The 144,179-nt window shown below is 39.1% G+C and overlaps 4 protein-coding genes across 8 annotated transcripts; 2 read left to right on the top strand and 2 right to left on the bottom strand.

Moving 5' to 3' along the window:
- Nucleotides 1-56,239: 56,239 nt before the first annotated feature.
- Nucleotides 56,240-61,200, top strand: erlec1 (endoplasmic reticulum lectin 1). Of its 2 annotated transcripts, none has more exons than XM_068567214.1 (14): nucleotides 56,240-56,508; nucleotides 56,617-56,721; nucleotides 57,199-57,279; nucleotides 57,452-57,529; nucleotides 57,632-57,692; nucleotides 57,799-57,845; nucleotides 57,956-58,179; nucleotides 58,327-58,468; nucleotides 58,551-58,712; nucleotides 58,797-58,856; nucleotides 59,491-59,615; nucleotides 59,708-59,785; nucleotides 59,921-59,996; nucleotides 60,396-61,200. In XM_068567214.1, exons 1-14 carry the CDS (start codon nucleotides 56,371-56,373, stop codon nucleotides 60,465-60,467), a joined length of 1,449 nt encoding a protein of 482 aa, XP_068423315.1. In that variant the 5' UTR covers nucleotides 56,240-56,370; the 3' UTR covers nucleotides 60,468-61,200. The 2 variants fall into 2 exon arrangements, with proteins under 2 accessions (XP_068423315.1, XP_068423314.1); XM_068567213.1 differs by having other exon boundaries at nucleotides 57,629-57,692.
- Nucleotides 61,201-62,181: 981 nt separating this feature from the next.
- gpr75 (G protein-coupled receptor 75) lies at nucleotides 62,182-65,475 on the bottom strand. 2 transcript variants are annotated; one of them, XM_068567212.1, is made up of 3 exons: nucleotides 64,987-65,475; nucleotides 62,736-64,524; nucleotides 62,182-62,470 (listed from the first exon to the last, which is right to left on the bottom strand). In XM_068567212.1, exon 2 carries the CDS (start codon nucleotides 64,393-64,395, stop codon nucleotides 62,752-62,754), a length of 1,644 nt encoding a protein of 547 aa, XP_068423313.1. In that variant the 5' UTR covers nucleotides 64,396-64,524; nucleotides 64,987-65,475; the 3' UTR covers nucleotides 62,182-62,470; nucleotides 62,736-62,751. The 2 variants fall into 2 exon arrangements, with proteins under 2 accessions (XP_068423313.1, XP_068423312.1); XM_068567211.1 differs by having other exon boundaries at nucleotides 62,182-64,524.
- Nucleotides 65,476-65,954: 479 nt separating this feature from the next.
- On the bottom strand, nucleotides 65,955-90,346 carry psme4a (proteasome activator subunit 4a). 2 transcript variants are annotated; one of them, XM_068567208.1, is made up of 48 exons: nucleotides 89,666-90,346; nucleotides 88,558-88,698; nucleotides 88,203-88,319; nucleotides 86,539-86,595; nucleotides 85,117-85,161; nucleotides 83,708-83,857; nucleotides 82,972-83,035; nucleotides 82,809-82,883; nucleotides 82,286-82,408; nucleotides 82,101-82,193; nucleotides 80,983-81,248; nucleotides 80,635-80,821; nucleotides 80,432-80,521; nucleotides 80,274-80,338; nucleotides 79,660-79,810; nucleotides 79,478-79,576; nucleotides 79,311-79,380; nucleotides 79,126-79,193; nucleotides 78,803-79,018; nucleotides 77,230-77,387; nucleotides 77,057-77,152; nucleotides 76,870-76,925; nucleotides 76,699-76,755; nucleotides 76,092-76,147; nucleotides 75,561-75,659; nucleotides 75,330-75,392; nucleotides 75,146-75,241; nucleotides 74,834-74,965; nucleotides 74,514-74,723; nucleotides 73,100-73,236; nucleotides 72,839-72,892; nucleotides 72,633-72,762; nucleotides 72,432-72,513; nucleotides 72,176-72,329; nucleotides 71,961-72,030; nucleotides 71,727-71,852; nucleotides 71,492-71,644; nucleotides 71,189-71,293; nucleotides 71,000-71,091; nucleotides 70,784-70,915; nucleotides 70,449-70,657; nucleotides 70,202-70,287; nucleotides 69,959-70,087; nucleotides 69,242-69,397; nucleotides 67,660-67,822; nucleotides 67,441-67,574; nucleotides 67,169-67,309; nucleotides 65,955-66,978 (listed from the first exon to the last, which is right to left on the bottom strand). In XM_068567208.1, the coding sequence occupies exons 1-47, from the start codon at nucleotides 89,860-89,862 to the stop codon at nucleotides 67,175-67,177; spliced, it is 5,544 nt and encodes a 1,847-aa protein (XP_068423309.1). In that variant the 5' UTR covers nucleotides 89,863-90,346; the 3' UTR covers nucleotides 65,955-66,978; nucleotides 67,169-67,174. The 2 variants fall into 2 exon arrangements, with proteins under 2 accessions (XP_068423309.1, XP_068423311.1); XM_068567210.1 differs by lacking the exon at nucleotides 86,539-86,595.
- A 3,772-nt stretch (nucleotides 90,347-94,118) lies between these two features.
- wdr27 (WD repeat domain 27) lies at nucleotides 94,119-129,528 on the top strand. 2 transcript variants are annotated; one of them, XM_068567982.1, is made up of 24 exons: nucleotides 94,119-94,418; nucleotides 94,674-94,815; nucleotides 95,186-95,310; nucleotides 95,850-95,963; nucleotides 96,087-96,138; nucleotides 96,350-96,420; nucleotides 96,505-96,619; nucleotides 96,746-96,848; nucleotides 98,353-98,444; nucleotides 98,653-98,717; nucleotides 99,205-99,317; nucleotides 100,388-100,461; nucleotides 104,232-104,301; nucleotides 104,521-104,589; nucleotides 104,680-104,783; nucleotides 105,300-105,389; nucleotides 106,149-106,270; nucleotides 107,508-107,641; nucleotides 108,661-108,758; nucleotides 109,705-109,826; nucleotides 112,174-112,271; nucleotides 116,261-116,363; nucleotides 119,210-119,308; nucleotides 128,392-129,528. In XM_068567982.1, the coding sequence occupies exons 1-24, from the start codon at nucleotides 94,281-94,283 to the stop codon at nucleotides 128,503-128,505; spliced, it is 2,427 nt and encodes an 808-aa protein (XP_068424083.1). In that variant the 5' UTR covers nucleotides 94,119-94,280; the 3' UTR covers nucleotides 128,506-129,528. The 2 variants fall into 2 exon arrangements, with proteins under 2 accessions (XP_068424083.1, XP_068424084.1); XM_068567983.1 differs by lacking the exons at nucleotides 116,261-116,363; nucleotides 119,210-119,308; nucleotides 128,392-129,528 and adding an exon at nucleotides 113,097-113,226.
- Nucleotides 129,529-144,179: the final 14,651 nt, after the last annotated feature.

Below are 144,179 nucleotides of genomic sequence, written 5' to 3'. Positions count from 1 at the left end.
AGAAGTCTTGCAAAAGATATTATTCATTCTCAGTTTGGAACTCTTGGACTTCTTCATGGATAAATCATAGGCTTGGTATAATGTTGCCTCACATTTAAATGCTGATACAATCACGGCAGGGTTCAGAACATAGAGGAAAAATAACTAAGATCTTAGATGTATGAAGCTCTGCTTCGTCTTTGCAGCTAATTGGGATCAATCTTCAAAAAGGACCCATTGGGAGCTCCAGACATGAAGAAGCACACAGGCTGCGTTTGACTGGGGCTTGGTGGGGTGGCAGATCCCCTGATCAAACCCTCTTCTAACCTAAAAAAAGAGGCTGGGAAGGGTGACCACAGGGGTGTCCATGCTGAGCTCTTGACCGCTGGTTTCAGAAGGTGGTTGTTATGGGATACAGGGCATTGGACTGTAATCTGCTCCAAAGACACATCTTACACAAACTCTGCCTTGGTGATGACCTGATTTAAAGGCTGCCCTCTGTTTTTCAACCTGGTGGAGTGTATGTTTTCCTTAACCCATTTTAGCTTCACAGTGTAGGACACAGGGGCTAATGACAAGCCTGAGCTGGAGGCAAAATGGACCATATTGATGCAGTCTTTACATTTAAAGAGACAAAGAGCCATCATTTGGATTTTAAATGATTGTGTCTCACACTGACAGACGAGATACAACCGATACAACCATATAAGAATGTGGTCAATTCAAAACTACCTTCCACATAAAAATAAGTCGAGACCACTGAGAGGCAGTCAGTGTGTTTCTTTTCACAGAGAAGCGGCTATAGATCGAAGATCAGCTGAGCTATCACTATGCAGCCTCTGTTAGCCAGGGCCTGGTTAAGGGTAGTGAGTGGGGTGTGAGCAGGCAGTCAATAGCTGTATAAAAAAGGTTTATGAAAAAGTGTGAGTGAGCGCAACCACAATAGGTCATTGAACATGCATGGAGCCATAACCAGCCACCCAGATTATTGTGCACCAAAATGTGAGATTAGGCTTGGACAAATACAGAGGTGCACACTCACTCAGTCACAGATGAACGGACTCTCAGCCTCACAAATGCACACAGTCAAACACACAACCTAACACATAACCTCTCCTCAGGCTCACGCCTGAGCGAGATAAAAATGCATCTCCATACTAAATAAAAATGGAAATGAGAACATTTACATTCAGTTGTAGGAAGCAAAATAAAAATGATTGTGAGACAATACATCTTAAACCTACACAGAAGCTCATCATGCAGTACGTGGGTGCTGAGGGTATCATAGAAAACCAATATTTGGATGCTGTTTTTTTGCCCTCAGGCAGGTTCCCAAGATCTAAAGCCAGCACAGGTATTTTTTTTATAGTTGGGTAAAATCATAACACAAATTCTGATATTGTGTTTACAGGGAACAACTACATGTTGCAATCCCAAGAAAAGTGAGTATTGTCTTATTGAGTGATGAGATGAATACATTACATTATTATATTGCTCGGATTTTTTTGTATAAACGGTAGGCCTGATATTATCTAGAAATATGAAAGCCAGTGAAACCAGTGGCCCATGGTGTCTTGATACTGACGCACAAAGCACCTTTTATAATGCAGGCTGGGCTTTTAATTAACTCCTCCTAAGTTGTTTAACATGAACTTAATCGTGACTGTTTCACAACGGTAATCATGCGAGAACCTTCAGTGACAAGATAGTATGCAAGAGACGCTAGAAACTTCTGACCAAACGCTGTGAGTTTGATGAGCTGAACAATACCATATATGAAAAGGAGATTGTTAGCTTAGCATTTTTTTGGCAGCTTAAACAAATAATATACAACACCTTTACTAGTGTGCATGATGGGATTTAAAAAAAATCTTTCGACAGAGCCAGGTTTGTCATTTTCCACCCTAATGCTGAGTGGAATCTTCCTTTGGCTTATACTTCATATTCATCACATGCCAGTGGTGTTGATCTTTTATCCATCCATTAGGCATTGTCCCTTTTCTTTGATACAGATAGAGAACAGGAATACAATGATCATACAAAACCTGTAAGAATCTGCTTCTAACCTCATGCAAAAAACCCCGAAAAATGTATCTGAACATAACAAGTAACTAAGAATGCCTTTAAAACATGTTTCTATTGGTTAGGGTCATTCACATGATGGATCGAAGTTAGATCAGTAGACGAAAAACATAAATAGTGCCCTCCGTGTCCTTCCTTAGCACACAGTGGGCCTCGGGAGAAGGTGATCGTCTAGTTGCTCTCTCTCAGCTGTCATGAGGAAAGCGTCGCCGCTGCTGCTGCTGCCTCCAGACTCCGGGCACGGCAGGCTGCCACCAAGTTGATAAAGTGAACCATTTTGCACACAGGCAAGATTACTCTCAAGGACAGAGATTAAAGTGGCTTCTGTTTGAGTTGCAACCTCCCCAACACACGCATACGCATAGACGGAGAGAGAGAAAAGCACAAGCGCGTGCATTGATACTGATACCCTTTTGAAGTCATTGTTCACACAGTGATCACAGCATCAGAGCATAAGAACTTACAGCCGCAATATGGGATCCAAACAGTTTTCATGCAGGTGGAAAAAATCTTGCATTAAAGTAATTATTCGTAAAAAGCTTCTCCTCTTTTTTTTGTGTGCGGAAAACCCTGAGTTCAAGGGAATTTAGCACAACATGGGCCAACAGTTAGTGAGAGCATGATTTACCTCTATTGCAACTTTAGTTTCAATTTCACATCTTTAGCCACATCCATTAAATAATAATGTGTTAAGAAACACAAAGAGTAAGATGATGAGACAGCAAATAAACAAGCACACAGTTTAGCTAGATGTTGTAATCCAATGTAGTTAGACTCCCAAGGCACTGCTTAAAGTTAAACCAATACATAAGTCTGTTGAGGTGTGTCTTTGAGTAACAGCAATAAGCTACAAACAAGATTCCTACACATTTCTCAAATCGTTACAATCGCAATGAAATTACATTACACCGAAATTCCCAATTCAGTATACTCTGATCAGCTATGGCATTCATATTTTTGCCTGTAGTTCAAGCTTCGTTGAGAGGGCGGACTTGATGAGTGAAATTTCCTTCAACACAGAGTTAACAATTATACACTCTTGACAGACTCACCATCTCTTCTTGGCTGGTACTTATCAGAGCAGAAAGCTTTAATTAATTCATGGCTGGCTGAGGTTCTGCACATACTGGTTCAGTTTAAATTATTATGCATTGTTGAATATGTAAACAGCTGGCAACCAGGCGTGTTTGGATACACTGGGAATTAAATGGAAGACCCTCTGGACTTTTAAAAATAAATTAATTGTGGCGCTGGAATTTATTTTATATTTAATATTATTTCGATTTTTATGAAAAAGTGTCAATAGAAGAGAGGAAGGAGACAAAAAACAAAACCACATAACTTTTAAACCCAAAAGTTGTCCATTGAAGAGGCATCTCCTAAATTAAATACCTCTCTTAAAAGTTATCAAATGAGATGCAAGCCCAAAAGGCCCGTTGAGATGTCGTAGTGAAAGTGATATTGGAAACCTCAAAAAAGGTTGACGTAAATCTGGACTTGTTGGCCACTACTTTATATTTTATATTGCCTTGAGATTCAGCAATATGTTGCTCTCCATAGTTGGATGTAGCGCACTAATTGTAGAGCTTTTGCTGGACCATCCTCTAGCACTTGAAGCGTCTTTAAGCGTTTACCCGGTGGACTGCTGACGCCATTCAATGCATTCTATTCAAATGTTGAATTGACTGATTCTAGTACAAATTCCCTTGACATTACTTCAGCATATCAAAGGACACCAGCCCACTCTTCATCTGCAAACCTGAAAAGGAGATATTTAAATTACTCTGTCACATCGATTTTTCAAAAATAGCGATGACACTTTGCTTTAAAAAACAGTCGCTACATAAAAGTTTAAATGATGTGACCTTTGTCAAAACTATAACATCAATGAGAGGGAAATCGAGTTTGGGGCTTTCACATTAACCGAAGTCTTCCTGATGCTCATCAAATGTCATCGCTGCTAAGGAGGTCACCTTGTTCCAAAATAACGCTCTGTGCTCATTCCCTCTAAAAGAAGGAAGATTTTGCCATGAATAATTGAGGTTTGAACCATATGCTTCAGTCTGAGTTCAAGACAGGGTCACTCTGAAATCTCTATGTAAACTATGATCACTTTAATGGAGATAAAATGCTCAAGAATGCAATGTACACCTTCAAAAAATTAAAAACGCACACTATGTAATAATCCCTTTTTGTGCAGGCTGTCTGCATATGTTGTACACTTGATGATGATTGTCAGACCTTTTTTTTATAGCTGTCAAATGCAATTTGATTGCCAATGAGCCTAATAGAATCCACCTTTGTAGCAGTGCTTGCAAGTGTGATTAGATTACTTAAAAGCCAAAAGCCTTTCAGATTAGGAATGTATGGCAATGTTATTTTGTCTACCCTCTGTATTTCATCACTGCAGGAGAAGGACACAATCATAATGTATGGTGACAGAATGAGAAGATATTTTAGGGCTACCATGGCAGCCTTGGTATTTTACAAGTTTTATCACAACTTGTGGCAAGCCATTTAGTTCGGGTATGATCATCAAATACTCTGCAATAACCTTCACATTCAGTGACTAGTAAATCATCAATATCAAAAGAGAAATCTGTGCACAACTTGAATTTATTTGGAGCACCACATGTTCATGGGAAACCCGCTATCGTATTCCGTATTCTTCACTTGTCTGTAAACATCCATGTTTGATACTTTATCATAAACATTGACAGGACACATTCCATCCCTGGTGTGGACATGACCTGCTGAGAAAAAAAAAAATGTATCATCCATTATGAGACCCAAACGGTGTGTTGGAGGTGCACAGTGTCAACTTAAAATTACACTGTATTATCCTTTTTATTACCCTCTCTGCCTATGTGCAGAGCCTATGTGAGCCAAACTCTGTTTGTTAAAAAAATATATTTTGGAGTCAACTATTTACAGCCGTATCTTTAAGGCTTTTTTGCTATTTGATACCAAACTAACCAAAACAAGGTCTTTCAAAGCATTGCGGCTGAGGAGAATATCCCAGTATTCCTCCCTTCAGGACAAGTGTCTCTTGTGGAAACCTGTTATGTTCTGGGTAAGTGATAGAAAAACATTTTGAGGCCTTTTAGAATTTGAGTGGATATCTCATAATGTGTTAGTTGCTCAAGGGGGATATTGCTTATTAGAGGCATGAATATTTATTTGGAATATACATGTGTCTATCAACAACATTCAGGTTGTTTTAGGCTTCTGAAAAAAATAATTGGATTCAGTAATGAACCTCAGAAACTCCCTCTGTTCTAGACATACACTGGAGTATGCCCTTTAAATTGAGGCACGTAACCAATGGGTGCGACAGATTTTTGTTTATGAGTGAATATTCTGTATTTTTCTTAATCTCAACAAATCCCATGAAAACACTGAGTTCTAACAATGCGCTCTTCTGTAATTTCCGAAGTCTCTGCTGATTTGTTGTAGCCCATTAGCTCCTAATGGAGATGTATATCTTTAAAAACCAAGCACAAATATATAATGTCATTCTTCTTCAGGCTAATTATTTTACGATACCAGCTCAGCACCGTAGCTTTTGGGAAACTTTAAACAAACTTGACTAAAAAGTGCATTTGCCCAGCACTATTTTCAGCTGTGGTTTGTTGCGCTTTATCACATTAGCATGGTGCATGATTAAGTATTCATGGTACCAGGGCCATGCTTATAGAATTGACTCAAACGAAACTAGTTTGTCACAGTGAAGGAACATGTCACCCAGTCCAACAGGGTGGATCATTAATATGTTTTTAATATATTATTAAATGTATATATGTTGAACAAATATGGCAAAGAGACAGAGGCATAATATTGAAGTTTGTGCTTAGGTCTGTTACTTACACCTGATGTATGGTCAGAAAGATAACACAAATAATCTGGGCTGCACAAAATATGGGAAAAGTGTAGTGCTAAGGTTACATTTAAGGAGCAATTGGAGGAAGATTTGCACAGTTAGTATGCACTGACAAACGGTAAAGTAATGCCACACTAGTGAAACAGGAGCTCGGAGAGACTTAGCATAGCATTCTGGATAAAGTGCACAAGAACCTTCAAACTCAAGGGACTTTAAACTATTACAAGTTTATGGAAGTTATGTGCAGTGTATACAGTGTGTGTGTAGATCAGGCCTGTTTTGTCCTAAACTGTCACATTTATGATTATAATGATGGCGAGGATGATGATGATAATGATGATGACGACTGCAACCAAAACATCCAGTGAGCTCAAGTATCATAGACTCTTTTGCCAATGTGCAAAATGCTGATCTGTAGATGACTCTGAGAAAATGTTTGAATTGTTCTACAAATGGCTTTTTAATGCTCTCAGTCAGTGTGTTATTATATCAGCAGTCATACAGATGCAAAAATAACGAGTTGTTATTTTTTTCATCTCTCTTTTAAAATCACTGCTGATTAAATGAACCCACATTCAGGTCCACGACATGCAGGCACATCAACACAAAACGTTAAATAGCAAGGTCGTCTTGAGATGATTCTGGAGGAAAGTACCTCCGCAATGCAGTGTCACAAAGATGGATGTGGTTCATTTAATATTCGGTCAGGTCCATTTAAAATATCATGGAGAATATTTTTCCATTAGTAGTACAGAAATAAAAATTAGAGCATTCAGGTGACCTGTACTGCTCAGTGAACTGTAGAAAATGTTAAAGTAACCGTCCATTTTCTGTTATATAATTAATTTGCTGAGTATTTATAAACATAAGCATCACATATGCTTCAGAACATCTGACGGTTGATTAGGAAGTGTGCAGTGTGCTGCAGATTTTGAAGATGGCAACTGCTTTAAATGTAGACTAATTATGTAACGTGTTGTATGCAAAAGTGATACAAATATGTATAATCACAAATGCAAAAAAGTGCTCAAGGGAGACAAAAAATATTTGAGTTGTTTAATTTCACAAGAACATTTTACATATATTTTGTGTTTGGTTGGTAAGAATAGAATAATTATGTACTGACTTCATCTGTGAAGAAATGCATTAGCATTTCTTTGTTTACCACAGTAAATATCTGTGTTCTTTACACATCGTAAGGAGATGGAAAACAATAAAGAAGATGAGAACTTATCCAGAATGATTATCAGCTGCCCACTAGCAATATCATTTCCTTTGGCCTTTTACTTTAATTCAAATGTATTTCAATGGGAAATATTGTACAGTTGTTATTCGTTACGTTTATCTGACATCTATAGTTGCTAGTTCAATTTCCAGTAAAATTAATATTATACAATAAAACATCTGCTTATTCATTACAATGGATTATTAAGGATTATACCAACCTTTTTGACTTTGTGACTCCTCGTAGATTATATATATATATATGTATATATATATATATATATATATATATATATATATATATATATATATATATATATATATATATATATATACAACTTTACATAGCAGTACATTACTCTTTTTTTCTTTTTCCATGCTCCATTATTAATCTCACGTTCACTCACATGTATCGAGTTACTCATTGCAGAGGGCCAAGCCTCGAGGTATGAGGCACTGGACCAACCTACCCAACTACCAACACACAGCAGGTAAATCAATCCCAAACAGACCAGTATAGCACCTGCATCAGTAAACTCCATCAGTAAATATATAATATGAAATTGTTATGCATCAATATGTGAGTGATTTTATATATATATATATAATACAACATCTATTAACAGAGAGGGCATTTTTACTGTACATTTTCCTGGTTTTACTTTTATATTATTTAGGTTTGAATGTAGGGCTTTCACTTTGTTCACATTGTTGCATTGGTACTTTTTCCCCCCAAAAAATACTTTAATATTTCTTCCACCTCTGGCATAAGGTGACGAAACACTAATACAAAAAATCAAGTCACAATTGACACACCAAAAAAAAGACAGCCAGCAGTATTATATTATTGTTTGATATGAGGAGCTTTAATATTGTCCCTGTGACACGCAGCAGCAGCATTGTAGCTATTGCCTGACCAACACATCCACTGTGAAAATCAAAAAGTGAAATTAGGTTACCAACATTTGGCTGCTATGGACTGGATGCTCACCCACACTCAAACAGCACATCAACACTGTCAAACCTTCAAACTAGGACATACATCACAATGTGTATTTGAACTGCCCTCTTTGCCATGAGACACTCAAACATGCATGCATTACAGCACTGTATGCATGTCATGACTGAAATGGTTGAGATTTCTATCCAGCACTGATCCTGTCTTCAAAGCTGTCACCTCTGGTTTCAATCTCCTGAATAGGCAAAAAGGGGTTACATCAACACCTTCCTGTAAAAAAAAAAAGGACCTTGAAACTGTCCACATTGCCTTCCACATAATCCCATGCAGCCTCTCAATCAAAAGAAACGATATTTGCATTCAGGTATCACTGTAGGAATAATCTCAGATCCCAAAGGACGTGCAGGGTCAGTACAAACCCAGGCACAGGCTGAGAGAAAAAAGTTATGGAAATGTGGCCAAGTTCTGAGGGAGAGCCGTAATATCCAGATGGAATTCAGTACAGGTTAGCCTTGACTGAAATCCATGCGGACAAAAGGACCCTCTGTCTTTCTTTCTCCATGTGTTCAGAAGGGAATATGTCCAATCACATGCGAGCTTCATCCACAACTGATCCCTCTACAGCATGGTTTTAATTAGTAGTTGTCTGCTTCAGTAGAGAATCAGCATCTTTCTGTTACAGCAGTAAGATGAACTCCAGAGAGTCAGTCATCAAAGCCACTTGCAGGCATCTGACATGAAATCTTTAGGCTGCAGATAAAGCATTAAATACACTGTTTCATTCTTGGATCTACAGCATGCTCAAACTGGGGTCATTGCACTGTTCCTTTGCCAATGTTATCGCTTAATTACATACAACAACGACTTAAAAAAAAATTCTTTGCTGCCTCATTTCATTTTTTGGTTCCAGCTGGTTTGTGCGTGTCATTTAAAGGAGGATCTCGCTAAATGCAAAAGGAAGGGAGAGACATGGGAACGGAAAAAAAAGGTAGGAGGTATCGCTCTAGGAAAGAGAGCAAGATCCACAGTGATTTACCTTCAGCAGCATTTACGTAACAATTCTGATGATTCAAGGCCAGATATTTTGGTGCTGGATGAGAAATATTGCCTGGTGTTAATATTGTGACATCTAGTGGCAGCTTATGATGGACTTCAATGCAGACTTTGGTCATTTCTGATTCTGCAGCCTGTGAATACAAACACAATCCTAAAATGATGTAAAGACACGCATATCAAGTGGTAAAAAGGTTTTATACGTTTTACCTGATCAAGCAGATGTGTGTGTGTGTGTGTGTGTGTGTGTGTGTGTGTGTGTGTGTGTGTATGTGTGTGTGTGTGTGTGTGTGTGAGAGTGTGTGTGTGTGAGTGTGTGTGTGTGTGTGTGTGTGTGTGTGTGTGTGTGTGTGTGTGTGTGTGTGTGTGTGTTGGTAACAGAAGGGAGGAGGCGGGGTTATTTATTTGAGATTAGCTGTCTGAAGGGTAGAGATTATTACTGTATTTGAATTGCCATCAAATTTCTATACCTGAAATGAATTGAGGAATTTGTTGTCCATACTCCACCTGATGGAGCCCAAACAATGCACACAAACTTTATTATCAGGCAATTAGAGCTCCCAGAGGGTACAACATATTTTACTAGCACATATAGTTCAGTAGCTGGTTATTCTACACGGTCAGTGATTGTTTTTTTCCCCTCCTCCTGGGCACAAATGGACTTTACTTAAACACAACATGCTCATCTGCAGAATGAGAAGAAGAAAAATAGTCAGAATTCCCCAGGGATCATTTTTATAACAGCACCATCATTATTCACTATTCTTTAAAGGGCTTAAAGGATGCCAGTTCCCAACGGATACTCTCGTGGAGATGTTTTGTTTTAATCACAAAAGCCTTGCAGTTAAAATTTATGAAGGAGGGGGAAAAAATGAATAATTAACACTTAAATGGGTTTGTGTTATGGGCTCATAATCTGCTCTTCTCCTGGCATTTCCTTAGATTTATGGAGGCATTTCTGTTCTTTGCTTCTGCCAGACAGCGAAGTCACACCACACCAGTTTCAAGTCAGATTTAAACTGTTTGCATAGTTCACCCTCTCTGCTCTACTCTGCCTGCTTTTATTCAGACAGCGATGACAAGAAGACCCACGGTTGTGACACACAATTTAAAGAAACAGTATCACATTGTGAACAATGTGTTTATTGTCTTTCTTTCCAAGATTTAGACGAGAGGGTCGATAACACTCATGTCTCACTCATGAATGCTAAATACAGAGCTACAACCGACAGCTAATGAGTTTAGAAAAAAACTGCAAACATGCAAACAACTGTGTAGCTCAGTTTGATGTCAACAATATGGCGGATTCTGATCCCAGCACTGCTACAACCTCAGTTATACGCCAAAGCGGACGTGTACGCAGACAGCTGTGGATACCATAGAAGTAGATCTATTGATACTTATCACTTAGAGGCCGCTTGTCACAAGTTGCACTTTTCATATGACCAACTCTATGCTACCACTAGCATTGTGACCAAGCTGACTTGAATTGACGGTATGCGGTTGTCCCCAAAAAGCCAATGAATATACCCTCTAATGACAACATTTAGGTCTCACGTGTCCGGTCCCTTGCACAAGCCTACTCCAGGACCCAGAAAGTACAACTTTGACTCACTATAAAAATATTTATATCTCGTCCCCAACTATCTATAGCTTTCTTAACAATGACAGTATTTTGACTCCTGGACTAGCTGCTTGACTGCAGAGAGCAACACTTGAGAAAAGAAACATCTACTTTCATGGTCAAGCCCACCAGCATGCACAGTGCTAAAACTCCGATACAGTGCCAGGTCCTGTCTTTCAAAGCCTCCTCCAATGGAACAGACAGCAGAAGCACCTCGTAACTCCTCCATATTTCTCAGGCTTTAACTCACGCCGGTCTGTAAACAACTCAGAGCCACAGAAATCATGCTCAGCATTGTTGAGCGTGCCGGTCACACTTGTGCTTGTAGTTGTAAAGACAATGTTACACCCATTAAATAACTGTGTGTTTGCCAGGAGGTACAACATTAAACCAGCTCAGTGATGATTCTAGATCAAGGTTGCGATTGGTCCTGAATGTTGTCCATGTGACACTATCTTTATATCTGCAGTACCAAACAAGTCACGGGTTGCCTCAGAAACACAGTGTGCTTCAGGGACTGTAATGACTAATATTCCCTCATGTCCGTCATGTTTCTTATATTAAGAGACAGACGACTGGCAGTGGAGGAGAGAAAAGGAGAAGTCTGGTTGTGTGCTTAGATTTCTGTTATTTGAAGCCATTGCTCCAATGGTAACCTTTACACAAATTAAGTCAGACTTTCTAATGAATATCCTAAAATATAAAGCAGAAAGAGATGAGACAATTAAAGCAATAGTATCCTTACCTCAATTGCTGACAGTGGAGAGATAACTCCTCCCCCTCCATGGACTCGTAGCATGACGAGGTTCACAGAGAGAGCAAGACAGCACTATGGGCCTTCATATCTTGTCTTTGCCATAGCTTTTGACGTAATACAATGTGTGCATGGTTGCAACTTAAAAGAGTAGCGCAGTTTATATTCCTTTATTTTACATTACAGCCATGACAATGTCATTATTTTGTTTAAATTACCTAGTAATTATAAGGCGCAAACAGGGGTTTAAAAGGCTCAACTCTGTATCCTTTCACAGCAACCAAACAATGAGGCACTTTCATTAGGAAAAAATAAATAAATTATAAATTGTATTATACCCTGTAACTACAATGTAATTATGGTAAAACTGAGTAAAGGGGACCACTTAATTTGAAAGCCCACATACCCTGGAGTTACACAAACAATAAAAAAGACTTCCTCACACATTTCCATTATTTTCACCAAAAGGTATTCTGCAGTACCTTTGAATTCCTGCACCCCTGTCTGCTAGAAAGGACATTCCCATTCTGCAACATTACATTATGAATGACATCTGAGGAAAACATATTTTGTTTGTGAATTGTGTTTAATTGTGTTTGCTTTTGACGTATAACAAATGTGTTTCCAATGAGTCTGCAGCGCGTCTACGTATAGTGAGGGGGTCAGGGAGGTGGATGGGCCACAAAATACAAGGCTTTCACCCAGAATAAGGTTTATATGCCAAGGCACCCGTTTTCCCAGACATAGCCTGATGACTGTTAATAACATATTTTTGTTCAGCAACATCAGAAATATGTCAAATATGTTATTAAGAACCTCATATTAGTTTGTTTTTTTAGTAAATATATTAACATTTAAAAATGTACGATACATAATGATATTTTTATTTAATCATAATAGAAATAGTTCCTGTCTTTTTTGTTTATTTAAAAACATGTGTAACCTGTTTCCATTTCTCTCTCAAACACAAAGTTATTACCCACCCTAATCTCTTCTTCTCTTGGTAGCGAAGTGATTTATTGACGTGCAGTTGATAGTACATCTTTATACTGTAAATTTTGGGCATGTAATCTAAAGATTTAACAATATTTTTTCCCAAATACCAAAAGATTTAATCATTTGACATCTTGATTTCTATTATAGTGTAAGGATTTAGAATGTAACATGCAGAGATGGGACAAAGTGACAAGAAGAGGATCTGATCCAGAATCCCACTGCGTCAGGCGGATGGAAGAGATGAAAAAGGAGTGTCCTCTGACACGGAGGATGTACTGTTCAGTATGAAAATGTGAAGTGGCTTGGAAGTTCCAGAGTAAGATCTTTATTTTGCCCCGACAACTAGACCTGACACCTGCTTTCTGCAGGGAAACGCTGCACAGCAGACCCACCAACGACGGGAAGGAGAGTATTAGGGAGTGATGCACAAAAAGGTGAACACACAACCCTTTGTTAAATGATCTTTGCAAATGCACTATACAGGTTTCAAACTCTTATGAGACATTTCATTATCCAAACCGTATCAGAGTCAAACGTATCCTAGTCAGGGTTGTAGGAGCCCTGTAGCTTATCCCAGCTGACATTGAGCGAAGGCAGGGTTCACCCTGGACAGTTTATCTATCACAGGAAACATATAGAGACAGACAACAGTTCAGTAACTCCAAATAGATATTGATACGCTTATTGTTAAATGGACGTAAACACCACAGGTCAGAACATTGGGTGCTTCAATTTCAATTCATACAGTAATAAAAGTAGCGTTAAACAAAACAAAACCATAAAATAAACTACAACGATTTGTAAAACCTGTTTTTGTCCTTGGTTGATCGCTTCCCATAACAAATTGTACAATCAACTAGAATCTCCAATGATTATTGTTATATATTCACTACTACTATCTTTGTGAGTGGTGGCAAGTATAGTGGAAGTTTTGAATTGGTCACAGAGTCGTGAAAACAAATTAGTTTACAAAGCACTTTTTCCTGGATCAACAGAATTTTCACAACGTCCAGATGCTATCATTGTTTCATGCTTTTTATTACTTTAAGAGCAGAATCTGGCTTCTGCAAAGAAATCAGGACCGGGTGGGGAAAGTCACTTCTCTCCTTCTACCCCTTACTTATCAGAGGATAATGACCAAGTGAAAAATGCCTCAGCGGACTAAAAACTTAGATAATACGAGTAAAATCCATCATTTCCACTTTCCCTCCTAAATTCTCTAAGGTGGGTTGACCGAATAAAAGCTCATTGCTCCCTTCAAAGAGGAGGGACAGAGCTACAGCTCTTCATTCAAAAAGTGTATTATTTGCTATTAGGCCATAAAAGTGCATGCAACATTTTTTTGTTATGATATTGGCAAATGCTCTCAGGTATTATCCACTTTCTCTTTCATATTTGTTTTGTGTCTTTTCCTCGGCCATGTACTAAACCTCCTGTTGCTCCAGATCAGGCCCCTACCACCTGCCCTGCATTAGCCCTTGTGTTTCCACCATTCCCCATCTCTTGACCTCCCCCGCCCACCCGCCCACCTGTTCCAACTTGCCTATCAACCCAGTAGCATACTGGATCACTTCTGTCCTGCCAGATTGTCTGTTGTGCTTCTGCCTTCACATCGCATTTTTGTTTTACCTGCTTGAGTTTTTGCCTGTTAGGCAGGCACCTTTTGACTTCTAGTCAAACTGATGTTGCTTTACATATAAAAGAATAATCCCTGCCTCTTCCACACAGCTTTTTAATTAAACACTGATATGGATTGGTACTCAATATCAGCCAATACCCAAAGCCCAGATTGAGCTCAGTATCAGAACTGAAAGGATCGGGACCCTAATCATACTCTAATGCAGTGGTTCCCAACCGTTTTTCAGTGAAAAAAGTACCCACTGTAAAATGTTTTCAGCCGAGTACCCCCTGACTAGTGCAAAACATTTCTGGTTGAAAAAAAAATCGTAATACACAATGCTGTGCCATTAGTGTCTGATTTAATAGGGAATATATACGATTCAGTTCATGAACTTACCCCTATATTGTATTTACTATTTATTAAATAAAATTTTTTTTAAAAGGTTTTCTTTAATGGATGCTGGAGGGCCTTCGTGTACCCTCAGGGGTACACATATCCCCATTTGAGAAACACTTCTCTTAAGTGTAAGTAATGAAAATATGTTCTACAGTTGACCAATTATGAGTTAAAAGTAGATACAAAAGTATTTATTATTTTTAATCTGGTTCTTTGAAAAAGCGGACAAAACAGCACTGCAGAAATCAATCATAGGATTTCAATATCTTCCAGTGAAAGAAGTGGCTGCACTGCATATTGGTGAGATCTCAAAAGCAGATTGTATGATATTTCTGGTGTTGGCGTCAAATATTAAGATTTAAAAAACAGATCCCATGGTTGTGGTTAAAGTTCGGGATGTAAAGTAAGCAGGTGCTGCATTCATTCTTTTGTATTCAATAATAATGTCAAATTTGATTTGTAAGGTTGATGGGCTAACATCTTCCATTCTACCTTGGTTTAAACCCCCTTCGATTGTTGTACTGATTGTCAGGAAAGGCCTTTTGGTTGGATTTTTGAGTGAGTTAATACAGCGAGCATGAAAAGAATTCTGATTACCCTTTAGCATTTGAGAAATAGAATAAAATAGCACCACACTTTTTTTTAACAATGTAATTAAAAATACCTAATGAGCCGACGTTAACAGGCAGTTTTGTTTCACTAATTACAATATGCTTCCATGCAGGTTTCCACTTTTCTCTTTTATAGAAATGACTACATTTAGAGCTAACTTGGTTGGATTTCTCTAAAGAGTGTGTACTGCAGGTCCGGCATACCGCCCTGGGCCGTTGGTGCAGCCAAACTACTTTCACATAAATCTATAGAGAAAGATTACTGCCGGATAGGAAATGACATATCTTATACCTCTCACAGTTATTTTTTTTCTCTTCCACCTCACTCTATTATCTTTTCTCCCAAAAGAACCAGGCCTCTGTAAATATTAAAGCCTTTGCAAGAGAGATTCATTGCCTTATATCCACAGAACCGGGTAGTGGTGCAAATAATATGTGGATGTTCTCAAAACTATTACTCACCTTCTTGTCTCTTTGTTTGGCTTTAGTGACCAAGTCAACCACTCTTTTTACTTTCATTATCTATTAGTTTCCTCCAATATATAATTTGAAGCACACTTCTGGGAATCCATCCAATCTGCAGAGTATCATCGCTGACCTACTAAGAGCGTCCTGTTAGTGTAATGATAAGGTCAAAGCAAACTGGGCCATCAATAGTGATAGCAGCAACTAACTAAAACAACTTTTTTTTACAATAACAGTGCAGGTTTTTTTTTTTTTTTACAAAATCAAGTCACCAGGATTTTAATAAATTAAAAGAGTGATCATATCACCTCTGTTTTTGCCTTGGTCATCACTGGCTCAGAGTTTATTTTAGGATGTTACCCATCAAATTTAAAGCACTTAATCTGCTGATTCTGAGTATATTGCAAATTTGATGGTCCCCTGAGAGCTTCAAACATTAAAAAGGGGGCTTCCACAACCAAAGATGACTGCTTTTGCAGTCAGGCTTCCTCTGCTCTGGAACTTCCTGCCTGGGAATCAAAGGTTTGCAGAATATTTCTTTCTATCACACCACTGTTATGAATTTCTATGAATATGATTGCTGGACACAGGTGAGTCATGTGACTAATGACACAGATGGCTAACTTCTTTTCCCATTAGCGTTATATTTCATGTGTTTATTGTATTGTATGTGTGCACTTCTTAATGCACAATTTTACATTATCTCATTGGTAGCATCATAACATCTTTAACACATGTAGTAATGGCACAACTTACAAATACAACAGGAAATCATAGTATGGTAGAATGGGATTTAGACCGAAAAGAGTCATGTGCTTAACCAGGGGATGTTTGCGTAAACAAACAACATCTATATAAGGTACTGTACATTGCAAACATCTCTAGAGAATGTCAAGGACATGTGAGATGTTTATGGAAGAATACAAACACTGATAATACATTCCTATACCAAAATGCATTAATGCTTGAAAAAAAATAGAAAGATGCTGAATATATATATATATATATATATATATATATATATATATATATATATATATATATATATATATATATATAACAAAGTGTTATAAAATAAGGACTTTATTGCAAAATGGTGCTGTTTGTTTGGTTTGTTTGTTTGTTCCACACAAGCCACTGTTGTATACTATCTTGGCTTAAACACATCACTGTATGGAATGAAATGGTGATGCAGACTCAAAACTATTTATTTGAAACAGTTAGATTATGAAAATGTCATGCCCCCCTGAGTAAAGTGGATTTGCTTCGTTTGATTTAGTGTGGAATGGTAGATTGACTTAATGAGTGACCTCATGTCCGGGCCATAAGAAATCAAAGCCTTTTCAACCTGCTACCACCATGATTGATGTTGATGACAATGGGTCACACATCAATGCTAATTTGTTCAGTTAAATTTCTTAATGAACCCTTTGAAAGAATTAACCCAGCAAATTAGCATTGATGAATTATCCATCAGCAATTTGGAGTGGAACAACTGGAGGTTGAAAATATGTAAAGAACTATCATCAGAGCTTGTTCACCTGCTGATTTTAAGAGAAAACAAGAAGTCACCAAAAAAATACACAGCAAAATACCAGGTACTGTTAAAAGCCTCCCACAGTCACATTTGTGTCCTTTAGTGGCAAAACAAACAGTTATTTAAATAGCAGTCATTAATCACAGTTACGTTCCCAGCGAGAGAGCGAGCATACTGGCCCTGCTCTCCAGTGGTTAAACTGAGCACCTTGAGGGAACTATTCTTTGCTGTTTCCAGATGCTTAGTTCTGCTCCATTTCACATCTCTCCAAGTTTTTGATCAAGCCTCGACTTCATTACACTCTGGTGTATGATTTTTGAGGAGCCATGAAAAGTGAGGCACCCAGTACTGTATTAATGCGTTCTATCAACTCCCATTTTTTCCCCCTAGTTTCCTTAGTGATTTTTTACGTAAAAATAATTTAAAAATATTTCACTGTATTAATGCCATTATGGCTGTTATAGCTTTCTGGGGGAGCCATGAACAATAAAGGACATCGCATCCTTTGTGCTTAGAGTGTTCATGTCTTTGTGCCTTTCTTGAAACAGAAACTGTGTGTTAGCCCAAGTCTAGCTTTTCTTATTGTGTCTCTGATCACTTTTGAGATGTGGCAAGTGACATAAATATGGATTGCCTCGTTGCATGAGCAATTTCTCTGTAGCCCATAATTGCACTATATTGATGCAAGACACGGGGAGTTTTCATTTCAGATCTTACAATTCCACAGTTGGCTGAGGAAAATGGGGCACTCAGCTCTTTGTGAGCCATGACATTCTCTTTCTGCAGAACAGCCTGCCCTGCTTTGTGTATGGCAAAGGCTGAATTTAGTATTGTGTCGTGAAGATGCATGTTCCATTTTACTTCCAGTTCTGATAGAAACAGAGCTTGCCGTATGTCCCAGAAAGCCGTCTCCAGATAAAATATCAAGGAATACATCAATCAAAATGGTATTATAGTACAGGAACAAACTGTTAACAATTACGCCCCAAAAAAGTGATCAGATGAGATTTTTGGGTTAATGACAGGAACACTAAGCTCACTTGCAGTTCTGGGATTTCCTTAGTGTTTTATTTGTACACACGTTATAAGCAGCATTTTTTTATTTAGGGGAAATCATGAACAGGTTTAGTTGTACTACACATTATTCAGAGCCTGTGGTGTAAGTTTGACACTTGCTGTTTTTTTTTGGACACCTTTTAACTGTCTTTTAAATAATGCATCTGCTTTTATTCATATAGTGTTTGTTAAACAGGGGCAACTCTCCAGCTGTGGTAATGGATGTTGCCTCTAATGAAACCTGATGACATGGTAATCACTATTGTCATGTTACATTTAGTATTTCATGTCAATAACGGTCATCTCATAGTGATATGATGAGGGGATGAAACCTTCATGCAGACTGTAAACTGTCATAGGATATCATCATTGCAATGTTAGAGGACTTCGCCTCATGGCAATCCATACCAGTGTTGAAGCATGTCGCTGTTTGAAGTGCCCGTGACATACAGCGAGAAATAAGGATTGGATTCCATCCAACATTTAAGTATGCTGCACCAAAGAGAGGAAAAGCAGTTGAGGAGTAAAGTTTGATGATGCTGAGACTTTTGAATGTGAGTGTTTTGCATATTTTCTAAACACTTAATTGTACAGCGACCATAAAGTGGTGCTATAGTTACGATTGCCCTGAGCTGTGAGCGCCACATGCGATCAGCAGTCACAGAGAGCAGCTGCTGTAAGCCATATGGCCTTTTGAGCTGTGGAGGGAGAATCCCGGAGTCCTCATTAAACAGCTCATGGACCATTGGCCCAAAGACCTGACTGCTTCTCTGATAGTCTGCATTATCCCTGATATATTCCTACAAAGTGGCTGCTAAAGTGCCGCCTCATTTTGAGGAAATGGCTAACTATTTAATTTTTCTTGCATTTTTTTCTGCTTAAGTAAAGCTGTAAAATCAGCAGCAGAGTAAAATATTCAGTTTGCACCAACCATTTGATTGCTGGAGATTGTTGGTGCTGCGCACAAACCACTGCTAGCTCCACTGCATGAGTTTTCTGTGAGACTTCTGAAAGCCACAAAAGACCCATTGTTATTACAATGTGTTATTTGCAATATGCAGCTATGTAAATAGTTGCTACTTTGCCATCATCACCCTGGGGAGATGCCTTTTGATCAACATAAATCAACAGTAAATACGCGTATATACATTCACACCAGCTTTGTTTACTCCTTCATTCAGAGGGGATATACAAGTTAATTATTAATGTCACACGTTTATCTTAACCTACTTCGATGTACGTTATGTTGAAGACTAATATTATTTTGGAAAGTTGTCAGAACAGAACAAAAAACAACTATTACTTAATCTCAAGTACATACAACTTGAAGTGTTTAACAGACACCTTGTCATCTTCAGTAACCCAGTAATTGTGGTGAAAAATCTCTTCACTCCGGTAACTGTACAGATATTGAACTAGCTTTGGTAAAATATAATGCAACAATTATGAAGACGATGCACAATGCACAAGGAAGAAGACATAAAACTGGACCAAATTGAACTCAATTTGTCAAGAATTAATTGTTACAAAACAAATTCCAGCCCTAGTTCCCAGTGTTATTTCCATTTAGCACACGTCAGCGCCTAATTTAGATTTCTGTGTCCTTGGAGCAACGTTGGGCAATTGCCTTTCACTCCCTCAGTGTTCAGCACAAACATGATTTATCAGGAGCTCATTGATATTCACCGGCATGTTGACCAGTGAAGTGACAACGCATAACAATGAGTGCAATTAAGTTTCCATGTTTTCGGTAATCAAACCGAATGCATACTGAAAGTGTTGCATTCTCCTTGGATGTTGACCAGACACTTTGGAGTGTCAACGTTAAGTAACTTGAGGCCAAATTAATAGAAACGATCACTCAGACCTACTTAAAACCAATTTTACTATCAAAATCAATAAACGCAGATCTTAATATTCATGTGCATGTTAATGAGATGCAGTATATGATACTTCATGTGTTCCATTGGTTTGCTTTTTGTACTGCATTTCTTATGAATGTCACTGTACACATGGTTGATAGTGGAGAATGAACTGTGCATTTTGAGAGAGCGAGGCCATATCTGCAAGACTTTCAACAACTTTCAAATGCCTATTTAAGCCGCTCATTCAACCAAACCAATATAAGATTATAACTAATGCAAACTATTAATGATCATTACTGCTATTGATTAGCCATTACTCATAGGAGTACAGCACAAGTCTTGATAAATTGGATGAATTATGTAATGGCCATGAAGGGTAAACTTTCGCCCATACAAGAAATGAAAATTAAATGAGTGCATTAAGTAGGAGATGAAAATAAAATAGGAAACATTTCAGATTTCATTAAATTGCATTACTCATTGCAGAACGTCAGTATGACGGTAAGTGATTTGATAGGTTTATTTTATTTTACGACATTTAAAGTCATCGATAACTCTCGGGTTTTTAAACTCAGAATTCACGAAAAATAAAAAGACATCATGGTATACAATTAATAAATGGACCGTCATTACTACATTTTGTTTGTTATGTCTCCTTATTTACACTGTAATGGCATAATTAGGGTGTCATTATCTAATTACAGCTAATCATCTCTTTAAGTAAGCAAACAACTGCCCGAGACCTAAAGCTTTAATAGACACGGACACATTTGCCCCATCAAAACACTGTCAATGACTGCTTGTAATATAATCCTTGATGTCAAACTTCACACAGCATACCTTCATGTCAGCCCTGTCCATTAACAGCATGTCTATGGAAATATTACTGCAAAGGTCATTGCCTCAAGGAGGCAGGAGACAGAGGGGAGAGAAATGTGCATGAAATAGCTGTGGCAGAGCTCTCTGCTTTGCTTGCCATTTAAAAGCCAGTTAGCGTGGCTGATAATCCCTGTCAAAGGAGATGGTCTGATCCCTGAGCTTCAGCCTCTATTGATTCCCTGTTTTATTGTTCTTTGATTTCCATTTTAGGTATTTAACAAGCAGATGATGGATTGGCGACCTTCAGCTCTGCCCCGTCTGCCTTCTCGTTTGTCTGTCCTGACCAAGAGTATTGCTCACTATCCTATTTTACTTCTCAGCAGGCATGTTTCTGTTTGTCCTCTCTTTATTCAAAGCACTTATTTCCAAAGTAAATATTGCTACCTTCCTCATACAACTATTGAATATGTCCTGCTGAAAAATCTCTGGAATTGCACAGGCATCCATTTTAAAGAGCCAAAACGAGTTAGCTCGGCATGAATAGTAGAAATGAAATGAAGGTGATAAGAGATGTTTCATGCACCAGTAGTCTCCACCATGATAGTGAGCTCAAGGGTGCAGGGGCCTAATCCGGTGGATTTTAGGGTGTGATGGAGAAGATTAGAGAGAGAACTGCTTCTTTTTTTCTTCTTAAGTCTTCCCCATGCTTGTTATTCCCCTCTTATTTTCTCTGAGCTTATTGTGGTGTCAGAAAGATTGATTTGTTTTAATATACAAAAGATGAAGGAGAAATGAGCTCAGCGAAGCGTCACAGAAGCTACATGAACAGAAAGAAATATGTGTTCAGTATTCTACACCAGCTGGAGAAAATTCCCATTTTTAAAATAATATGTGAACATACAACGAGCAGTGCTGCACGGTCAGGATGAAGCAGACAGTAATTAATGGTAATCGGATTGATTTTGTTTGATTCTGATTCATGTTTACAGAAAAGCTGGACGTAGCAGATAGAATTATGCATAAGACTTCATTTGAGAGATAACTAAATCATATTAAAGGCATCTGAGCACAAGTTTCCTGACACATGTATGGCATATTCATTAAGAGCTTCATGATTTATTCAAGCTGTCATTTCAAAATAAGACCCAACCCTCCGGAGAAGGCTTTGATTCACCTGAAGGAAAGGTATTATTTTGGGTTCAGGAGGAAGCCACAGGTGAAGTCAGAGGGAAAGTTTCATAGGCTTTCAAAATAATGGCATGGGTGTGTGAACTTAAATGCATTGCACTTGTTGCCTTCAAAACAGCCTGCAGCACAGCAGAAAGAGGATATGACATATCTGACATCAAATCATACATTTAATCTTGCAATGCCTGAATACAGACATTCTGTTGCCATATGTGACACCTGACGGTGGAACTGTAACCGTCTGACTCCCAGATTTTGCCTGCGGACACAAGCATCATTTGGTTGCTGTAGCGCTGCATCTGGTTGCCAGATTTTTGGAACCAAAATGAAAACATCTCATAATTCTTCGGGTGTCCCCATCCTCTGTCAACATCCTGCTGCTGTACACCTCATTGCCTCCCTGTGGGAGCAGCAGCAGGGCAGTCTCTGTCACATTTGATTACGGCCTTTAAGGCAAAGACCAGCAACATAATAGCCTTATCAGTGGCAGATGATTGAGATCTTCAAAGGGCCTGTTCTGCCTCGCTGCCTGTTCATCTGACTGGCCAGGGACGCAGACTGATCAAAGGCCTCCAGAATGCGGTGGGGCAGCAGCCCTCACATCCCATTGGCTTATAACCAGTCAGCTACTGACACTGTTCATGCATTGCCACTGACAGGTGTCACATCTCTAGCTTCCTGGGTGGTGCATTCTTCCTCGTGATCAAGGAGAGCCATTGTTATTTGATCTAAAATGCCCTTTGTGTCAGATAGAAGTGAAGAAGTTCTGAGATAAAAGGTATCAGTGTATCTGTACATCTCCCTGTGGTGGAAATCAAACATTTTAATTTACATGTATTAATTAAAGGAAGAATTACGCTCTATTACCAAAACAATATCATTATTTCTCGACATATGAAGAAACTTTTGGTCACGGTCAAATGGGTTACATTATGTTTACACAATCAACAGTGGTTTGCTGCAATGGATTGGCAACCTGTCAACTGGGGCTTTCCGTCCTTCTGTCCAATGCACACAGAGATTGACTCGCTCCTACATGCCCATTAATATCAAGTAAAGTAATTATCAGGTAAAGACAGTGTGAATACATGAATAAATGAATGAGTAATGAACTGAAACCAAGTAATTAAAATGATTCGCACCACTGCAATTTCAAATAGTGTTTAAAGACATTCATTTTTTTCTGTGGTATAATTAGAAAGACAACCATTTACTGGAAGTTGAAAGATGAAAACGTTGACTCCCGATTGAGTCACAAGCCAGAAACGTCAAGGTGGGGCACTGCAGTGATGAGAGCAGAGCTGACTTACATGATAAAAAAAATGTTTAAATTGAAAATTATAACTCATTCCAGAGAATAATCCTCTTTTAGCTCTGAGATGTTCTTGCTTTTCTAAATAATAGTTCATAATGGCATTAAGTCATCACTTTGGGAAAAATTTGATTCTGATGATTCATCAGCTTAAGTTGTACCATTATCCTTTTTGACACTGTATTATAATAATATTACTTTGGGCTTCAACTTGAAATGTTCAAGTGTTTTCCGAGCATTCCACTCATCAGCATTAGAGGAGTTTTTACACAAATCCCTTTCATCTGTTAAGAGACACACAGTATATTTGGCATTGCATACGGCATATTAACAAAACATTAAGTACTCATTAAGGCTCTCTGGAATTATATCTTCTTTTCTTTCTTTCAAAGAAAATGTGTCTCATTGCTGACAGTTATAGGTCACATGTCTCTATCTGATATGCAGGTGAAAGAGAATAGTTGGAGTTGAAGTGCAATCATATGTTATACAAATAAAAACTCTTTATTGACCGTGTCTTTTGAATTTTTTTGAAAAGGATTATTGGCATTGTTCAGATGATTGCAGATTATTTTGACGCGGCTGCTAGATGTGTCATTTGATTGCCTGCCTAGTGCACCCTGTAATCCCTGAAATCTGCAGGAAAGGAAATCCTTTTAATATTTAATTAGTAAATGAGCATCAGTGGCAGAATCTGGTGATCAAATTTAACATTAATTTTTTCCGACATGTCTTTATTACGCGTCACCGCACATGTAGCCATGTATTTGCTCTCTGCAGCCCACAATCCAGCAACTCTCTTCTTGCAAAAGCTGGTCTTTGCCAGTGGCTCCATCTCTCTGTCACTACACTTTAAAGACAAAAAGGTTAGCGGTGCGCAAGTTTTCATCCAAAAAGACAAATTCAGAGATCTGCAGCTGCTCTTCCTAACTGTTTGTACTAGTCCTTGTATCTCTTTGTACAAACATAAGTCAGTCGATTGATACAGCTGCACTTTGTGTGATGGTGGTAGCAAATAATTGTTTGAATTTCAGATCATACATGGAAATTCATATTCTAGGATATCAGTAGTAATGGTACGTTAGTCCTACTCATCAATTGCAGCATGAAACTGAAACAGAGCAATACCAGACAGGTATACAAGTTTCGACACAAGGAGAACTCCTCGATGTTCTCTAAACAAGGTACCAATAACATACAAGAACACTGGGATACACGAGTAATCCAACGTACGAGAATCAATTATCAATTATTCTAATCAATGAAAAAGGTTGCATTACAATTATTAAAAATGTTTGGAAAAACTGGAAACCAATTTTTATTTTTAAAAAATCCAAAAGCTTACATAACAAAGCTTTGATATGATGTAAAGAATGTTGCCTCTTTGACTCTTTTTGAGCACAACACCATTTCCCTAAACATTGGTCTTTAAAGTCTCAGGTGTGATTTATTGCTGTCGGATTCTCAGACGGACCTTTAAGCAGCCCTCGCCCCCTCCCAGCATCGAGCCCTCTCTTCCAGTCATCTCACACGTCAGAGCTGCACTGATCTGAAGCTGTGAAAAGCAGTTATTGCTCTCGCATTGCCTATGCGTCACTGGGGGATTTCCAAATCTCAAATAACAAAATTCAAGAAGAGATTCGGGTCCTCTGAGAGCCCATCAAACCAAGAGCATTAAGGTTATGCTAATTGCGTTGAACCAAGCTTTCTCTTCAAATTTAATTAATCCTGATCTGTTGTTGTTGTTGTCTCTCTGTTGTTTACAGTTGCGTTTTGCTTATGACATTACTACATTGTTACTTGATCAGTTTAATTTGCACATTGAGAGAACAATAATGAATAGGTGTGTGTATCTGTTTCTCCATGCAACACATTTAAACACGTTTACTTAATACAACATATTTCTGTTTACAAGGAGTCCACACAGTAGGTATGGAGTTCAATATCAACTATACCTTTATGTATTGGTGAATCTGTTCATCATCTGTGGTTTCACATTTCAGCCTACCACTTTATTTCCGTAAGAGATGACCATCCTACTATGTTGTCCATTCTCATAAATGCAGACGTGAAATAAACCTGCTGTTACCACAAGCCCATGAGACTCATTTATCCAGGAGACATATTACAGAGGTGACACGAGGCACGTCAGATTGTGTTCTTAGATCACATTGGGATGTATTGCCAGTTTGTGGGAGATGTGCACATGAAGCTAAAAACACAAGCATTTAATAATGCAGCGGTGCAACGTGGGAGACTGTAAGGACTGTCCCTTACATATTCCAGTAGCAGCGCTTGCTCATCGAGAAGACTAATAACTTCGCCGACACCGAGAAGCAATTTCCTCTCCTGAAAGAGCAGGTCAGAAAACTGAGTAATCTTCACCTTTTTTTGTAATGTGAGCTAAATTAGCACTTTCTGATACAGCAGAGCCGTGCAAACTGCAGCATTGCCATTACTCTCTACAAGAGAGCGAACGAGAGCATGCAAAACCTCAGAGACACAACAAACACACAACGCGGCCCGATAAGGCGCAACACATCCATCATGTGTCACAGCGGGTTCAATGGCTCTACCCTCGCAGTGAAAGGCACAGTGGGAATTGTGGGATTGCTGGACACAAATGGGAGCTTTATTTTAAAACAGAATTGATTTTTGCTCTATGGATATAGGTAGCGTCAAAGCTTATTACAGCATCCACAATAACCACAATAACGTCTGTTGTACATTTCTTGGAGTCCAGCTTGTGAAAGGACTGAAATGCTAAAACATGTTTATCCTCATTGTCAAGATTAAAAGAAAACCAGATTGGTGAAATAAAAGCTCAACACAGTCTCCTGTGTTTGCAGTAATGAAGCGAAAGTAACATCATTATTTTGACAGCAATTATGAACTACTTGATCAAATCTACTTAAGAGTTTACAATACTGTGCGTTAACATTTGTGTTAAGAGGCGTTCAATCATATATCCTGGATTAAAATAGACCACCAGATTAAAAAAAAACAGATAAAAAAAAACAGTTAGTAGACAATCATTTTGTGAGTATGGTCACTTGCTTACAGACAGCAGCATCAGCAGCAGCAGCAGCAGCAGCAGCAGCAGCAGCAGCAGCAGCAGCAGCAGCACAGAGTCTTCAACATCCTGATAAAGAATCTTCAGACCCTTTTTTGACCGCCGGTTTCTGACACCGGTGACTAAGACTCATCAGAGCCGACGTGGGCGTCAGCCGAGTCAAAAGGACTAGAGACTGCGCCCTCGTCCAATTTGATCACAGGCGCCACAGTTGAAGCTTCGTCAGCTGCGACTGACTCGGTCAGGGTTATAAACGGGTGGCGCAGAACAAACCTCATCTTATGCACAATGTTCTCTTCTGGGTTCAGCTGCATTTGGACACAAGGTCAAACATAGTTCAAGTGAATGCACGCAGAGTGTCGCTGTTACATATGTGCAGGAAAAGAAAGGGCCACCACCACCAGATCATTCACTCAGTTGAAGCTGGTTGAGCTGCCTCTGTGTTTTTGTGCCAGGAAGCGAGTAGAACTTGTCAAAATGTATTTGAGACGTGCAAATAAATTATAAACTTTTTCTTTTGTATTCAAATCGAACTCCAACTTCTGTAGCATTGCAGCGAGTTTTGACAAAAGTTTTTTTTTCTGTTTTTGTGTTGATTTTCAACAGACAATAAACTTCATGTGACCTGTGATCTTGCAATCGAGCTCTTATATGAATAAAACAAAGTGGACTTGGTGACTGGATGCATGTTGATTATCTGCAAGATGTTGCAGACCCCCATCCTACTGTAAGTCTGTAAAAGAAGACCCAATCCATCTGGGTGTTGCATGTTGCATAAGGTGCGTGATGCAGCATTGTTTCTCATTAGTATCCAGCGTGTTAAGATGCCAACTGACAGCAGTCCTGGGGGATAGCTTTGTGCTGCTCCCTTATTTATGTGCCCAGTACAACTCAGGAACATCTCATCCTACATGCTCTCCACATCCCCCATCTTTATACATTAAGCTCAACCTCAGGAGCACCTCTGGCAACACAGAGGTTGGGTATATTTGTCTACCCACTCAGAGAGGCGGCGGTGAGGTCGGGGAAGGTTTTTAGACATTTTAGTTTTATGTAAATGTAATTCATGACATGTAGAAACATTCATTTGAAGATGTCTAAAAATAACAGCAGATTCTATTGGAACAACACGTAAATCTGCTTACGCAGACGTGAACAAATTAATAGTACATTCATCTGAAGGCTTAAGTCTCCTTGTAAGAGATGTTCCCAAACAGCTGGGTTGGTTCTGTTGCTGATTGCTGTGCCACTGGATGCTTGTATGTGAGTGATGCTGATCAGGTATGGAGGTTGGTTGGCTTCATGGAGAGGTTAACAAATAAGGTTGATTTATTCCTGATTGCCATCTGGTTTTCATCTTCATTTCTTGCATTACTTTTGACTTTATCAAAAAGTTGGCCTTGGCAAACACTGTTCCTGTATTTTCTTTTTCAATGCTACACTACTGACTTTTCTAATATACCAGTGTTCCTTGTGGCTGTTGTACCAGACAGGTGATTATACATGCTCTATGTCAGCCTCAGGCCCATGGTATGGTAATTCAAGATGTCATGCATATATACAGTAGTTAACTCATTCTGCCCTGCAAGCAACATAATATACCAGAGATTTTAAATGTGATGGTTTGGGTATTTTAAAATTATATATTCGCCAAGACCCATCTGAATCCTTTTGAACATAATATATGGAGGCTATAATCTCAAACCATCATCAGGCTGCATGGGTTAAAAGCCCCTTACTCAAGTTGAGTAAGCAACTTTTTCACAATATTAACAATGTCAACATGTCGGAAAATCCTGCTGTTTATCAATCAAAACATAGACATTGTATACCAGATGTGTTGTAACCCATTACTGCAAAACCTAATGTTGAATGATTTCATTGTTCACAGTAAAAAATCATAACCAGATTGGTGGATGCTAATAGCTAATTTTGCTCACACAAAAGAGGATGTTCGCTTCCTGGGATATTAGTGATTTTCAAGCCATTACTTTTGGAATATTTGTGCAGTTTAAGGAATATGTATCTTTCTGTAAGCTCTCATTCATCCTGGTTTGTTTGTTTTTTCAACCTGTGTGCGTGCACATCTCACAATCACACATCAAAATGTTGCTTCAAAACCCGGTGCTCTTTCTGAGGCCTTGGACAGCACCGATGCAGAGGACTCTGAAACACTGAGTGATCAGAGCAGACTGGGCTTTTTTTTGGAGGGCAGCTTAAAGAGACAGCTGCTAAACCATAGCTTTACAGACAGAGTGTAAATATGTGTCTGTTCAGGCAAACAGTTGAGCAAAGTAATGTTTTCTAACATCAAAGCTTGTCAACGTGTTGTAGCAGAAATCTCAAATACAGTTATGAACCTGAACATTAGCATACAATGTCTTCTTTCAATTAAAGTAGTTTTACAGTCCAATTGTGCAGCTCTACCAGAACAGTAAAGGAGCCCATTTAAACAACTTTGACAAATATTTTTCCCCAGTGTCTCAGACAGATACATATTTGATTCCAGTTCTTGATTGATCACCCTCTGTAAAACAGGTTAGGTTTCAGGTTTGTCGAGACTGCTCGTTGATCATTCTGATGTGGTGCGACTGGCTATCCAGATGCTCCTTGTTGAGACTGGGCCCAGTCCATTGACACTGCTGATGATGCAGTGACGAGCTTTGAGATTACTGGCGATGCTGCTTGCTGGCCGTCTACGCAGAGCAGATGATTGTGCTCATTCTGTAATTCACTCAATTTAGCGTCTGTCGGAAGCCCTCCACTCACCATTTGCTCTTCTAGGACGTTTAGAGACCCACTGTAGCAAGCTAAATGAGACTACACTCATTTTAAATAATACTGACCATATACTGTTATTATACAAGGTACAAATACAATGTACAAAAACAGCATTCTCAGATTTTTCGTAATTTAGCCTCCTGATAAAAAATTAAATTAAATAAATGTTTCTTAAATTGACTGTTACTTCACTGTCTCTTAGCTTTTAGTTTGTTTTAACTTGTCTTGTCTTGTGTTACTTTGTGTTTTTATGCTGCTACCTGTCTTGGCCAGGTCTCCCTCAAAAAGAGATTTTCAGTCTCAATGGGACTCTTCTGGTTATGTAAAGGTTTAAATAAAAATATAGAGTAAAAATGTTGGTAAAGGTTTTGTGACATAGTGTCCTAATTGTGACACCCAAATAAGCATTTGATGTTGAGTCTATTCTTTGTAGACTCCTCCTGTGCATTGCTGTAGGCCCTGTGTTTGGATCTGACAGGGAGGTCCTAAGTTTATGTGGCGTGGCACCGGGGCGGACACACATCATTACTCTGAAGCCCCAGGTTCACGCATGAACATCACACACAGGCCTCATCCTGCCTCCCCCACTGATGGCCTCCTGGCTTGCTTAAGAGAGAGGCTGTCCTGCTTTCCTAGCCTCATTGGTTCTGGAGGGTCTCCATCAATTAAATCTGATAGACTTTCAACTCCACTGAACCCAGCAAAAGCAGAAGAGTCACCCCAACCTGAGAAATTAGCCCACCGAAGACTCCTTTGCATGGATGTGGAGAGACACACCATTGGCTATAAGAACATACTGCCACAGGCATTTGATCTCGCATAAATCACAAGCTGCAAATGCAAAGGAGATATCCCCATGATTGCAAACAATATAAATTGTTATTTAAATTGCTGACAGATATTTTTTAAATGAACTGTGCTGCCTGGAGGCAAGACAAGTAAAGATTTAGTTCACTGACTCTTCCTCATTTGCGAGTAACAGGAATGTGCATATCATGTGCTCCTTTTTACTACCTACATCCTGCCATGTCGTGTCTCTCTGCATGTGTGCGTTTGCGAGAATCGACTGCAAATAAAACTGTCGTGGTGTTAAAGGCTGATGTTTCACCTACAGTACTTAACAGTTATGGCTCTAATGTAGATCTCAAATACCTATATTCTATAATAATAGCCTAATTATTGCTAATTAACATATGCAGTTAATCAGTGATATGTATACCATTATTAATTTACGCCCCACTGACACATCATTCAAAGAGTATACTGTGTATGATCACTAATAACAAGTGATAAATACATTGTTTGTATCATTTGATGCTTAAGATAATTGAGCTTACCCCATGATTTAATGGGAAAATTTGATTATTTGAGTATTCATTTATGACGTTAATATCTCGTCACTTTGTCTTTTGATGTGTCAGAATCTTTGTTCAAATACAAATAATGATTTGTGGTTTCCTTAACTTGCTACTCTCCTATCAATGTATTCAATGTTATATATATATATATATATATATATATATATATATATATATATATATATATATATATATATATATATATATATATATATATATATACATATATATATATATATATATACATATATATATATATATATATATATATATATTTATATATATTTATATATATATATATAGTTTTTCATGTTTTTCTTATTATCAACAAATATCATCAAAACAAGCAATTTATTGATCTTGTGTTGAATAAATGCTTTATACATAGTGTTGTCGACATATAAATGCATAATGCAGCTTATTCCTCCTTCGCCTCCATAGTTGTCCAAAAGCACATAAAGCCACACTGTTGCTCTAAATGTCATGTTCCTTCATAGTCTATTAATAGTAATAGTAATCTGTAATAGTTATTTTGAGTCTCACACAAATACTATTCTGCTGCTGTAAATATTTACTGGTGTATCAATTCACAGCTACAAATGCCCTCTTTACTCCTGTTTACAGTGACAATAAACAGTGTTTCCAAGTAGTATCATTACCTCAGAACCAAGTAGTAGTACTGGGAATAGTTACTGTCAAGAACTGACATCAATAGTATTCTGTGACTTGGGATAGTGACTGACAACTAGCAGAGAAAACCAAAGCGCCAAACCAAAGTCCTCTCTCTGTCCTGGTTGTCCAGTGGTTGACACACTTCCCTTGTGCCGTAAATTAAGTCTTTAATCAAGTGAAACTTACAGGAAACTAATTGAAACGCTTGTGGTGTCATTATTCTATAGCGATTACATTGTGTATCAACATTTACTTCATAATGATAAGTTAATGCACAGATGAATGTCTCAAATAGGAACAAATGGGCTTGGGTCAGAGTATCACAAGTTGTCGACATGAATGCCAAATATATTAATATATACGAGCCTTATCCCTGAAGGAAGCACTAACAAAGTAATTAAGTATATGCACAGTCAGTAAGTGGATTATAATTAATGGCCAACAAATGAGATCAGGATGGAGTTGAATGGTGGGCTCTATTTCATATCAGTGGTATTTATGATACTCAAGCTTCGCAAAATTATGAGCACTTCACTATCCAGATGAGGAAAAGCAGGTTGCAAATAACAGTGAAGGAACAACACAATCTGCCTGAGGGGCGCCAGACTGAGGCAAAGAAAATAAAAAAATAGCCCATGAGTTTGCATATCAGCCAGTCGATGATAGAGATATACAGGGACCAAAACAATAGAAAGCATTTTACCTTGTGCAACAGACTTTGACTCCTACTTGTGCAAAATGTAGAACCAACGTAATTATAAAACAGCTTATTTAGCTGTTACAGTTAAACTACTTTTTGACAATAATGGATTTAAGATCACTTAATTTATGTATTACTTGATTTGATAAAGTGTCCGCTAACAGATGACTTAAATGAATGCACCACATTGTTCAGTGCCAGACAATGCTTTACCTATACAGTAGTACATCTGTAGAAAGCAAAAGACTACACAGTCTTTCCTGTAGGAGGTATGAACTGTGTATGGTTCAATAGCTGGGGCTGACGTAATGAACTGACATGTTAGTGATGGGTTATTCATGTGAAAATCAACATGGCATGTTTGCTCAGGGGCAATCTTTTGAGACAAATGTCATTCTGGATTGCAGCGACTGTAGATGACACATATATTCCCCTGGCAGCGGCAGACCACAGCTATGTTTTGATGCACGTATACTTAGAGGGATGTCGTTCTGAGCTTCACATTGGAGAGTGCAGAGAGTGGTTGTGTGCTCAAAATCAGTAAGGCTGAAGGCTAAACCAGCAGCTTACCAACACCACACCAAAGCCATTTGTGACAGTCACAATTCAGATGAAGAAGCCTGTTTTCCCTCCTGGTGAGCTGAGGCGGGGGAAAAGAGGGCAGGCGATCAAATCGGCATTGATCGGGTCTGCTGCTCCTGGAGCCCAGTGGAAGAGAGCCCGCTTCCTCTCCGGCCGTTCCCCAATGCTGGAAGCAAGGCCAAGGCTCTCCGGAAAATAAAAGAACCGTAGTGGCCTCCAAATATTCACATATGGATTCATGAACATTTCTCTAATTAATCTTTTTTTTTGTTCACCTTCCATGTAAGTATCTTTTTGACAGAAAGTGCCAATAAGTAAATTGCCAACATGCTCTAATCAGTGCATGTGTAGAATGAATGCTTTGTTCAGGAGCTATGCCACTGCTGCCTCACTCACAAGTTACTGCCACAGCTATCAGTCTTACCTTTAACCACTTTTTTTACATATGAATATATGAAACTCTCGCAAGTTACTTTTCAGACAGTATGATGTGATTATTTTTTCTGGAAGGCTGACGAGTTTTCTCCATCTGGCGTTAGCACAGATAACAAAGCATCTTAGGAACGGCCTCTGGAGGACAAGGAGTTTTGAAACAAATCACTACACATTGAATATCACATTCTATTTGATCTACCATATCAACATTTCAAACATGTTTTTCACATTAGATCAAAACATAGTTTATTAGTATAGGAATTAATTCCGGCTCATTGCTGCTAATTAATCTTTCCGGATATTTAATTTATACTTTTATTATTATTTTGACCCGCATTCTTTGACCATACTGCTGGATTTCAGCCTTTTACCAACATTTGTGAGTCGTCTCTTTCTCTGAACTCACCTACTTATGCACTTACTTACTTGCTGTATTCGTTGGTTGGAGAGTTGAGGTTTTGTGAACATTTAATGTAATTTAATATAATATACTTTCTATAGCAACACCGTGAGGCCAGGGAGTGACGACTGTAGTTAGTGTTTAGTGCTTTGATCCTGGCAGGTTTTTAGCACAACAACAGACTGATCTTCCAGGTAGCTGCAGCTCGGCAAGCCTTCACATTTTCAGTGGAATAGACGGCTTTCTCTACTACTAATGCGGTCAGGTATGAAAAATGTAACACTTTCTCCAATATTAGTCCTCAACGTGCCCAAGCAGATTGACCGATGAAGCGGTTTTAGGAAAGTTAATTTGTTGTTCTGTATATTTTGCACGTCGGCAGCCCTGCGGCAACAACAAGTAAACATTTACTTCAGATTCAAATCCTTCCTTGCTTGTTGCATAGATACATATCGTATCACTGATGTTCACCCATAAGGCGATATGAATGCAATTATTTATCAGTTCAATATTTCCAAAGCCCTCAAAGCTAATTAATGAACTCTTTCTTTGTTTCTTATTATCTTTCCTTACAGTAAGTAACCAAACTATATGTTCCACCTTTTCTGCAGCATCATGAATAATACTACCAGAAGTACTTATTCACATATTCAAGTATTTGTGATTTCGATGGATAAGATTTTTTTTAATTATCACTGATTCTTTAAGACAGTTCACATAGTTTTGGCTATAGGCTTGTTGATGTTAGAGGATGAGATTGATACAACTAAATATAAAGCTCAAGCCTCAAGCAGTAAGAGACATATCCTGTAGATTTAATGCTGCCTGTTAGCTTCGAATGAAACTAGAAATAGGGGAAACGGCTCCTCTGGCTCTCTTAAAAGATAATAAAAGTAATATTGTTTTAATTGGTGAGTTTAAGGGGGACTGATGCGCTCATTTTCTTATCTTTGGACGAAGCCAAGCTTGTTGTTTCCATTTTTTAACCAATATAGAAATTGTTTATTTGATACAAAACAGACATTTTTCTTTATAAAAACAACGTCCTGTGATCTGATGTGTTCCCTCTAAACAGTGTCTTATGTTTTATCTCATACCGTATCATCATATGAATAAAACGCTTGCATCACTGAAAGTTTGAGTTGGAAAGTTTTCAAAGAAGTGACCTCAAAGCTCCTCTCAGTGAGTCATTACAGATAAATAATGGAGAACTGCCTCTTTGTAGGGATTTTTGTTCATATATTTTGTCAACTTTAATGTTAATCCTACTATCTGACTTATATCTTTCTCATTCAACATGACATTGAAATAGCAGTGAGAGACATATTCTGTAGCTAGTTATTATTTTGGTCAGCACTTTGTTTGTTGCATTCTTGAAATGATTGAAAGTTGCAGTGTGACAGGAAAAAGTGGTCTCTCATCCTGTGTCGTTCACAACACATCAAATATATATATATATATGTCATCCAAATGTATATGGACAGGGATTTAAATTCCATGTCTTGCAGACTAAAAGAGCTTGTTTTCCCCCTCTGAACTCATATTCAATCTTTCAGTCCAGCTGTATTTATATTAAAGGTCAAAACAGACGGAGTTAACATGTAACCTACTCTGTATGTTAACAAAACATCGCTGCAACGTCACTGCATGAGTGAGCAAGACAAAGTGACAAGGTTAGACTACAGAACAACAATGATGAATGATTTATGAAACATGTAACAGAAGTAAAGTATGTTCAATGGGGCCAATCACACCAGACAGCTCCATGGACATTGTGGGTTTCTTTCTTTTCCCCACATATGGGTTTATATGTTGCCTCACTCACCAATACAGAAATAAATATTTGAAAGCAAGTCATACCTTGGAGGATATGAAAAGTAGCTACATGTGAAAATATTTTTTTTGTCAAAGGTTTTTCAAAGTGAGGTTTTATCTTTAAATGAACTTCATGAGCTTCATCATTCTTTGTGAAAAGCAGCTGCGCTGATCAAACTCATAACACTCATCAAAATGGTCGACTCTTCTGTAGGAAATCTGATTTCAAAGCAGTTGAGATGAAGATTTAAAAAAGCTTTTCAGGGACCTTGTTTTAGTCTTTCCTTTTGGTGTCCATGAAAGCTACAAACATACATGCACACGGTCCTCTGGGCACAGGGACCCTTTAAGAAATTTCTTGTGAGGGAGCTTTGACTTCCACAATGCTTTTATGCTGGCTGTGCAGATTACAAGACTTTAGCCATGATTTGACAGTCTCAGACACATTTCTTTGATGTTAGACTGAAACCCTCAAGTCGGCACAGAGTCCCCTCTTGGCTCCCGTCTGGACAGGTTCTCTAGTTAAGAGATGTGAGTTATCCTGAACACGACCACGGTTTTCAAACTTTTCTCAAACTGGAGTTGCTAGGTGGGGCACCTTGGAACCGAGGCTTTAGACAATAACAGAGTTAATACAAATAAGTATATTATTAATGTAATAGAAGTCATGAGACAAGCTTCACAGGGAAGGAGGTGAAGGAGGTGCAACAGGTAGAGGTAAGATGGTGTTAATATATCTGAAGTCTCAGCAAAGCACTTACATCAATTAAATTTGATTAAGAGTTCAGTCGCAGCCTGATTTCAGAACACAAAATCAAAACTCCCCGCCATGTTGGTTTTTGCAGTTAAACTGAGCACATTTAATATAAGCTTTCTCTTATTCTTTCTAAGAATCAGTTTTCAGGGTGTCTTTATTCCTTTTCACATGATTATTATTTTTTTCAAAAACATCTTTCATCATATGTATTTCAAATGTTTGGCTGCTCAAGTAGATTCTGTATTCTCTGTTAGCTGACAGTGACGGTGGACCGGTTGGGGCGTTCAAAATTCCCTTTCCATCAAATATGATCGAAATGCAATTTGTACAAGAGACAAGTAGCTTTTGGGGACATCTCGGGGAGACTGAATAAGTCCTGGGTCCCATTCCCTCTGCGTTATTAGAAGGAAGATAGAACAAAATAGAACTGACTGGCTTATTCAATACAAAGGGCCACCAACCACACCAACAGAACATATCAATGTCTTGAGTTTTGTATGCTCTTTAATTTATTCATACTAATGGAGAGGTTTATCACAATGATTCCTCTAGAACCCTGATGATACAGATGTTGACTCTCTCCATAATAGTGACACTGGAGTCAAGAAAAATCTCTCATTTCTTGTTGCAGAGGTACAATGTTGAAATGCAATGCTACAAATAAAAACAAGGAGAGTTTCAAGGACACCACAATACATGGGCCACGATTAAGCCTGTATCACAAAGCAAGTGAAAGACACATTTACAGCTGGTCGTTGTCATACTGTCAAAAATAATGTGATTCTTTTGTCAGATCAGAAAACAGTCACATAAACAAATCATGTGTCGTTTTGACGGCAAATGTTGACATCAGTAAATACTCCCCATGTTCCTGTGACAGGGGTTAGTGCTTGTGTGTGTATTGTATTTATGTTTTTTTTTTATGATAATGTTGAAAACCGACTATACCAAAGGTACAAGGAGAGGAAATTCCCCAATGCTCAGCCACAAAGAGAGGGATTTTCCAGTGAGAGGGAGTGTTGGGGCATAATGTGGAATGCTGGTAGAATTTACACTACAGTTCAAATAAGATTTATTATTTATTCTCCATTTAAAGTCAGAGCCCAATTCAACATAGAAAAATAGCCTATTTTTGACCGGTGTGACGACACTAGCATATCTTATTCAGTAAAGTCCCTCTTGTATCCTTTGGTTTTTAGGCAGCTCTTCTTCATTCTGAGCTTCGTTTGTCCTGATGCGTCGCTGGAGGTTTTCCTTTATAAAGCCTTTTGTAAAGTACAGTGCTTAGGGGAATTACAGTGGGACCCTTTATACCATGTGCAGGGTTGAAAGCACTGCCCAGCGTGTGTTCATGCATCAGGCCGTCTGGAACTGTCCACACACGGACATTAGGAGGCGGCTCGCTAATGCTATACAACAATACATGAATTCAGTGTTTTTAACACCTGAGCACCACAGTGAAAGTAAACCACATGCAGTGTTCTAAAATGTTCTTTACGCATATAAATTAACATACATATACATATATATATATATATATATATATATATATATATATATATATATATATATATATATATATATATATGTGTGTGTGTGTGTGTGTGTGTGTGTGTGTGTGTGTGTGTCTTTTTTTGCATTTAAAATAAATTAACATATATATATATATATATATATATATATATATATATATATATATATATATATATATATATATATATGTGTGTGTGTGTGTGTGTGTGTGTGTGTGTGTGTGTGTGTCTTTTTTTGCATTTAACACAATTGATGTACCTTTATGCAGTATAAAGATAAACTATATAAAACCACGACAGCAGCTCCCATACTGAGATCATCTTTGTTACATATGCAATGTATGGGCTCGCAGATGTTGTGGACATCCTCATCTCCTTAGAGAAGCAAACAAGCAATGTTTCAAGTTGCGAGCCACAGCCTCTACGTGTAGGAATATTCCGACAGTTGCTTTCATGTTGCTGCCACTTGCTTAGGCTCCATACAACTGGGATACAATTAGCACTTTAGAAACTATCCTTGGGCTCTTGGAAAGCTCAATAAACTGTTCCTGAGTGAATTTAACAATTCTGTTATTGATTCTTTGACGTCAGTGAGTTTTCAACATGCAGATCTTTCTAAAGAGATAACTACTCGTATCATATCAAACAACCTTTAGATCCTAATCTAAGTAATTGTTGTGTGGTTTAACTGGGGTGCGGCTGTCATTTATTATTCACTGTATCCTATATCCATAGAAATACTGTGTAAACATCTGAAGAAATGCATTTAAGGCCTGTCTTTATTGTACATCTGAGTAAATGAATCACCAAGGTAGGCTGTAAGGATGTCCAAGGAAAACAACACAGCTTTGTTGGACTCAAGAATGGATTATTGTGAAACCTAAAATGATAATACAAGATGACAGTACTATTAGTACTGTACTGATGACAGTACTATTAGTATTAGTTATCTGTCTAATTGTAACATAATGAGTTCATAGATTGATTTTGCAAGCAAAACAAAAAGCTGTGTCTTCCAGAACATATCCCGCTCACAACTATGAACTAGAATATTCTGAACTAAGAACGTTCATATTCTTCATATTCATCTCAAACAAGAGAGCATTCATCACACTGTCACCTCTGTTAGCTTCTTACACATTTATTTGCTCTAAACTGTCTGTTGTGTTTGCACTATGTTGTATTTTGAGTGAAGACTTTAGTATTATGTCCTCTTTAGTCAAGTGTTGTGACTTTACTTTGCATTCCCTATAGTAAGAGCAGCAGACTATTATAAAGAGATCACATTCCTGCGTCCCTGCAGCCAGCCGCTGGACTGACAGCTTCAGCCAAAAAGGGATCCTTTCATCACCTTTTTGGCTTGACATTAATGGCAGCCATTAAAGTAGACTCGAAGGCGTCTTCTTCCTCCAAAGCTGCCAACTGTGAACTAATGCTATTTAGCCAACCTCAAAACACGTGGCATTGTGCCTCACTCATCTTCTCAGCCAACGATTGTTTTGTCTTCTTGGTAAAAATGTTACAACTAGTGTGTCTTTGTTGTATTTTTGTAAACATCATATCAGTGATTTCACTGTGACAATGCTCGGAACATAGGCTGTGAAAACATATGTCCACCTGTTCAATATAAGCCATCCAGCTGATTTGACCTGCGGGTTTGTGAAGCCTATAATGTTATTTTTTGTTGACATTTTGTCACAGAAATCCACTCTTGTCTGCACAAACGTAATGCCACAAAAGCTGTGCACCTGCAAGGGGGCAGGACGCAGCTTTATATGCAAGACAACAAACCCATAAGAGTCTTCCGTTCACCACAGTATTAGCAGTTTTAAGACGCAATTTGCATCCCTTTCACCAACTGTGAAGGATCCTTGTTCATTGGCAGAGGAGACGAGAGAGGCACAGTGCCACATGGCTTGCAGTTGGCTAAGTGAAGAGTGTCAGGCCACTGTCGGCAGCCTTGGAGGAGGCAGCTGTCTTCCAGTCACTCAGGGAACTACAGTTACTTCCAGATGTTCGGGTGCTCAGAGCTCATTCCGAAGCAAAGAAATTTAAATATGAATTGGGTAATGGACTGTAATTGTTGGTGCGCTGTTTAATTTCACTAAATGTCACATTCATTTTCAAGTATTTGCTTTCAATTTTAAATTGCTGTATTCAAGGCATTTTAATTCAGCTGCTCAGTGTAAGCTTGATGAATTCATATTTATGAAATTCAAATTCAATCTGTGCACACACTGATCTCTGTTCATATACTGTAAGTGTCAAATTGCATCATAAAAACAGACTGTATTTTATTTAAAGTCATGGCTGCTGAATAGAGCAGAGCATAATCTATAGGACCGGACAGTATAAAAGCAGTGCAATACACTTGAGAATGTATTCATTTATTTTTGCACAATTGAAACAATAAAATAAAAAATCCTGACAGAAAATGAATATCACAGTGCAGGAAGTGACAAAAAGGCAACTGGGCTTATTTGAAGTCTTCCCTAATATAAGGGAAGGCTTACAAAACTACAAGCATCAAATCAAATATGCTATAATAAACAAAGAAAAGAAAGAAAAGAAAGAAAAATAATGTAATTATGTCAAGTGTGTGCATGTGTGAGCGTGAAAGTAAGCGTTCAAGGATATTGGATTATACCCTTGTGGCATTTCCTATTGCAATAATGGGCAACTGTGGCTCATTGGTTAGCATACCCATCGGAGTTTGAGCCCTGGCTCTACTAGTCCCTGTCTTTGCATCCTTTAGCTAGACACTTAACCCTAAATTGCTCCCGTTGCTGTGTCTATATATACAGCAAACATGTAAGTTGCTTTGGACACTTGGAAAAATGCAATAAAATGTAATATAGTTTGAATACTAGAAAAAAATATGTTATCAGGATTTATGAACGTAGGAGAAATTTAAAAAAATAAAAGGTATATCAAGAATATGTACAGGTTGTGGCAAAAAGAGAAAGTCAATATTAAAAAAACTATTTAGTCCAACAGAAAAGGGTACTAGTTTTTGAACACAGGAGAACAGAAACAATGTGACATGTACATACATAGTAGTACAGTCTGCAATCTGCAAGCTGTGTGCACAACATATTTCAATACTCTGTTTTTAACCCTGAAACACATCCTGATTTGTGGCTACATTATGAATTATGTTTGTTGCTAGGGTCTGAATTATCTTCCTCTTCATCAATGGACTCCCGCCTGCATTATCACCTTAAATTGGCGCAAATTGTGTAAGTTGCCATTTTGTATTCTCTTTTGTTCAGGTTTTTAGACATGACATCAACTATTAAAGTCACAAAGAAAACTGCACACGGTACACGGTCAGAAATAAGAAAAATACTACAACGACTTAATGTCGGTACATTGTACATTATAGAGTATGTGTGTATAATGATGGGTGAATCACAAGCTAAAAGTATCCACTCAGCAGGTCATCTGTCACGGTTGCTGACAGTACCAGCTGGCCCATCCTGGCTGCCAGGGGTACAGGCAGGTTGAGGGTGGGCCTCCCACAACCATGGTTCTCTTTTATATACCAGGGGCTGGAAACACAGCCAAGCATCAAGTTGTGGTGTGCCGTCCTACAGAAACAACAGCACAATTGATCCAAAAAAACAACAGAAGGGAAGGTGGAGCAGATTGCCCATGCAGCCATTCATGTCCAGCATATTACTGCAGGTCCCGAGTTCAAAGTGGGTCAAGGATGAAATATCAGAATTACTGAGGCTACGAGATCAAAGGTGTACAAGTGTGTGCTTCAATGTGTGCGTGCGTGTATTAGCGAGTGAAGGTATTTTGTGGTCAGTAAAAATGATGAAAGTGCAGAGATAATACAAAATTGAAAGCCTCCTGGACATTACTGGCAGGCAGAAGACAGGTAGGTTAAACTGGTTCATCGGTAAATATGTCCTAAAATAGTCTCTGCTATCAGTATGTTTACGCCGCCATGTAAAAAAAAGGAGTGCTGGACTTACACAAAATTCACTGTTTAAGGAAGAAACAGCACTGCAAAAAAGGAATTTCAAGAAAGTAAAAAAAAAGCCTTGTATCAAGAAAATAAGTTGTTTTTTTCCCAAAAAGATATTAATCTTGTCAAGCTTGTTTTGGTGAGAAAAAATATCTAATTTTAAGAAAGTATGCCTTACTTTTTCTTAATAATAATAATAATAATAATAATAATTTTAAGCAAGAATGAATGAGTATAAAAACGTTTTTCAATAAAAGCCAGTGCAGTGACAAGATTATTTGCCTTATTTTAAGAGTAAGACCATTTGCACAACTTACCAATTAAAGAATGCCATGAACAAGAACAATTCAATTTTTTTAAATTATTATTATTATTTTTCATTGCAAGGCAGAACCTGCTGCTTCATATCTAACATATTAAGATGACAGCAGACTAGTCTATACAACACACAACATAATACAGATAACCATGCAGAATGAAAACTGCATGGCCCATAAACAAAACAAAATGAAAAATGGCCAAAATGGTGTGACTCTTGACTCAATTGCATCCTGAAACACAAAAGACCATGCAGTATCCTGCAGCATCGGCATCTGAGTGCTAATTGATTGTTCATCTGTTTTATAGGGGCGACTGTGCCTCACTGGTTAGCATGCTTGTCTTTCATCAGACAATCAGTGGTTCGATTCCCGGCTCCACTAGTCCATGTCATTGTGTCCTTGAGCAAGACACTTAACCCCTAAAGGTTCCCTGTTGCCGTGTATCAAGCAAAAATGTAAGTCACTTTGGATAAAATTGTCAGCTAGATGTAATGTGGAAGAATTTGGGTAATTTAAGATTTTCTGTCTAGTTTAAAGTCTATTTTTAGTCCTTCAGAGCCACAAATTTTAGGCTTATTTTAAGAAATCTTGTCAAGCAAAAAAAGTTTAGCCAATTGGCAGATTTTTTTGCTTCTTTGTGAAAGGGATGTTTTTGCAGTGAGGTCAAAGAGAAGAAAACAATTACAAAATGAAAATACATTACAAACCAACGTAATGTTACCGGCAGGTGACCTGTACAGACATGTGACAAGAAACTGAGATTTAACAGTGGACGAGGCTGTTTTGTTTAATTAACAAACAAAAGAATGAAGCTCAGCAGCCGCTAGCTTAGCATAGCATCAAGACTAGAAGCAAGTGGAAACAGCTAGCCAGGCTTTCTATAAAGGGTTTTTTTTTCATTATTATTATTATTGAGGTCGTATTGCAAAACTCCAGTTTGTTTTAAATATATATGGTTTGTTTAGTTGTAGGTTGAAAGAGAGATGATATTGGTTACTGTGAGCGTGTTCATCACAAGTCATGTGACACTGGTCAGTGAAATAGGGTCTACGCAAAGACATAATTAAAGTGTCTTTATTGTTTAATTTTTAATGTCATTTAAACCAATTTTAACATCTTTTCATTGAGGACCATAGTCATCTTTTGAACATCTTTTCAATGGGAAAAACCTGGAGAGTTTATCCTTCAGCGCCTCAGTGTACGGCGCTGATTGCTGGATAACGGTGCTAACAAAGCTCGTAAGTTAAAGCATACAACCTGTCCTTAAAACTCAAGGCTCTAGCATTATATTTGACACATAGACACTTTGCTCTTGGAAATATTCTTTCATCACATTTAACCAACTATGTTATCGCAGTAGGCTCATCTGTTTAACAGGCCTATGAGCAAAAAACTAAATGAAGTCTCATTGTAATGAGTCAAGAAGGTTAACCTAAAATCCTTTCAAGTCAAAATCACACCTTGAAAGCAGAAGTCACAGCAAAATCCAACACCATGAAGGAGGGCAAGATTAAGTGTATCTAAAAGTAATGCTCTAATTTTTCAGGATAATTACCCCGCCGTGAGACACTTTCTGGAAGATTTAAGGGCGACAATTAACTTTCTGATATAATGACTCCCTTCATTGGCTTTAGTATCTGAGGATTCTCTCAATCGATCATTTTAAGAAATAGAATAATCGTGTCAAGCACTTTCTAGGTAAAACCACCGGCAATTGAACTGGGTGAGCTGATTGGGGAGGCTGGAGTTTATTTTGGCAGCGTACCTTTGCATCAGCACTGAGGGTGAGAAGCCAAGCAGTCAGCTGTGAGGGGAGCCCAGGTAAAAACTGCAGATGCATCATTAATTTATCCCAGTTTACATTGTGGCAGAGAGTTCAAAGCTTGCTTTTTTTGTTTCTCTGTGTGTGTCCTCAGTTTTCCCTTTGGCCCTGATCAGCCTGGCCTTTTGGATACCGGAGGCAGGTAGAGTAGCAGGTCAGGACAGAAGAGAAAGCAGCATGGATCCTGCCATTCACACGGGGCCCAGAAGACAGAGTGGCCAGGCCCTGCAGGACCAACTGGCAGATGGCTGCCTCAGGATAATGACCAGGTGACATCTGCAGAGTGAACAAGCCATCAGGCTAACAGACTCACCTTGACCCACCAGGGAAGCCAAGCTGCCCATTCTCAACCTCCTCCTGCTATTCCCTCCGGTTACACCCACAAACCAAGAAGTGTAACAGAAGTTTATTGATTTACTAAGTTTCTCAACTTCCCGAAAAAAGAGGTGTGAGAAAGTCTTTAAAAAAAATTAACAGATTATGTGGGTGTTTGAAGAGAGTTTTCTTTTATTCACTCGGGATTCGGTCGCTGCTTCAATGCCAAAAAACTGGGAGTAAGTTTTTCTCTGAACCATTCTTCTTTCTTTTTTTTTAATATGTGTGTGACTTTAACCAAAACTCATTAACACCTAAATATTTTCATATATATATATATATATATTGTATTATTGTTTCGCTCACACTGTTGCTTTTGACAAGTGATTATGAAAAGGTGAGGTTTGTGGCGTGTCTAGAGACTAACTCGTACACATTGACTGCGTGATGCTGTGCACAAAGGTCATCTTTTGACAGCGCTGAGATCAGGGAAAGGTCAGACTCATTGTGCCATTTGGAAAAGAGGCAGTGTGATACCAACCTGCCAATATATTTTCAGCACATCTTTTTTCATCTGAGTGTTAAGACCACACATTGTTTAACAAATAGTTTACTGTGAGTGCACAAAGACTGGTAAACCAATTAGGGATGCAGTTAGTAACTCTTTGAGGCTAAAGAGAAAAAGGTGCAATTTGAATGAAACTGACAAAGTAGTGTTGCAGCTGCAACACTACATAGAAATGAAACACGCCATTTCTGTGTTTTGTGTTCTGGTGTTGAACAGGAATTAAGTAAGTAAACAAATACATCAGAACAAAATGTAACAGAAGGGAATGTCTTGCATACTAAGCATAAAGATTACTGATTGCTTACATTATTTTGTAACATGCATACAAATACAACAAACTCAAAAGCTTCGACTCTGAATGTTTGTCTGATGTGACTTCTTCCAGACAATCATGCTAGATGGAGGTTACGATGTTGATGAATGTAATTTGCAAACATGGCGGCTTGGCGCTCACTTGAAAAACGGACTCACAGACACATGTCCCATTTAAGTTAAAAATGAAACGGTATATATTTGTTAAATTACACATTTACGCCTATTTGTCCTTTTGATTATGACTCAGGTGCAATAATGTTAAACTTCTGGTACAAGAGTTAAACATTTACCCTTGTGTATGATTTGATTTATAACACTGATGACGTTACCAGCATAATACCTCTGCTATTTAAATCCATGCTCTAATTTACAACAGCAGTAGTGCATGTAAACACTTGGGTGTGTTTTTTAGGGGCCCGTCAGTGATTTGAGGGCCCCAGGCAAATGCCGTCTTGCTTTACTTTTCATGTTTTCTCTAATTGGGAATGTTGGTATTTAGAAGTAGGCCAACCTAAAAAAAACTTTGATTTACTACTAATAATAAAATATCAGTTCTGTCCACAGTCCTGCTTTTGAATGTGTTATTCATGTGAAGAATGAATGAGTCTGTTCAAAATGGTGGCGAACAACGCATCATATTTCATCTGTTATATTGTGGGAGTCAAATCTGAATCTGCAAAGTAACCAGTAACATTTCTTTGTCAGGTAAATGTCGTGCTACTATATGTTTTCTGTAAAATGCTATGCAGGTGAGTTTAATATTTTGTGCTTTGGGAACTTTTTGTAAATTTTGTTGTACAATGAGTAAAAAAAGAAGCAATGCAATACTTTTCATATCTAAACATCATTATAAATCTACAGCTGTTTGGGGCCCTATTAGTTACAGGCCCATGTTGCCTACTTTACCTTACAGTAAAGTTTGCCCCTGGTGTTTTTCCCCGTGAACGAGAGTGTTGGCTTGGGTGTGTGACACTTATCTGTTATGGCAGGGGTATTACTCAGCATCAAAGGAAGTGTGTGAATGAGTGGTTCTCGACAATCTATTTTATTGTTGCTTCTTACATGATCATTCAATATTTCAAAAAAGTTCTAACCTTGAAGAATTCACATTAAACTATTATCTTTACTTGTTTTCTCTCAGTTGTCGTCCATAAGGTTGCTGTTGTTAGTTCTTTACCTGTCAGTTAAGTGCGAGACTGTGTCTTCATACATAAAATGGAGCAATCGACTCACACTTATCTCAGCCAATTAGACCATATATGGTACAAATTGCTGCCAAAGAAATCATGTGACGGCATTCAAATGATGATGGATTGTTGTGTTTCTTTGCATCAATAACACCGGAGTAGCCAGTCGGTTATAAATAACTCAGCAAATGCAATACGTACTTCTCATGGCCAAGAGAAATAACTGTTTAGCAAGGAATGTATCTGGTACCAGCCATGACAGCGAATGGCTAGTAGCTATTGTTGTCATCATGGCAAATTGTGGTCCTGGACACACCTTAAGCGGGAAGTTTCCTTTCTTTGCCCAGTCCATCTAGACCTCTGTTTACTTTGAAATATTTGTGCCATTTACTTTCAAACTGTGAAGAACCACAAAATGACTTTCAATCTCCAAGTCTCCCTCACTCTGTAAGCTCTCCTAGCTTGTGCACACTGCTTAGGATGCATTTTCAAGTAGTTAACCCACTTACTGTTCTTGTTCATAGACAAAACGTACTTTTGGGGATTCAATTTTGTATCCGAGCGTATAGCGTCTTAAAGACTCTGTGAAACGGCTCAAAGTCTCAGACAATGCAAAAACATTTACATAAACATCCATGGTCATCTTTCAGAATGGTCATGGTCAGATGGGATGCTTTAGTTATGAGGAAACTGTAACTGGAGGTTTTTCAGAGCTGAGAGCTTTCTGGGAAGAAGAAAAAAACAGACCATAACCACAAATGATCAGATCCATAAAGTCAAACTTGTATTCTTGTAAACTTTTGCCTTTGGTTAATACTGTATGAATGTAATTGTGGGCTCTGTACCATTATGATGCATTCAGGGACTCCGGCATCTTGTGTCTCCACTGACCCCTCTTTGATACTATAGAAATATAGAAGCTAAGCCAAAGGAAGTATAGCGGGACTAACTCTGGGAATATCTGGAGCCCATCCAGATCCATCGAAATGAAAATACTCTCTCATTAACATCTCTGCAGGGATGTGGAGAGCAGCACTCTGATCCACTGGCATGGTTAACTACATTTCTCTCATGTTTCACCGACTTGTTTTGCTTCCTGGCATCATTTATTAATCTAGAAGCTTCTCACAAGATCTGTTTAGCCAATAACACAGTGTTGTTTTATTTTGACTAAAAGACAACAGGCGCATGAGTGACAACTGTGAACATGAGCAGGATTAAGAGAGTTTTCTCAAATGTGCTTTGAAATGTGAGGAAGCAAAGCGCATGTTCTGACTCTTCAGGCCTGAAGCTGGTAAACACACTCGCCAGTTTGTTGAAGATTATTCAAAACGGCAAAATCAATTGGGACCTTTTGGTGTTTCCATCACGTCAACAAAACATGGTTGTAGAAAAGGGGGGTAATATTATGCTAATAGGTTTGACAAGTGTGCAGAGTTATTGTTAACACTACGATGAACCTTAATTGATTAGACATGCTGTATGGACTTTGAGTCAAAAAGGAAATGTTATGGAAGAAAGTATGGGAAACCTAAGGTGTACAAATTACAAAAGAAATACAGCATGTACAAATTATTCACTTAAATCAATATTGAATGTCATTATGAAAATACACCAGTGGCATTATTGATCTGACGGCTGACACACTTGTGATGTACTTACTCAGAAATACATATATGTATTTTTAGGTGACAGCTCAGGAGATATCTTCATCTCCCTCGAGATATTCAAATGCCAACATTAATTTCACTCTGCTCCCCTTGGAATGATGTTATTATGGTTGGGGAGATGACAGTTGTATCAATTATGCATAAGGTAAGGGTGTGTGGAAGGCTTCTATGCAAATCAAGTTCACCTCATCGATGGCAGTGAAATAAATGAAAATACTAATTTAAAAGTGGGTTCAGGTAAGTTCCAGTCTGTGAACAGCCACAGAGGAAGAGACACCAGAGAAGATTTGACCCATCTCGGGTGGTTCAGTCTCAACTAGCAAATCTTTTGAAATCTCCGAACACTCAATTATTTTTTTTGTTGGGGTATTTGATTCATAAAAACAGACAACAAAATGACTTCTTATCTATTAATTTGTTTTCTTATTTGTATCCTATTAATTATATATGACATCTTTGAGAGTTTGTTGAGAGGATCTCAACTAGAACAGGAATTCTCCCCTTATAGCCATAAACTGATGCACTGAGGTCATACAAGGCGACCCCCACAGTCAACAATGACAAAGCCCTCACTTGACTTATTTTCAATGTTAGGGACTGTGAAGGTTTTTTGGCAGCTGTCTCACTTATAGTGCATGCAATAGCTCAACTGTCTAATGTTACGAGAATATGCCCGCCGTTAGTAGTCACATCTGTGTAGAAGACGCTGTCGTTGTCTTTGAGAGTTGAGTACAATCAGTGTTTTTTGTGATGGCGCCATGCTAATGTAGGTGTGAGACGATGTTTTCATAATTATCAATGTCTGTCAAACCCAAGATGGGAGGCTCACTCACTTGATCTTCGCTGTCCTTTAGTTTCCCTGCCGACCGCAGAGAGGAGGACGTCTTCACTCTGGGCAGTTAAGTCTTGGATGACCAGGTAAGTGACACAGGAAACAGAGCTGGTTTTCTCGACAGTGTGTGAGGGCAGAGTGAGAGCCGTCCTTACACAATGTTCCATATTATGAAACACAGCATCTAATTTAATCCCTCAATTTTTGAAAGGCTGTTGTTGTATTGTGGCTTTGTGTTGGCTGGAGAATAACTCTGCTCTTCAAGACAACTTGCAGCAACATCAGCAGCTCAGTTTAGTCTGCTGATGAATAGAAAAGAAACAATTTACAAAACTCCAGTTGCATTGTCAGAAGAGCAAAACCAGTTTAAGTCAGTTTGAAACTTTTTGCTTGGAATTAAATCAGCACGGGTTTGGCCAATCCCCTTACCAACATAGACACAAAAGATGCCATGTACACCTCTCATTTTGTCATCACTGCACTATGACATAGATGACGGTGTAAAACAACTCTAACGGGTCAAGCTGTCCTGGTGCAAAGTGGAGATGGCTGTGCGTAAACTACGTGGCCCTGTATGAGTGCACCGAACTGTGTGTCAGTTACCTGGTTAGGGAGGGGATATACAGAGATTCCTCTGCTGAGGGCTGGGAGCCTGCATCCTGCGACAGCAGGGCACTTAGGGGAAGACAACTATGCACCTTATACTGAAGGATCTGAGGTATTCAAAAACTCACACAGCATGTGGGACCACAGTCACTGCAGTCTCTGAGGATAGGGCGCTCACGGCCACAACAGGAATACTATCGGGTTGGCTGGCTGTAGTGTCCCCGTCACTTGTGTCATCCATTTGTAGGAGCCAGTCAATTGTCTTTGACACACTGTCCCTTCACAGCAACAGGAACCACTGGGTCCCATTGTCTACTTCTATCAACTGTAGAGCTCGTCTACAAGGCATGGTCACCACCCAGAGGGTGAAAACTCACGGGAATAGGAGGTTTTTATATGAACAACTGTTTCCCTTGATGTCGCAGGACCTCTGATGCTTTACACATTGATTCCAAGCCTCACAGGTGCCTCTTCAAAAACTGTGGACTCCACTTTGTCTGCAATTTTTCTCTTGCCTCTCTCTCCATGATTTGCAAGCAAGACTCTGTCAGCAACAGCGAGGGGTGATCCTTTTTCCTTGCGGTTGTAGTTCTCCGCCTGACGAGTCTGTTCTGTCTGACTGTTCATGTGGGCGATGCGTGCAGCTTCAAACAAGTTATGTTTCAAGCTAGAGACAAACTCATTGTGGTCAATAACAGCCTAAGACATCATCCGGATGTTGCAGTTTAACCAGTTCACTCCTTGGTAGTGAATCAATCTGCTTGACCACCTGAAGTCATTGCAGATGCAAAGATCACCAGTCGGCTTGCCACCAGGACAAGGGAGATGAATTCTCGCTATGAGATTTACAAATTATCCCCAATTCCCCCATTTCATTCAAAGATGACCAAAGCTTGTCGTAAGCGGATTTTGTGGACAAAATCTGTCACCCCACCACAGTCCATTTTGTGCCTCGAAAAAGTGGACTAACACCGCTCAATGGGCCACAGCAGCTTATCCTTTCACTCGAGAAGTTCACAATATAAGAGGTCCACATCCCGCAGGCCCATGAGTGAGGGTGCAAGATATCTCCTCTTCCGATCTTGGTGCAATTAGATGCGATCTGGTTCACGTCAGTCCTGCACAGAAAGACACATCTGCAACCTTTGCATGTGTTTTAATGGTGAGAAGCTTGTCAGTGGGATTTACTATTTTAACTGGAACCCAGTCATCTCCAAAAAAGGAAGTAACAGGTTATCCCACCAAAATCTGTGCAGGCTTTGGACCGAGTTTCGCCGTGCCGATTCTGTTTGGCATGGCACCGCCTTCCCATTTATCCGAGTAGGTGAGCATGGATGCTAAATGGGGCAACTCATCATTTGGAGCACTGTTCACTGGAGACGTGATGTGTTGGCCACTAACAGTTTCTTTCAGCTACGCTACTGTGTAAACCAATGATGGAATTGCTGCCGACAATCATTTCATCAGTTTGGCCACTCTTGTGTCTGTGTGATAACAATGTTATTTATGGTTTATTGTAAAGAGCAAGGCTAGCTCGATCAGGCTACTCAGCTTGTTAATCAATGTTGCATCTCGTTAATCCAACAACTGAAGTGTAAAAACATCAACTTACTCCTTAACAATGCCACGATAGCTGTTTCCACTCGGTGTAGGCTGATAATCAGAAATGATGAACTAGAAGAAATGATCAAATGAACAAGAAATGATCAAAGCATGGTCAATTCTTAAGCTTATTCTAGAGCTTTCAGCAACATTTCTTTGTGTTCCTCTGAAGATGTAGTTTGTTCATTATTATGCCCTGACAATTAAGCAAGCTAAACTCCATCTGCGAAGACTGTGAGATGTTGTTGAAAACTCCAGAATAACCTAGTAAGTGTATCTAAAACTTGTTTCCTCGATAGAAAATATATGATATTTGTAGAATTCAACAGACATCCCATCACTCCCACCTGTGTTGACCATCAGATAAAGAGGAAACAAGAACAGACATGAAGAAAATGTCAAGACATCACAATTCAATGACAAAATAACAGTTATCATAGAAATTCAATAAATCCATTGCGCTATCAATCCATCTACTATAACACACATAGAGTACATATATGTCCACATATAGAGCACACTTGAATTCACATCCATGTTGTGTGTACACATGAGAGACGAGTGTGAGTAGAAACTGTGTATGAGCAGAGAGGCGGGGTTGTAGAGGATGGATGATCTTGTGGGATGTTCTCTCGCTTGTATCCTTCCCTGTTCCTCCATATCCCTTTCTCGCCCTAATCCTCTCACTCGTTGTCTCCAAATCTCTGGAAAAAAGCTCTCTTCTGTCTCTCGCTGCATGTGCTGCACATTCTCACATCAACAGCTCCACCAACAGGTGGAAAAATGCCTATCTCAGGTTTAAGCTTCATCGGTCCAAGGCTCTCTCCACCTTTTCCCCTGACAGTGAAATGCCACAGCGCATATTTTCAAGGTCCATGCTTTAAATTCCCTGTTAACTGAGAGCTGTTTCCATGTGAACTGTTGCGGTGGCGGAAAATAATTTATTGGCATTCAACACACAGCACTGCTGAATCAACAGAGTCACAGGATAAAAGAGTAAGGACACTACACATTTGCACGAAGCTGCTCTCGTCATGATTCACAACATGATATCCAGGTAATGCTCCGTAAATCAGCTCTTCAACAGGATCTATTATACGTTGTATTTTCATACTGCTTTTCATTTTCAGTTCTGCATGAAATCCTTACAATATTAACAACTGTGAGACACAATAAAACATCAGCTCTAAAACATCAGCTCTATGTTTTCGGCACACACACTGACACAATACAACTTCCAAACTCACCCACTGGGAGGCAGAGATGAGGCAATCTGCTCTTGTTTTGTGTGCACACATGATCTGGAAACCTCTCCCAAGCATTTCAACTCAAAAGGAGCCAACTGCTTCAGGCGAGATGTGTTCTGCATTCAATAACAGCTTTATAAGTACTATTCTCAGCACAAGAGGCTGTGTTGGGTTTAGCCAGACATGGCTTAACCCAACACAGCCTCTTGAGTTTCACTCTAAACTCTACTCTATTTTCTAAGAGTTGTAAATGTTCCTTTCAAAGACCTCTGAAATATTTACATTATTGACATTCCTCTGGCGGGCTAGAGAAGGGCTTGGCAGGTTAGGGATACAGTGTATCATTGAATAATACGTTATTTATTTGTAATATTATATATATATATATATATATATATATATATATATATATATATATATATATATATATATATATATATATATATATATATATATATATTAGTTTTTTGTTTTAAACCCCAAAAAACAAAAAGAAAACTATGCGGAAAACCCTCCTTTTATTTTATTTTTATAATTAAGAGAAAATGCAAGAATAGCTTGTTCAATATCAAATATAAATCTCTCCCATGGCTTCCTTTTGCTGGATATATTTAATGTAACTTATTAATTCTACTTGTGTTTTGTCAAGTTACACGTCCAACCCAAATTGTTTTTTTCTCTCGAGGCAACAGCCAAGTGGACCACTTTACAGCCCTCTATGAGGCATTATGACTTTTAAACAGGGGCATTCAGACAATACTCTCAAAATACAATACTTGCTCAAACCGAGCCATAGGAAGAGTATAATACAAGTAAGTTTCCCCCACACCACAGTACTGAAGCAATGCGTGAGAGTTCAAGTGGCTACTTATGCAAAGACTCATTTACATACCATGGATTATTTTTGCTTGACTCGGTTTGAATCCAGCTCGAAGCGGTCTCACAACGAAATGTATTTTATACATTTATTTTTTCATTGATGGCTGTGATGTAGTGAGGGATTTAGCTGGATAAACACCAGTTATTTGTTTGTGAACATGTGACAAATCTGTACAAAGACAACATATGTTTGCTGCATGATTTACCACGTTTCCAACAACACTTAGTTTTACTTCATAGAGTTTAGTTAGATTAAAAGACAGATGACGGACATAATGTGCATTTTAATGAACCAACTTTGTATTTGTTCTCAGTATCCAAGAAATACCTAAACACAGGTACAGTGTGTGTAATGGCGTCGAGCTATATGGCAGGAGGTCAGACTAGCCCCGTTGATGACCTGAGGTGGAAGGACTAGAATTTGACTGGTTAATAAAGGTTATGGCCAACAGGGGGTGTCAGTTAGACAGCAGTCCAGACAAGCTGTTCATTTCAGATGTCAATTGGAAGTAGACAAAGGAATATGTGTGGTTCTGTGACAGAAATAAATGAGAATAATTAGCCTTAACCTCTGGGTGGCAGGACTTTAGTATAGTGTTAATACAAAGCCAGGAAATGAAATAGTAACTAAGGATAATTTTCCGACGTCTCTGTTCAGCCATTGATTTGTAAATATGTAAAGTACATAAGGCATCAGGCCTAATCAGCTGACATTTTCAACAGTATTTATGAGCTACAGAATCCCTCTTTTCTTCATTAAAGGAACACTGTGGCTTAAGGGGGGTTTATTAGTGAAATATAATGACATTATCTAAATAATAGTATTAGTATAGTTTCTGATGCCAGGATCCCCAGTACAAGATATGTATCTTTTTGTATACCAAGCTCACATCCTACATCTATTTCACAGATCCCAAAAAAGATTTTTAGCTTTAAAATACAGAAATTAGAATATTTTTTAGCTGTCATTTGTTAATGAGAATGCATATCTTAATTTCTGTCTGTCTGATGGCTTCTATTGCTTGGTGTAACTGGTGGTAGACTATTTTTATTTATTTAAATTTTTTGTTTTTTGAAAGGTTATTGCCATAAAGGAACGGGCTTCCGTTTACTGTCTGTCCTCGTATAAAAACATAGACATTGAGACTGATTTTGATGTTCTTTTTCTTTTATGCTTTCAGTTTTTTTCCCCACCATAATATAGAAACTGGAACGAGAACATCCTCCGATTGTGTGGATGTACATGTCACCACTGGTTTCTCTCTCTCTCTCTCTCTCTCTCTCTCTCTCTCTCTCTCTCTCTCTCTCTCTCTCTCTCTCTCTCTCTCTCTCTCTCTCTCTCTCTCTCTCTCTCTCTTTCTCTCTCTTTGAATCCTACTTGAAGGACGGACAATACTTTCCTAACCCTAACCCATAAGGCATTGCCCCACATGAGAATAGGTTTAATAATAATGCCTTTGATTTATGCCTTTGAACCCAACTTTTTAAATAAAATTAATAAAGTATATATTCATTCATTCATTCATTTGATCATTTATTCATTCATTCATATATGTGTTCCTTCATTGGTAGTTTTTACATATACAGTACAACAAATCAACTATTTACAATCATAAAACACATTCTGTCCTTAGTCCCTATTCTCAGATGACAAAAAAAACAAAAGACATCACGTTTGATGGAGAAAGATTACAGCTGGACTGTGAACTGAGGTGGGCCGAATTGTGATCGGGCTTTCCTTGCACGTAGCACAGCCTCTCATATTTCATTTGGAGGACGCTATGAGTTTTCAGCAGCTCACATAGTCAGAATTAATGTCTCTGTGTCTCCTCCCTAGATCTGTGTATTCCCGTTGCAGGTGGTGCAGAGCCTTTGTGCTCTCATGCAGTGCATTTCTCTGCTGGCTGAGCCTTAGCTCAGTGTCCCTGATGTTTCTCAGCTGAACGTTTGACTCTGCCAGCGGTTGTAAAGACTGGAGAGATGGTTACAGGCTGTAGAGCCACGGACAGTGTCTGCTTCTCCTTCAGGGTTTCAACCTGCCAGGTCAAAGCTTCCTCGACGCGCTGCTTCTCACACCAGCCTTTTCTTTATAGAGAGCAGATGTGATCAGATCGTCTCCCTGCTGCCACTCTGGGACTCTTGTCGTGTCCTGTTTTAAAGGCAGAGAGCGGAGTTTAGATCTGACTCTGTCATAATCGGTCTATATGATGTGGAATTTAACCCTGATGTCTGCATTCTCCACCCTTAAAGTCTGTATGTTGTGCATCAGACTCTTTGAGCCTGCAGATGCATCTCTCAGCTGGTTACAGAGGATTTCTAGACATTTCACTAAAGCCTGCTGTTCCAAGATCATCTGATCAAAGTGCTTCTGCTCACTTCCGAGGGAAGACCTTAAAAATGTTCTGCCGATCAGGCTCTTTTCCAAAGCCAGAGTCCTCTCAGAGAGTTCCTTTTCTTGGAACTATATCTATTCGAAAACTCTCAAGGATGGAGCCTTTTCCTTCTCAAATGCCTCCCCATGTCTGCTGTAAGGTTCTTAGTCGTCGTGAAGCTGCTTTTGCTCTCATTTAGTGCAACCGCAAGTTCACTTTGCAGCCTTTTGTTGTCAGAGGCAAGTAGTTGGTTCACATGAGTCACATGGTTCAATTCTTCCGTTTCCTTCAACTGCTGGGAGACAGAAGCCTCTTAGTTCTTCTGGAGTGAACAGTTTTTTGTTCGTTGCTCGTTGAGGTCAGAGGCCCACTTCTTCAATTTCTCCTGCGGTTTGGAAGTTTCTGTGTGTTGATGTGAAGGGATTGAAATGTATCTTTTTCCAGACTTTCCCCCTGCTACTCGATGAGGCTGTCCTTCAGCACAATTCAACAGATGATGCATAGCTGATTTTATTTTATTTATGTATTTATTTCATATCTTTAGGAACTTTCCGTTCTTTAAGACCTCTGCTGTGGTTCTTCTCTTCACCTTTAGGGCTTCCTGAACATTTATCCTGTTCTGATAGGTAGAGGAATCTGATTTTTCAGAACCTATGAGAACAGGATAAATGTACAATAAGTATCAACTACGGGTGTTAACATACTCCCATCGACCCAGATTTATTTATTCATTGATAATTATTTGTATTTCCTGTAATAGTCCCCTGATATGTGCTTGCACGACAATACTATAATTATGATGTCTTGCATATGGTAATTATATTGTCTTAACTGTTTTAAAATACTCATAATTCCAGGTTATCTTTCATGCATCGCGTCTTTCTTCAAACGCTAAAAACTCAAATGTAATGCGCACACTTCGCCACCAGAGGGCGCTGCTGGTATTTTCAGCGCAGCGCACAGGCGGAACACGACGTGGCAAGGAAACAGTTCACTTCCGGTATTGTGTGCCGTGTTGACGACTGTCAAACCCCTGACTTCCTCGGACTTTCTAGAATGGTTTAATTCATCCCACGAGCCGCCGTCTGCACGAGGACCGGGCTGCAGCGGGTCAGCAGCCGGACAGGAGGCACAATGGTCGGGCTGCTGGTGGTGCTTCTCGGGGGGTGGCTGGAGGTCTGCTGCGGAGTCTCCGCAAACAGAGGAGGATATCCCTCTTTTACGGACGAAATCCCTTTCAAAATCACCTGGCCAGGCGCTGAATTCTCGTTGGTAAGTCTCCTCCGTTATTATGATTATGTGAGCGTGCAATGTGTTCAGTTAACCTCAGTATTGCATACTGCACGTTACTTTGTATACATGTCTGTCTGTGGATTTCAGCCAGCTACAGGGGGACTTTACAGGGAAGATGATTTTGTTATCATGACTACAACAGAAAAGGAGAAGTACAAATGCCTCCTGCCCTCCCTGACATCTGGAGATGAGGTAAGCATTTTAAAAAAAAATTAAAAAGTTAAGCGGTGAATTTGAATTTCTCTACTCTTAGTTGTAAAGACTAGACCATATCTTTCATTAAATTAGCAGCAGTTTGTGTCATCTTTGACCATCGTTCATATCTATGTTTTCTTTGCAGAAAGGGTTATAGCATGACAATGTTAAATGTTAAACTGTAAATAAAAACACTGCGGCAACAGCAATAACTCTTATCAGATCTGACAGGCTTTAAACACTATATTATCTAAGTGTTTCATTTTGAGGGAGGCAATGAGGGTAAGCAGGTGAAACTGAGACTGAAAAAAAAGGTGAAACTGAGACTGAAAAAAGTTTGCATTTCATGCAGCAAAATTCCACATTGAACAGATGTCGTTTTGTTTATTAGTACTCTTGTGTACACTGGCTCCCATGCCTGCCTTATCTCCCTAACCACGAACGCCATTTGTTGGTTGTCTTTTGTTGACCCAGGATGACGATAAGGACTACGCCGGGCCCAGTCCGGGTGAACTGCTGGAGCCGCTATTCAAACGAAGCAGCTGCTCCTACAGAGTGAGACTTCTCACGCTGAACTTATGTTTTAATCTCATGAGACTAAAACTGCTCAGATAGAGCATGATCAGAGCATAAAGAAACATGTGACGCCATTGTTTGTCTGCTTTTCCTAAGGGCGTTTTGTCAACGGAAATAACTAAACATGTTCTCTGTTTGGCAACGTTTTCAGATCGAGTCATACTGGACATATGAAGTATGCCATGGAAAGCATATAAGACAGTACCATGAAGAGAAGGAGACGGGCCAGGTCAGTGCTTGTGGGGGTAAAATATTTTTCAGATGGCATGAATGAGTAGCCAGCACATAGTGCACCATGTACTGAAGGTAATCATGCGTGTTTCCCCAGAAGATTAGTGTTCAAGAGTACTTCCTGGGGAATATGGCACAGAAAAGCCAGTCAGCCGAAACAGGTGAGTTCATCTGTAAATGCAATTTAATGGTATTTTTATTTTAAAATGTTTAAAGTGTTATTTAGGCTTTCTCATTGTGCTAAAGCTGAATTGTCATTTTTTTCAGATACTGTTGAAGAGGCAGACAATGTCAAATCAGCAGCTGAAATGGAAGTAGGTATATTAATGAAACAACCATATTTGCCTGGTTGCCTTTGCCTGGCTCTCAATACTCACATTTTGTATCTTTTACTGTTTCCTTCACTCTGTCCACTGGTGTCCAGGTGCCCACTAAGAACATAGAAGGTCAGCTGACTCCCTTCTTCTCGTTGGAGATGGGAAACGGGACCCCTTGTGGGCTGAAACTGAACGAGGCTCGCTCGACGTCGGTGCTGTACGTCTGTCATCCAGAGGCCAAGCATGAAATCTTGTCCATCGCTGAGATCACGACCTGTGAATATGAGGTGGTGGTGTTGACACCGCTGCTCTGCGCACACCCAAAATACAGGTAGATCTGTCGAAAAATGTAAATATTGTCCTCAAAGGAATACGCTTTCGTAGCAGAAGTGTGTGTGTTTAACCTGTTTGTCAGGGTTCTACTGAAATGCATTTTCCTTATCAAACAGCTTCTGAACTCAACAATGATTCCTTGCAGGTTCAAGTCCTCCCCGGTGAACGCCATCTTCTGCCAGGCTCTGGCAGATTCTCCTTTGCGGCCTCTGCGGCTCAGCCAGCTGGATAAGGAGCAAGAGGAGCAGCTTAAACCGCCTTTTAGCGCCACTTCTGGGACCAGAGAGGTGAGACATTAAAGGACAAGAGTAGGAGGGGAGTGCGCGTGCCGACGACGCCTGGCTCATGTATGTCTTTGACGTGTTACAGGAAGAGAAGCCACCGGTAAGAGAGGAGGCTTTCACCTCCACTCACAAACCCATGACGGTTGGAGGGCAATCTCAGGTCACCGTCGGCACCACTCACATCTCTCGTTTGACGGACGATCAGCTGATCAAGGAGTTCCTTAGTGGCTCGTACTGTCTGCATGGGGTGAGGCATGTTCCATCAGTATGCCCTGAAGAGAGTTTTAATATACAACCCGGTGACGTATAGCCCTCTTAATGTGTGTTACAGGGCGTGGGATGGTGGAAATATGAATTCTGTTACGGCAAGCATGTTCATCAGTACCATGAGGTAAAGGTTTCTACTTGCTGGTGTGTCTGTGTGGAAGCAAATCTACTTATAGTATCAATTTAATATGTTGCATTTTGTATTGCTGTCGTCTGCAACTAAAACATATTTTCATTAATTGTCAGCATATTAATTATTTGGTCTATAAAATAAAAAAGGTTTCCCAAAGAGCAAGGGGCTGTCTGCAAAATACTTATTTCGTTGAACAAAAAACCCAAACCTATGCAGATTATTACATAACCCAAAGACATGTAGCAAATTCTCACAATTGATGAATTAGAATTAGGTAACTTTTGCCATATCTGCTTGAAAACTGATCAGTTTGTAGCGCAGGACCTCTCTTACACTGTTACGAGTAGGCTTCGGGCTCCAGGCAGCAGAGAACTTTTGTAGAGTAACTTCTAATCTGTCAATTTTTGTGAAGCTACCTTAACAGTTAGGGTTTTTTCCTGACTAGCCCCGGCTAACTCCTACGCTACAAGTTCTTAAAATAGGTGGTGATTAATTTCCTGCTAATTGACGGGAGTAATAATTCAACTTGACTTCAACACTGTGAAAGTTAGTTAATAGGTTTTATTTTAGTTCAGGATGTGAGATTGTTTGGTACAGTGATTTAACATGATCCTCTGTGCACCAGGATAAAGAGCAGGGAAAGAACACTGTGGTGGTCGGGAACTGGAACGCCATGGAGCACAGCGAGTGGGCCAAGAAGAACGTCGCCCGATCCTACCAGCTCAAAGACGATGGCGTGCAGAAAGTCAAGTAGGCCATTCACACTTTGAAGCCTAACCTGGATGCAAAGTAAACTATGGTTGTAGTTGATTTCACATATCAATTCTTCTTCTTCATGACAGGTTGGTTTCTCACTTTTATGGTCACGGGGATGTGTGTGATCTGACAGGGAAGCCCAGACAGGTCCTTGTCAAGCTCAAGTGAGTGAACAGTCGTGGGCGGGCGAGGAACCGAAGCGCCGGCTCAGTGTCACTGCCGTGGGTCAACACATGAGTAAGACAATCCCCGATGCTTCCCAGTTGAGTCACTTATCTTGTTTCTCTTCTCTCTGTCAGATGTAAGGAGTCTGAGTCTCCCCATGCTGTCACTGTCTATATGCTGGAGCCTCAGACCTGTCAGTACATCCTTGGGGTAAGTTCTCTCGTAACCAGCCACAGTCACTGCAGAAGAGATCTTGTGTTTTTACATTTGATTTATTTTGATTGTTTGAGTTATTCTGCTTCTCCCCATTAAAAAAAAAACAAAAAAACATTCAACTTCAATTATTCTGGTAAAAATTAGAAAATGAGGGCTAAAACTTAGAATCAGCTGATTTTACAGCAAGTTTACAAACCACAAAAGATATCTCTCGACAACACTATCAGCTCTTGATAGGGTATCGACCTATTAACCGTCTTTTTTCTGCTTCGAACTATTATATCAGCCATTGACACTCTCCAGTACTAATATCGAACATACTGGGTGTGTGCAGATAGGAGGTCAGCAAGATGATTCGAGATGATTGACATCTGTTTTCTTCCCCTCCCCTAGGTTGAGTCCCCGGTCATATGCCGGATTCTTGACACTGCCGATGAACAAGGACTTCTATCAATCTCCAGCTAAATTCACAAAGATCATGACGGCAACAGGACATGAATCACAAGGAGAGGAGAGATGCACTTGAAGAGAGGACATTTATCATAAAGCAAAAGCATGTTTGGTGGAGGAAGAAAGATGCCCATGACACTGCGCTGAAAGCTCAAATCAAAGTTCACCTTGAGGCTGGACTTCACTTAACCTGTAGGAGCACAGCCTCAGACCATGTCCTGATATTTGCAATAGGCAATGCTACATCCAGCAGGCCGGCTCAGACTTTGTGATGACACAGTGAATTGGTGCAGACGCCTCACTCCACAAGGCAGTGGGTTTACTGCCTGTACTCCATATCGATGCTTCACTTTCTGTTGATTAGTTGCAAACAAATGAATTATGAATCAAGGGATTTGTTAACATCAGGGGAATCACATTATTCATGGTTTTATTTTCTTTCAGGTTTGTTTTTGATATGAAATAATTAGCTGCTTGACTGGCACTTTGTACTTGTAGATAGGGGAGAAACAAAGTGTGTTTTTTTTTTTGCCGCAGTGAGAATGTGTGTTTTGTTTATTTACAGGATGAGTGAGTGTAACTTATGAATTAGTCAATGCTTTGGAGTAGCAACAAAAAATGAATGGTTGATTAAAATTTCCTTTAAGTTTAATGTCTGGTTTTATGTCGATGGACACTGGAATCCCGATCAATGCTGTATCAGAGGGATACAAGCATACAAGAATAAAACAACATTATGGAATCTCAATTATAGTCTTTCATTACCGAACAGGAGGAAAAACAACATTTGACTTAACGGAGAGATATCAGGACATTATGGGTTTATATGTCTTCTTATTATGTGTATGGTTGTCTGATTAGTTGTCATTGCATCTTCAAAAGTACGATTTTCATTTGGTGTTTTTCTTATTTATTAGGTGACCAAATTTTCTATATATGGAATTTGAATTAACCCTTAGAAGCATGTGAAAAATAACTAACTTCCCTTCTGGAAAGAACCAAGTATTTGGATTTTCCATGGGAATATATTGTAGTAAGTTGCCATGGACAGTTATGGCCACCAGGGGGTGTTGATGCTGAGCATATGCCATTTTTTTCCACTGGACGTGTAAATAACTCACAATTTAAGGTACATTTTACACTGAGGTGTAGAACAGTAGCCACTGCAGCAATTTGTATTCCTAATCTGTTATTTTTAAAAAATAATGGACATGAATATATTAGAAGATAATGCAGCATCAGCTGTGAGACAAAACATCAATTCAAATAATTGTGTTGCTCTGGGTTATCATCCTTATGTAGAAGATAACCCAAATATGTTGCTTTTATGTTAATCACATGAGAACAATGACAAGTCCTCAACCCCAGCAGACATGAGGCCCAATATACTGCCAATCAACCAGCTTTACAGAAATGGATTTAGCCACCAGGGCTGCACGTAACAATCATTTGTATTATTGGATAATCTGCATTACTTTCTACATTTGTTTTCTCTCAAACAATATCAGGAAATGTGGGAAAATGCTCATTATATTTAGAAGAGCCAAAAGTCATGTCTTCAAAATGCTTTTGTCCGATCGACAGCTAATCAAAGATGCGCACATTTGAAAAACTGGAACCAGCAAAAACAAAATTAATTATCAAAATAAAGTCAATTTCTGTGAATCAACTAATTAATTATTTAGGCTCGAGATAAAAAAAAAATAAACAACTGAAAACTGAGATCCACTGTTCTTGCCAAACATTTATTGTGTTGAAAAGTGTATGAGGTTCACAAATACAGTTCTCTTAAGAAGCAAAAGTTCATCAAACAGCAACCACATGCCCATCGACAGCCACGTGTGGGCCTGTGCAGGGATTCACAGCAGCCCGACACTTCAGCAGCGTATATCAGAGCTCAGCAACTTGAGCCACAGAGGAAACAGCAGTGATCTTGCAACTGCAGTCTTTGGCTGCAATGAAAACCTACAGAGTATGGCACATGCGTGGGGCAGGAGCAGATCAATGTGAAAATGCATCTGTAAAGGAAAAATAAGTCAATAAGAGTAAAGGACTTTTGGATAAGACACTTTCATAACAAATCTATTGCTTGTTTTTTACTTTCACGGCAAGGCTTATAATACTGGATCTTTAATTTTTTTCAAATCAAGAAAACTAAACTTGTGTTTCCATTGTAGAAGAGAACAAAAACTGAATACAGATTCCAAATACATAAAATGGGCTGTTTTTGTGTTCCTCTTTTGATTCACATTTGATTTAAAGCCATGGAGAGATTGTACACACCTTTTCTAATCTTCTATTAGACTGAGGGAATGGGAATCTGGTGCACCGAGGTGCTTTCAAAGTCTTGCAGTGCGTCTTGGTGAGTGTGGTAGTGCATGGCTACGTACGACTTGGCAAAGGCAAACGTCTGAGAGCTGACGGGCTGCAGGCTGGTCGGGGAGCTGGGTCCTGCAGAGGGGCTGCTGTTGTATATACTATAGTAGGGCTCAATGCGGGTGTTGATAGGTGTAGAGGTACTCGGGGGCCGAGGCTTGCGCCCACCTGTGGCCCTTGGACTACCGGCACAATCCCTGGAGTGACTGGGGCCGCAAGCCTGGTCAACCAGCCTCCTCTGCGGCTTGGGTGACAGTACATAGGCCGAGTTGGTCTCATGATGGGAGGATTTATTGCGATTGACTTCCAGGCTGCCCTTCCCCATCGCATGCAACCGAGTCTTTTGCTTGCAACAGAGAAAGCCCAGTGCCGCCCACTGAATACACCAGAGTACACGACGGCGGAGGCCTGCACTGTTGCGCGAGTACACAAAGGGATTGATGCCGGACTTGAGAAAAATGAGCACAAAGCCGCACAGTTCAAACTGGTAATGTGCAAAGCTGCTCTCTGGTGACAAAACATCCTGTGCCAGTGAAACTCCCATTGGCAAGCAGCAAAGCAGCACAGAGAACACTATGACCACACAGGTGACAACTGCCTTAGAGTCTTTGGCTGTGGCCAAGTTGACTGTAGACACCAGCTGACAACAGGTGGCCCCTTGAGCGGCCCCTGGAACCAGAGGCTGGCTGGTCTTGTTGACATAAGAGTGTGTCTGAACCTTCTGCACTTTGTGGTAAGTCTGGTTACGGTACAGAGACGGGTCTTGGACAGCACACTGCATGCTCTCAAAGCCGGCTGCAATGAGAGGCGGTGGGGGTGGAGGGCATGTGGCATCTACGGTGATGACGGGACATTTCCTCACTTGTGCGTTCTTCCTCAGCGTCTGAGCAATCATCAGATAGGACACCGACACCACAGCCACACAAAAGGCAAAATCCGCCAGGTAGACGTACAACACTACCCTGGCCTGTCCACCTCCAAGGCCAAAGTGGGGCAAGCAGGGCCCATCTCTACGTGGATACGCTCGCATGGTGAGGAGGGCAGCCATGGTGAAGCTCGACGTCCACAGCAGGGCAGTGAGGGCCAGCGTGCAGGGGAAGGAGGCGGTGCGGTTGGGCTGCTGCCCCAAAACCATGCGCAGTCGATGCAAAGCGATGACAGCGACCGTCTCCAGGGACATGATGATGAAGCCCGAGCTGGTCAAGTGGAAGGCGAAACAGAAGCTCTTCGACACGCCGTCCCCTCCACCTGCGTCCAGGAAGAGCACCAGCGCAAACATGGGAGCAGTCACGCAACAAATGAACAAGTCGCAGAAGGACAAGTTGAGGATCATGAAGTCAAAGTTGGTGCGGAACTTGCGAAACACCGGGTCAAAAAAGGAAAGGAACACTACAAGGTTGCCATAAGAGCCGAGGCAGAAAATGAAGATGAGGAGGAGAGAGCAAAAGGTCAAGGTAGCAGTGTGGATCACAGCCCAACTGGATGGGGTGTGTGTGCCCAGAGTGCCATTGAAGTTCTGCTGTCTTGGCACATCCACCAGGTCTGATGGTGTAACAGAGGTGTTCATTGTATTATTAACAATTTATAAGGATCCCACAGTCATCAATGTCAGCATTGTTCCTCTTTGCGGAAAAAGTACATGATGATCACAGAAGCTGCTGCTGCTTGCGCCATTGCTGCCACCTTTGGGGGAGTGCTACAAAAGGATACAAATGATATATTAGCTATATATTATGCAAGTGGATTACATTTGATTCATTCATGATCAACACATTTAACACACTCATGATTGCTGAAAGGGAGCCATTCACAGTTATTTTACCATGGACAGCAAATAGGTACATTTCTTAATGAGCTGTGATACACAAGGGTACATGTGAGACACACACTACAGCGGGCTATTAACCATGCACCTCTGCATTTGGCCAATTATACCTTACACCACCCATCCCATCCCCTCCACCTCCTTCCAAGACACACACGCACACACACGCACACACACACACACACACACACACGCACACGCACACACACACGCACACACACACACAGCGTCTGCTTAAACAGTGGAAATATGTGTATCAATGGATTCCGAATGCATCTAGATTTTAAGTTGCATGTCTTTGATCAATCAATACGATGAGAAAATATAACCTACCATCTCTAATCAATCGTGCGTCCATCATCAACATCATTTGATACAGCCCATCTTGATTTTAAAGCAATACGATAGTAAGTGAACGCACCGCGGCTCCGGGTGGAAAAAAAACGACAGATCATCCAAAAAAAAGCGGCCAGTTGACAAACAATTAAATAAAATACGTTTTCTTAAATGTCTGTTTTTTAAAGCGCGCTTACAGCACAGACATATGATCGCGTATTCGTTTTCTCGGCGATGTATCCATCCTTACACCGGAGCGACAGCCACAGGACGTGCGCTGCAACACGAGTATGGAGTCACTGCCTACGTATCTGGGCACAGGCACCGCATCCAGGTAGTCCGTCTGGAGATGCTCTCTCCTCTCCCCCATCGAGGACAACACAACGGCGAGAAACGTTTTTCAGTTTTACTCCAGGGTCACGCGTTTTGAATGAAAAGGCTGTTACGCCATATGCTGGCTCCAGATCAGCCCGTGGCCCCCCTCTCCCTCCCCGCGGTGCTGTAGAAACATGGTGGCCCGACAGTATTTACAATGGTTATATTACGGGGTACGGTTACACCTATTGTCACATATTCAAATAGAGGCTTCATTCTCTATAAAAACACAGAAATAATGTATTTTTTTTTTAAATTTAATTTCCCGCTTTTCACTGCCGTCCTTGGGAACAGCAGTTTAACAACGTCGTTGCTAGGCGACACGCACAGTGATGATGGAGCACGGAGGTCCAATATGGCGCCCAACTCGCCTATCATAGGGTCTGAGTTACTGAAGAAATATATTCACCATTTTGACAGTCACATTGTTTCCTGTAGCTACATCTCCAGTGTAACATCATTTTAAGTTTTTGTTTTGCAAGTAATGTTTACTAAATATAATGGTGCATTTGAAATGGATGTATTTACTACATAATATTATTCAGACTACAGCAAGAAAATAAATAAAGAATTTTGATTTTTTTTTTTTTACAAACAATTTATTGACATGTCATTCAATAAGCAAACACATCTAAAAAAGAAAAAGAAAATGACTGCAGTTTTGGCACTACACTATACATAAGTGAGGTACTAAATGCGTGGACTGATTTCAAGTCATCAGGGGAACGAAAACCAAAATCTCAGTGGGTTTTAGAAAAAGATAGATGATTTCAGGGATAAGAGGCAAGAGGTCACAATTATGGACAGGCGGTCTGGTATTTCTTTTTTTAAACACATGAAACGATAATCGAACAGTCCCTCACAGCAAACGCATCACACAACACAGCAGTGGGGAGCTTGCCCTCTCCCTTTCTTTGCAAGAGTAAATGACAACAGGCTCCATTGCTAAAAGCTCAGCCATCTACTTTATCTATCTCTATGAAAAAATTAAAACTTAGCACTTCAAAAAAGTCAAATAAATAAATAAATAAGTTTGTGCATCGTTGCTCTCCCATGATATACACACGCATGATGCATATAATCATATGTAGATCAAACAGCCATACAAACATTGTGTGTTGCAGGTTTAAGTCTAATCTGAAGAGACTATAGTTGGAACAAATCCTTCGCTATTGGAAGACAGCAAAGACAGTGTCCCGCCCTGGACATTGTGTTGGCTCAGAATCGATACCTCAGATAAAATCCTGAGAAATGTCTGGGACACTGGTAGATGTCTTAAAGCATCCCATAAACACACAAACACAAACACACACACACACACACACACACACACACACACACACACAGAAATTAAAGAGGAAATAAAATCTGTACAGTTATGTTACAAACTGCAGGTCATTCATCGCTGCTATGATTGATCCTTAAATATTAAGTATAGTAGAAATGTAAATGAGCAAATACATGAATACACAACTTTTCAATCCTTCCTCGAGCCACAACTCTGTTGCTTTGTGTGTCACTCTTCTTCCAGAGGGTATGCTGTGTCTTTCATCAAGAACAGGAGTCTTCTCCCAAATGCAGGGTGGTATCTGTACAGTCCAAGGTCGTCCCAAACTGATGAAGAGAATCAAAAACAAGCATTAGTGGAAAAAGGTGGCTCAAGTCTCTCATCCCAATAAATTATCCCTCCAGCAGATTTGTTTGACCGTATTCAGTAACAATAATGAAGTTGAATGTCTGATGGATGTGAACACATTGAGGAATATGTATGCTTCAAGAACAGCATGAAGTTAAAATGCTCTACCTGGTTTTAGGCATAGTAACAGGGGGAGACCAGCAAGTCTGTCAGGACCAGCAGCTGGTCATCTGTAAAATGTTGCTTATGTTGCTGCCAGTTGTCGTGGTGAGTCCGTCGAAAGTTTGACAGTGTTTTCTTCACAGTCATCTAGTGGGGCAAAAACAAAAGTATGGGATTTCTTTCAGGAAATAAAATACGCGTTTGTTGACACAAAAAGGCTGAAAAAGAACCCCACGGTGGCACCAGTATCAAAGTGGAAAGTAGGCGATTACACATACTTCAATGGGTTGTGTGTCATTCAAGTGAGCACTCAGGTCCATCAACAGCTGAGGCATCCAGGTGGGAACATCATACGGGCTGGAGAGAATACAAGCACTCAACCCGAGAACACCTGCATGACGTCGCATCAGGTCTACAAAAACACAACAGGAGATATTCCATTAAAATGAGAACCTCATATTGAGTGTATAATCACAAATTCAAGACAACATACTGACCGGCAGACGGTATAGTGTCCACTGTCGAGCCAAGCTCCCTCTTCCTCTTCTTAGGCAAGCACGTTTTGCAGAGAGCCTCAAAATGTGTCTGCATGGGGGGGTCCATGGACAGGAAATTGCACTGAAGGAAGCCACTGAGTGTAGTTGCAGCCATTTCTCTTACCTAGAAAACAAAAAGGCAGAAAGAGTAAATGAAGTTGAAGTATTGAGTCACTACAGTGCAGTATTTATTACAACACACATTATAATGCACATAATACCATAGCAGATTATTCTAAAACTTGCTGGCAGTTATTAACATGATGTCCTAAAAGGCACGTAGAAGCAAAAAAGAAAAGCTAAAGCAGACATTGCTTACATTGCCAGTTAATTGGATACTTAAAACATATATTTGATGCTAAATTGTAATTCTGTAAACTTGAGAACGTAAAGTGCCACTCATCTACAAATTCACTAAACGAAAGCTGGGTTGGAGCAGAGTCATCCAAAAAAGATGGGGCTTGGATCCTCCATGAGTGAACCATCTGCTCACAGATTCTAAAAGTTGTCCTATATGATGGCCGTCATGGCACAAGCTAACAAGCGCAGCACCTCTGTCTGCTATTATTCACTGGCCTTACTGACACTTACTGACAGCCTCTTTGGGCACTGTATAAGACATACCATAGCAACAATGTTATTAGGCAGGGTGTGCCACGAGTGTGTACACTGGCCAGCTGGATAGAAATAGCAGCCAGCTGGGCACTGGGGGTAAATATATGCATATGCGTGTCTGAATGTGCATATTCTCTATTATGTATGTATAAAATAATCTTTTGCACAATCTAGGAAGAAAAGGTAAACTTTTAAATGGCTATCATACCGATTTATGAGCAGCCTCGTCTAGAGAAACAGCTTTTTGTTAGATTACATATGACCAGGAGGACAAATGGGTCATAGCCACCTTCTTAGAAAACATTATGACTTCAAAGTGTACCTGTTTTGTATCATTGTGTCTTAAAAGGAAGGTAGATTCCTCCTGAGTTAAACCTGTTGTTTTGTGGTACATGGGTAAGTTAACAAATATAATAAAAGCAAGGGGTCACTTCTTGCATTAAATGAGTCTTGGCACCAGTGTCAGCTCATCAAATTCTATGAACGTGTATTTTTCTAATGAAGGTGATCCTGGAGAAGTGAGCAATGAAACTGTCCGATAGCTGAAGGCCTATAAAACCAAGCTTAGTTTAAGAAGCCAAATAAAAATGGCTACTTTCATCCATCCCCCACTTCTCCTTTGTCTCCACGCCATCCCTCTCCCTCTCATCCTTCTTCAATCTCAACGTTATCTCCATAGCAACAGATTACTGCAGCCTGTGGTCTCCATAGCAACAGCTAGAAGACTAGAGGAGGAGAGTGCTGAATCACTACAGTCGAGCTGAAAGACACGCTAGCATATAAAAGCATGTATTGTCCAATATCTTGTCGAGCATTATTATATAATCAGTTCACTCTTCTTCCTCTCATCTTGCAGCGAGTGACTTCACATTGGAGCTTTACTTTAATGATTTTAACATTAACAGTTGTAAATGAAGCTTGTTTTTACCTCCAACTGTTCATCCTCAAGCAGTCGTATCACCAGAGCCCGGACGTCATTTACTGCTTTCTGTTCACTCATGAAGGTGAACAGGTTATAGAAAACCATTATCTGGAGGTATGTGAGCACCGTGTAGCGGGCGTGCCAGGAGCTGCTGCCAGCGATCTGCAACACACAACAATAAGCCACATTCCACATCAATAACATAGGCTGAGCATTTGTTTCACATGAGGAACTCACCATGCCCTTGAGTATTTATTATATAATCGAGCTCCTTTTTAAAAAAAAAAAAAAAAGTAATGCTACTCATTTTTAAGACTTATACAATCAAACTCTACAGTTAGATCAGAATGTGTGTCATATCAGTTTACAGGTTGAAACGGTTCAGTTTTATATTTGTTAGTTCATTCTCTTTGCATATTTTGTTGACAATTGCACATCAGAAAATGGTCTCCAAAATATTGTCAGTTACTTTTTTTCAGGTTCTTTCATTTATTCTCCAGCAGGGAGCTGCACACTATTCCACCGACACAATATAATATGTACCAGATCTATTTAAGAGTGAATGTTAAACAGGACTGAATCAAAAATCTCATTCGTTTGAGCCTTTCATCTTTTTGCTTATTAACCTTGTCGATTATAAAATGTGAGGGTCTGTAAAAAGCCTAGTCATATGTGATGCAGGTGAAAAGTGGAAAAAACAGCTACAGCTGCCTGATGACTCACCTCCTGCAGAGCACTGAGGACCATGGGGATCTGTTCTGTGTAAAGGAGTCCCTGAGACATCAGAGACAGACAGGTCTTTGCATCCCTCTTCAGTTCATCGTAACTGTCATCGTTCTCAACTGGAGCAATCTGGAACAGAGGACAGCGATAGGCAGGTGTCCTTTGAAGTCCCGGTATGGTGTATACATGAAGCGTCAAAATGAAGCATCAAAATATAGCAGTTGGTAGTGACGAGTGTTTCACCTTGAAGAGCAGGGGAAGCAACCGCAGATGTTCTGGGACAGCAGTGCAGAAGGAGCGACCAGCACTTGCAATAAGCCACTTAAGCACTGCAGACATTTGAAGACAAATATGTTGATACTTAAAGAATGCTCTTCCGCTTTAATTGCAGGTGTTTGTCAAAATGTTCTGCTTCAAAGTAACTCCTGATTGTTGAAAACATTCCTACAATAACCAGCATTCATAGTAACAATGACAGACTGTGCCCAACCTGTTTTGAGAAGCTTGATGGCTTGCGTTCTTTCATCCTGCTCTCCAACTTCATTCTCCTCAACCACGTGGTTCTGGATCTCTTCGTCACCCTCGGTAAGAGGCTTCAGTTGCAACAGAATTCGCTCTGTGAAGGCCGAGATGCGAGGCGAGGTAGTTGGCTGAGTGTATGGCAAGTTGACATCAATCATGAAGATGTAGGTGAGCACACTGGAAGGATACCAAATCAGAGAGGATAAGATAAGACACAAAACAAAATTAAGACATAGTTTAATAAAAAAGGGAATCATTACAAATTCACGCATGTAAAAAAAAAAAAAAAAAAAAGGGCCCCACCTGCCAATGCGTTCCCGTACATTCTTGTAGACCTGTGTGAGTTTGGGCTCCAGGTATTGCAGCAACCTGTGGAGGAGCTCTGGAACACGCCACTCCTGCTGAGCCAGGCCACCCTGCAGCACATAGAGACGACTGAAAAGGAAAAAAAAGAAGCACAATCATCACCGTTTGTCAATCACATAAACATCTGCTTCAGTCAGCAACCTTTCTACTCACCAGGCATCGACAAAGGAGCCCCCTTCTCCATTGACAGGAGACTCCATTAGCAACTCAAACAGCCAATAGAGCTTGCGTGGATCTCTACTCTCCTATACGGGATAGAACCAACAGAGTTGGGGATGAGTGACACTAGTTTAATGAAAGGAAAGCAAAAGACATGATGGGAATAAACGACCAAAGGCTTACACAGGCTGTGGCGATGCAGGTGCCCCAGTCTGCATACGTTTCTATTGTGATGTTGGAAAGGGCCGTACGGAGCAGTGGACACAACAACTCCCAAAGGCTCTCAACCTGTGAAAGGAGAACAAGTGCATGTACTGGTTTATTCATGTTTGATGATATAAGTTCTGGAAGGACACTCACGAAATCAGAAGACAGCACATGGTACAATTATAAGTAGTAATTCTCTGGAATTTTGTACAAATCCCGATGCCTTCTCCAATGTTTACTATGTAGCCACTTTAGTAACGGAGTGTTTCAATTTTATACCTTTGAGTATTTCCAGTGCTTGCTGCCTCGGATCAGTCCCGAGATGATCTCTGCAACACAACGCTGCTTGCTCTCATGGGTGTCAGCCACTAGGCGCTCCAGGTGTGGCCTTAGCACGGGAAGGAAGACATCGCTGAAATTGCGGAACAATCCCTGGAGAGAGCAAGAAAAGGGATTCAATCGTTTCTTTGGGGGTTTGCTTTCTGCATAAAACACGATCCTCTGGGAATCTCACCTTGAACAAGCAGAACCGGCGAGGGCTAAACTTATCCTTGCCCTTACGGTCCTCAAGAGAGAGGAACTCGATGAACTGGTTAATGAATACCGGGTCCGAGAAGTGGTCAAAAATGATCTGTTCCCGCTGTTAGGAAGGGCATGAAAATGTATTTTACTTCATGCAGTTAAAAGGAGTTTTCATTATCAAATAGTTGTATATTTTTCCTAGGGCTGTGCATGATTGTGCACAAACCTCTGTCATTTCCTGTCTGGTCAGGTTCTGTTTGGGTTGTTCCTCCATTGGTGCATACATCATCATTTTTCTTAAGTACAATAATGAGGTTATGGTAAATAAAAGCAAGGTTCAAGACGTTGTTCGACAGATAATACAAAATAAATATACATATATTTTCTCTCAAAACAGCTAAAGCCAGTCAAGTAAAGAAAATAAAGACAGTAAATGTGAACCTTGGCCAACAGTAGTATCCCCAGTGGGTCTTTTCCACAAACACACAGTCATCCCAGTCCTGCTGCGTACGTGGAAGGCTGCTGCCGTTATACTGGAGCCACTTGTTGTCCAGTCGGTCTCCTGCAACAATACCACTCAGCTCCTTCCCTCCACCTACCAAAGATGAGTTTTAGAAACTGTAATTAAATGCACAAGAACTGTAATGTTAATAGACAAAACGACGAGACAACAAAAAAACAAACGCATGATTCTTACAAAGCTCAGAGGGGCTGACGGGGATTTTCTTATGTGGCCTCTTTATTTGTTTCATTATTCCTGCTACAGCTGATATCGCCACCTAATGGAGAAAGCGAGACATTTCAAACAAAATGCCATCAGGAAAGATTGGATTGCGTCCATCTGCTGGAGTAACAGCGCAGCTACTATAATGTCGTATAATTTGTGTTTATGCCACACCTTGCGGACATAGAGAGAGTCATGGTTGAGGCTTTTCACAAAGAACGTGACAGCAGGTGGTGGGAGTTGGTGGTCATCTCTCAGCAGCAATGACAGGAAGCCAATTGCAATGTGTTCAAACTTCCAAGGCCTGGAACGTTAAACAAAGAAGGTGTTACTAACTAATAAATACAGTACACGATAAAGTAAATAATAAATACACTTACATGTTCCTGTTATTGAGGAAGTCTAGCAGATCAGCAATGAGCTGTTTGTATTTCCTACAACAAAATAGAGCATTATTAATATTTACACCTGTTTTTAAGCAATTTAATTATTCCGTTTGGCCAAAAGACCATGATGTGAACTGGATAGTGAATGTTAAGTAGTTTTATATTAAAGTAGTTGCTCAAACATTAGGAGACAAAGTCAAGTCAAGGTTCTTAGAGAGGTGATGCTTGTTTGTCTCGTTGCTGAAGTGAACTTACTCCACAGATTCAAGGTTCTTGAGCTCCTGCCTCTTCAAAGCCTCTGCTGCTTCTTCCTCTGGAGGAACAGGCTCTTTGGGTACAGGATTTCCAGCAGTCATAAGTTGTTTGGCCACAGCACAGCACTCATCAGGGATCTAAAAGGATAAAAAAAGGAGACAAAAAATAGAGTATTAGACACTTCATCCAAACATGTAGGAGGGAACTAAACTTAAGAAAAGCTCCAATATAAGGGAGTGATCCATTAAACTCAGGAGAGCAGACATGTTTGGTAGAAAACTAATGAAATGTACTTTTTCGTAAAATTGTTGAATCACTGTTGAATAACAAAAGGGATTTTACAACCTTTGACGTGAGATAAAGTTCAGACTTTGGAGTTGTAAAGATTCTACGCAGATATGGAAACACCGCTTTCTCGCGGTAGGATGCCGTTCATTAGCGGGTCACGAAATCATTGTGGGAGACGTAGTCTATGGTCACTGTACACTGTAAAGAAGCATAAACTTTAATTTTAAGACGATCGAATGCCTTTCAAGCTGTCGTTGGCCACAAGAAATTACGTGGCGGGCCGTATCTGGCCCGCAGGCCTTAAATTTGACACCTATGCAGTAGGATGTCTCAATCCCTAAACATTTACTTGGTATAAAACTGGTTTTGAGTAGAGAAGAATACAAGACGACTAAGAGGAGCCATAAACACCTCTCTTTATAACCTTGTTTTCTTTGCTAGAACTTGGGTAGTGGGGACAGGAATTCATAAACAGACTACAGACATCAGAGGTTGTCCAGAGTAGAGCTTCCTTGTGCCAGAACTCAAATAAATACATTCATTCAGGACATTAGAGATTGACCAGAGAGTGTGTGTTCATTCGTCAAGTATGTAAGGACCCATTTTTATAAGCAACAGAGCAAGTTTGAGGTTTAAAAGGACATTTCTTTTCTTTTTACTAAATTAAGTGTTTTAATTGTCTGAAACCATGCGTGCCTGGCAGTCAAAGAGGCTGACGGACAGCTATAGCGAGGAAACAGGTTACTGTTTGCAGGGGGAACGATAAAGCAGTACCACACAAGCTGCAACGTCTGTTAAAACCTTGTCAATAAGCTTTTCTTGGAAGAATTCAAGAGCAAAGACAATGGTACAAAGAGTGATAGTGTTATTTTAACACTATTAATATCTGTGTGACCTTTCTACTCTGATAATATAATGATAATATTGTTTTAATTGGACAGATATATATATATAAATAAATAATATTCTAGAATGAATACAATTTCACCACATACTTTCAACTGTCACTCAAGGCTAACCTACAAGGTATCTGTAGTTATGGGGTTTCAACTATCTTAGGTAGGCAGATATCAAAAAAGTCTTTAATCCTATGAAGAAAGTGAAAGTGTTCATGGGTTTTTCTTACAGAAAAGTCGACACCAATGGTCTCATACTGGCGATGAATTTTGTCTGCAAGGTCATCGAAGAGCCGCACAATGGAGGGCTTCTCTAGAGACATGGCTGAGCTGAGGCCAGAGCGTACAATGGCGGGCCATGTGACAGCAATGCAGTCCCAGTCGTGCAAATTGGCCAGGCACACTCCACTGTGATTCCCCAGGAGACAGTACAAGGCACCCTAGAGACGCACAGAGAATGTTAATGAAAAAACATGAAATTGAAGTACTTAAAAAAGTAGTTTCTATGTTGTAGAGCACGACAGAAAGATGCCCGAGAGGCCTTACATACTTTGAACTGCTGCTGTGTGACAGAGCCGTTGTCCGGGTTGAGAAATTCTAGGACATGGGGGATCAGATCTCTGCAGCAGAAATTGTAGGTTCCCAGAGCCGTGTACAACACGCTTTGAGCTTTGCTGCGAACCTGCAAGGTAATAACAAGTCTCAGTTAAGAATTTTCTACAGGTGCATCAATTAAGAAGAACACTCATGAAATGTATTTTTGATTCATGCTCTGTAATGGCTATTCTGTGCACACCAAAAAAATACAATAATTGGAAGCTAATAAATGCCTCAATATGATGTTATGTCCCATGGAACTCACTTGACTGTAGGTGCTTGTGGAAAGCCTCAGAAGATCATTCATGAGCTCCTGGTGAATGCTCCTGTACTGGCATCCTTCCACTGTCAGCCTTCGCAGCTGATAAAGCAAGTTTCAAAGTTAAAAAGCTGAAACAAACACGATACCCAACCAGGTAAATTCTCTATTACTCCAATTCTCGACTTACCTCATGCTGGAGCATGACTCTGTCTATGAGCAGAGCTCTGATGTGCTGCTTTCTGCCATGAAGCTGCAAATACAACAGCATCACACACGAGTAATTGCTAATCATTCTTAAAAATATGGTGTAATATCAATAGTATTAATGTAAGCTTTGGGGGAGAGTGCATGACTTCCTTTGGATAACAGTGGTACAAAAGGTAACACAAATATAACAACAAAAATGTTGCTTTCTCACTCTGTTTTCCATTGATCTCTTCACAAGGTTGAAGCTCTTCCAGCGGGAGTCAAACTCATGTTTGTGAGAACCTTTGAAGTGCATCAGGTCGCTGATAATCTGACAGGTATCACAGACAAAAATATTGATTCGTGGTGGGCGATAGAATCAATACATTTGTAACTGGCAAAGGTCTGTGTAGAGATCTTGTGGGATTCAAGATTAAAAAAACAAAAACATAATTCAAATAAAGTCAGGGATGACCTATGCCTACACAATGTCCCACGCAGCATGTGAAAAATTACACACATTGCTCCACTGTGGCTTACAAAAGATCTCATGCAAGTGTTTGTTTTGTTTGAAGAATTTGTGATACAGTCATATACAGCAGTGTTGTAGACATGAGCCAAATATATCTGCAAATGCTGGTTGGGGGTTGCAAAGTGCAACCGGGCTAATTTGCTTTAAAGCCTGAACTCTGGTACTGTATTGGCTGTATTATTCATTGCAAACAAATAAAGTGTCCAGAACATCATGTTACTGCCAGCCTACCTTGATGATGGAGAAGAGGGACTTGGTGTCATCTTCAGAATGCTCGAGGATGTAATCTGTGAGAAGAGGTAAAGCAGGTGTGTCAAACTCATATTAGTTAAGGGGTCACATACTGCCCAATTTGATCTCAAGTAAAATCATCGCATAATAACAACAATATTTTTCTATGTTTAAATCATAGGTGAAGGTTTTTGGCTGATAAACCCTATGTTAAGGTATTTCTACAATAAACTAAAAACATAAAGAACAAAAATTAAGACTCCTCGGTCTGCGATACGCTACTTGACGCCAGTTTCACGAACTGATCTATTTGTATTGATTCGCAACACAATTTCGACTGTGGCTCTGTGGTTAGCATGCCCGTCTTTCAATCAGAGAATTGGTGGATCAAGCTCCGGTTAATTTTTGTTTTTTTTTGCAAGTCATTTTAACAGTCATCCGGCAGGCTGAGCTGGAGCGGAAGGTACATGAGGTAGAGGAACTTAGATGCCAACACAGAGACCGTCAGTATATTATGAGCTTGTCTGTTTGGTTGAATGTGACTAAAACTTGGTGTGAGATGTGGTCAAACAGCGACATAAAACCACAAGACATAGAGAATACTTACGCAGCAGCTGTCTCATCACTTTACAGACAGCATCTCTGTAGTTCTCTCTGGACTCATCTGCAGTTAGAGAAAATATTACAGTGTCCAATTTTTTGCCAACAAACCCTATGATTTACATGCATTGTGAGCAGCATTTTTGTCTTAAGAGTTCTTAAAAAAAGACTTGCATACCATACTTTGCTCCAATGTAGAGATTAGTCTCATCGAGATTCACCATACTATGGACCCTGGGCGTAAAAGCCGGTTTGAGGCAAAGTTAAAACTTGAAATACTTAAAATCAAACAATAATACAATTAAAAATTATTAAGTAACTCATACATTAAAACCAGAGTTTTGTATGTAAATATAACAGCTCACAGTTCAGGGATGGGCTCTCCTTTCAGTGGAGGCATCAGACCCCCAGCTCCTAGGAGGCAGTGCTGAATAATGGTCAAGCTCTGGAGGACGTCGTCTCTGAAAAAAACAAACATTGAATGATTTCAGTAGAAAGAATGTAATTTCTGTCAGGAGCAGAGGTAAACACTCCATACCTGCTCATGTCCTGCTCTCCCTGTGCAAATCTCTGAAGGCGCTGAAGTTCAGGCTGGAGTATCAGGTCCAGTAGATAAAAAGCAAAGGAGGTCTCTTCCACACTGGGCACATGCCATCGGATATCCAAATTCCACAAGTCTCCAGGACGACCCCAGTCCTACACGGGATAAAGACAATGAGCAAAGCTTAAACGTTTTATTCGTGGACTCATCAGGTAAAATATCAAGTTACATGATAACCACCTGATCAAAGTGAATCAAATGTGTTTTCTTTCCTGAGATCCACAGTTAATATTTAATGAGGAAATAAGCACACAGAATTTGGCGTTTTAAGATATGGTTAAAATCTGTTAATGAACAAATAGGATCTGAATATCTGCCAATGAAACTCAAACTCAACACACAAACTTGCTCGTTGGATAAACAGCACTTTCCTTCCCCTCAATAAAAAGAGAAAAAGCAGAGATAACTATATTTGTTTATTTATCGTAATACAACTTTAGCTAAAAGTTACTAAATCAAATCGTGATTTAGAAAACTGCAGTGCTATCGACACCATTTTGTGTGTGTTTAGTGGCTAAGGGTAAATTAAATAAATATTCCATGTGGCTTGATATAGTGTATATCATTGCATTAAATATATTTAGGCAATTGATCGCGGCAGGCCGTGCTATGTTGTGATTATATCACCGCTAAGAGGAGCGGTAATCGGCCCAACGTGAAGCAGAGGTATGTTAATATGAAAGCTATACACACATTCAACATATCTAAAATATTTTTTTTAAATATATAATAATGTTCCCAAAAAAATGTGACGTTCAGTGACAGTAATACTTAGATAACTGATTTTTGTCATAGGGTTGCCTTTGTTAGGTGGAGGTGTGTTGTTTGGCATGGCGAGGATGTTCCTCAATTTTCTCTGGTCCCCTAGTTTTGTTTGCCAATAACTTTGCAGGGAGGTTTCCCCTGTGTGGTCACTTACAGATATAATCTCTCTTGTGTTAAGACCCACATCAGATAGATTCTGAATGGCGCTGCGGAGACAGTAGTAGTGTACTTTTACTGGGATCCTGCTTGTGTGCAAATTCTAGAAAACATTGCTAAACCTCCTCTTCATGTAGCTTTGCATGTTGTTTAGCAGGTGTATTATTTCCTAAAGAAGGAAACTGCTAAATTGTCCCTCTATAGAGGTGAACCTATCTATACAGTTTGAGCTAACTACATACACACGGTTTATTGCATTCATTAACGGCAGTAGTGCATGCCTGGATGAATGTGTGATGCGTTGGGGCTGTCTTTAAGTGGTCTTTAAGGGTGTGGACCACAAGTTACGCATCTTATCTCTTGTTGAGCAGAAGACAGAGAAGGCCTTCACCAAGGAAGGAACTTAAAGGGATCGAAGAACGGGCTGACTGACTGTCTAAAAGACAATGAATGCAAAAGAGGGGTATAAGGCAGAGAGACAAACGGCTATAACTGCAAGTGTATGTAAGACTATTGTTTCCATGTTAAAGAACATTTTTATACCGATTTGATTAAGCTTCTGAATTCTACAATCAAATGATATTAGTACCTTGATGGGTAAGTAGTCACTGATTGGTTGGTGGAAGCCTCCTGGCATACTGCAGTACTCTGTGGGATAGATGAGGGCCGCAGAGCGAAGGATGTGGTGCAGCAGGTTGCAAGCTAGAATGTATCCCTGCTTACACTTGAGGTGGAGGGTCAACTGCAAAATCTGAACCAGGTCAGAACGATAAGGTAGGACCTTGTCCCCATCAACCCGGGTCACCTGAGGTGGAAACCACAAAGAGGGAAAAAGTGAAGTATAAAAAAAAGGCATTGTCAAATACAGGAACTTAGGGGTAAATTTTGTAAATTATAAGTGGTCTAAATCACCTCAGACAGAAGCTGGAGATTCCACAACAACTCTTTGTCAAGCTCCTCCTCATTCAACACTTCCTCATCTGTTTTAAAAAAAGTGTGTCAGGCAAACGACAAAAATTCATGAAAGAAAACTCAAGTCATGCCTTTGAAAACCTCCTCCTTTAGAAATGCTTATTCCTGGTTGGTTGAGCACTTACTGACAGCGATTTGGTTTATGATGTTGCAGCAGTGTGGCACAAATGCCTTGAGTGACTCTGCAGGATGACACTGAAAACAGACACACAACGAGGATTAAGATTATGAAGTTAACAGCTACAAGAAATTGATGATTTGGGCCCACATAAGGAAGTCTGAGTGGACTCACCTTAGAAGCAGCTCTGCACATGTCAGACACCATTCTCCCAGCTACACGCGTCTCAAAGATGTTGGTTGTTGCAAAGTTGAACACCTTTTCCAGGGCCACCTGTGAAAACAATGAGATACATGTGTTAAACATTTTATTTAAATTAAAGAATGAAAAATGTGGACAGAGACAAAAGCATTTACCTTAAAGATGTCCAAGGAGCACTGTGTGAGGATGGTGCTAAAGGTGGAAGACAGGCCGAGCTCAACCAGACTCTCCAAATGAGTCATTTTCTCAGTTTCTGTTTCCTCCCGAGTTTGTTCCAGAGTGCTGCTGTCTATCAGGGCAAAGCATCTGTGTAGATAACACAAACAAAAGTTAAAATACTAAAATACTGAATAGATTTAATGATGGATCATCTACTTTAAACATGTTTTTTATCATAACCCTAAGCACACCAATAACAAATCTGAAAAGCACATTTTGATATGTTCCTGTGATAGGTAGAAAATCTCTCTGGCAAATATGATCAATTATTTAATTTCTTCTCAAGCCAGGAATAATTCATATCAAAGTGTGTTTAAAAAAAACACTTTTGCTGTATCTTTTACAAAAGAGGACAATATTTTGCAGAGATTTACTTGCAGAGTGTGTCACATGCACTTAACATGAGTTAACATCTTGTTTTAGGCAATACATTTGTGACGCATATTTTAGTTCACATATATCTTCATAAGTATACCAAAAAAAATAATATCATATCACAACTTCTGCTGAAGGATTACTTGTTGAATAAAATGATCAAAACTCCACATACCTGTCCATGAACAGAAGCACAAAGTCTTCAAACTCAGCCGAAGCTGAGCACATCTCCCTTTCCAACTGAAAGTCAGACAAAATATATCAAAAGGCAATACGCATTTAACACCTTGCATTCATGGATTGACAAGGCAAGGACGAATAATTGTTATTTACCTCTGTCAAATCAGTTCTTTCATGTAGGGCAGACGAACAATCCACCAAAGGCACAAGAGTCACAAACGTAGCAATAAATTGGAACGTGATCTGTGGGGATAGGAATGTTTGCTTTTTTTAATTTTAGAAGTTTAACAAAAATCACCATAATTACAATAAGGTGTGTTGTAAAAAAAATAGACATGAACAATACTGGAGCGCACCATGCACTTGCTGAAGTCATTTGGGTCAACACCCGGCAAAGCCCTCATGAGTAGGGGCAGCATGTGAGTGGCCCCCTCAGGAAAGCGCTGCCCACCTGACACTAGGCTCCGTGCCACACCAATCATGCAGCTCAGAGTGGCTGTCAGCTGGTGGGGCTCTGTTAAAGTCTCCAGAGCAGGGTATGTTCTATTGTAGACAAGGAGAACAATTAGTCTGTTGTATATTGCATAATGTGGCCTTGCCTCTTGCCTGAAGAGCAAAGCTAGAAACATTGCTCAAGAGTCTTAAGAAGCCTAACTTGGATCGACGATTTAACCTAGAGATTCTCTAGTTCTGCACAGGCTTACTTCTCCAGCACGGGGGGAATGACCAACTCAGGCCTCATTAAAGCAAGGTTTTGCAGGGCCTGGGCTGCATCGAGACTGCCCGTCTTGCTGAACATAGCCAGCAGCACTGGCTTCATCATGCTTTCCACAAAGCCTGTGATATCTTCCTCTGTGAGCTTATGACTGTCTGGTATTGGCGTCAGCCATGTGGGCTTTCTGTAGCGCTCTCTGTGCAGCCGCCGTACCACGCTGGCTGGGAGACGTTGGAGCAGCTTCATGAGCTTCATCTGGACATGAGGGACAAAAATACAAATGAATGACAAAGATAACAAACATACAAACACAAACCTAGACTTGTCCTGTATGTAGATACACATTATGGGCTCACTTCAGTAAAGTCAACTCACTCAGGTTTGATTATTAGAATTTCATTAGGCAGAGAAGAAATCTTATTTTGTAACAAAGTGACTTGCGAGTTATGATTTTCATTTTTCCTTTAGTGACTGGGTAAGCTGAGGCTCTAAACAGACATGAACGATATATTATGAAGAGTGTTATTTTTTAACTCTTAGTTGATTGCAAAACACTGTTTACATGTAATGAAACCTGCGCTGAGTGGGTGACCCTCTGACGTGTTTCCAAGCAACTTCCTAGAATACACACAAACTCAAACCCCAGCCAAAATGAAAGGTTTGTGTATGAGGACATGTTGCTGCTTCAGATCTAGTGCAGCTGGATTCTCAAACAGAAAGGCATTTGGCCTTGCTCCGAGTGACCTTTAATAGCATTGCAGCCACCTCACTCACATGTCCTCTTGTTATTTCTGAAGTTGACACAGAGATTCTGGAAGCTCCCCAGAAAAACTATGTACTAACTATGTAGTAACTACGCAGTCTGTCATTGTCCAGGCGCAGAGTTCTATGGTATGTGGTCTCAACGTAGAATTAACGTTGGAAACAGCTGGATGAGTGATGCACCTAAACTCACTGCTTGCTGTCAAAGCATCATAAACAACTAAAACCTACAGGAGCTTTTACATATTGCATGGCTGCTCCAGAACTCACTTCTAATGGACGGTGTAATAAAGCAGTTCCAATCCCTTACAGCTTCTGTAATCCAAAAGAAAAAAAAAGACTCACCAACCAACGGCCATGGTTTGATGGGTGGAAGAACGATGTTATACTGTTGAAAAGGCCACTAAGCTGTGCTTGAGCTTGTTTGCTGGGTCCTCCCTGAAATTGACACATTAATGTTCAATATGACATTCATCTATACACTAACTGTGATTGAAAGTGACACATAATTTGATTAGCAATGAACTAACCAGAAGGGATGATATCCAAAGCACCACATGGCTAATGTCATAGGCATTAGTGACATATCGAGATACCATCATCTGACTGGTCCCCACAGGGAGATTCAAACTCCTCAAAATTCTGGTGAAAATCTGAAAATGTGAACAAAACAATTGTCAAATATTCCGAGTCTCATAATTTTGATGTGGACGTCATGTGTTGTAAAGGTCCGAAACATTTAATTGAAATTAACAGGTCAGGAGTTCATATTTATCAGGAACTAAAGTGAGTTTTGTCAAAAAGCATGGATCAAAACAGCCACTGAAATGAAACGGAGGCATGATGCAAGTCACTTCCCATCTGTGACCAGGAGCAACAAGGAAACTTGATAGTTTGTTTCTCTGACAAGCAGCAATGCCATGAAATACACACCATGAGTCAAATCATAAATGTCAGGCCACACATAAGAGCATGTGCCACAAAACAAAAAAATAAACAAGTACTAAACTGTGGTGGGTGGTGGTAAAAAGAAGAATAGAAAAAGCAACAAACCTTAGGGATGTAAGGGTCCCAATCAATGTAGCCAATGTTGTCATTGGCCAAGCGAGCAAAGACGTTAACCAGATGCTGCAAAGATGGAGGAAACCATGTCACACCGGGTAGACAGAAGTACAGACTTTTGTACATTCAGGCATCTTTCAAACAATTTACTTACCATTTCCCAGCTTGGAAGATTTTGCACAGACAACCATAAGGTGATCAACTCATCAAACCACAACCTGTCAGACAAACAAATGCTTACACACGTAGAAAGAAACCCCACTAAGTACATACATGGGACATTTATAATCAAGGAATGTTTGAGAATAATGCAGTTTTGTCTGATTTACACTTCTTACTGGCCAGTTTAATAGGTAATAGGTTGGAAGCTGATAAAAGGACCCAGTGAGAGCTGTGTTGAGTAGAGATAAAGTCACGGCAGTTTTGCACACGGCCATTATGACTAAAGTCCAGTCGGGCTGTACCATGTAATGGAAATGAGGCATTAGTGTGATCACTTGCTTTGTTCTCTTGGTGCAAGTGTACATGTATGTTTTAGAAGGAGATCAAGTGGCAATAAAGGGATGCATCTAGTCAGTAGTCTGCAACATTGTTGAGGGGATGCTTGACCAGTACTAACAGGCCTACAGAAAAATAATCACTTACTACATCTTTACACGCCTTACATATTCACAGAGGCACATTTTTCATAACGCCAGCTGGCAGTCATCACATCCAAGTCAGGATGCTCTGCATATATTGTATATATGGCTGACAGAAAGTTGCTCGTCATTCATTAATTTGTTCTTGCTTAAGAAGCCAAGCTGTGCTCAACGCTAACTAGCTAAACGGTCTTCAGGCTGGAGCAATCTTGGACCACAACCATAAGTGGGAGACAATAAGTTTCTTACTTGAACCCCTTGTCGTGCAGCTCAGGAGGCAAAGTCGTGGGAAGAAAGAGCTCAAAGTAGCTGATTGCTCTTTGCATGGTGACATCAAAGGGACAGAGGAGTGGTCTCCATTCATCCAGCATCTCCTGAGTAGCAGACTCTGCAAAGTATCTGTATGAACAGAGAAAGCATATAATATTAGATTTTTATTTTGTAAAATCAAGCAAATTCTGTGTTATTAATATCATAATGTATAGGTATTACTATGGACACTTGAAGCCTCCCAACCAGCAGTACATCTTAGAGTACTACAAAGGTCCTAGGTCCCTTACAAATCATAAAAGGTTAAAAAAAATTAAAAATTAAAAAAAGAAAAAAGAATAGGACCTCTTGTGATTACTTTAATGCAAAAGCATACAACTGCTTTCACTTTCAATCATTGAGACCATTTGTATGAAAACGCAGCTACAGCAATTTCAATTTTGGAGTGCGATGGTCCAAGTCAATTTACAAGTCATACACCTAGTACATTTGTATCTGTGAAGTTAAATTCTATGGTTCCTCTAGGGAAAGTAGTCACACATGGGGATTTCCATGATTCATTATGCGCATGTGTAAACTCTGCAGGTTATTTCAGGTCATACTGTCTCCTCAGCAATCCCACATCCATTGGAGGCCTTGAAAAAAAGTGTCACTTTGAACAAAGGCTACATCCCTCTGCCTCACAGCTGATCCACATAGTCTCAGTAGCTGACCACAAATCACTTTCTCTTCTCACAGACAGGAAACTCTCACACAAGACAGAATTAGATTAGATAATAGGATTATCTGCCTAAGTGTAAACTGAGGGACAAGTCCAAGGGCTCAGAAATCTGCATGCGCACAACTAAGGTGAAAACAATCAGGGATTCTTCATCCACTACCGCATCCAAAATATAACCAACATTAAGGGGGTTACTTTCCAATCAGGTCAAAAGCTCCTGCACTCAGGTCATGTCTCTCCAGAGATCACTGTATGACTCTATAAATGAACTATAAGTGTGTGCGCGCGCTGGTAGCCCCGCCTCCTTGAGCCCCACCCTCTTGATCCCCGCTGCATGCAGCAACATAAGAGAAAGCGAAGCAGTGACTGCACTCTGATCTGTGCTATTTTACTAAAGTATTGAAAGTAAAAATATGCAAAATCCTATCGTTTTTAGCGTCCGGGTACCGCGCTACCCTTTAAGTATCTGTATACCGCGCAACATTACAGAGTAGTGTAAAAAAAAAAAAGTATTTAAATCGGCTCAGGCACCGAAAGGAAGCAGCGAAATCTGTGTTGTGTTTCGGTCCTGTCGGTACCGGACGTCTTGGAATCGGTGCCATATTAGCACCGGTTCTTGGTACCAAACCCTAGTCATAGACACATACAATGATTGAGATGTACTTACGGTCTGCAGCTTTTTACAAGAGTTTTCAGCACACTTTCCACAGAGCTGTGAAAAACAAAAGAAAAGACAAATTTTATGACTTTGCAAAACTGCCACTTAAAAAATCTTCACAACAATGTAACGTGACTTTGACTGCATGCAGACAGAAACTTTGTAAGATGCCTGACTGATGTAGAGTGAAAGAGAAAATCTTAGGATCTGGTGTGTACTGAAGAAAAAAAAACTGATTGTAATCAACTCACTAAAAATTATATATAATCATTTGCGCCAATAGTTGTTGACCTTCCTTGCTGGCCTCATGCCAATATACATATGTATACATACGTTCACTACTTTTTCATTTATAACACAGCACTTTGAATTAAATTGTTCCCATAACACTTTGTAAATAAAGGTGGTTTGAGATTTATAACTAAAAATGTAATTCCTCACACGTCACAAACTCCTGACATGATTATCTTCATATAGACTGCAAACGCAGGCCTGTGGTCACATAACAGTGTTGAAAGCTCCAGACAGATATAACCACAGCTTTTGAGCTCCCCTCCCACAATCCCACTGACTTGCTCACATGCAAGCTCAAGCCATGCATTGGTGGAAATGCCCTGCAACTCAACAACTGGTCACTTATTTCCAAATCATTCAACATGTAATACTCTTAACAACAGCAAAGGTATAAGGGACACTCAACTGCAACTCTCTAAATGGATCTAGCCCAATGTTTAGCCCACAAGACACGAGCCACAGACCAGGGTCAAACTTATGCACTGCAAATCCAAGAACAAGAACTAGTTAAACTGAGTGTTGTATTACAAAGTGCTCAGACATTCAGGCAGAAGGAACCCCAGACTACAAATTACGACCTTTGCATCAGAGTTGAAGTGAACCTTCATGTTCACTTTAGTGCATTCCAGGAGGGTGACAAGCACCTGCACTCCTCCATGTCACGCAGGGATATCTCAGCAGGGATATGCAACATCAAAAACTACCCTGAACATGGGCTAAATTATAGAATATTGTTGTAAGATTCTTAACACCAAACCCAATGCCATTGCGTAGCCTATGGAATAATTCATGTTATATAAAAATATTTTTTCCTGATACGGTCATTATCTTCGTGTTACTATATTGCTTCCACATATTCAACAATAAAAGGAAAGAAATTACAGTCTAATATCATTCTCTCATGGTTTATATGGGGGATATCAGAAGAGTATAAAAGAAATGTTAGCTGCAGTGCGACAGTCTCCAATATGAGTGAAATGTTAACATTGCTTAAGTCTTGATTTTTCATCCATCACAATGTGGGGGTGTCCAGTGTTTGTTTTCGCATGCAATGTATAAAAGAAAAATTAAAAAATTAAAACAAGTGCCTCAAATGATGATTCCAAGGTAAAACACAAAGAGAAGTATTGTCCTTACCACCTCTGAACCAATTTTATCATTATGAGTTTAGAGGATGAACGAGGCCGTGGAGAACTGAATATGAAAGGAGACAAAGGCATAAAGAATACATTCAGCACGTGAGAAGTGCCAATCACTCAAATTATTAACATACTATGCTTCACCTTATACAATTAATTATGTGATCAGTGTTATGTTTTGTATGCATTAGTATAGTTTTGAAAGAGGTGAGCTGGCAATCAGCCAAGTAGCTTGCTTTCATCTGCTATAACATATAAGTCATGTGCTTGCATAGTATTCATGTGATAAATGTACAATGTTCCCATAGCACCATAAAAGAGCACCTCGCACTGCTTGCTGTTTCACAGGGAATTTCTAAGGATGTTGCACAGGAAAAAGTGACATTTAAGCTTGTCTCCAAAACTGTGCATAGTGTAAAGGTTCTTTGTAAAAGTACAGTTATTAAAAAGGGATGGGGCGCACAATATGTTTCTCTTGTTCTCCAACAATAAGACTACAATAAGTCACGTCTGGCCAGATCCTCTGTAAACGAATTAATCAACATCAATAGCCCTTGCACCAGTTTTGTTGTTTGTTACTCACTGTAAGGTTTATGTTTATATACAATTCATATATACACATACTTTGCATAATTTGAGTCTATTTAAATTTATTTACACTTCATAATATATACACCACACTAGACATACTTTGCACTTTCTCTATTGTTTAAACTTAATTTAATTTTCCCTCCCTTTGTCTCTGTAAGCTGCTTCTACGACAAACAAATTTCCCCTTGGGGGATGAATAAAGTAAATATCCATCCCATCCATCCATCCACCTCGTCCAATTACACAAACAGAATAAGATTATATTTAAACTACAAAAACCCATAACCTAATTGTAGTCCAAGTTAAGGCAATATTGACTTATGGAACTATTCCCCTTGATATACAAATATAGATATTTATTTATGATGACTAAAATACTGTGTGTACATTTCATGGAATAGTTAACTTGTCAAAGCAAGCTAGTTAACAATGTATGACCTTATTTTTTTTTACATTGATAACTTTTAAAATATCATAGCTTTTTAATTAAATATGTCAGGTGATTGGTAGTGGATTAATTACATAAAGACATTTGGTTAACTTGGAGCAGGACTTTTTCTTTTTAATGAAAAGGTGAATAAACAAAGTCAAATTGAATGAGTACTTGTGTTATACTCTAAAGCAATTAGGAAATGCTCAGCAATGTAGACAAGGTAGCAATCCCTGTTAAGCTCCAATAGTCAATAAATTGTACCCACTACAACATTTCATTTTTAGTGATTTCAGTCTTACTCATATAAGCTTTTTAAGTAACAGGAATTCAGTCAGTTGATATGTTCCATTTTCTGCGTAAGAAAGTACAGAAATGCTAAAACTATTGTTTGGTGACTTAAATACCTATCGTCAAAATTGAATTCGAAAGGGGACAAAAAAACACACACTCTAGAGTTTCTGCTGGAGGTTGATCGCAACTGAGGGTGTAATGGAAGAAAAATAAAAACGGTAAATGTGTAGCCTTTGTATGTGGTGAATTTTCCCCCCTCATTGGGTATATCCATAGCACTTCAGAAATTGTATGATTAGGCATGCTTTTTAAAAACTCATAATCAACTGTAAAGAACAGAGGCATACTTGGGAAACCAGTTGAGGCCCAGATGCTCTGTCTTGGAGAAAAGAATCCTGTCGTAGAGCTCATACAGTGGTCGCCATCCCAATTCAAGGTCCTCCCTCGACAGTAGTTCCCTCTTCCTGTTAGAGGAATCAGACATGCAGATAGATGAGAATGAACACACTGATCCTAGCTCTTTATGCAGCCTTACCCTGTGAAAAAAACAAATCAATTATATTATGAGATTGCAGCATTTTCTAGCAGCTCTTTGAGAAAACAGAAACACTTCAGTTTACCTGTGACTGTGACATTTTAAATAATTATGTGTCTTTAACATGTGTACAAGTTGCTGAAAAGAAAAATTGGCGTCATTCTTACTTGAGGAGGTTGATAAGAAGCCGTGCGAGGCCCTGCATCATGCTGATCTCCAGTTTGGGGATTGTCACTAGCTCGTAAAGCAATTTGATGAACAGCACATGGTCGTCTTTGCTGAACTTTCGCCCATACAGTCTCATGTATCTAAATAAAAAGTACAGATTTAGGGATAATTTCTCCAGTTTGAGAACAAAAAAGGATGGTGCGTATGTTCTTTCAGGCATACAATAAATGACATAACAAAAAGCAAACAGGTCAATTTTTATTGACACAACCCCAAAGTTGAAAAACTTATACAAGTGAACAGAATCTGGTTCAACCCCACAGTAAACGTTTTATCTCTCCGAGCCAGAAGTGACTCACTCAACAACAGAGCAATGAGCCAGCATTGGGCACTGAAACGGATTAAGGACAGTATAGCAACCAAGTACAAACAAATTAAACAGCACATTAGGTGAGCTACAGTCATATCTTTTGCTGACACAAAGCATCTCATTATGAAAACAGTTAGAGTTAGAATGAACAGGTAAGACTTGAATAATGAAGACAATCTCTGCAAACGTTACACTGCAAATCAAAAGCTGGTTGTAAACAATAATTTCTTGAAGCAACTTCTCAGGCAACTTCATAAGAAAGTCCATACAAGTTAACTGTGTTATTTCTATTTTTATCAGGTGAGTTTGTCATCTGACTCGCTGGTTTAAAATAAAGATGGTCCAACCCACACGAGCACAACATGAATGACAATGGCCTTCTATTGAGCAGTTACCCTTCTTACAAAACCAAGCCATCACTAATCCGATACACTGAGACTACAGTGTGCATCAAGGCATAACACTTAACCCATAAAACCATCCCACTATTAAACAATAAAGGCGTTTTACATGCGGCTCTCGGAGCTTAAAATTGACCAGACTACAAACTGTGGGCAAACAGTAAGTTGCATTATTCGATCTTGCCCTCCAACCACAGACGTGTCTAAACATAGAGATGTTTCACAACACGGTTTGCGAGTTTGGCAACTTCAAACGTCTCATGATTTAAAACATTGTGCAGTAAACAACAGCAGTCACCGTTGACACGAGATTATCTGACGTTAAACATGACTTACGTGGAAAGTTTTCTTGTCCAGAACAGCACACCGGGCCATATCTCTCGCAGCTGAACAGCTCGGCACAGGTTGCCCTTTATCTTACTCAGAAGATCATTGGATTCTTCATCCAGCCGGTCAGCGTACGGCAGGAGTTTGTTGTATACGATGTCTTTTTGAGGAACAAACCCCAGCGTGTCAGACTGCGCCTTTGACATGACACAAACTCCAACTGGCTAGCTTCACTCAGCTAGCACACGGAAGTGCCGGTAAACTTCGGCCGGGTTCTTGGGTCAAGTTGCGTTGCTACCGGGCCGGCAAGATGTCGCCTAGAAACCGGCTCGGCACCTCGTCCGGCAGGGCTCGTGAAAGGCAGTTACGGCTCACGCGGCGACTAAGTTAAGCGATGCACAAGTTGATGACACGCTAGCTAGCCATCTAGCTTAAGTTAAGTAAGCTTCCTTCACCAGAAGACATTCGCGCGACCAATGTCATCTTTAACAAATATTAAGGCGAACGAAAAACACAAGTTTGAGTCCAGACAGCGCGTTGGCACGCGAATACCTCCTTCTCGGCAGCCGTGATCCTAAAATTCTGACAACAAGCTAACGTCTGGCTAAAGTTAGCTATCCACTACAAAAGCACAGTCATATCCCAAGGAGTGTCAACGTCGACTGATTCATCCAACTACAGCAGAGCAGAAGACACCCAGCTGCAAGCTAAACAATGCACCCGTCATATCCGCTAGCTATTGGGGGAAACTACATTTCCCAGCATGCCCGTTTTTGTTCTTCTTCCTTGTTCTTCTTCTTCAACGAAAACCAGACAAACACACACACACACACACAAACATACATTAACAATTTAAAAATTAAAATTCTACTCTATCAAATTGTATTCATTAACAGTGTAGCTTCTTAATATTCCAGAAGACTTCCCAAAATGTATCACTAAAGTATTTCTTTAGAACGTTCATTATCCTTCCCTCTCCCACCTCTCTTAGAGTATTTGGCTGGCTCGTATCTCTGACAGACTAATAACACATGTTCTACTGTTTCTTCTAGCCCATAGAACTAATACAAACATCATTATGTTTTTTATTAATATAGAGGGAACTATTCAGCCTCGTATGGTCATTCCTTATCCTTGTCATTGCCCTCTCTTTTCTACTTGGTCCACTCGATCCTGCATTCCCCACCAATACAGATACAGATACAGATATCTTCCTTTGCTCCCCATCTTCCATTCATTCTGCCAAATATGTTTGATCTGTCCCTTAATCGCCATTTTTAGCTTATGACTTGCTTATACTTAGATTAACCCTATTTATCCCACTCTTTAAGACTGTTTTGTGCTCTACCCGCCCTCTCATAGCCCTCTACTCCCTCATGGGCCTGGACCGACACAAAATTAATCGTCACCCTCATTTGACTTATTTTGTACAGTGCTTGCAGAATCTCATAAAGTATATTGTAGAGTTCTAATAGTTAAGTTTGTCGAAATTGGACTTGCCCATGTATAATAAAGAAATGTTTAATGTGCACATTAAAATGTACGAGCGATATGATAATTGATAAGGGATAAATTATTAGAAGTATAATTGTGTGCGAAATACTGTATAATGATTCAGGAATGAATGGATTTTTGAAGTAGTCTGCATGTGTTAGAATTGTGTTACTGTAGCTTTAAAAGTTAGACCTTGCAGGCTGTTGGTCAAGACGCGAAGGTGGACGTTAAGACACTGGAAGTGGCGACGCCTGATGAAAACCCCGCCCCTGAACACAGCGTCCAGCCAACTGCTCTTGTAGAAATGTATTCAGGTGTGAAATTTGCAAGGTCTAACCAAAGCTTGACCTGTGGCCTTTTTTTCTGAGACAGTGTCGTAGGCAGCTAACTGGTTTCAGTCTGTGTGTTCTGCCAAGATTTATAGGACCTTTATCAAGTATTGTATTTGCTAAATTATTGTCACCTTTTTATGAAATCCTTTTTTATTATAACTCATTGGATTCTGAGCTTTTTTCCTCACGACCGCCCAAGATTTTTTGGGAAATATTCTTCAATATCCTCTCTATATCTAGAGTGGCAACATTTTAAACTAGTTAACATTGCACATGAATCTGATGCATTCACCACTTTTACTGGCCTAATGTCCTTTACCCACTGTAATGCCATAACTATGCCCATCATCTCACACATAAACACTGATAAGTCATCACTCAGTCTTTTCCCACACTCATACTCAAATTCTGGGATTACTGCTGCAGCTGTTCTTCCAGTGTTTGGGTCTTTAGAGCCATCTGTAAAAAACTGTATATAATTGATTATCTTCCTCCTGAAGTATAACTCGACGATCCTTCAACTACCCCCACGTTCATCTCTCACCACTTCCAGGAGGCCAAGATCTATTACATGTTGAGGCAGTAGCCATGGAGAAATAGCTTGCAGAACTGCTGGAGAATACTTCCTAACCAATATACCCAATTTCCTTGCCTTTTCTTTCGCAACCCAACCAAAGCTCTTTGTTGGCGTTTTATCATGTTCTCAGCATGGCTTAATTGCACTTTTTGTTGGATGGTCATTATGTCCTTGTAAACTGACTCAATATGTCATCATTATGTGTATTCTTCTCAACTCCCATAGCATTTCTCCCATTTCTTTCCGCCAAACTTGATTAATTGAAGTGCTTCTCCCTAATTCCTTGCCTTACAAAGGTAGCACATCCTCCCCCATTACTCTCTTCTCTGTCCCTTCTTATTCACACATATCCCTGAATCACAAAATCTAAATTTGGTTTAAGTCATGTTTCTTCAATACATGATCACTAATCCTGTGAACATGTTTCTTTGTTTAACTGTTCATGTTTTTGAAACTCTTCCTGCACAGCCATCCCAGTTATGCCGTGAATATTTAGATATCTTGCTGCACTCTTTGCTATTATTTCAATGTTCTCAGATCTCCCTTTTGCTTGGAATGTGCAGTTAACAACTTCCACCATGAAATACACAAAGTTCTCCTTATTTACTGTCAGTATATTCCCATATCCCCTTTGACTCTTTGTTTCATGTTGTTTCTTTGGCTGTTGAGCCGGTTCCTTGTTGAGCCGGTTCCTTTGGTTGTTCAGCCGGTTCCTTTGGCTGTTGAGCCGGTTCCTTTGGCTGTTGACCTGATTCCTTTGGCTGTTGACCTGATTCCTTTGGTTGTTGAGCCGGTTCCTTTGGCTGTTGAGTCGGTGCCGTTGGCTGTTGAGACAGTTCCTTCCTTGATACATCTCCCCCCGCCTCTCCACTCTCCTTCCCCTCTGAGCCATCTTTGCTGCTTCTGCATATGATATATTCATTTCTACGTTTAGCTGCTGCACTACCACTGCCTTATTTCTCACTTCACACTCACCATATCCCACACTATGTGCACCTCTGCAATTCGCACATTTGACCTCTGTCCCATTCTCACATTTCCCATACTCATGTTCCCCTCTACATGTTCCACACCTTTGCTTCCCTTTGCATGCTGCTGCAATATGTCCATGTTTTGTGCATTTCAAACACCTCCAAGGCGGTGGGACATATACTCTTACTCTGAACTTTATACACCCCACAGTGACTGTAGCAGGTGACACGCTCTCCTGGAAATCCAGCAGCACTGACAAACTATCCACCCTTTCTCCCCCTCTTCTATCTTGCAGAGGTATAATCCCTGTACCCCCTGCCCCCTCCACCCCACTATTATACTTGATCTCGACTCCTCACCTTTTCTTCCATGGGATACCACGCCTCTCACAAAGGGCCCATCATTTAACATTTAACTTCTTCTCGCTCTCAACCACCACACTTTTTCTTGTAGCTCTGCGCAGCTTCTTTTTTTTGTCCGGCCTCCATCTCAACTTTTACCAAACAATCAGTATGCCCCTCTTCATTCATGCTTTTTATAACTACTTATCCTTTAGTCACTCAAACAGGATAATTTAAGACCCACGAACCAAAGACCTTTGTGTCCTCTGACGTGTTTTCTATTTCTTTTAATTGTTCATCTCAATACATTTCATGAATTAATATGATTAATAATGTATCTTTCATTTGTCATTACATGATTAGTACTTTCTAATAACGATCTGTGATTGCCAATAGTGATCTGTGATTGCCATCGTGTGGTAAAAGGCAGCGGTACAAGAGAACACCTAGATCTATTATAACAGACATCCCACTCTGACTCTACTTTCAAGAACTACTGCGATCAACTAATTTAAATGCAATACAACAAACAAATAAATATACCGTTTACGCCCAGAACATTGTAATGTTCAGAGATTCTAACATAATAGGCGTGTTGATGATGCATAGCTAGTCTAGTGTATGAAATGAAGAAGCAAAGCGCATATTTACCATAACAAGGTTAGTTTTTTTGTTGTCATGTGTGTGTAACGTTTTTTTTTCATAGACAATCTTTTCTCACGGCGACATTCTCCTAGCAACCTGCAACATTCGTGCACCTGGAAACTGAAAGAAGGACGAAAGAAAGCTCTTTTTGTTTAACGCCAGCCAACATAATGTATCTTAATGTCGATGTTTATAAAGTTTAACGGAAATCAACTAGCGCTATCAACACAACACGAGACACAAACTGTTTCTGTGTTTTAAAGATGGTGATTGAGAAGCTCAGTTTAACGTGCGATGTGCTTCAGTCACACCGACAACTCGCATGTTGTCGCTCCTATTGCGGTGTCCCGCTGCATGGCAAGGACATGCGGATCTACAGCCACATGGACACAGAGCAGAAGGTATGTTCACAGAGTTTATTGAATTGCTTTCACAAAACAAGTATTTTTTTTCTGTAACATTAGTGTGTATGTAAAACCATTTGAGAATTTATTTTGGAATACAACTTGGTAAGACAAAATAGCGTCTAATCATATCATTTATATAGTTTTTTTTTATTGGAAGACTCACACGGTTAATTTCTAATTCATCACCCAGGAGCCACAAAAGGAGTTTGTTTAAATGTATTGTGATGTTACTCTCATGTTGTTCCACAGCCCCTGCTGCTCACTGGCCACCATGGCGATGTCAGTGCCCTGACTTTTGGAAAACGAAGCTCTCCTGTTCTCCTTTGCTCTGCCTCTGCTGACTATATCATTGTTTGGGATATTGAATTGTGCCAGAAGAGAACACAGCAGGGTGAGAACATATTGATGTGTGTATGTGTGTATATTTCTTGTTCTTGAATGTCTGTTTACAAAAGTTTCCTTCACCTATGCTAACACATCTACTTGTCAAACATCACCTCATAGACCAGTAGGTGCTTACTACCATCTAGTGGTCAAAATGCTGTAGTCCATAAGGATATCCAACTATATAAAGAAAATATAAATACACATACTAAGTGTCTCCTACAACCTGCTTACTTGTATCTTTGTCGCACATATATCACATCCAGTACTGTATTTATGATGAACATCTTAATGAACCTGCCATTTTGGGAAATATTACCAGATAGCTCACTCATATGGCGATGAACTTATAGACAGACTAATTGATTTGTTTGCAGGTAAAGTTGCAGCTGGAACAGTTATCGGGACTTTACTGGGTGAAGTGGTCCATCTTTCATTCTGTTTCTCTGATGAACGAGTGGCAGCATGCTCAGGAACAGCTGTATATATTCTCAGCTCAAAGGTACAAGATGATGCAGTTTCACAATTTCTCTTAGTACATATACACACTTGCTGAATACATTTTAGGTCATTGGTTGGCACTATTTGTTGACTCATTATGTACAATATATAGCAAAGGATGTGCTCATAAGTTTCTTGGTAGTTAGTCATTCAGCATGAAAAAAAAGCCAAAGGGGCAGCCTTGTGTTCACACCAAACGCGTCAAGATTTTTCACGACGCGCATAAAAAAACCACAGCATCGCGGCGCCACAAAGGGGGCGTGGCTTATCTACGACTCATGCGTTTTTGCTGCCGGAGTTGGGAAATTTCAACTTGTGCGTGGGTCTCTCTGCGGCCAACACCCTGTTCGTGCTGCCTCAACACGTCTGTCGCACTGCCCGCCGGAAAATACGCGTCAACGCTGCTTATACGCAGTTATGCATTGACTTTGCATGTAATCTCGAATCGTTTTAAAATCTTGACGCGTTTGGTGTGAACACAAGATGTGTAATATTGTTTCTGCATTGTTTCTGCATTAGTATTGTTGTTTTCTACATCAGAGACATGAAATGATCTCCACGTTGACGTGCCACCTCAGACCTTTAACATCAGCAGAGTTCTGTCCCTGGAATAAAGACATTCTTGTCACCACATCAGAGGACCGCACTTTCAAAGTACTGAATTAAGATTTGCAAATGATAGAGTAAAAATGTGTCACACTTTTGATTTTTACAAATATTATACACACTGTAATTGAGTTTTAATAACAAAAAGTACTTGTTCCTGTATCTTTTCAGGTGTGGGATTTAAAAAGTGAAGCTGTTTGCTACCAGTCTTGTGTGCTTTCAGGTTTGATATTTCTATTATTATCACTACCATCAGTGGAATCTAGTGAACATCAGGATTTGTAAGGATAGGATTTAGCCAAATATAGTGTCCAAATATAGTGTCAAGGTTTATCTTGAAATTACATGTTTTGTAAAGTGGCTGCTGTAAAGGAGTCAGGGCTTGCAAAAAAAATGATTGAAACATATATAAAGCCAATTCTTCCTTTCTTTAGCCTCTCCACTGCTTAGTGTGCTCCTCCTAGAGTCTAACAGGCACATTATCACTGGCTCAACTGATGGACAGGTTAGTGACTTTAACAGCTCATACTCACTATCAGAGGATTCCATTCCACTAGCTGTGTAACACACCTGTACCTGTTGTCCTTAGCTGTGGTGCTTTTCTCTTCCTGATGACCACAACTGTCAACTGGTGACCAAAATAGACCTTCGAAAGGTCGAAAAAAGACATAAAATGCACCAAGAGACTGTAAGCGATCAAGCAGGTGACATTTCTTTTTACTGATCTGTCATTCAATCAATGACAGAGAATATCTAGTACTGTACTTTAGGCTGAAAGAGAAAATAACTTAGAATGACTTTTACACTGCTATTTTGATATTTTCTTGCAGGGTCCGCAGAACAATCAGCTGAAGATAAAGTAAAGACTTCAAAACCTGTCCTCAGAATGGCTTTATGTAACTCATTCACTGACACCAGTAGTGAACATAAAATGTAAGTGCATCATCGCCATACCATTGATAAACAGTGTGAAACGTTTATAGTAGGTCCATGAGTTCTGGATCTAGGAGTCTCCAGACTCAGCGCTGCACTCGTGGCTGCATCCCAGACATCCCATGTTTGTCTTCATTTGTGACGAGGAATATTAACGTTGAAGCGAGACATGATATGGTCAACACTGCTGCCATTATCATGAGCTCAATTTGTTCTTATTTCCAAAAGGTCAAAATTGTATGTGATCCAAGAAATATTTTGGAAAAGCAATGCAAGCACAGTCATGAAAATAAAATAGCTGCACTTTTCTGCGAGTAACACTTCGTAGATGTCATATTGTCAGAAAGGGCCTGGGAAAAGAATCCTGAAGTGAATGCCACATCTTAATGAGCTACTTGCTGCACGTGTCCACGCAGTCACAGCACACGTCAAAGGAAACTTCTTACCTCAAAGGAAACTTTGCAGCCTCGTAGCATAATCGGTGTCATGCTGTTAAAACATGCGATTTTATGACAGGAAGCAGGCACTTTAAAAGCCACGACATAACTTTCTGTTTATTTAGTGGACCATTGGAATGAAATAGATGTTGATTCCTTATTTTTCGAAGGAAAGAATAGGATCTCAGAGCAATATCTAGATAATCTTTACTTTTTAGCATGTTCATCAACTGCTTAAAGTATGTCTGCAACCCTATTTTACTGCCTTTCATTTGATTGGATTACAAAAAAACATTTTGCTTAGGTGTGTGATAAATATGCAGATGGAAAAGTAACTTACTGTTGAAATGTAGTATCACAGTATCATAATAGCATAATAGGACTAACAAAAGTCCTGATGAACTTCGTCATTATTTTTAAAACAATTATTTATTTGTATAACATAACAATACTATTAAATAACAGGACATGTTCAGTATACCTTTGCATGAGTATTTACAATTTAAACATCTACAGCACATTAATCATAAAATACTAACAGGTCCAGTTCTTATGTTTTATTGTTAAGGCCACGATGTGTAGAATAATGTCTTTGCCGCCCCCCAGTGGTAAAAACATAACTAATGGACGTCACTGTTAAATTATCAATTTGAATGGTGCACTTATCACATAAACCTCCTCATACAATGGCTTTGATTGTATCTATACTTTACAGAAGCACAGACTCAGCATGAAAATAATGATGCACTAAAATACAACATTTTGTGGACACTATTATAGCCTCAGCATTTAATGCAGGAAATGGATGAAAGAGATCCTTAAAGCTAAGTTTCCACAGTAGTTTCCATCTCACTGAGTGTACATAGTTTAGACTACATGAAGTGAAAAGGAAACTTGAATAAAAACCTCTTGTCTTATGGTGTGCACGCCCCGCCACTCCACTGCATCAGTATGTTTTTGTTGAGTATGTGGTTACAACTGTCTTTCCCCAAATTATCTGGGGGAACATTTTTTTTAAGAGGACTCCTGTAACAGGCTTTTCCCTTTTTATGTGCGTGCTCCTGCAGAGACAGCAGCTGGTTATGTATTGGAAGCTTCGATGGCCTGTATGTGGTTGATCTGGCTACCTCAGAACTTCTAACAGCAATATATTTCAAAGGTACAATATGTGTTTCAAAGGTGACTTTGTATATTGCTACTATACCGCTGTGATACATTTTAAGCATCTATGCTCAATCACTGCACCCTTACTCTACTTCAGCAGAGATTATACAAGAGCATCTTCCTTTCTAAGAAACACTGATTGATTTTTAAATCTAAAGGGAATTTACAGACAGCAAACTTATGACTGATGTTTGTTCCTCTAGACTGCCCCAGCTTGAGCATCACAATGGCTGGGTCCTGGTCCATCTCTCCAGGCTGTGATAACTCTGTGAGTAATGCCAAACATGTCTTGAATTACCACAGTAAGACATCATTCAATTGCTCCATGGTATTGTATGGACTAAAAGAGGATTGTACTTAAATCTTTAATCAGAGTTTTCTCATGTTGCAATTGACTCTTTGAGTCAGGCGAACAGGCTGCTTTGGTCATTTCAGGTGAATATTGCGAGTTAAAGACAGTGGTTCTCAAACTTTGTTTGTCACGCACGTTCAACTACTGAATTATAAAAATAAATTGTCACTAGTATGAACCACTGAAGTCAGTACCTTGTTAGTATCTTAAACCTTTTCACCATCCACTCTAGGAGAACCAATTATGTGTTGTAATTCAGGGTAAAACAACCTGACATGTCATTATCTCTATTCTCCTCAACATTATTTATAAAGGTACAGTTTTATTTGATAATTTTAGAAATAATAATGGACTGGCACAATTGTTTTAAGATGAATTCATTCTCAAATTCCTTGTCACACAGATGGTGTTTTTAGTGAGCTCTTTGTTTACTCCATGTGTGGTCCTGTTGGAGTTACGCCTCTGTGACCTAAAGAGGACCTGGGCTTGTGGTGAAGGCTTTTCGATATTCCCCAGGTAAACCTGGAGTTTAGGAACATATTCAATGATGCTGCATTGGTTTATATCGGTATGTTGACTTCCTAGAAGACAGATGGTCCTTCTGGCTTGCTCTCGTGGATCGAGAGATCACAGTAACAAATCAGCTTTGTTAGTAAAGTCAGTGTTTAAAGGACAGTAGGTCCTTCCATATTCTGTTACTAGTATACTGTACAGGAGCTGGAACCGAGGCTTTCTTTGTATAGAGCAACCTGCAAAATACATACAATAGTATGTATTTCAGCTGCTTGTATTGTAAATTATATTTTGTTATTATGTAATTTGGTCATTCAGGAGCACTACTACACAGGAATATTTTTAATGGCACTCATACAAGAGAAAACAACTGCTTTCTGTAGCTCATGTTATTCTGTGACTCCAGCCTGGAGCCTCTCTGCTTCGTGAATCATTAAACTCTGTCAACATGTTTTATATGTCTTAGCATTTAAATCCACATGGGTTAATAAAGCTGTCTGTCCTGGATGTACCAAATTAATCCAGAAAATCTAATTTTTTACTTTCACAATAACATTGCTTTATAAAAGCCAAAAATGTAAAAGAAAGTGCTCTGGGGAAGGAATACAATTCATTCAGGTATTACCTATACCTCCATAAATGATTATTTAGCAAAATCCAGCAGCACCAATAAACACTGATAATTTCATCAACATTATGTGTTTTTCTGCTTTAACAAATGTGTAATTCATGAGCCAAAAAACAATCACGATAGCTTGTTAAAACATGCAAAAACAGTCCAGTCGCAGGCTTTTGTTGCTCTCTCTTAGACACTGTTCATCTGACCGCACCAGCAGTTGTACATATACACAAGTATGGTTTGTTTTTCAGCTGGCCTTCTGCCTGTAACTCCCTCAGACTCTTCCATAGTAATTTGGCAAATCATAACTATTCTAGCCATCTGGTTTTTCATGCGTCAACGATATGGTACTGAGAATTAGAAGAACTAATAATCCACAATGATGGAAAATGCTTTGCTCCTTCATTTCCCGTAACTCTTTTCCACTATTTCACCCCTCCCTTTTTGTTTTCAGCTCTCCTCCACTGCTTGAATCTCCTCTGAATGCCGAGTTAAAGAAGAGAGAGCCTGAGCATCCTAAAAAGAAAGGTCAGCTTTTGAACCCTCACTCCCCCTCTCCCTTGTGCTCATGCACATAAAATAAAAAAGGGAGCTACCGCTATTTGACAACTCTTGGTTAGAAAAGTAGGACCCATTGATAGTTCAGTTTGACTATTCTCTAAAATTGTACTTTTGTAGGTTTATAAAAAATGTGTTTGGCTATTTCAAGAGCTACTTTATACTCCTTGTTATCTGAAAATATGTAAGAGGAAAAATATTCCATACTTTGCATTGTGGACAGTGTAGATGTGGCATTCATAATTAGTCAGGTTTACTTGAGTTTACATATGCTACATAGGCAGATTTTACCCAACAAACAGCAAGAGTACAACATATTTAGACATATACATCGTCATTAATTAGCTCAGCTTGTTGACCGCTTGCTTCTTGCAGTCGTGGATTCCTTTTTTAAAGCGAGCCTATTTCTGTTTTTCTGGTGTATCATTAGGATTCTGGCAGCTTGAAAGTATTCTGCTGGAGACCTACATACAATATACTGTGGTTTACATGTTGCTCTTACAGAGAGTTACTACTGAGAAAGCCAATATTAGGCAGGCTCCCCACAGCTGGAGGAAAGGGAACTGCCAGTGCCAGACAATGTAGGAGATCCTCAGGGGAGTCCTGAGGTGCTGCATGAATACAGCGTCAGACCTAAAACCGCGAACATTTACAAACCAGTGCAACCCACCATGATGCCCTCATACAGCTTCATATTCTAAAGGATATCCGTAGAATTGTATACAAACTACACCATAAACCTCTGCAATTCCTGGAAAGAAAACCTTTTTTAATTGGTCTGTAAATCTGTTATGGGAACCAGGTGAACCAGGACCCCGTTACTTTTTGCATGAGGTCCCTTATTTGAAATGCAATGTGTGACACGCATTGGACGGAGAGGTTTTGACTAGTCCAGAAAACTGTGAAGTGGGTCATGCTTCTGACTGCTTTGCCTTTAGTTTTCTTAATGTATATGTTGACTTAATGTTCTTTTAAATTAGTTTTATTTTTGTTACCTAAATGCACTTTCTTCTTCTTCTTCTTCTTCTTCTTCTTCTTCTTCTTCTTCTTCTTCTTCTTCTTCTTCTTCTTCTTCTTCTTCTTCTTCTTCTTCTTCTTCTTCTTCGTATTATCTGTATTTACTTTATGTTGGACAGGAGGAGAACATATATGTGGAAGAAATGGCATTAAAGATGACTTTGACTTTATAGCAACTACTGCATATAGTGCATTATTGTTTAGTAAATACAGTTCACAACGTTACATCTAGCTGTTTATTAAAGTTTGATATTGTGCTTAGTATTTTATTTAAACAACGACATGTATATGCTTTGCTCTCTTTAAACATTTCCTCCCGGTATGCTCTACGTTGGCAGCATATTCTTTAGGCACTTCATGATTGATCTTGCTGTCAGACCCTTAGTTTGGCTTCACATGTGTGATTCCTGTCAGTCTTAGTTAATGTACCTCTGATATCTTTTTACTTCTACTTTCTCCTGCTTTGTGACCCACTTTTTTAAGGTCAGTAAGGCAATAACTCATACCAGAGACTCTTGTTACAGTCAAAATAATATCCCAGAGACATATGTACCTGCTATGGTTTATACATTTTTAGAAGCTTGAATTATTTCCTTTTCTTTTTCTTGGGTCACACTCAACAGCTAACTCAGAGGGAGGTCTGAGTTTTCCCATCTTCTGAGAACCAGAGTGAGTGGTTTATTTTAGAATAAATTCCAGGGCTGGCTGGAGCCTTGTCCCTTCTAATGCAGACAGAGAAAACTATAAAACAAGTCAGTGTCACTTCTTAAAATCACAGAAATCAAACATGTGATGTATATTTTAAGTCATGTTAATGTTAACAACCACTAAGGGGTTTCGGTCGCAGCTGGAAACAGCAGACAGAACTTTATTGTAACATGAATCATTTGTTGCTCCTCTAGTTGTTGCATCAGTAGTTAAATATCCTAATGTTTTGAGCTAGACTGATACATTTCATTATTATTAAACTTGTTTGCTGTCATGGTTTAAGGTCTAACATAATGAGTGCTGTAAAAAGAGCATGCAGCAAACAGCTGGGATTTTACGCAGATATGACTCGACTTGGAAATTCGTCTGAAACTCTCGCTTCAATGTGAAGTCAGTGTAAATTATGAGATTTTTATTGCCCTATAATACTAAATGACTATTATATATCAACAGGGGGTTAATTTAGGCTGTTGAGCAAAGTGATCGTGTTGCCAGATAATTTGATTTCTGGCCTAAAATGACCTGCATGTAATCTGTTCTCGGTCAAACATTACTTGCAGGACAAGATAGTGGAGGAAGGCACAACATGAGAGTGACCAGTGTTGCAAGAACTTTCATCAACAAGCGGAAAAAGCATTTCTTATGTACTTTTTGCTGATTGATACCATACAATGCCAATTCAACCCAAGTTGAATACCTGGTTCACCAAACCTACTACATTTGCTTTGTAAACACCTGGTACAGTAAAGACTTTGTGAAATAAGACATTTGTTTTCACAGAGGCAGCACAGGATGATTAGTATCATCAAAGTTATCCTTCGAAGCTGCACAGCTAACACAAGTATAGCTAGACAAACTCACAATTCCCTTCAATATCCAAAGAAAAAGGGAACGTCGTAGGTCAGAAGTTGTCAAGTATACTTTACGTAAAAAAACCTTCAAGCCAAAGGTGTAGTGAACTTATTACTCATTAAAAATGCAGATGAGCTTCCTTTTCATTTTGACTGGTTGTTTCACTTGTATTAAATGTATTATTGTGTTGGATAACACAGTTGTCTGAGAGCTTGAGAACGACAACTCTCAAACAAAGGTAAATGGTTCACAGCCAGGTTAAGCTGTTCAAGGTTTGTAACTCTAATGATACATGAGCATATTACAACTATGAGCATGTGGTATGTCCATTGCTAACTTAATATAAAGTTATCAACGGTGTCTTCTTGTTGTCGACTTATCGGCGATCGTTATCAGGTTTCCTTTTCTAAAATCTTAGAAGAATAATTAAAATGCCATTCGACATTATTAAATATAGTATATCAACTACTACTGTAAACATATGTGTGACCAGATTGGAGTACAGTACCAATCAATCTTCACTCAATCTTCTTCATTCAAGTTCATGTTCAATAGCACTCTGTTACTAAACAGCAGTACTTTACACAAGTGATTCATTCCTGTCACTAAAAAAAACAATCGATGTGTCAAATATATAATTGATAGAAATACATTCAAGAGCTGAATTTTGAAAGATAAACTAGTTTTAAATCAAAGTCAACGCTGTAAACCAAATAATTATAGTAAATTGCGATTATGTGACTTTTCTTTGCTTCGCCTGTATTTGACAGGAGAGCAGTTTTTGGAAAGCCTTACACATTTAATGGTTGTGGAAAAAGTGAGCTCATTGTAATATAGTAAAGTCACTGACAGTGAACAGGGAGCCGAATGAACCATCCCACAGCTTGCGGCTGTTGTACTTCACGTCACCCAATAATATTGTAGCTTTCTTTCCTAGTATAATGCATGAAGAGCCACCACAGTAGAATGAACAGTAACTTATGAACAGAGATCATCTTTTCCTTCTTTTTTCACCTCATATTGTTCCATCTACTCATTTGTAAATGGCACACTGTCTTTTTATTATCTTTCATTTTAGTTTTGAGCACCAAATATACAGTAGACTACATAGTTTATACTCATGAACATACTTTCACAGTTTGAATATTATTGTTTTTACAAAGGAGGGATAAAGGAGCAGCCTCTGGTTTTCCACTCAAATGTGAAGTCATCTGGATACACCAGTGCCCCAAAGTAGGTTCAAAGAGTAACTTTTTACCTCATTGCAAATGAAATTACAGTTTATTACAGTCAAAAATTGGGACCAGTGTTAAAAGCCACTTTAATTTGAATTCAAGTGAAAGGAAGATTAGAATTAAAAATTAAGTTAAACGGACCGTATTCAAAACATGAAGTATGACATGAGGTTTGATGACATCACAGAAATATTCAGATTGTGTTTTTGCTTTTCAGAAATAGAATGTTTTCACCTACAACAAATAGCCAGAAGATACCCTCCTCTAAAAAGGCTAACAAACATCTGTAAGCAATCCCATCATTTGAAATACAATGTTGAGAAAGTTTTCAAATGGTATTGTTGATACTAACAGAAATGTATTGTTTGTCATTTAGAGGTTTACTTCTCAGAGATTATCCAGCAGACATTGCAGCACCTACTATTTCACGCATTCATCTCAGCATTTCCCATAAACCAGTCCACTGCCTTCAATATTCAGGTGAGACAATGTAGCTGCTGCATAATATAATGATACACGTAAGTCCTAGATCTTGATTACATCTGTGTAAAGGTTAAACTACTTGAATTTCATTTGAGCCCTCAGTTGCACACTGATAGCTGTCCCATGATCATGTGTCAGGACCGTAGAATGGTCCTCCATGATACGAGAACATGATGTTATCGAATGGTGTCATTTTTACATTTAATCGGATTGTTACAATCCGTTGGATCCTGAACTTGTAGTTTGAAGCATTGCATTGCAAAAATAAAAGAGTTACATACTGTATCCAGTTTTGTCCATTCTCTACTGGAAGGGTGAATGAAGGTATAACAACCATGTATGAAGTATAATTGGTACTAAAAAGGCCAGTTAATTGTTGTCTTTAAAGGCTTATATAAAACCTAACTTTCCTACTACGTTTAAAAACAGAGGTCTAGTTTTCTGGTGATGCTATTTCAGATGTTGACTAAAAAACCCTATGAAGACAATAGTGTGTTTCCTTGTCTCTTCCAGGTGACGGGAAACAAATACTGTGTGGTCTTGGCGACAGCACAGTGTTATTGTACAAGACCTCCCTTGCTGGCAATCCTACTGTCTACACAGGTGCATGAAGTGGTCATAAGTATCCATCCATAAAAAACGTGTTATTCAGTATTTGCGCTTAGTCACCTCAGTGTTATTGCATGCAGTGTATTTAAGATATGATTGATGATAGGGCTTTATTAATTGGCACAATCATCCAAGCTTAAAATCTTACCCCTGAAGACGCCGAGAATGACAATACTAAGAAGTTCATCCTCAGCTTGGATTCAGCTCAGCCTTATTTGGGATATTCACTTTATTAGCTATCACTGTCAAATAATAAATGCATAGTTCTCTTATAACAGAACGAACAGGATTTGGTTATATTCCAACGCAGGAATTTAGTACATGTCATTTTAGTTTTTGCTATACATTAAAACCTAGTTGATGATCGAAAAAGAAAGATGTAAAGGTCACGGTTCTAAGACCAACTAGGTTTGACCTCATGTCTTACAATTTTACACAGTATCAAAAATTTAAACAATACAATGAGCAGTCAATTCTGTCTGCTACCCAGTGATCCTAAGCAGTAAAGTAAAGACAGAGACAAGCAAAGAAAGGATAACCTTCATTGGCAAGTGTGTCTTTTGCATTTGATGGCTTACGTTCAGTGGGAGCTCAGTCTCCACAAAGGGGCAGCAGAGATAAGAGGACAGAAGTGGAGGTGACCAGTAGGTCAGCATGTGCCTATCCTCTTCACTCTGAGCAGCACTATAAAAGTTAATGTTGCAGCCACACGCTGTTTTCAGGATAATTTCAAACCTCCCTTTTTATAAGCAGGGCATGACAAACCAGTGAGCAGTGTGAGCTGGAGCCTCAGCAGACAGTGGTGGTTGAGTGTGTCAGAGGACCAGTCGGTACGAATCTGGACCCGTGGCAGCCCAGAGCCAGCCATTATCATGGTGAAAGACTTGCACATTCACAAATACAACCTTGGACTAATGCATCTTTTAATTGATAAAAACCTAACCACTACACCCGCATTTAAGTCTGTATCAAACATCACCTCACTTGAAACCTGTAAATTGAGGACCAGCCTGAGTGACTTCACATCCTTTCTCTGAAGGCCTACAACTCAAATTGATTTAGAAGTATAAAACAATTACATATGTATTTGTCACTCAATACATAAAAAAGGGTTGTTTTACCTGTATTCACAATGTTTTAATTTGTTGTATATATTTAAAATATATAGTGTCTGTTTTTAATGTTGGAACTAGTTAAGTTACATATGTGTTAGGAGCTGTGTAATAATGGTGATGGAAAGAGTTAACTATGTATTACATAGTGGTGAAATGGAGGTAAGAGACGTTATGAGAAGAACATTCTCTAATGTTGCACTTTGCTGATTGGATAGTTCCTGAACTTAGAGCATCCAAAACTCTGATCATACGCAGACCTTCCTTACATCATTGGATATCACATTTAACGGGACAGTCAGAAGTGTGTCTATTTCCTCTTGCCAAGTGCAAACTCAATCTGGGGTCTCCCCATAGCTGAAGCTTTGCTTCACTCTGAGATTGTTTTGAGCTTGGCCGGGTCTGCAGCCTTTGACTGGTTGGTGTTCTTGTGAAAGTATTTGGCAACAAATGTCTTTTCAGGGACAAGAGTTCTCTCGAGGTGAGCCAGAATTACAAATAGCTTTGCTCAGTTATACGTGAAAACTCTAGAAAGAAATATGAACTATAAAGACAAAAAAATAGGATGGTGGTTAGTGTTAGAGCAAGCAGTCTTGTTTGTTCTTGTGGTTTCTTTCTCTACCCCCAATTGAGGGTGTTGCATGTGTCATTTTAAGCAATTAAACAGCTATAATGGCGTACAGCACTTACTAATAAAGCTTTTTATTGCTTTAAGCTTTCAGCAGTGGCAACAAGGAGTACAATGTTAGACAAAATTATTAAAACTATTTTTTCAAGGTTTTTGCCTTCTTTTTTTTAACATGTATTTATTTATTTTTTACATCAGTGACGTTTTAAATACTTAAAAAACTTAAATAAGGAATAAATACTTATATTATTTGTATTAATTTACATTATCCTTTGTAGAAAATTAAATTAGGATTTATTTTAGTAATATATTTTCATACATCATGAGTGTCGCAATAATTCTGATTTCTGTCTCCTGTCCTTCCTCCTTTAGGGGGACAGCATGTTCTCCAAACCCATTAGAGGTGCTCAGTTTTATTACCTTGACAAATTCCTGCTTCTGGCATCTGGCCCCTCTCTTTGCTTGTACCTGTACAATGTGGACATCACGCGAGACACCATAAAAAGGTAATTACAAGAGATCATGGTGCAGAACAGTTTAGCATGTGTACTTGATATTAATGCATATCTAACTATGGATGATGCATGCCATTCATTGTTTCACTCATGTCACAATGTACTGAATTATCTCAAAATATACCCTTGGTCTCTACAAACATCGTGTATAAGAATCAATCGATTTTATTGTAGTATTACAAAATATATATTAATACTGTATACTGTTCCTGTGTATATACTGCTTATGCTTCTTGTATTCTATTATTTGTTAATATGGAAGCCATATGGATAATATAGCTGAAAAAAGACATTGCCTGGTAGAGAAGTATAATTATATAATGGTATATTGAGTGACACAATCACATTAGCATCCAATCAAACCTCAACAATGTACATTATGACCACTTTCTTGTTGGCCTCTAAACAGTCACAATGACACATTGAGGATTACGTGCCTTTATCAAGAGAACATAAACAACGATTGCAGTGTAGTAAGGACATTCTTGAGTGATTTTAAACCAATCATTTGGCACTTTTCCCTTCCAGTCACCCATGTATTATAGATCAAAGGATTCATCTTTTCTGAGACTTATTTCCTGGATGTAGGGCATTGTTGCTTAAGCAAGCTTTGTTACTGGTTTGACAAGAGTCTGGCTTTATTTAGCTGCTACCACACATTTCACACTACTAACACTCATTACCACCTAAATTGCTTGGCTGTGTCCTTAAGCTGTCAGGGCTTATGCTGGAGACCAGGGAAATGTTGAATGTAAATGCTATGTTTGAGAAGTGCATGTTGCTGATTGATCTTTTTCCTCTTTATGTAGTTATATGTGTGATACATCTTGTGAATGGAAACACAAACAATAAAAAGTAAATACAAAAATAGTGTTAAAGGGTAGCGAATACTCTTTCACAGACAGAGGTAAAGAATGATAAGAGTGATTATGTTCTAATTTTAATTTAAATTTTGATATCTCCCATTTACCGGTTGAGAAAATGATGCCACTTCTTTTTTTTCTTCTTAGATATCACCAACGGAGTGTCGTTAAATTGACCAAATGCTTCACAACGACATCAGCCACAGACATCACAACATTGTCCGCAATCAATGACTTTTTCTCTTGTATCCTTCTTGGTGTCATGATTGTTTGTGCTGCAGGAAGTGTTTGAGTTTAGACCGTGCTGATGTTGTGGAGGGCAAAGTGAACACGCGTTGCCTCAGGGCTTTACATTTTAGAGAATGTCTGCATTCCAGCCACTTGTTAGGGTTTACAATGATTTTACTTTCTAATAAATCCACCAAGGTGAGCTGTGTTGTTGGGATGAGCAAAATCCTGACTCGAGCTTGGGAGTTGAAAATGGATGCACATTGATTACAGAAAAAAAAACGTTTTTGCTATTTCGAAGTAAATGATCACTTTGCATGAGGTTTTTTTCATTTTTTATAATAAAACGTTATCACTATTTTATAATGTAATTGGTTTTTTTTTACAAATACACTACATTTATTATAAATGTATTTTCTCATTACACTATGCAGCTGCCTTCATCTGTGCCTCTGCTCCTTCAGGCCTCTTGTATGGCTTCTTGGGACCTGTTTAACATTTTTTTTTTTTTATCAAATCACATATCACTTCTCTTTATCCATGTAATACCTGGTTAAAATACATGGAAGGGCCTTCGCGAGACCCTAGACGTGTGATTGGTCACAGGGCTCGTGTGACCATGAACATGTGCTGTGATTGGTCAGTGAAGCTAGAGTCTCACCTAGAAGCTAGAATTTTAAGACTTACTGATGACCCCTTTCCCACAAAGGTTTATGTGCTTCTGATAAGTGAAATGCTGATGATGTTATTGTTTTTTTTTACATTTACAGTCATATTTAATCATAAACTAGCCACAGCGCTGTTGCTGCTGCACCTGGGGGTGCCGGTGCTTCTAGCTGCGGCCTCTACCCGCGGCCTCTTCTTGGCGTGGGGAAAGGTTGTCACAGGCGCAGCTGTATTGAAAGCTTGTAGTTTGTAATAATAAATAATAAATGTCGTAACTTTTCTTAAAAGCTGCCTCAGACATTGTTCTGGTGTGTGGCTCAGATCGATCTCTTCAAGTATTTGACATGAACAAGGGTGCAGTTGCCTCAATGCTGCCTGAAGCCCACAGCAGAGCCATCCACTGCATTACACAAAACAAGGTAAGACAATTTAAACATTACTGACTCCCCAAATAGGAACTAAACAAGTGATATCACCTATATATGACCTTATCTTTATTATATACATACACACTACAACATCTTTCTAATATCTGATCTACAACTTTACAGTTCACAGTCTGTTTGTATGTCTCTGTCATTCTTTCTGTCTGTCTGTCAGATGACAGACTGTGTGAGGTGGAAATTGTTTTGAGTCACAAAAATGTAATTTGCTTCAGAAGCTTTTTTAGAGAATGTTTAATTTGACTAAAACTTACGCCAACCTCTCACCTTGCTGAATGGAAGACATCTCATCACTCTTAAGACTGACTAAGTGTCATTCAGATCTGACCCACATAGCAAAGATTTTTGGCAAAAATTGTTTGTATGACCCCCATCTTCCATCGTGCTCTTGAAGGGTCAATTGTTTGGCAGATGTCACAGCCTTATGTAAGACTTCTATTAGTGCCGGCGAGTTACATAAGGCACAGATCATCTTTGGGGGAATAAAAGTGTTAGCTTGTGGTGTGAATGAAGAAGGTCATGTTTGAAAAAAAGGAGGAGAAATACCCAAAAGTTTCCATGACAAATGGACAGGACATGCTATCATCACTATCATTCATCTTGCTGAGTGTTTAAACACAAATCCCTGGTGCATCAGGATTAAGACTGCCATACGAGATGGCAGGAGGAGAGCATACTGAATGCTGGCCTTGGAGTAATGCTGTTCCATGATGCAGTTTGGGTTTATGTGGCCTTACTCCCACATCCCGGTCTTGGACCAACGCAGGCCCAATTTGCTGATGTCTAATAAGTAGACAGCTTGGGCCTGTATCGACATCCATTACAGTGCTATGAAGAATAAAATACTGCATCACTCAAAATAAACCTCTCAATATAATAATAGTAATACATTAAAATACACGTCTGAGTTTTCTGCATATCTTTTACATTTCTGTGCAGCTAATAAATAAAAGTCCTAGTTTCTTATATAGTCTTATTGATGTTTGCCAGTTTTGTAAACAACACCATTCATTCTGACAATGAAAATATGGAAATCTTACAGAAGCTTATATAACTTATTGGAACACTAAAAAGTCTATATTTGTGTGTGTGTGTGTGTGTGTGTGTGTGTGTGTGTGTGTGAGAGAGAGACAGAGAGAGAGAGAGAGAGAGAGAGAGAGAGAGAGAGAGAGAGAGAGAGAGAGAGAGAGAGAAAGAGGCTTGTACCCAGTGACCCTTGGGTGTTGACCTGTGCATACTTGACACTCTTGGCCTGGATTAGCTGCACACACTGCAGCTAGTGGCATGGATTAAATGCATCAACTCATTCAACTGTGATGCACTCTTACACACAGCTGACTATACACCTTCGACCACGAGGTGCCTGTTCGTTGTCACGCCAGCTATTGTGTGCTCTCCGCTATGGAAAGCTAGCAGTCTGTTGTTTCAGCTTGGCTATTGCGTCAATGTGGGGTCCTCAGCCCTGGTGCCCGAGGGCCTTTGGATGCTGCTGGATTAATACCTACGGATCAGAGAGATTGCCCTGCCTGGAGACTGCATGCATAACATCAGTCTTCCCTCCATTCTTGCTTTCTTGTCGAGAGATGGACCAACCATCAGGAGCTGCAGTTTGTGAAGCAGCTTTTCCCACTTCAAATTTCCATCGCCTCTTCTGCAAAATTCAGCTGGAACTCATCAGAGCAGGGGACTTCTCGGAAAAATGGAACTGGAAATGCCCTCTCAGACTCCCTTTCTCACACTCTTAATGGAAGTCTAAACAAAAAAATACCCTCCCTCCCTCCCTCCCTCCCTCCCTCCCTCCCTCCCTCTCTCTCTCTCTCTCTCTCTCTCTCTCTCTCTCTCTCTCTCTCTCTCTCTCTCTCTCTCTCTCTCTCTCTCTCTGTCTCTCTCTCTCTCTCTCTCTGTCTCTCTCTCTCTCTCTCTCTCTCTCTCTCTCTCTCTCTCTCTCTCTCTCTCTCTCTCTCTCTCTCTCTCTCTCTTAGTGTGAACGTCATACATCCAGAATGTATGTCTAGCTGTGCACTGGGTGGACTATGTATATTGTTGAAGCATATCTTATTGTAGTGCATAAAGGAGGGAAAATTACACAAAGACAAATTAACAAAAATGTTGCTTCCATTTCAGTTTTCCTCCCAGCCTCAATGGGCTTATACTGTCTTCAATGACACCTTCTACATTTAGCTTCTAATAATGCAACCTGCAATACTAATGTGAAGACATATCGCCGACAAACTTTCACATTACTGGACAATAATGGGAGATTTATAACCTATTTAACTCAAGCAAGTGCTGATGAGTTTTCATTTTATTTGTTATTTCACAGGGCTCCATGTTCAGCACACAAGCGCCGGATTTATACAACCTCTTCCTCACCAGTGCAGTGACGGATGGGGTGAAGATGTGGGACCTCCGTACAATGAGGTTGGTTTGAGTATAGTTTATTCTGTTGGATTTGTATTTGATGCAATTTAAATGGGAAAATTAGGCAAGAACAGTGCCTTTAAATGGCTCTGTCTATATATCCATGTTTACGAAATACTGCTTCAGTTTCTTCAAGCATTTGATAACATCAGAAAAATAATGTTACATTGGTGTATGGCAACCCAAACAAGACAGTATTGATTCCTATACATGTCTTTTCTTGACAACTCGGAAACTTGGCTATTTGTGGCATACAATTGTAAAATTACTTTCTCATTACGAAATAATAGTATTTTTTGCTAAATTCAAAAAAGGCATTTGGAATACCTGAATGAAACCTATATAACAGCTAAACATTGTGAGAATCATGTATATATGTATTGGTTTCACAACTATTACATTGACTGTGACAATTGACTTTAATGAAACTGGCTTTACAGTCTCAATCACTACTTACACTGGCTGAAGGGTTGCTTCATCTTTCCATTTTCCAAAGCCTATACATGATGCTCGTACATTAAGGAAGAAACTGATATTGTTTTTTTGCTATTCCTATGAGTACAAATGCCCTTTATATTTGAATGACATAAAACATTTCTTAAACAAACATTCCTCAGTTTTTCATTTTCCAAAGTACGTATTTTTTTGCTCCATAAAAGGCGGATAATTCAAGTAGGATTTCAAAATGTTCTTTTTGGCCCGGTATAAGACATTTTTGAGTGTTTCATTCCTTCATGGCTGAGCCTGCTTTCATGTTTAACTCCTTACCCCAGTTTCAATCAAAACCGTATTTCTATCTGATAAATATTTGTACTTGGTTTCTAGGTCAACTTCTGGTTCTTAGTGCTGACATCAAGCATCCCTCAGCAAATGCTGGTCCTATGGAGTGAAACATATGGACAAAAGAAAACAATACGTAAAAACAGATTGTTTATGTATTTGGTTTTGTGGGCCCTTTTACTTTGGGTTCTCTCTTTCATAAACCTTACTTTACCTTAAAAACAGTTCCAGCTCCCTTAAATGTATTTTTTTTTTTTATCTGAAGATTGCCGCTAATGGAAGTAGTTAAATCCATTCTTAGTTGTATGCTTACCAAAATCTCCTCATGATATAACAAGGCAATAAAAAAGTTCTTAGAACAATGAATTTGAGTACTTGCAAAGTACCAATTTGAATTCCTAATAATATAAATTCAGTTCTAACAATAACTTTTAAAACATGTCTTATTCGGTCGGAGTTGGAGTCGGAGCTGTTGCTAACTTTAGGCTAACCCCCATCACTTTAATCATCAACTGGTTGAAAAGTAACAGGAGGTCTTCAGGAGTTGAAGCATTTGTTTAGGGAGAAATAAATTATACACACACTGCAGTGATACATTCACAACTGTAACGTTATTGCTCACCTCATACTTACCGCCATATACTCTCTCATTTATTCAACCGGATATATAATAAATGTACATTTAATATAATTAACAGAGTCATTAACAGAGTTATTTTATGACTTTGAGTCCTTTCCCTCTGACAGGGGGCTACGGTCCATCAGGACTAAGGCCTCGCGCCACACAAACACTTTCTTCTCATCTGCAGATGGGTTCATCAATAAAGCCCGGGACCCAGACACTTATACCTCCAGGATAGTTTCTTACAGTTACAGACCCTTGTCTTGTAATATACAGATAACACTTTCATAACCTACGTGTTTACCATATTCTATTTTACAATTTCATGTTTATACTTTTGTGCACTGTAACCCACGAATCACCTAGCCAAATTCCTTGTATATGTAACTTACTTAAGTAAACAGTTTCCGATTCTGACACTCAACTCCATTGACCGAAACTCTAAATTGTAACAAATCGGGGGTTAATACTGCATTTTGTCGTCAATTGTAAAGGAGGACTTCCAGAAAAGCCACGATGGGAAATGTATATTTCACTCAGTGGAAACTTCTGAAACTCAATTGTAATTGTGTTTTGCTCTCTCACATGAAAATCCCTAGCACGTTGTGCTCCTTCCTGCCCCGGTGTATCCATAGAAGATTTAAGGTTGATAATGGTTTATGAACGTTTGCAACACTTAAAGAAAGAGGTTTATAATGTAAGCCACTGGCTTATAACCAGTTATTTTTTAAAGCCTTTATTCACCCTTTACATTTTTTAAATCTGTGCAAGGTTCAAGTTTAGGGGTCTACACAGCAGTTTAGGATAGTTTTAAATCAGTCCCTACCAATTCTAAAGATAAACCCAACAGAAGTGTCTCTTTAGTCCAGCGATGTATTCCCTTTAAATATGGAGGGAATGCCAACGCCGCATAAATTAACATTGTGACTAAATAGATCAATAATGCATTTGTATTAAACAATGTGAAAATGTACAAGAGAATAGGCCGCTTTCGTCTGATTTGCTTGTTCACAGTTAAATTGGGTGAAATATATTGGCTGCAAATAAAGAGCTATGATTAGCCTGCTGATTACCTTGATGACTGACACTGAATACCCAGGTGGAGTCAGGAACCGTACAGGCCTCCACCCAAGAGGATCAGCAGTCTGTGTTAGTCATCAAAAGAATGCAGTATAGTCATCCCTTACACAACACATAGACTGTGTGTGTGTGTGTGTGTGTGTGTGTGTGTGTGTGTGTGTGTGTGTGTGTGTGTGTGTGTGTGTGTGTGTGTGTGTGTGTGGTGGGAGGAATTAAGCCGAACATCTCATAAGTCAAAACGTTAGATCCTCATTCTGACCTAGAAAACCAGATAAGAGTTGTTGATACTGACTTGTTAACTGTTTTTTATCAAAGTGTAAATTGTGTCTGTTGCAGACCTAAATGTCCAGATGTACTGATGGGGATTTAGAAACAGATGTTTCTTATCCATCTTCCTATGCATCAACATGAAAAGAGATAAAAAGAGATGTGTCATGCGTAGCTCAACCCTACACTCAACCCTGTCAACCCTGTTGAGTGTAGGTATCTACTGTATATTCAAGCTAACCTCTACAAATGTAGTATTCATCAAATTACATGAATTCAAACATTAAAAAACAATTTCCTTTAAAAAAAAAATGCAAACGGTTTAGCACTCAACAATCATCTCAACAGTCAAGGCTTTAGGTTGCTTTGCTGCCGTTCCCCTTCAGACCCCTCCAACATTATACGTTTCATAACGTGATTTTCTATTTCTATTTTATTTAACTCACCGTACTCGGTGTATCAAATGTCTTAATGAACACCAGTGACCTACTTTTAGCCAAGCTTAATGACATTAGCATGTGAATGTCAAAGACATGCTCTCACCATATCCTGTCGAAGCCCTGCCAACATGCCAGTCCATACAGAGACCCTCGCTCATAGAGCTGTAAGTGGCATTGTAAAGACATTACATGCTGTTGCAAAGCAAAAGAAACAGCACAGAAGTTGCACGAGGGGACCATTCATCATCAACATTCGCTTTCCTGGGTTTTGCTGGAGTCATGCTCAACTACTTGTCTTCTGCTGGTTCAGACAATTGTAAAACCGGAAGTCTGCAGGATGTGGCATTCTGCTACTTGGTAATTCCTGCTAGAGTTCAGCATACTGTATAGACATTGCATCCTCATCTAACATCACACCACATCCCAACATATCACAAAAGATGGCTGCACTTGTGTGTGAAATGCTATTCATTCCCATTCCAAAGATCACTTTCAAGCAGTATTTTTTTCATTTATTCCACCGTGTTTTGTCTCAGACTTTTTCTTGGCACACGGAGTTCAGGGTGCAATCATTTCCAATAGGTTAAATTATATTGTTTTATATGAAATATACATGTTATGTGCTCATAATAGGGCCATTGCAATGAAACAACCCTGAAATGATATAGTTTCATTCCCAATGGGACCCAGAACAACTAAGATTATGTTATGACATTACCGGTCCAATATTCAGTGCTTCCTGCATCTCAGGCTAGTTTGAGTTTGTAAACTTCATCCTATCGCACCACTTTCTTTCTCAGGTGTGTGCGGCGCTATGAGAACCATCTAAATCGCTGCCATCCGTGCTCTTCGGCCATATCGCCATGTGGCCGGTTCATCGCCTCAGGCTCCGAGGATAACTGTGTGAGTTGTGACATCTTTCTTTATTGTTTACAGTTTGTGTATAATTCTCTACACAAACTGTATTTGACAAGAGAGCATTTTTTTTTCAATTTTGTAAGACTGAATATGGTTTAATTGATGTATTCTGCCAATCAAAGCCAGCTACCTATAAGTTGATGGCTCCTGTGACATTTTAAACACTTCAAAAAGATTGGATATATATCATGATCATGTGTCACTGTCTGGACAGTTAACAGAATGGTGTATCTGTCAGTAATAAAGCAACAAAATATAGCAGCCTAAGATATCTTCACAAAATCTGTTCTGTTAAATCAGACTACCATAATGCAAAGGGGGTAGATATGCCCTGCATGGATGAATCATACATACCACCATATTTGTTGAATCGAGTTGTATCATATGGGATGTACATTATATTGTAATGTCTTACTCGGCTTTGTAAAGCAGGACAGCAGGAAAACAGCAGCATTTATTTATCAGTTTCACCTCCATTTAAGGTGAGGACTGTTTGTGCTTGACTTAGATATTTTGATTTTTTGGACTTGAAGCCTTTTTCCAAGTCAAATTCAACATTCATGTTGAAGCAGAACTATTTAATTGCTTTTCCAGACAGCGCTTTGTACTTGATTTCAGGACATTTTTAGAAGACTGCCTCCCTTTTCCTTATCCATCTCTTTTTTCTTCGGGTGTACGTGCTTATTGAAAGCAGTGGAATTATATATGCATGCCGCTGGATATTATTAATTATGGGGACTCAGAACAGCACGGACATTTGAGAGCATCTCTGTCGAGATTGGACATTTCCAATGTTTCTTGGAAATCGGGAGAGTATATGGTAGTTAGCTACACCATATTTATTTGTAGCTGCCCTGAGACTTCCATAAGCCAGACACATTTGTACTTGTCTTAATATATCAAAAAGCAATCATGGAAAAAAGGAACCCAAATACTTTAAAATGACTCCCTAGATCATATTACACATTTTCCAAAAAACACAAGGCCAGAAACAATCCAAGTGGAATATTATTTCAATGTGGTCAATATTAACCTGTTATTCGTTCAGTATTATCCTTGCTCTCAGCTTCAGTTAGAGTTGATATAAGCTGATACATCTGGGGATCCATGTGATATTTAAGCATTCCTGAAAAAACTTCTTTCTTCTAAGTATCTAATACCCTGCATGTTACCACACACGTCATATGCCTCAGACAGGAGACACTTTACCCATGGACCGTTTGACAGAGCCCACTTTTTTGATGCGTTTTTCAGAGAAACATAATACAAAACAGCTGCAGGAATCTGATGAGTCGTCGTCTGGTAACAAACATCCTCGCATCTGTTTTTATCTCCACTCATAGCACTAAAGCACACAACTGGGTCTTAAAACTCACTGATTGTATTTACATTAAATCTACCATTTTATAAAATTTCCATTTGAATTGTCGATTCAAAGAAGATGTCTACACAAGCGCTGTACACATGGGTTAATATGCACCCAAGATCAAGTGTAAATTCAACACCTACAAGTATATTAATAAAAAGCACAGCACTTTTACTACATCAAGATCGAAAATAACTGTTATGTATCCGCAAGGGTTCATTAGGATTGTTTATCGGTTTCAATTGCGTCAATGGTCACTAAACTTAAATTAATGCTGGATGCTGATCATAACTCACTTAAGACTTTTGAACGGAGAGTTCAGTGGAGCAACTCTTTTCTGTAACTATAACAAATGATGTAAAGTGAAGTCGGCACACCACATTCACTGGGTCATCAAGGAGCACAGGAACATATAGATGTATTACGGTTGTCCCAGCAGGAACAGGTCTTGAAAAGGAGCCTATCCAAGAGAAAGAACCATATGATTGTCGTTGACTCCGCTGCCATTGTACATATATGTCATTGACTCACACTCCACTGAACAAAACTGCCAACTCTGTCATGCTGCTTTTAGAGTGTGCGTGGACCACAGAGGGAGGGTCTCTTATTGGACCTTTCAGAGCGTTTGAAGGGGGCGGTGCCTTCAACATGACATGCCAACATACACACTGAGCAAAGAAGATGCAATTTCCCTTTTTGCGGTGGAAGACAAAGAGCATTCTGCTGTATAAACCTCAACCTGAAGGAAGTCCTTGTGTCCGAGTAGTATAGGAGGAATGTGGTTTGAGAGTAGCCTCGCTGCGGTCACCACGCATCCAGAAACTAGGGTGCACAGGCAGGTTGGTTAGTTCACACTGTTGGCCGAGGTCAATGCAAGCAGCAAAGCTGTCTTGAATGACGCCTTCAGATAGTAGCACTCCAGAAGCTCGGAGGGATCCGTTACCTAGGCCTGGAGAGCAAATGGCAGTTCCCAATGCAGGATGCATTGCTTCACCAGGCAGTAAAATATGATTGAAAGTACAGGTGAAAGACTAAACAACAAATGAACATAGTATGGATGTTTGCTGTTCACAAACTCACTGCATATGTGGGCTCTTGTATGTACAGTATGTGCTGGAGCTCAAACACGGAACACTTAAAGAGAAAACTAAACGTTTCCTTAAAGTTGAAATGATCCCTAAAGGAAATCTACATCTGTTCATCTGTCTGCTCGTGTCTTTTGGTTGACTTTGTCTGTAGTTTACCATACTAAATTTGTGCATCTTGGTCAGTCAGAACACACTTGCATCTTGTATGTATAATGTGTATATATATATATATATATATATATATATATATATATATATATATATATATATATATATATATATATATATATATATATGTATATAAATAATTATATATATATATGTTTTATATTGGTACTTCATGGTTACGATTCATACCTGTATCTTATTCATTTCAGGTATACATTTATGACATACGCAGCAGCAGCTACCTCCATAGACTTCAAAAACACTCAGACACAGTGCTCAGTGTGACTTTCAACCCCGCCACACCAGAGGTAAGAACATCCTTTTACTTTTTGTCTTTGTAGTTAAGTTATTTCCTGTATCTTGTTACTCCTAAAACATTAATTCAATGTCACATTTACCAGAACAGAAGTATCTCATCTGAAATAAAGACATGTTCTCTACATCTCAGTAAGCTATTGACCAGAGTAAATATTTTAGACAGTTTCAGTAAATTTACATCAGATATCACAAACCAGAGATTGTTTTTACTTTCCAGATGATGACCTACAGTATCTTAATTTTGCATGAACACTCCAGGGAACAGACATAGCAAAAGTGTTAATGTATGTTTACCATACATTCCTCCCATGATTATGTTTGCACATCAGTTTTATCTAAAATATCTTAATCAGGTATGAAAGGAGAATGTCTAAAAGCAAAGATAAGAGGTTCACGATGAAAAGCTGTGTCAATCAAAGGTCATGTTTTCTTTAATCCAATAAATTGCTTCACTTGTTAAGTCTTGTTTCTTGAATTTCACTTCAGAAATGTTGTAAAATTCAAATTTTCAAAGCAAATATAAAATCTCAGGATACAGTATGCATATGTATAGCACTTTATGATAATTAACAAGTAGAAATCATAATAGGTTGTTTTTATGCGGTCTTCTGATTCAAATTTTTAAAATTCACATGGTTTAAAAGTCATATATCATTTTGACTCATATTTCAAAGTAAGTTAGTTAAACAGGTCTGAACCAGCTCAACTTGCTTTGAACTCCAACTGTGTTTAAGTTTACAAGTCTTTTTTTTTTCAAGGAATGATGTCCTCAGGCTGAAGTCACATAGCAGGTTTTGTGAGACCATTCTGAAGGTCAGGGTTAGTGGACTTGCATGTCAGTGACCTCACAGAACTTCTGCTTATGTTTAATAAAGCTAAACAAATTTAAAATTGCTCTCGTGGCTGTGCCTGAGGTGTGTGAATGTGTGTAAACATTAGTGCTGATGGGCAAGTGGAATCTTGCATGGTCGCTCTTCCCATCAGTGTGTGAATGGGTATATGATGTCATGTAGTGTTAAAGTGCTTTGAGTGGTCGGAAGAATAGAAAAGAAGCGATACAAGTAAAGGTCCATTTACCAATTAACTCAACTCTGCAACTCCCATTGGATCCATTGTAGTTTTATATTGTTGTACTGTGTCTAAAGGGATGTGGCAGAGACCATATTCAATATTGATGGCACTGTGTAAAATGTAGGGATGCTTTGAATGCTTCAGTTTGTGATGTCCTCCCTAATGTCCATAGTTATTAAACACTGTTGGCATAATATCAATTTAAACTGGCATATGTCCATAGAAATCCAGGAACTCTGTGGTCTCACCAAGGACACATACAGTGCGTCACACAGGACAAAGATATTTGTCTATCTTGAATTGCCATTTTAGGAAAATAAGAAATCTAAGTGTACTTTCTGCATCCTTTCAAAATATCCACAGCATTTCTTACAGAGCAACAGTAACTTTGGAAATGTTTTATATGTCACTTGATGATTTTCCTTTGTAACTTCTTTAAGCAAATTGATTTTTTTAAAAAGAAGCATTTTAGACTATAACACCACAACCTCTGCTCGATGTCTTATGAGACTTTTTGTTGTCTTTTGGACTTGAGACACATGTTTTCAATCTTCATGTCCATCTGTGTAACACCATTCAGTTAAAACGTGCAGCACAATGATACATTCACATTTCCAAGTTTGAAAGTGGAAAGTTGGATCCGCAGCCATTTACTGGCTGAATGCAGTAATCTGCAGAGTTTGAAGACACACTTCATCATTTAGAGCATGACCGCTCTCCATCAGCTCGTCTGTATATTGTGTTTAGCTTGATAGAACATGCGGACAAAGCAGAAACTCTAAAAAAAAGAAAATGTTCATGTTAAATTAGAACACAACTTTGAAGACTTACTGTAGTTGCAGTAACACTCTTATCAATCAGATATTTTTCGTGAGCTCGTCTCTTCACTTCCAGGGCTCCAGTTCTGCAGGAAATTAAAAAAGCATGATAAGTTTTCCTCTTTAAAAAACAAGCATCATTTGTTCCTCACATACGATTTATATTGTGTTGATGACACATAATGAGAATAGGTGAGAGGTGAAGCATAAAAAATTAGAATAAAATAAAAGACATATTGGTACAATGCAGTGCCTTGGCCTTGTGTGTGATTATAACTACAATAGCTTTCAATATACTTTTAATATTTATTCAGGCTTTGGTAGTTGTCTGTCTCATGGAAATCATATTTTTATTCACAGAAATAGTTGCTCATGAAATAAGCATGCCTCCTCAGCCTAACCAACAACCAGTAATGCTGTTTATAATGTTTATCATGTTTATTGCATCAACTGTCTGCTCCAATGTTTTCCAAGCAATGTTCCGAATGCAATTAGCACACAGATGCACATTCATATTTGTTCACACAGCTACTTTTGTGTCTGTCTATCCGAAGGAAAAGAGCTGTTCTTGATCAGTGATTGAAATCAACATTCACTGGGGCCTGTCTTTCTCAGGACCTCCTCGAGGAAGGACGACCTCTGCAATGCTCAGCAAATTAAGATAAAACTGCATGAAATTGAAAGCTTCACATCCTTTGACCGAACTTTGTCATATTTTATTCCAGGGAGGTTTGACAAAATAATCTCAACCTGAAGTCGACTAGCAAGCTTTCAGCCATATCACACAGTGTTCATTAGTGGAAGGAGTCTGCTCAGTTAACATAGAGATGAATCAGTTGACATGTGCGCTCAGTAAATTTCATGATTCCATCCGCAGCACTTTTATGACAAGTTAATTCTTCATTCTTCCCCTCAGACTTTATCTTGGCAAAAGTAGTCTAACAAAATAATCCCAACTCAAAGTCCTTTTGCAAGCATTTTCCAAAACAGTTTTTTATTTGCTTATTTGTACTTTCATGCTGATGGATCATAATATTTTATCATATTAAAAACTCCTATCATTGACTTTTGGTTTTACTTTGGATAATACTCATAGTATTCATATATATTAATGGATGGCTTCGGTCAAGTTACATTATTACGCTTATGTTATAATTCTTTATTTTTTAAACATTGGTCCACCTGCAAAGTTGACAAATAAAACCTATAGCTCAGCAGGGCAGGATACATTGTGTAGTTTTTAGGATCTGCCTCCTTTTCTTTGTGTTTGCAAAATGAATGATATAGTAAATCATTCTATAATATTGTTGATGTGGCTTACGTTGCTACAGATTGATGTTCCTGCTAAATGGTCCTGCTATACAGCTCTTAGATGAAGCACTGATGGTATTAGTTACAGAAAACTCACCTTTATGTTAGCTGAAATGTGTTGTTTTCTTAATTCTCAGACAGTGGATCTTCTACTTCTATATTTCGTGCCTGGCTCAGCTTTGTGAGGCTGCTTCTCGGTAAACTTAATACGGTCGACGTAATGTCTTACTGGAATGGATGCACGCATATCTATCTTTATTTTTCTTTTGTTGGCCAAAAACGTTTGAATAAATTATCAGAAGTATTTCCTGAGCTGCATTTTCTACAAAACATGAAAATAATGCTCACAAAAAGTGTCCCCAACCTTTACTCAACTTGCTTTTTTAGCCACATTTGAGATCTAGATGTTCTACATATTTACTGCTGCGAGAACCCTCCGATGCAAGGCACAGACAGATAATGCGATGCATATTTTCCACCCATTTTTCACTCATGTTTTCCATCCTGAAACTTAAAAGACCATCAAACTGGCAGATCTACCTCCAGGGTTCATTCCCTCAGGTTTATTCCTGTACTTTGGGTTGTAATGAATGATTCCAACGTTTACTGTCTCTTCACTTTGTTGTCTTGTAAAATCTTGTGGGACTCCACATGGCATACCTCAGTAATGTGCTGTAAGGTCTCCTGTGTTAGACCTACATGTGCTACCATAAATGTAGACTTTCAAATTGTACTTGCAAAGTATTTTATCGCTTGCAACAGGGATAATTCTGTCTCTGCTGGTTCAACACATAGGGTTACTCTCTTTTTATTTTTAGATTAAAGAGAAGGCAAAATAATCTGCGTCCAATTTGAGTCGAGCCTGGAAACAAGGCAGTGGTACTACTGCATCTGGAGCTTCATCAAATGAATTTAGGATTTTAAAAGATATAGGATCATAAGTAAAGGCAACGACAAATGCTGCAGCAAGAAACAAATCACCAATGACTTCAGAAAAACAGGTTACTAGGTCAGACTAGAAAAATAGATTTAATGAGGCTGACTATTTGGATGAGGCGGATTCCTTTATTGTCTCATCCCAAACTGTCGTTTGCTCCAATTACATTGTTCCTCATCAGCAGTGGAAATGTCTTCGTAGGATTTAAATATTCCTCCTTGATTAAAAAAGGGCTTGTTTGTGCTACATTTTGTGTCTGTGATTTAAAGGATGCCTTTGAATTTCATTGAGCTCTGAGATCAGTTTTCAAATGCAAAGACCCCATCTAAAAACTGTTCTTTGTATATTCTTGAGTTGCTACCACCTTCTAGGTGTCAGAACAGAAGAGATGTCTTGAGAGACTTTGAGTCGCAGACCTAAAAGAATCGTTCTCTAAAATCTTTAAATCAAATATTTGTATAAATGAAATACAAACAAAAGAAGACAAAGAGTCACTTCACGTAATGTAACCTAGATTCAAGAGGAGAGAGAGAAACATCAATATTAAAATGTCTTTATCTTGTGTCAGCCTTTTGCTCATACCATACAAGTTGGACAATTTGTAAAAGTTGTAACTTCCAGCTGAACAAAAAGGAGCAGTAGGAGACATTCACAAGCCAGAGCCTGCAATTGAAAACAAAGATTTAAGACAAACTTGAGTTCCAATGTTCGCTGAATGATGCTGTCAACATTTTCATTTGGCAAGTTCAGTTTACTACGTGCTGGCAGAACTGACAAAAAGATATACAAAAAAAGAATGTTCATTTTTTTGTTTGGTTTATTAAAAGATAATTTGATGATTGATGAAGATTATGTGGCTCAAATTGTTCTTGGAGCACAAATGACCTAAGATTTGAACAAAGGTTTTTGGAATCTGATGTAAAAAAATGTGCAACTATAAATTGTGTTTGTGGTGAGTAAGGTTTCCTGTTGTTTAACACGTGTTTGTCTCTGCGAACGTATCCTTGAGCAAGAAACTGAACTCTCCTCCGTCTCAGAAACCTAAATATACAATTATTCAATTTATACAAGTCTGTGTTTGTTGAAAGGGCTATGAATATAAACAAAATAGCATCAAAATGAAATAAGAACTATTATATACACTGTCAGTTCCAGTCTGATTAAGGGACACATTTTAGAACTTTTCCCCTCAAAATACTTACGACCTCATTTGCACTTCATGTGCTGAGTTAGTGCAGAACTGTGACCGCAGCTGTCTCGAAAAGTTAACATGTTCCAACTTCCAAACTAGAAAGATGAACAAAGAGTGAATCATCTCGCTGGCTTTCAAGCAGTGCTACTCTTGTCTCCATATGTCAGCACGTGTCATCTTTGCTCTTTGCGAGCAGGCATAACATGCAGCTGGCATTCCCACTAGATCTTTTTACTGTATCTTCTCATTTGGCATTTGAAGAAGCTATCCACACAGCTGAGGCCTTTTTAGTATTTTATCTCTTTGTTTCCTTTTTTGCTGGACCCGAGAGAGCAAAACGCTCTTCTCAAACTGTAGCGGCCAGACAGCAAATACAGAGGTGGACTCTGCCATCTGCTCCAGAATGTCTCAATAGAGTGAGACACAGACTGAACTGAGACAGCCTTTCTGAAATCAACCGGCCTGGGTTCAACACAGCTGGACAGCAAGGAACAGGAAGTGATGAAATAAAAAGTTTGGGTCGAGTTGCAAAGTTACAGGAGGAATCGTTCAAGCCTTTCACATGTAGTCGACAACGTTTTCTCAGTTGGTCATGATTATTTGGTGTTAATAGTGGATACCGTGAATAACTATGTATATAGGAGGTTATAAAGAGCCTCTGTGCACAAGTCACCGCCAATACTATGACTAGCAACAGACTATATACTTTCCTTTCACTGATATGTACTTGTATGCTTATCAAACAGGTGACCCTTGTGACCGTCTGCTTCTTTTTCTATCACTCATGTGGACCTTCAGCTCTCAGCATGTATAGTACAGAACATCCTGGTATGCTGGCATTTGTTCAGTCTGCGCTGATGAATGATATCCTTTTAGAAGAAAAACACATCGCTCCTCATATCTTCAAAGTATAAGCTTTTATCATCACTTTCTGCAGAAGGTCACCAATATTTGACACACAGTCTTCACCACTGAGAATCCAACACAGATTGTATTCATAATCGGAATTGTTATTTCTGCTTTGAACTATCAATGATTTGTGGTCTTTTTTTCCGCTGTGGTATTGAGCCGGCATGCCTGACAACAACTTTGATTATGTAACATTTGAGACACGCCATGCAAAGTTGCAATCTGATTTAAGATCCCTGAGTGGCAATAACGTTTTGAACGAGATTTCAATACACTAAACAGGCCTTCAAATAAACACAAAGCTCATAAAATAGGATGCAGCCCACATTTCAGCTGTGTTTCTCATGCATGACCTATGAATAAATGATCAAAAGTCAAATGACACATAATCTACAAAATCTAGGAAGGCTGTTGATCTTGAGGAAAGATAAATAATTCACTTCTGATGGCCCAGCATGACACCTTGCGACACGTCTACAGTGAATCAGCTCGCAATAAGTATTGACTTCTGACCTGAGAGGTCACCCCAAACCCTCAGTCCTCATCAGCTTAGCTTGCCTCAGCCTCACTGAACAGAGGTTGAAGGTTGCAGAGATGGAATGTGTTGGATTACAGATGTTTGTTACTAGCATATGGTGTTAAAAATCCATCCATGTTATTGCTTTTCTCGAAAATCTCTAATTTAACTTCAAGTCTATACAGTTCATGCTTACATGGAGACGATAGTTGATGAATAGAGCTGTGGTTGCTAATGGAGCTGCTCTCTGACCCTCTTAAGATTTAAGTTGCTATTTTAGAAGCCTGCTGGCAAGACCCAGACAGCTTGGCTATTGTTAATTAAGGTCATTAAGCAGAAGGTCATGGAGAAAGAAGACTTCTTGAACCGGTTTGTTTCATGGGAGAGCCTCAACCACTTTTATATGTGAACAAATACTAGTATAACACGTGCTTATGTAGGTGTAGTGTGGCTACCTTTTTGCAGAAATCCTGCAACATTCACTTGTCAAAAGACGATGCGTTTCACCTGTGTTTAATCTCGTGTATGCTTGAGTCATCCTCGGCCCTGAGTCTTTGTGACTCCCTGTCCTCGCACAGGCATCTGCTTGTTGGTAAAAAAAAAAAAAAAAAAAAAGAGAAGATTTCTCCTGCATAAAACAGCTTTAGTAGGTTGGAAAATGTTTAGACTTTTGTGCCAAATGTGTTTTTATCACTGTTTGGCAAGTTGCTGTTTTGCAGGATTCCCGCTGTTAGTATACTTAGAAAAGAAACTTCTTAATATCTCCCTACAAATCACCGTAAATGACTGATGCTCCACGGCACATCTGGACATTTAGCCAAGCATTGCCTTTAGTTTGCAACTTAGGTTGTTTTCGCTTATGTTTTCATCGCAAAGGATTTGTGAAGTCCCTTAAGGCTTCAAATGGGATTAATTGTCGTACAAACAAACTCGGCTTGAAGTAGGAGGAAATTGATTTGAAATGGTTTGTCACACTCCCTGTTCTTACGCTTGGAAAAACATTGAAAATAGAGCCGTTTGTGAAGAACTGTCTTGAATAATGACATATATTCTTTACTTTAGCAGCTGCAGATATTAATTTGATAATATCACAAGCCTCATTCTGAACCCAAAATGGAGGGTTTCCTGTTGTTATTGCGGCTGCTGGTAGATTTTTGAGGTAATGCTCTCTTACCCATATTTTCTCTTCTGGCTGATGGGAACAGATGAGATAATGCTTCCTTCTTGCAAAGAAATAGTGAACTTAAGTGCTTGTTCCACATGTCTGTTACAGTGTGTGTGTGTGTGTGTGTGTGTGTGTGTGTGTGTGTGTGTGTGTGTGTGTGTGTGTGTGTGTGTGTGTGGATTAAATATCTGTACAGGGTGTGGGTTGATGTTAGTTTTTTTGATATGTGAGTGTCTTATTAATGTCTAAACAGTTGACTCACCATGACTGTAATGGATAGGAACCTCAAGACTAAACAAAGTTGTAAAGTTAGACCTTATGGTGATGCTTGTTATGCAACTTCCTCTTAATAGAGAATCGTAAAAACGAGACGAGTGCCTCTGCAGTTCCTGGAAAATATTGAAGGTTACGATACTGGAACTCTAGTTTGGAACCCTCGACCGGAAATCTGCATAAGCGTAACCAGTCAATCAGGCGATCAGGTTACCTAAATACGTGCAGACCCCACAGTATATACGGCTGCACACACCGCTGTCTGCTATCCTACACCACAGTCAACGAGCAGTGGGAGCGACAGGGCCCCCGTCATTAAAGGGCTCCGCTGATCATTTCCTATATTGTTGTTCTTCTTGAAGGAGTTGTGTTTAACATTCTCATTCTCCTTCTGAATCAAATACTCAACAGTTTTAAGAGAAAAGGGATTCACTTAACACTTAATTATATTGAATTATCATACATATATATATCACAACACATTTTGGGTTTGTCCACCAACTTTGACTGCTTTTATGAACCTCGGGATAGAAACAGTGAGGCTGCCTACAAGAGCAGAGTTTACGCTGGATTGTTCTTCTTTTACGGCCAGTAAGACCCACAATTCCAACCATATAGAACGAAAAGTTAAATGAAAAGTTTCCATCTTGGATTACTGCGGAGCCATGTTGGTATTTGGAATTGACCATATGGCCAGATGGCGTGGATTTCAATCCTTGATTCTCTCTCTCATCACAGCAAAGCATTGCGACAAAGCGTGGGAAGTGATCAAACTGTCCAGGCCAGGGTCCAGTAAAGGGCGGAGCCTGTATGAGTTTGAACCACAAGAGTAAAAGCTAAACGTAATGTCTTGTTTTTTTTTCTTCTCTGTCTCTCATAGCTGCTAACTGGGACCTTGGATGGGAGGCTGAGACTGTTTCAGCCCCTGAGTGGGGCTTGTCTGTCTCATGACACCAGTGCTGCTGCGCAGAGTGTCCCCACCATGACTGTGTAATTACAGCAGGCGGCTGCAAAGACCATGCAGGTTTCATTAAAGCAGTTCCAACCCTCTGGCTAGAAGTTTATTGGGATAGGAGAAATAAGTGATTTAGTTGTCTATGAGGATCAAAAATAGATTCAAGTTTAAAGAGTTTTTGTTTTCATTGTTATATGTGTTATGTGTCTGTTGTGTTCTTCAACCTCAGCGCTTAATTTCAGCTCATCGTTATGAAACTTCAGGTCTGTATGTCATTACACCGCTTTACTTTTGACTGAGATTCAAAGAGATATTTCATCAGATTCATTGAACCACATTATTGTCATGATATGATGGTGGTGATATGTACTCAATTACAGATGATTACAGATACATTTACCAAAAACTGTTTTATCAGTGGTTAGTCCTATCTGTCCGTCCACATTCTGGCAGAGCATCAGATTTTCAGATTTTCTTTGTTCAGTCTGTGAAACAGATGTACTTCTACATCACGGGCTGGGACAACTACTTAACAGATCAGTACACAGAGCAATGACATCAGCTGGGTGCAACCTGTTTGGCTGCCAGACACACAGATGCTACTACTGTTCATACTGACACACCCATCCGCATTGTTTAAGCTGTACATTTACTCTTCCTTACCCACAAACGCAACAATGTTTAAGCTGCAACTCACATCAACTATGCAACTGTATTAGAACAGAATGAAAAAGTAGGACTTTGACACTGTGAAATGTAAAATTAAAAGGGCGACATTAGTAATATGTCAAGTATAAGTAACTTGGCATATCATAATTACATGATTGTGGAACTTGAATTTTGTTAAATCTTTTGTCTGTTTGTTGTATTCTGCATGTTGTTGTGTTACTGTCTTTTTGTTTCAGAAACGTGTCAGGTGTGTCTCAAGTTTTACTTCTTCATTGGATTCTATTCATTATACTATTAAATATACTGTGATGTAGTCATTGAAACTAAGTCTTACACAATGGTCTTTGGCATAAGAAAGAACCTCAACTCCAACTTTACCTTTTTAATTTTAGTTTGTCAAGACGGTAGCTCTCTCCAAAAAGTTGATGAAATTAGATATCTGAGTTAATGGATTTTTATTTTTAATCACACATTAATGTGTGATGAAATGTTAGTTCTGGCACTGGGGGTCTGTTTCAGACCTACTGCAGATACGCTGGCTGTTGACAAATGGGAGGAATTCATGAAAAATGACATTAGAAAGAGAGGCTTTCAGCTCGAGAAGCAAGCTAAAGACATTCACCAATGAGACTGTCGAGAATGCTATGGCATTTACTATAAGTGAGACATCTGCCACAAAACCTTCACAGTCCCTAACATTGGAAATAAGTCAGCTAAGGACTTTGTCATTGTTGGCTGTGGGGGTCACCTTGCCACACCTTGTATGACCTCACTCCATCAGTTTATGACTATAAGGGGAGAATTCCTGTTCTAGTTGAGATCCTCTCAACAAACTCTTAAAGATGTCATACCTCATGAGAATTAATAGAAAATAAAAGAGGCATATATTTTGCAAAGCACACCAGAGCACAACTTTTTTCAAAAAGGTCTGTTTTTATGAATCAAATGTGCCTTGAAAAAAAAAAAAAAATTGAGTGACCGGAGAATTCAAAAGACTTGCTAGTTGAGACAAAACCAGCTGACTGAAGAGTCAGAACATGCGCTTTGCTTCCTCACATTTCAAAGCACATTTGAGAAAACGCTCTTAATCCTGCTCATGTTCACAGTTGTCACTCATGCGCCTGTTGTCTTTTAGTCAAAATAAAACAACACTGTGTTATTGGCTAAACAGATCTTGTGAGAAGCTTCTAGATTAATAAATGATGCCAGGAAGCAAAACAAGTCGGTGAAACATGAGAGAAATGTAGTTAACCATGCCAGTGGATCAGAGTGCTGCTCTCCACATCCCTGCAGAGATGTTAATGAGAGAGTATTTTCATTTCGATGGATCTGGATGGGCTCCAGATATTCCCAGAGTTAGTCCCGCTATACTTCCTTTGGCTTAGCTTCTATATTTCTATAGTATCAAAGAGGGGTCAGTGGAGACACAAGGTGCCGGAGTCCCTGAATGCATCATAATGGTACACAGCCCACAATTACATTCATACAGTATTAACCAAAGGCAAAAGTTTACAAGAATACAAGTTTGACTTTATGGATCTGATCATTTGTGGTTATGGTCTGTTTTTTTTTCTTCCCAGAAAGCTTCCAGCTCTGAGAAACCTCCAGTTACAGTTTCATCATAACTAAAGCATCCCATCTGACCATGACCATTCTGAAAGATGACCATGGATGTTTATGTAAATGTTTTTGCATTGTCTGAGACTTTGAGCCGTTTCACAGAGTCTTTCAGACGCTATACGCTCGGATACAAAATTGAATCCCCAAAAGTACGTTTTGTCTATGAACAAGAACAGTAAGTGGGTTAACTACTTGAAAATGCATCCTAAGCAGTGTGCACAAGCTAGGAGAGCTTACAGAGTGAGGGAGACTTGGAGATTGAAAGTCATTTTGTGGTTCTTCACAGTTTGAAAGTAAATGGCACAAAGGTAAAGCTCTTGATGGACTGGGTGAAGAAAGGAAACTTTCTGCTAAAGGTGTCTCCAGGATCACATTTTGCCATCTTGAGAGAGATTGTTCTCTGCTCAGCACCAACCTTAGCTCGGCCAGATGAATTATATCTTTGTTGCACAATATCAGCTGCCGGGTTTCCTATCGAACAAACTGATGTTACACAATAAAGAAAGTAGAGCTGAGGCTGCCTAGGATTATTGAGGTGATACATATTTTTGAATCATAAACCATTATGCATGTATGAATACATGTTTTTTATACCACAAATAAAGGTATATATTGGCACGGTATGCCCTGTCATAATGAGCTTTCGTGTTCCTGAAGGCGGAGACGACCAGAGATCTACTGGAACAATAACAACATAATAAATTGTCTTTGGAGTAAATTCATGTAGCCCTGTTCCTCCTCCAATTTAGTGTGTGTGTGTGTGCATGTGTGTGTTTGTGTGTGTGTACGCACTATGCACACATTTCTTGTCTGTGTGAGGTCACTTGTTGGGGCACTCCCTGTATTGAGATCACCAGTAAAGAATGATGTATTTATATTTGCAAATAAAGGGATTTCCAGGATAGCCACACCCATACATCATAATGCAATCTGATCCAAAGTTTGATGTTTATGATACTTTATCATTCAATTTGACACCGAGAACTTGGTCTGCGTCCAGCTTGGCAGAGTACTAGGACTCTGTGTGTCAGCACTGAACAGATCACTATCAGGTTGGTGAAAGATACACAGCAGAACTCACAAGTTAGTTCTTAATTTTGCATCTATGCATCATTTACATCTGAAATAATGTCTGTATGGGCCTGTAAAGTGTCTGTGAACTCTAAATGTTTCACTTTCCTCTCTAAATAAAGAAAACCAAGACATACATCATGAAGCATGTGCATTTTAATGATCCCCGAAGACCTCTGAAGATCTCTATTCTTTTGCTTTCAAAAACTCATAGTTCAATGAGGCAAGTATGTCTGCACATGAACTGCTGTCTTGTGCAAAGTCTTGAATTATTCAAAAAGAATGAACAGACAGACTATACTCAAGTGATTATGTTCGACATGATGCATGTTTGTTTTACTACATTTCATCTCTGACAGTGATATAGCTTAGAGTCAATCTTTTCGACGACAATTTTCAAATGCTGCCTTAGACACCTTGTGTCATCTAATGCAAGACCAGACTCCATGACATCAGCCCGGAACAAAAAAGTAGTGATGGGTGCAACAATTGCTCATTTTATCCCACGTAAAAATGTTGTATTCCATTTACAATCTTTACACAAAACATCCCTGTCCCGGGACCTCACATCGGATCAGGAAAGACTCCCCCAAATAAAGATAGTAAAACCTTTTCACAGAGAAACTGAGAAGAAACCCGAGGGAGAGCAACAGAGGAGGATCCCTCTCCCCAGATAGACACAAGCAATAGGTGTCATGTGACCAGAATGAACAACGTAACAGTTACAGCATGTTACATGAATATAACAGACAATATTAATATAATGAGTAGAAGGCATAAAGACACAAGACTGCTTTGCTGCTTGCACTGATTTTTGCCTCCCATTTGACGGTGTTTTTGCCTGAGGAACTGGGGTTTAACAGATGGTTTTGTAGGCAATCCACTCCCAGTCTTAAGATCGCGTCGGTCTGCCCCTTCACCCTGGTGCCCCATTCACCATGGTAACCAGTGACCTGTGTCTATGAAGCAATAGCCGCTCTCAAGTCCATCACAAGTACAGAAATGACACCTCAATGACCTCAACAACACATCTCACTAATGTTAGTCTTACGGCAGTAGCGCCACACCAACACAATTTCTGGTGAAATGTTCTAGTATTAACTGTAATGCATTGCAGTTAATAGCAGTGTGGAGATACATGTAAATACAAATGTTTGACTAAACCTGAAAGTATTCTGGTGTACAGATAGATGATTCGCATTTGATGTTCAAACAAGTTTGCAGGGTAATATGTACTTAATCATGGTTTCTCTGTAACGTAGGCCAACTTGTGTCAGGTTTATGATTTATGGATTTTGTTGTAAACAATGCTAATCTTTTGTGATTTACATGAATGTATGCTGCATTAACATAGTTGCACTCTGTACACAGCCAAATATTACACACATTTATCAGTTGCCCATTTCATAATAACAATAAACATATCTCATACTAAATTCATGGTGCCATCAGTGACTTCCGGTGTTTTGAAGTATTGAGTCGTAATTCTTGTGGTAGTGAAACTATTTGAAACTGAAAGATGCAAAACAGTAAAAAGATGGAAATTTGAAAATATAAAATCTGCAACTGAAAGATGAGAAAATATGTTTTATTGAAAAAAATTACAGAACTGAATCAAACATATATTTAATCCCACAAAATGTTTGGGGTAATATACGTATTTACTTCTACTTCTACCTTTCTTTCTTCATTTCATTGTTACATTTTCATAAACTTGAACTTTCAGATTCAAATGAGTTTTTCAAATGATCAAAACCTGGATTTGGCGCCATACACAGATAATTTCCTCTTTCGGTCTGTTTGGGGATTGTATATTTTCTCTATGTGTGCATATGTTTTCCCCTGTTACTCAGGTTTCTTACCAAAAAAAGAAGAAAAAAATCACTTTTGGCTAATTGGAATCTCAAAATTATCATGCTTCAATCATAAAAGGGTTTCTCCTGTAATCAGGTGTCTCCCTTTCATACACATCATAAAATCAAATGAATATCAAATCAAATACACGTTTCTGCCTCTCTGGTTCAATATATACAGTATTAATACAACTGCATGACATGATGGTGACAATAAAGAAGAAGTCCGAGAGCTGGTTGTTAATTTTGCATTCCAGCTGTAATCTGTTTACATAACATGATGGCTGGCTCTAAAAAAAACAAAAAAACATCTAAATTAAGTATCTATTTTACAAAAGCAATAATACATAAGAGGGTGTGATTAATGTGGTTCACATCACAGCTCACATTACCACAGTCTTGGAAAAAGAAGAGTGAGCAAAGCGGTATTCAGCTGCTTGCAATCTGCTTATTAGTAATTGGTTGTTTTATGTTTTTTCCCCATGGTTCAGCAGGCGCTGCAGGTGTCTTGAACGAGGCTTTTTGAAGCAGGGTATCCCAGCTACAGACGCTCCCTTAGCAGGCCCCAAGAAGCTTCTTCCAGCTGTCCAGAAAGGAACTACTCGGCAGTTTAGCTGAACCCCACCTTTTTGTCCTGCCACCAAACACTGCAGGGGACGCAACTCTCAAGAAAAGAGCGCAAACTCAGGAGATCTCCCAGGCTTCCACATCACGTCAGGGATTTCCTTTCATTCGACCAGCACCACCCGTCTCCTTCCCCTTCACTCCCTGTAGTGCTTTGACCCTCACAGGTGGTGTTCTACAACCCCCGAAAACCTCTTTAACTTCAGCTGTGCCACCATCAACACAAACATCCAGTCAAGCTGTGCCACACTCAACGCAACAGTACAGGAAGAGAAAAGAGGAGATGGCGAAAACAGGAACCATCAAAAGAAAATATGTAAAGAAATCTGATGTGAGCCATGGTGAGAGAAATTAGTGAGACTTTAAAGGCCAAAGGTCAAACTCTGGTTTGAACTTGCAGAGTGAGATTCTCAGGTATTTTTGAACAACAAAGAGTTCATGTCGGACTGCTGCTAAAATCCAGACTCATAGTCTTTTATAGCTTCCTAATTTTTGTTGTTCATATGTTGTTCTCTTTTTTTTTTAACTTCAAAACTGTTTAAACTTTATGATTATTATTATTATTATTATTATTATTATTATTATTATTATTATTATTATTATTATTATTATCACAATTCACTTTATGTTGGACAGAAGATAAACATACTTTCAATCTTCTGTATGTTTGCACATGTGAAAAATTGACAACAAAACTGACTTTGACAGAAGTCTACAAATGCAGCGTTTACTCTGGATCATATTATCATGGTTGAAATAAATAAACATTTTGGATCTAATAGTGTCAGTGACAGTGAGTGAACTGTGTTGAGCTGCAACAGTAACCTCACCTCTCACCTTCTATCACTTTCATGTTTCCATCTCGTTCCTTTAGAATCATTCTAACAAAGTTTTATGAGCTGAAATGGAAGTTCAGATTTTGCAGAAAACGATGATTTGTATAATTCCAGAAATTCTGAAATATAGTTTCATTATTTTCCATAATAAATGCCAGCCGTTACTTTTGACTATTAAATGGCCATATAACACAGAAGTAGTCGGCCCAGCCTTTTTGAAAGATGTCTTATAATGTCAATGCAAATGGTCAAATGATTGAAGCGCTGTTATGACGCTGTTATTAAAACTGACACTATTTATAGTCAACAAGAAACCTGTTGCTTGACATGCTGCAAAAACAAGTCCAATCACCAAAATACTATTATCAACAGAGAGAAAAGACTGCTGATCACGATGATGTCATTTTTATGTTTGTGGAATTTAAAATGTAAATACTGTGTTGGTCCCTAGAGATGCTGCTACAGGCCTAGACTGCTGGTGGCATCTTCAACACTGAGCTCCTCTCTTCTCTTGTTTCTCTCCTTTCATGAATTCCTGTCCCATCAATGCACATCACTAACTCTGCTTCTTTCTCGGAGTCTTTGAGCTGTCCTGCCTCACAGGTTTGCATAGGTTGTGGCTATAACTAGACTCTGGTCCTGCCCCGACACCTTTAAACGCCAAGTCAAGCACATCGCAAAAATATATTTTTTTCGTCTAAGCCCCTCCCGCTCCTCTTCGGCTACTAAAACACTCATCCACGCCTTCATCACCTCTCAACTGGACCACTGCAACAGCATCCTGTGTACAGCACATCGACCAAAACCATCAACACACTACAATGCATCAGGACTCAGCTGCCGTCTGCTGTCCCTCCTGCACCAGAGACCACATGACCTCAGTCCTTCAAAAGCTGCACACACACACACACACACACACACACACACACACACACACACACACACACACACACACACACACACACACACACACTTATAATGTCAATGTAAATGGTCAAATGATTGAAGCGCTGTTATGACGCTGTTATTAAAACTGACACCATTAATAGTCATAGACACACATATATGAAGTTATAGTGTTAAAGTTAAAGATCAGTTCAGTGACGCTAGGTAAAAGTTACAGTCAACTTTAACTTTGAATATTAATAAATAGGTTTGTGATTTTAAATCATGAATGTAATAACGTTTTTTACTATCATCCATTTATATTTATCTAAAGTTTGAAGATTCAAACCTAATATGTTTTCATTTGTTTCAATAAAGTCAGTCATTTAGAGCCGTGGTTTCCTCTTTATTTAACCAGTGACTCGTCGCGGTACATTTATGACGTTTTGTGTTGTCTGCTCATGAAGTGATATTCTTTTTTCAGACATTTGATGATTAAATTAAACTAAAATAACTAAAAATAAAATAAATGATTGTGTTGCAGATATTTTTTTATACTTTTATATATCATTTACTGCATAGTATTTCCTCCATTATCTAAATTAAGCTTCGGACAGTAATTTCCAAACTGTTCAAAAATTGTGTATAAATAAAGAGTCTCAATAACCTCAATAATACATCTTGCTGGCACTACTGTCATCTTTCTTGTTTTGTTGTTGCTTCGATTGTTTGTCTTTACCATACAACCATGTACCTTTTAAAGTTCTGTGCTGAAAGAAATAACAAAAATATTGCCTGAATATTTTCCTTAAATACTGCTGCTGACTCTGTGGTGTTGGCATTTCCACATGCAGATGTCAAAAGATCAAATGAACCGTGTCAATTATTGCTTTTACTGTTTTTTTGCATTTACAATTATTATAAGCTTCCTTTTAGCAGAAAAACTGTTTCAGTTTATTGCTTAAATTTACATGAGTAACAGGGAGGTATAGAACATACATTTTAATGTATCCTCCTTATATGACTGCATGTAGAATATTTTGGCTCTTACAATTCACATGGTCGTGTTACTACATCTTTGTGAATATGTTGTTACATCTTGGAGAAACCAGTCATGTATTAACTGGTCTGGGTTTCTCCTTCTGTGGTCCTCAAATTACACAGTCTTATTTTGGGCTGAAATGATACAGCAAATGCTCTATGTTTAGTAACTCTTTCAGTTGCTCTTTTTGACTAAAGTGTCCAATGTAAAGCTCTAAAGGATAAACATGGATGGTAAGTTGTTAGAGAGACTGGTAAATACTGAAATATCCAGATGGAGTCACACGGAAAGAGTCAGAACGGGAAACTAATGTCTTTGTTCTTGACTCGACTGTCCTGAGCTGCTCTGGGATGCTCTGTGCAGACAACGACGGAAATACAGATTAGCAGCAGATGGTGTCATCCAGAGACCAAGGCATAAACATTTGAATGCTTAACACTCAGATAACTCAACACAAGACCCTCGTGAAAGAAGAAACAGAGAAAAGCCAGGAAAAGTAAAATTGTGTGCTCCAAAACCCTGTCGGGCATTTAAAATCAATTCAAAAAGCAACTTTTTTGAAAATCTTTTTTGAAAGAAGAAGAAGTTTGCTCCATTAATTTCTGACCCTCTTTTTGTCATCTTTGGCAAAATACCCATCCAAGCCAAACAAATGCAGACTGTTGCTGCCGTAAAGGATATTCCAAGTTTTCATTTGAGTCATAGAACCACTTCACTAAGTGCACAGACTTTCTTCAAAGTCTTCATAAGGTTTAGACAATTAATCAGCTCCATTAAGCCGAGGTGCAAGAGTGAGAGGAGATGATAGTTTGTCATCTGAGTATAAACCATCAAATCACTGCACATTTCTCAAGTTCATCAACTGGCCCCCTTGACCTAAACTCTAACCTCTCTCTGACACAAAGATAGCATTTCAATATCAACCTCTACTATTAGCAAATTCCTTTGTTTTTACAACTACGTTTATTTCATCAAAGAGGGAATGTTTTCTCTAATCATGCTAGAGAACTAACAGCACATGTGGCTGTGTTGAGCTTCACTTCAGTTTATGATTGTGATTGGTACGCATGTCTCTGTGTATTGCTAGTGTTACGTAAACTGTAGCTTTAGTTCCTAATCTTTTACTTTTGTGATAAAAACTTGCAAACAAAATGCTTTGAAGAGAACGATGTTATCCGAGTTCATCCTCGGGTTTAGAGTGCTGGCAGCATTTGACAATGCATCAAAGTGGACAATATAATAGCCCAAATATATCAACTGTCAGTCTCTACTTCAACTTAGTTTTCAGGATGTGTGGTTGCCAACCAACCATGGCTATCACCTGCCTGGCTAACTTAAATTTGAAGACTAACTTTAAGGTTGTGGCATTAATGTATTTCAAATTGTGCCAGGTTTTCATATCCTCAAATGAACTCCAACTCAGCAGCAAGGAAAATGTCTCAAGATCTGGATTTCGAAGTGATGAAGACACATGTTATTCCTTCACCATGGCTGCATCACACTCATTTACCCTGAGTGCTTAAAACACTCGGTGTACAGAGAGAGAAAGGATGCCAGCCCAAAACCTGGAGTTAATAATGAGCAGGAAATTCTCCTGTGGAACATTTTGTATTCCACAGCATATCATTCCTGCACCTATCCTCAACGCGTCTTCAATTATTGTGTACTTGTATCATAGCACACAGTCCAGTACATTATTTTGTACTTGACAATACGTACAAGCAAGTGCTTCAGTATGTGCCAACATATTTGTTAAAACAATAAAGTTATGCCATTATCGCTTGAAATGACCATGAATACTTCTAAATGATAAATCTGGTGATATTCCTTTTTGATATATGGCATCCCACAATGCAGAACACGTCCGGGGGAAAATATGTTTGTTTCTGCACAAAAAGCCAAGCGTCTGGTATAGCATTTAAATATTGCTATGTGATATTTAAATATGATTTTTCCATTAAGCCAGATGCCAAGATATTTGTATGATGTGACCCTCTCAATGTGAAAACCATCAGAGTGGTCTTAGAGAGGACTCTGATTTAGCTGCACCTGTCTGATCGAGCTGACAGCATTACAGTAGAGAGATAGGGTTAGGGTTAGGGTTAGAAGATTGGAAGAGATGAAGTGATTTAAGGTAAGAAGATTTAAATTGTTTAAGATGACGGTGCAGGGAAATTATGTAAAAAAGATTGTGGCCGCACAACAAGCTGAAAAAAAACACCATTTACACCCTGTGAACTGCATGCATTCATAACCGTTCTTTCTTTACATAGCAAGCAGACACAGAGCAACATTAGCACGACTCATGTGGTCAATTAATAATAATATGTGTACTTCACTTATTTACTGTATAAAATCAACTGTCAACTGTCCGACAAAAGTAAAATGTACAATATGTACCTCTGAAAGGTAGAGAAGTGAAAGTCTAAAGCACTTCCATCACTGATGCAGGGAGCTTTCATAAGAAATAGATGTTGTTGTTGAACATAGTTACTAACGTGAACATAAACATGTTAAGTTCAGAGTTTGCCGGCAGTGGAGCTCGAGCTATGTTGCAGCACCTTCTGTGCCCAGGGACCCAAGGCCAGAGCTCCTCCTCCTCTTCCTGTCCTCTACGCTGAAGAGCTCTCACTCCCACTTAGTGCTCTCTCTCGCTCACAACACTGTTCATAGTGCTTGCTTTCACTGGGCATACAAATCAAGCTTTCCCTTGCCTCCGCGTTGTTGTTCCCTCTAGATTTCTTAGTCATTCTGGCGCACATTTTCTGTAAAATAGGCCCAGAATTCTCCCAGTTCTTGATCTTTTTGTGAATTTGCTTCCTATATCTTACTGCTCCGCCATAACTCTACACATCTCATCAGCACAAGGCGGAAAAAGAGAATCTGGAAGTCATTACCAAATGATTGCATCTCAGAAATGGAAATGCAATTGTGAGAAAAGAGGGTGGAAGTGAAATAGTGAATAACATAACCTCTAACCAAACAAAAGTATGAGTCAAAGTTAATTTAGGGGAAACATTACTATGAGTAGTACTTTCTTTAATTTCATGAGGCATCTCGCAAGTATTTCAAGTTCAGAAATCCATCCCAACTTAGTTTTACAGACTTTCAATTTGGGGACATTTACAAGTCCAAGTAAACATCTGGGGAAACATCGTAACCCACGGGATGGACTGAAGGCCTGATTACATCACTATCACAAGCATTTTTGCATAAAGCCGCATGTATGTTGCAAAAGGGATGCGGCTGCAAAAAGCAACCAGCGGGCCATTAATGGGGTTCTCACAGCATGCCTTCCTCCAACATTCCTGCAGGCAACAAAGCAGGTAAACAAGATGCCCTGTGTTCATCCTTCTGCTTAGGATATTGGTGAAGCACATAAACAAAAGTTTGATAAATTGACATTTTGAGATTTTTCGTACTCTTTGTGGCAATAACATTGGAGTGTTCACCTGAAACTGTTATGATCATACTTAATATAATCCAGGAAATATGCTGTTGTGTTGAATTTACAAATCATGTTTCAACAAATTCCACTCACATAAGTCACATAAATAAACCTTTGAGAGGAGAACAAGTTAAACACCGATTATCTCACTTTGATGTCATGCCTTTTCTGAGCCAAGGTGTGTAAGCCATTTTTATATGAAAACTGGGATTAGATTATTTGAGAACAAACAGGTGGTTTCCTGGAAACAAGTACTTTTTTTTTGCAAGTTATTTTACTGTTTTAGTGCACACTTTGATGAGGCGGGTTCTCCAGATCACAGTAAAATCTTTGACAGTAAAAGTGACCTCATATTAGTCCCATTTTGTTGAAAGTGTAGAATAACTAGTGGACAGCACTGTGTGTCAGTACCCAGTACAAACTTACTGTGAAACTGGAAAGTCAAACTGGAAGTCCTGCAGCGTCGCAATTTTAATGATTAACAGTTTCAACAGATCAGCTTGAATGTTTTCCGTAGTTTTCTTCCTCCCCTGTCAACTTCTCAGTTACCTCACAAAATCTATGGCTCTGATCTGTAAAATGAAGCCTGTCAAGTGACTCAAATGTTGTAAAAATATTACCTGTAACAATCCATCTCAGCATGAGACAAAAATGCTCTGTCCCAATTCAAATAAAAGGTGGACTTTCTGTCAGGCTTTAAGGCTGAGTATTCAGGTAGGCATAAGCCGAGGGATATCATATGGTGTGATTTTATGCAAGAACAGCTGAGGCTGACATATTCAATAATAACAACAGGAGCCAATGAATGCAGACATTTGGTGCTTATGTCATGCAATGTGACAGACAAATCATTGCTACTTCTGCACAAGAATGGCCTCTGTTTTCCATGTGTTTCTGTGGCCCAGAGGCTTTGATTGATGGTTGCTCTGATGTGGTTCCATACATCAGCTATAATAATTACAATGTGTCATCAGGTCACATGACCTTGCATGGTCGGAGGATACATCTTGTCTATAGTTTGCAGAAAGAAAATAAGCTAGCGCATGCAAGTGTTTAGATTCAGGAAAGAGACAAAAACAAAGAAGTCAGTGACTGAAATTTAAGTGACCTATGTTTGGCGAAGAAAACACTATAATATTTTGACAGTGAGAATTGCTCTTCAACTCTTGAAGAAAATGTCTGAAACTCAAGTCTCTTTTTTAGGCAGCGTCACTTAACAATTCTCCACATCCATGCTAGCAGCGTTGTGTGGCTGGACTCGCAGCAAAGTTGGGCTTTTAGCTAAATACAAACTTAAGCATGCTAACATGCCCACAATGGCAAGGCTATCAAGCTGATGTTTAGCAGGTACCATGTTTTCCATTGTTCATCTTCTTAGTTTAGTCTATAAGAATGCTAACATTTGCTTATCAGTACATACGTGCTCAGTGTTGCCAGATTGGAAATGGCAAAGTATCGTACCGAAGGCTTAAAATTGCCGTACCATTTCCAAAACTTGTAAGGGCGTAATAACTATTTTGCGAAAGACCCAGAGAAACACAAAGATCCAACAAGGCAAAATCCCGGACGTTTTTGGGATCCCTGACGGAGGCATTTTTTAGGTCTCGAAAAGAGGACGTGGCTGGGATAAAGAGGGTGTCTGGTCACCCGAACATGAACTGCAGCTCAGGCTGATGGGAATGGCATTAGTTTTGCTGGTATTTGGTCATAAACTAAAGTATTTGACACATACCAGTTTTGTCTCGGTGATCGCACCATTTCAATTCATCCTGAAGGGAACATAAATGTGCGAACAAAATGTTGATAGTTATCAAGGAACTTCAGTTAAAACAGCACTTGTCAACCTCAAGGTGGCACTAATGGAAAAGTCAGTTGCTACAGTCTGTGACGGGCCTACTGGACAACAACCCCTGAGCTTGGTTTTCTAAGAATAATGTTTGCTTGTTGTGCCATCTAATTCCTTGTAAATGAATATTGATTTGACAAGACTGACATGAAAATGGGCACGCATAACACCAAATTGGAGTATAGGATGGAGCCAGCGTCAGAGAAGGTTCTTGCAAACTGGGGAGAGGAGCCGTCGCATTGGCTTTGGAGCACAGAGATTCATTTGGTACCATTAGCATAACCACAAGCAAACCAGCTTATGATTTCTAGCTACTCCTTTACTCAACTATAGTAAGAGAAGAGCAGATGAGTCATGAGAGCAGTAGCATCTAGAGAATGTACATTACTGTGCAATTGTCGTGCAATCAAAGATGTCATTCCATTTGGGAGATTACTATGTTTTACAATGCCAGCTATTGTGGCCCAATTTGTTTCATTGCCATTACTCATTGTTTGGCATGATGAATTATAATTGGCTATTTTAAGTTAATCCTAACTGAAAAGGCCAACTTCTGCCTTTTTTTTTTTCCCCTAGCTATTGTATTTTACAAAGCACATGGGTTTTGAAAAGTGTCACTCTTCAGTTGTCAGTACTCTAAACATTTATTTTGCCAGATTTCCTTTTTGGATTTTGCTCCTGAGTCACACTGAACCCATTTTTTTGTGTTAAAAAGACATAAATACGGTAAAGTCTTGGAGAAGAGAGCTGGAAACTATGTTGTTTATCAACCAAACAGACATCCATCACCCTCATTTCATGACTCATCCAGATCTCTGGTGTTTGTCGCATTAAAAGGGAGTCTACATTTATGTTTGGATCTCTGCTGCGCATTGGATTGTGGTGACGTTCAAACAACCCAGAAAGTTTTCAGAAATATCATAAAAATAATGGCAACCTTGACTGTAAAAATTCTGTGTTTTGAGCAAGATGTTTGGGAAGTGTGTTCTTGACTGTGTTTATGGTCCAGTTTGGTGTAAACACGTCTGACATTGATTTGTTGCTACTTTTCTTCTCCCTTTAATAAATATTACTTGAATTTGCAGGGATAAAAATGCATGACGATTTCAATTCTAACAGTAGCTCTGCACTCTGCACACAAAGTTGACTTTTTATCTGAGCTCCTCTGGTGAAGCCTCGCTACAGAGAAATACTGTTTGTAATAGTAATACTAATACATGGTAATAGAGTAATAAGGTAATAGTGGGTGAATGCAGATTTGAGAAATTTAAAGGTATTAGTGGGTACTTTATGATGATGATTACATTATTTTAATAATGCTAGTCGTATCAAAAGATTAGTTTATACTAAACACTGTAAATAGTAAATGCTTATAACAGTCATTGAAAAAGTTTTGTTTCCATAGCCCACATTATACATTGTATTATTACGAACTTAAAGAGAACAATTTCAGAAGTCTGATTAAAACACATCTTGAGAGATTACAGCTGCACTTCCACATTTAATGAGTCTGAGTCTGTGCTCCAGGAATGAGAGGTTGTGTCAGCTTTTCTTTCCCTGACACCGCAGAGGGAAACCTGGCAAAAACCGGACTGTCTTCAGGCGCGATAGACGTTGTGAAAGCATCCAAAGTATCTATTGTAAAGCTCTGTTTTAATACATCATACATCTCTGAATGTATACATTGTTCAGTTGCTTGTTTGTATTTTTCAAGTGCAGCTATTTCTGCTATAGCTATTAAAAACACGTTTGGTTTCTTTATCATCAAGACTTCGTCTCTCCAGTGTAAAACAACTCACTTCCCTCCATCGCAGTAGGT

The sequence above is a fragment of the Clinocottus analis genome, unplaced genomic scaffold (assembly GCF_023055335.1).
Source record: "Clinocottus analis isolate CAN_PGR_092001 unplaced genomic scaffold, fCliAna1.0.p SCAF_8, whole genome shotgun sequence".
Classification (NCBI taxonomy): Eukaryota; Metazoa; Chordata; class Actinopteri; order Perciformes; family Cottidae; genus Clinocottus; species Clinocottus analis.
This window is presented reverse-complemented; position numbering and strand designations above follow the sequence as displayed.

Bases quoted from the DNA above. Each gene is read 5' to 3' on its own strand.
- gpr75 (XM_068567211.1), bottom strand. From the start codon at position 64,395: ATGAACACCTCTGTTACACCATCAGACCTGGTGGATGTGCCAAGACAG.
- erlec1 (XM_068567213.1), top strand. From the start codon at position 56,371: ATGGTCGGGCTGCTGGTGGTGCTTCTCGGGGGGTGGCTGGAGGTCTGC. The intron at 58,180-58,326 runs GTAGATCTGTCG...GATTCCTTGCAG, and splicing joins TGCGCACACCCAAAATACAG to GTTCAAGTCCTCCCCGGTGA. The intron at 58,713-58,796 runs GTGAGGCATGTT...TGTGTGTTACAG, and splicing joins GCTCGTACTGTCTGCATGGG to GGCGTGGGATGGTGGAAATA.
- psme4a (XM_068567208.1), bottom strand. From the start codon at position 89,862: ATGTCAAAGGCGCAGTCTGACACGCTGGGGTTTGTTCCTCAAAAAGAC. The intron at 88,320-88,557 runs GTAAGAATGACG...TTCCTCTAACAG, and splicing joins CTTCTTATCAACCTCCTCAA to GAAGAGGGAACTACTGTCGA. The intron at 70,916-70,999 runs GTGAGTAGAAAG...TTTCCTTTTCAG, and splicing joins GGCTCCTTTGTCGATGCCTG to TCGTCTCTATGTGCTGCAGG.
- wdr27 (XM_068567982.1), top strand. From the start codon at position 94,281: ATGGTGATTGAGAAGCTCAGTTTAACGTGCGATGTGCTTCAGTCACAC. The intron at 104,784-105,299 runs GTGAGACAATGT...TGTCTCTTCCAG, and splicing joins CCACTGCCTTCAATATTCAG to GTGACGGGAAACAAATACTG. The intron at 112,272-116,260 runs GTTGGTTTGAGT...TTTCTTTCTCAG, and splicing joins TGGGACCTCCGTACAATGAG to GTGTGTGCGGCGCTATGAGA.